This window comes from Perna viridis, chromosome 8, assembly GCF_037379345.1.
Source record: "Perna viridis isolate PV_CMFRI_1.1 ecotype Kerala chromosome 8, ASM3737934v1, whole genome shotgun sequence".
NCBI lineage: Eukaryota > Metazoa > Mollusca > Bivalvia > Mytilida > Mytilidae > Perna > Perna viridis.
Genome location: NC_142452.1, coordinates 31,126,134 through 31,270,312, shown reverse-complemented (window position 1 = coordinate 31,270,312; position 144,179 = coordinate 31,126,134). Strand labels below are relative to the sequence as shown.

General features: G+C 33.8%; 8 protein-coding genes and 2 pseudogenes across 16 annotated transcripts in view; 7 read left to right on the top strand and 3 right to left on the bottom strand.

Annotated features, from left to right (window-relative positions):
• Positions 1 to 29,413: 29,413 nt before the first annotated feature.
• LOC148610222 (uncharacterized) lies at positions 29,414 to 31,704 on the bottom strand. The gene is made up of 2 exons (XM_088542456.1): positions 31,682 to 31,704; positions 29,414 to 30,931 (listed from the first exon to the last, which is right to left on the bottom strand). Exon 2 carries the CDS (start codon positions 30,908 to 30,910, stop codon positions 29,825 to 29,827), a length of 1,086 nt encoding a protein of 361 aa, XP_088398582.1. The 5' UTR covers positions 30,911 to 30,931; positions 31,682 to 31,704; the 3' UTR covers positions 29,414 to 29,824.
• A 12,254-nt stretch (positions 31,705 to 43,958) lies between these two features.
• Positions 43,959 to 63,561, top strand: LOC148610221 (2'-5'-oligoadenylate synthase 1A-like). Its single transcript, XM_088542446.1, has 6 exons — positions 43,959 to 44,098; positions 59,228 to 59,668; positions 60,306 to 60,570; positions 61,461 to 61,624; positions 61,914 to 62,107; positions 62,980 to 63,561. The coding sequence occupies exons 2-6, from the start codon at positions 59,240 to 59,242 to the stop codon at positions 63,128 to 63,130; spliced, it is 1,203 nt and encodes a 400-aa protein (XP_088398572.1). The 5' UTR covers positions 43,959 to 44,098; positions 59,228 to 59,239; the 3' UTR covers positions 63,131 to 63,561.
• A 5,569-nt stretch (positions 63,562 to 69,130) lies between these two features.
• LOC148610220 (uncharacterized) lies at positions 69,131 to 80,072 on the top strand (annotated as a pseudogene). The gene is made up of 6 exons (XR_015914765.1): positions 69,131 to 69,453; positions 70,912 to 71,024; positions 71,605 to 71,791; positions 72,110 to 72,246; positions 73,049 to 73,215; positions 74,332 to 80,072. The product of XR_015914765.1 is annotated as an uncharacterized LOC148610220 (transcript).
• A 2,103-nt stretch (positions 80,073 to 82,175) lies between these two features.
• On the top strand, positions 82,176 to 83,669 carry LOC148610219 (uncharacterized). The gene is made up of 3 exons (XM_088542454.1): positions 82,176 to 82,565; positions 82,933 to 83,113; positions 83,409 to 83,669. Exons 1-3 carry the CDS (start codon positions 82,377 to 82,379, stop codon positions 83,522 to 83,524), a joined length of 486 nt encoding a protein of 161 aa, XP_088398580.1. The 5' UTR covers positions 82,176 to 82,376; the 3' UTR covers positions 83,525 to 83,669.
• A 2,196-nt stretch (positions 83,670 to 85,865) lies between these two features.
• On the top strand, positions 85,866 to 99,881 carry LOC148610218 (2'-5'-oligoadenylate synthase 1A-like). 3 transcript variants are annotated; one of them, XM_088542444.1, is made up of 7 exons: positions 85,866 to 85,938; positions 87,039 to 87,166; positions 94,423 to 94,863; positions 95,501 to 95,765; positions 96,637 to 96,800; positions 97,090 to 97,283; positions 98,149 to 99,881. In XM_088542444.1, exons 3-7 carry the CDS (start codon positions 94,435 to 94,437, stop codon positions 98,297 to 98,299), a joined length of 1,203 nt encoding a protein of 400 aa, XP_088398570.1. In that variant the 5' UTR covers positions 85,866 to 85,938; positions 87,039 to 87,166; positions 94,423 to 94,434; the 3' UTR covers positions 98,300 to 99,881. The 3 variants fall into 3 exon arrangements, with proteins under 3 accessions (XP_088398570.1, XP_088398571.1, XP_088398569.1); XM_088542445.1 differs by lacking the exon at positions 87,039 to 87,166 and having other exon boundaries at positions 85,891 to 85,938; XM_088542443.1 differs by lacking the exons at positions 85,866 to 85,938; positions 87,039 to 87,166 and adding an exon at positions 88,721 to 88,867.
• A 4,367-nt stretch (positions 99,882 to 104,248) lies between these two features.
• LOC148610217 (uncharacterized) lies at positions 104,249 to 114,749 on the bottom strand. Of its 3 annotated transcripts, none has more exons than XM_088542447.1 (6): positions 114,640 to 114,749; positions 111,801 to 111,838; positions 110,943 to 111,151; positions 108,217 to 108,307; positions 107,374 to 107,467; positions 104,249 to 104,591 (listed from the first exon to the last, which is right to left on the bottom strand). In XM_088542447.1, the coding sequence occupies exons 1-6, from the start codon at positions 114,732 to 114,734 to the stop codon at positions 104,267 to 104,269; spliced, it is 852 nt and encodes a 283-aa protein (XP_088398573.1). In that variant the 5' UTR covers positions 114,735 to 114,749; the 3' UTR covers positions 104,249 to 104,266. The 3 variants fall into 3 exon arrangements, with proteins under 3 accessions (XP_088398573.1, XP_088398574.1, XP_088398575.1); XM_088542448.1 differs by lacking the exon at positions 114,640 to 114,749 and adding an exon at positions 114,187 to 114,330; XM_088542449.1 differs by lacking the exon at positions 114,640 to 114,749 and having other exon boundaries at positions 111,783 to 111,827.
• On the top strand, positions 108,996 to 130,302 carry LOC148610216 (uncharacterized). 4 transcript variants are annotated; one of them, XM_088542438.1, is made up of 9 exons: positions 108,996 to 109,200; positions 111,304 to 111,430; positions 116,652 to 116,795; positions 119,128 to 119,296; positions 121,301 to 121,413; positions 122,003 to 122,189; positions 122,593 to 122,729; positions 123,533 to 123,699; positions 124,789 to 130,302. In XM_088542438.1, the coding sequence occupies exons 3-9, from the start codon at positions 116,659 to 116,661 to the stop codon at positions 126,834 to 126,836; spliced, it is 2,958 nt and encodes a 985-aa protein (XP_088398564.1). In that variant the 5' UTR covers positions 108,996 to 109,200; positions 111,304 to 111,430; positions 116,652 to 116,658; the 3' UTR covers positions 126,837 to 130,302. The 4 variants fall into 4 exon arrangements, with proteins under 4 accessions (XP_088398564.1, XP_088398565.1, XP_088398563.1 ...); XM_088542439.1 differs by lacking the exon at positions 108,996 to 109,200 and adding an exon at positions 109,837 to 109,851; XM_088542437.1 differs by lacking the exons at positions 108,996 to 109,200; positions 111,304 to 111,430 and adding an exon at positions 114,481 to 114,561.
• Positions 130,303 to 132,398: 2,096 nt separating this feature from the next.
• LOC148610215 (uncharacterized) lies at positions 132,399 to 133,897 on the top strand. Its single transcript, XM_088542453.1, has 3 exons — positions 132,399 to 132,794; positions 133,162 to 133,342; positions 133,637 to 133,897. The coding sequence occupies exons 1-3, from the start codon at positions 132,606 to 132,608 to the stop codon at positions 133,750 to 133,752; spliced, it is 486 nt and encodes a 161-aa protein (XP_088398579.1). The 5' UTR covers positions 132,399 to 132,605; the 3' UTR covers positions 133,753 to 133,897.
• A 3,359-nt stretch (positions 133,898 to 137,256) lies between these two features.
• On the top strand, positions 137,257 to 138,580 carry LOC148610214 (carbonyl reductase [NADPH] 1 pseudogene; annotated as a pseudogene).
• Positions 138,581 to 141,674: 3,094 nt separating this feature from the next.
• The window catches only part of LOC148610213 (protein PIF-like), a 10,931-nt gene continuing 8,426 nt past the window's right edge, over positions 141,675 to 144,179 (bottom strand). The window contains exons 10-11 of the mRNA XM_088542442.1: positions 142,817 to 142,896; positions 141,675 to 142,233 (exon numbers count right to left, since the gene is read on the bottom strand). Of these exons, the coding sequence (XP_088398568.1) occupies positions 142,195 to 142,233; positions 142,817 to 142,896 (119 nt within the window). The 3' untranslated portion in view covers positions 141,675 to 142,194. The remainder of the gene's footprint in view (positions 142,234 to 142,816; positions 142,897 to 144,179) is intronic.

Genomic DNA, 144,179 nt, shown 5'->3' with positions numbered 1-144,179 from the left:
ACTCTACGGATTTCCAGCAGGTAGCATCAGGGATTCCAGAGACGACATACTCGAACAGAGCGTATCTATCAATGGCGCATAGACAGCGTACTACTCGATTGACCCATGAGCCACCGCCTTCTTCATTTGCCATTTGTAAGCTTTTGAAAGTCTTAGAAACATTGGATTTAACAAAATGCCATCAGTAAAGCAGGTGGACAAATGAAGGGCATGGCGTGACCAGCCGATTGATCGAACCGGGTCCATCCGATCTCCCGTTTAGATGACCTAAGAGCCGAGTGGCATATACAGCCGTATCCTCGATCATCCAGCCATCGATGACACGGGGGTTACGTCACGACTGGAGTCTAGATACGACCTTCATCCACTAGGACCTCCTCGCCCACCAACTCACGGGTTGCAACTCACGGCAAACAAGTAGGTGAACCCACTTTTTATTTTAAACGCCGGGCCCACGGTCGATGTTCGGATCGCTTTAGTCTGGCCTCTAACCTTTGACCTTTCCAGCATTCAGGGGATTCAGACTATTATTGCTTAATTCTGCTCTATTTTTTCTATTATATCAAACATTTTTCAACAGAAACTGCCTTTTGGTATCCACTATCTTTACGTACGTTTCTGAACGACAGAATTTATGAAAACAAGTATACATGTATTCAATGCTAATAAAACGATGCATTTAAACAACAATTATTTCAAATTATTTTGCGACCAAAAAAAAAAAAATAAACAACGAAACAAAGCAAAACAAAAAGTATATTAAAAACAAAAATTTTGTTGATGATACTACATTGTGTATAAATAATGTATCACAATGTTCATATCTCAAATCTGCATTGAATCGGAAGGTCCGTAAAAAAAGCTGATTGATGATGTATTTCGCAACGTATGTCACAACTATGTCACAAAAACTAAGACTTGTCAAATCGTCGCGCGTTTTTTTGTACTGTAAAAAAGGTTTATATTTTAGATAATATGATACTTAGTAACAAACGTAGCTGATAAGCATAGTTTTAGTGAAAAAAAAATTATAGTAGTGTTTCAATAAATCATTAGGCGGTTGTTTCTATTCATCAATGTCCCATTCCATCAATAATGGTTTGCAAGATTTTCGACATGTTGAGAGATTGTCCAGATATGTCAACATTGTAATCAATCCATTTATTTTTCTTGACGTCATAGAATTTGTGAAGTGAGTTAAGTGACCAAGGAATCGGTTTGATCGTCTTGACAAAAAACTTGGCAAACTCTAGTACCTCGCTCTCATTCAGGTGTCCTCTTTTGTTACTCATAGGCATCCATTCAGCAAAATAAGTTTTCAAGCCAGTGTCATTCATGTATTTTTTGCCCTTGTCTATATTAGCTACACAATTTGTACGTCCAAAGACTGTACCGTCTCCTTCCCAATATTTTTCGTGCTTTGTTCCATTTCTAAGGGTAATTTTGTTGGGCCCTGAAGCATAATTGTGCCATTCTACCATTATGTAAGAGTCGTTCTTGTAAATGTTACTGTCAATAAGGTCCAATCCGTCCGCTGTTTTCTTTGGTGCCCCGAGGTGGAGAATACGTTTAGCGTTATTTCCACCTGTAGCACGTATTGCTGTTACTACAGAGGCTGTCCAATTATTGTACTTGTTTGTATCAACTCTCAAACTTCCATCGCAATCAGATTTCGTCAAGTTTGGATGCATTAGACAGTGATCTATACCAAGCTCTGTAAATAGGTTATACGACAGCCTGTAATCCTTGTCTTTGAGCTTGGTAGCTACAGTTTTCCACCAGTCTATATAGTTTAATCTGTCTTGTTCTGTGGCAAATGCTTCTGCTGCGTAATGTATCCAAGACACTACAGGATAAATACCTCCATTTAGACAGTCATCTATAACGGTGTCCAAGTTCTTCAGAAATACTGTCATGTTTAGTCCTACTAAATCGGCTCGACATCTAATTCGCAAGTTTCTGAATCCCCTGTTGTATACATCTGTGATGTGCTGTTTATCGTACTCGATATCAAAGTTTAGTGACTTAAAATATTTAGTGGTAAAACCATTGCCCATTAATGTTGAGTAATTTTCTGGTTTAAGAGGTGTAGTGCTTGCCTTCGTCTTTAAAATCGAATTAATTAATACCATAAAAACTACGACTGTAGACATCATAGTAGACATTGTATTTCACTATCGCGATGGCTGAAAAAGAATGTGTATATTTTATAACATAATGCAATACTTTTTACTGGCAATTTTACCTTAAACACTTAAAATGAAGAAAGTTTTAAAGAGGAAAATTCGGTACAAAACAAACAAACAAACAAACAAACAAACAAAAAAACAAAAAACAAAAAACAAAAACCAAAAAACTTTCGACCTTCCTTTAATGAATTCCTTTTTAAGGCAATTATAAGCCGAAATAATCAGGGTCGTGGATGTTTTGTTTTTACGTGACTCATATCCAATTTTAATATTAAATACATAAATGTATTATTTATTATTATGCGGTGGTAACTGAACAGTGTTACACTGTGCCCATGCAAATCTACTGTGATTTGGTTTCCTATCTTGATAATTTTGGTTTAGAGTACTTCTTGTTTACAATTCATTTTGGATTCAGAGGCAGGGTGGAAGCAGTTTTAGTAAAACATTTTTTCACTGCTCTAAGAGATTGTAGAACGCTCTTTGTATATAAAAATCAGCAGACAAACAAAAACAAAACAAAATTAGACAGATAGGAATACAAAGAAATAGAATAAAAAATGGAATTTAAAGTAATTTATAATTATTTACTATGTACGCCAAGACAATTTCACAATGAATAAGATTATACTTTACACGATTGCACGAAATGGTCAATGAAAGTTTTGCTGTATTTGGCTTTTGTTGTCATAATAAAAGATAAAACTAAGATTATACGAATACAATTGTCCCAAATAAAGCATTAAGTCATGCGTTTATATTAAGAAAAATTTCTTACCTGTGAGGAAACCACCGAGTATTGCGTTATTATAGGCGACAAACCTTTCTTTTATATGTTTAAGGCAAACTTTACTTATCATTTTGATCAAATAAATTATGACAAATATACTTATTTAGAAAGCCAAAGGTGCGACATCTTTCAATAAAGTTGGTTTCAGAAATAAATGTTTCTTATTTTGGTTTGGTTAAATTAAATTATTTTGAGTTACAGTCTTCATGAATATCAGATGGAAGATGATACGCGTATGCCAATAACTCACCTTATGAATTTCATTTTGTAATTTAGAACAGGATGTAAACCACATATCCAGTCTACTTTTTTCATTAGATAGTTACCGTTTTAAGATAAAACATTTACTTCGATTTTGCATAAGATCTGCTCTTTAAAAGACTTATTTTTTCTCGCTTTTGGGGGGGATTTCAGTGGGAAATGAATGTAACGTTTTCTGAGAAAAAATATTGTATACAGACAGGTTTAAGTTTTTGTAAAGTTATGTCATGTTTAAATTGCAAAAAAAGCGCAATTTGTTCGATGAACAACATCTACCATTTGGAATTCGAACATATTTAAAGAAATATATTTTATGTTTGTTTGTTTGTGGGGGTTTAACGTCCGAGCAGCAATATTTCAGCTATATTCAGACGAGAAATATATTTTAAAACACTTCAGTAGCAATGCTCACAATTCATTTGTTGATAAAATATAAAATGAATAGAAACTAAAGACTAATCTTATCAGAATAATGTTGAAACGATGTTTTTATCTTGTTGCTGATCGAAAGATCCTGCCGGACGAAAGATTCTGCCGGAAATGTCCAAAGGTGGAATTATTGTCATTCAAATAAGGATCCAAAGATGGAAATCAGTAGTCCATGTTCTGATGACGGACAACCACACAAGCTCCAAGAATTGCCCTGACATCGACACGAGTTAAAACAGAGTCCGGTCTGATATTTATGAAAAAGGAGGTCTGAAAAAAATTGTGAACTGTGGAAAGAAATTATAAAAATGGTCGGTAAATGCAGCAAATTTGACCACGACTTGTTCTCGGACTTCATCTTATTAGAAAGAAAAGACTTTAGTCAAGGAACTCATTGTTTGGCGGAAATGTCATTACAGTCGTACATACACCAAAATTGAAGTTGTAGTTTGCTGTCTCATGTAATATAGTCTAATCTTGGAAATGATCCTATGTGCATGACGTGGTAGGACGACACAAACATGCTATTTTATGTATTTGTATCGTTGATCTCATGATCATGTCACTCTAAAAAAAAAAGATGGTTGTGTACTTAGCATTAGTTAGCTAACCTTTATTATAATACTGTGATTGTAAATGTTTTTCCGTCCAAGTATTTATCATTCATTGTACCATTTTTGGCATTTATTAATACAAAACATAAATGAAAAGTAGAAAAAATAGGTTGAACATTGTATTTTAAAGAGTAATCAAGGGAACCCAGGTTATAGCGGTAATCAAAAGAATATAATACAGGGACAAAGACCAGACATGAAAAACAGACGTACACAACAAAGAACATAAAGTAACTAAAATCATGCATACATAGTAACAAAAGCAAATGAGCAAATATGCAGTTGTTGCATTAATAAAAGATATATGAAGTGAAGATAAATATATTGGATATATCTTTAGTAAAACAGTGCTATATTTGACAACATTTACGATTATGACTTTCGCAAATATTAAAATGAGTACGTATATAGATATGTACATGTAGTAGTTATTGTGTTAATGATTAACCATGTTCATAAAGGTTCTAAACATGAAACAATAATCCAGGATTGAACATCATTTGGGCCAGTTTGTTATTGTCAGGTCATATGGCCATTATGCCATTTTCTGCGCTCACGAATAGAGGTCATTCATCTGAAAAAGAAAAGAAATTAAACAAAAATTGAAATTCCTGAGAGTTTGCTACATCTCTTGCGCATATATCCGTTGAATAAACACGTGGATAGTCGTGGCACCTTGTATGAACAAGCCACAATATCCATATTGAATCCCGTGATCCAGGACCAAACTTCAGTCAATACTATGAATCAATCTAAATCATTAGTTATATGAGGAGTAAACGGATTCTTGAAGAAGTTTTTAAAATGTAAACCTTTTCCTAAATTGAATAGGTGCTTTTTCCGTACGAAAATTAATGCGAACAAAATGGAATTAATAGATTATGATCTGACGGCTTTAGTAAAGACGGGAAACAAAGTATCCCCCTTGACATGTAAACTCAGTACATTAAGTGTTCATTTAACAGTTTTGAATGGGATGGACGTTAACAAAACAATCCTACACCATGTACTATGTTTGAAAGAGCAACTCCTGTTTAAGTTGATTTAGGACGGTAATTTATGAAATTGAATTTGTTATACAGTCGACGGCCTATTCAAGTACAGGGAGGTTTCTTGATTAGGAATCAGGGAAAATCTTTATAAAGTGTATTTTAATTTGTAAAATAGTTCTATGTCATCAGTGTGTCTCAACAGTTAATGTTAATAATGGATCTGTGCCTATTGCGATTTTGTTCTGCCTACTAGTTAATAGATGAAAATGTACAGTCAGGGAAGTTATTTATGCATTATAAGAGTTACATTTACAGTCAGGAAAGTTATTTATGCATTATAAATTCATGTTAAATATCTCCTCTGAGTAAGCCAGTCACTATAGCGGTTATAATTTGACAAAGTACGATTTTTGAATGAAACAATATTTGAAAAACCGTTTATTTGTCTAGTCAGTATTTCACTCCTTGAGACGTTTAGGTTTTCCGCATGCACGATACCTAAACGCACGCTAAACGCTCACCAAACGCACAATGAACAAACGCTTCTTTCCTGCGTTTAAACGCACGATATACGAAGGCTTATAACGCAGGATAGACGAACGACGAAAAATAGTAATATTAAAATATAATGAAGACAGAAAAAAATATATAATAACATTAATCAGGTCATATCAATCAATAATAGCAAAAAATATGAAATAACAGTTAAATCAAGAAAATAATCAAAGTATAAAAATAAACAAACGTTTCTATCGTGCGTTTAAACGAACGCAAAATGATGTGTAAACGCAGGGTAAACGATGCACGAACGGTAAAATAGTTGAACATCTCAAGGAGTGTATCTGCCTTTGCATTCTTACATGAAGTCTATTTTCAATTCTGTGTTTTAGTACCAATTAAGCTTGATTTCTGACAACTGTTTACAGCAATGGCCAAATTAGGTATAAGACTTTAATTTTCAGACTTTTACCAATGTGTCTTTTCATGGAAATATTAGGAATGTTTTAATTGATATTTTTTTGTAAATGTCATATAATTTTAGGGTTGTAACTTTAGAACTAGTTCTGCATTGACAGAAAATTATTGCTCGTAGGAAAGTGTCATTGTTGTATTAATACATACTTTATACATATTTTTACACTATAGCAAAAGCTAACCGATTTCTCTTTGCTAAATCTTAAATATTAATTTTTCAATTCAGCCTAAACTGATATCACATTCAATTCGACTCTTTATTTTTTTGTAACATCCCACTTTCAGCTCTTTACTTATTAGCATAGCCTCGGTAGAGTCAATACTCATATAGATTTTCGTCACTAGAAACAATTCATTGTATACATGACATGTCGACACTTATATACTGAATATGAACATAAGAAGACACGATTTTGCATTTTTACATTTGCGACATGTTAATCAGATATAAAATTTCTTAGACACGTTAACAGTGCACACACAATTCAACTGAATATTATCCGAATATTATCGCTATTTTGAACTTTGATTCAGGCATCTGAAGAATTTCTTTAAAGAGCTCTCTTTACGACGCTTTGTTACCAGATATTTAAACATAATAGCTCAGACGAAAAGAATAATTTGTTCTTTGATTTCTGTATTGTTTTTTGTCGCTCCTCGCAATCACTTGAGTATTACTTTTTTAATACCAATCATTTCGGCCCAATATTTATTTATTTGGGAATTGAAAATTTAGTATTTAATTAAGCCCATAAATGTGGAATGATGGTTTGAAGAAGTAAACAAATTAAAAAAATGAAAAATACTGATGTACAAGTGTAAGAGTCCCTTTATTTTGTTATTTTCCTTTTTCTTTTGCAAAGTCCTATTCAACCGTTCAATAAATTTTGAGCCCCGTGCAAGTCCTGGTGTTAAAAGAATAGGCCTGCAGCAGCGCTAAGCTTGTCGTAAAAGGCGACTAAATAGTGCTCAGAGACCTAGCCGGGGGCTATGCGCTCTGCCCACAGAGCAACTGGGATGTGTGCCCCAGGTGGCGGAATGGGGTACCCCTGGCGTGTTACATGCTGGGGTTGTTAGGCTATAATACGGAAAACCTGAGCGCAAACCGTAGTGGTGCACCGTGTTGGGAAAGATGCTGTGGTATTCGATAGGAGTAGGAACCTTTGCGCTCCGCCACAGGAGGCTAAATTTCCCGACCTTACCCATCCCTGCCTTTTTCTAGTGGCAATCAAAATTTGTTGACCCTGTTGTCCTTGTGTCCCATCCCTTTTTTTTCCTTTCATCATCATTTCATTTTCATTTTGTCATCCACTTCATGTTCATCACCTGAATATAGCTGAAATATTGCTGCTCGGTCATTAAACCCCAACAATCAATCAATCAATCTATTTTGATGGCAGTGTAAGACTTGCAGTTGAAGTTCAGGTACCACATGTAAGGTATAATTAACCTCCTGTAACATACATATATCCATAATAATCGGTCACTACAATTCAAGTAAACTAAATTTGGAGTATTAACGTGTAGTAACTACTAAAGTGAACTGTAAAATAAAATCAAGTATGATTGAGCAATATCTACCAATACGAGTAAATGTTTGGGAATCAAGATAACCTCACACTTATAGAATTTATTTATTTATTGTTTTTTTTTTTTTTTTTTTTTTTTGGTTATTTTCCTTATCTACTCTTATCTGTTGAATATATTCTCTTTTTTTTGGTGAAAAAGTAGCAAGCAAGCCAGTAGGACAATTCGGTTTAGTTACAGATAATCTCTATTTAGAAAACCTTAAATTTTAAATTAATTAAATTAAATTAAATTAAATTAATTCCCCAACTTTTTTGGGGGTTGGACATTCTTCTGTTGAGATTTCGAAGACGATGACTGTTGTGATGATGGAGATGATTTTGAAGATGATCCGGAATTTTGGGATGACTGAGTCTGGGAACATTGGTGAGATTTCTTAGCTCTGGCCTTTTTAATTTCCTCTAAACATTTTTTGGATGGTTTCATTATTTTGGTGGATACCTCAGTGGGCAGTTTGGCAAGACCATTGATATCCTCTTTCCAACTCATGATCGTCTGCACCTCAACAGTCGAGGACAGACAAGCACGCTTTGCAACACTAGCATAAGATGTTTTGCCAGGTGCAAGAAAATTGTTGGAAAGGGACCATTTCTGGCGAGCTTCACTATATGAAATTTTGTTTTCAGTTTTTATCTTTAAAATATCTTTTTCTTTCTTATAAAGAGGGCAATCTTTAGATGATGACATGTGAGCTTCCTCACAGTTTCTGCATTTCAGATCTTTTCTGCAGTCGATTCCCTCGTGTCCTTCTTCAGAGCATCGGAAACAAAACAGTTTTCCTCTACACTGGCCCTTTCCATGCCCAAACTTCTGGCATTTAAAACACCGAAGTGGGTTAGGAATATACAGACTGACAGCTGTCCTGTATGGACCAATGTAGACATGAGATGGCACTGAAGTGGAACTAAATGTTAACAGGATTGTTCTCATTGGTGTGGTTGCATCTGCACGTCGAGAAGTAAATCTTTTCACTGACTTAACGCCTTGTGATTTCAGTTCCTCACAGATCTCTTCATCAGTCAAGGCGTCGAGGTCTCGACCCCGGTATTTAAGGACACCCTGTGACTGATTTAGTGACTTGTGTGCAGATGAAACCACATCAAGGTCACCAATCCTGGTTAATTTTAACAAATTTGATGATTGGCCAGGTCTGAGGCATTCAATTAAAATTCCTGATCTTATTTTCTTTGTATCTTTAACATCACCAGCTACACCCTTGATAGTTTTCTGTATTAAAAAAGGAGAAAGGTCATTAACATTTTTGTCTTTATCTTTTGCAGAAATTACAATAAATCTTGGCCAGTTTTTATCACTTTCGTCAGAAGAATTGCAGACATCACTTTTTCGTTTTTTTGAATAAGAAACATTGGACTCCCCGTTGTTTTTTGTCGCCATGTTAAGTTTTAGTAAGTTTCATCGTCTCTGTTCCCCACCCGCCACCGAGTGCCAACACGGGCGATGCTAGGACTCTACGGATTTCCAGCAGATAGCATCAGGGATTCCAGAGACGACATACTCGAACAGAGCGTATCTATCAATGGCGCATAGACAGCGTACTACTCGATTGGCCCATGAGCCACCGCCTTCTTCATTTGCCATTTGTAAGCTTTTGAAAATCTTAGAAACATTGGATTTAACAAAATGCCATCAGTAAAGCAGGTGGACAAATGAAGGGCATGGCGTGACCAGCCGATTGATCGAACCGGGTCCATCCGATCTCCCGTTTAGATGACCTAAGAGCCGAGTGGCATATACAGCCGTATCCTCGATCATCCAGCCATCGATGACACGGGGGTTACGTCACGACTGGAGTCTAGATACGACCTTCATCCACTAGGACCTCCTCGCCCACCAATAACTTACGGGTTGCAACTCACGGCAAACAAGTAGGTGAACCCACTTTTTATTTTAAACGCCGGGCCCACGGTCGATGTTCGGATCGCTTTAGTCTGGCCTCTAACCTTTGACCTTTCCAGCATGGGTAACCCTACCAGGAGAAAAAACTCCAGCTGGCATAGCTCTTAGGATCACTGAGGCACGCAAGCCCCCCTACCACGACAAGGATAGCGATCCACAGGGGGGGGGGTCGTTCAATTGAAGATAAATCGATTCAAAATCGACAGTGACCCAAGCCATACGAATTTTAATTAACCATGTGGTCACGTGACCGTGCTACGTCATTGGTTCTCAATTCATAGATCGATTGGTTGAAAGGCGTTGGTCTTCTGCACTTTTTTACATGATTTATTCAACTGAAAGTGAAAATATTGAAAGTTTTGGTTTGCCAGAGAATATATACTTACAGTTGTATCAATCTAAACCACTTCGAGAAGGAAATGATAAACAATGATAGAAATATTCAACTATTACATGTATATGAAGACTATAATTCACAGAGAGACACCACTTCTTTTCGAAGATTACATTAAAATTTTGCAATTTATGAAATAATGATGTATGCCTAACGAAAATGAAAAGCTGGCAGAAAACGAGAAGAGCTTTAGTCTTCTTACAATCTAAACACGATTACCGCACTCATACACAGATCAATGGACCACCCTGCATTATATATACAAGTTATTTTGGAAGATTTATTGATTTTTTTTGGGCAAGTGTATACATTTTCAATGCACACAAATAGAGATTGCGAAACAATGACGTAGCACTTCCATGTATGGTAAGTGGTTGTTACTTCTGGTTTTCATTTATGCATATTAATTAGGTCGTGATAATATAAATAAATCATTCTAACTTTATTTAGCGCTAACCTGTTAAAAACGTTTCTTATTCTAGTATCTTAACATACTACACTTTTTATAAATGTAAACGTTAAAACAAATGATATTTTTCTGTCTCGTCTCCTATACGGATAAAGGACTGGAAAAGATTGATTGTTACCTTTTAATGCCGTTTCGGCGACTAGGGCCATATCACGGCAAGAACATTGAATGAAATGGAAATATTAAAAGCAAGATCAAAGTCTCTTCATAAAAAAAAGAAATTAAAACAAGCAGCTATTTACATATAAAAAGGTACATAAAAGGTGAACCTAAGACATAAGATTTCGCTTACTTGGATGGGGTCTCCGGTTCGTTTTTGCAGGTTTCATACCTGGATGTTGTATTAACAGATTCGATTATGTACGATGTAGTTTTCTATTGAAAATCTCAAATAATAGCGCTTACAAACTAATGAAGAAAGTAAGCATAAATATGATGAAATCCGGTAATGAAATAAATGAGTATTCAGAAAACAAAACTTATCCCTCAACAACACTTGTTTCTTTTCACTAAGAAGTAAAGGTAATTAATACATTTGTCTAACTTAATTGCTCCGTTTATTTCCCCATCAATACAAAATAGACCAATCACTAAAAATAAAAATCAACCTTGAAACCCTTCCAATGAAGCTACATAAACGAAGTTCTAAAAATACATACTATCGTCCAATATAAGGAAGAAAGTAACCTTGAGATTTCAAATATAGAGAAAACACCGAAACTGAGTTGATTCAAAGTTGAGGTTTGGATTTAATGCGGTTTATAATTGTAAGTGTGTTATCTTTTATTGATTCAGATAGACACAAAACAATTGTATGAGAAAAGCAAAAAAGCCATGTTTAAAAAAGACGCAGTTTTCCCTTTTTCCGAGGACGCCTAATTTCAGTTGCACTTGATAATTTATGTTCAAGACTTCTGATTGATTTGAATACTTTGAACAAAAACGATTACACAAAATTCGATTTAAGACAATGCAGGATAATTTCCTAAAGTGTTAATTGGTATATTTGGGTTTTAAAAATACCTTTTGTTTACTTACTTGACTAGATTCATTACCTCCCGGAGGTAATTAGGGCTATGAACGGATTGTTTCTATCCCTATATTAAATCCCATGCTGCCCTATTCGTTTTACACATATCTCGCCTGATTTGGTTTTGCTTTCTGCTTTTCTCTTTTCCTTTATCCCTCCGGTGTACAAGTACGGACATTTCTTGGGTATGTGTTGTTTCCCATCCCAAGAGTACGGCCTGATATATTGTATTATTGGATCTGACTTTGGACTGGTGGGTTCCACTTGTTTTCTTTTTCCCGCAAGTTTTTAATTAACGTAAATACTGATGTTAATTACCGATGTGTTTCCTTATTTGCATTAGGCCAACTTGATGAATATTAGGCGAACGGAATCAAATTTTACTTGCGGACTCATTACCTCATTTTATGATACATAAAAGAAGGACGAATTTGGTGACACAGCAAAGGCATCAGGATACAGTCTTAATCAGGAGTACATATGCGAGCTTCGGAAGTGCGACAGGTGCAATGGCCAATGCTAAAATAAGTGGGATACGTAGCGCTATTGCACGAAAGTGAGTTGGTCTATGCTGTAGTGCGTTGGTTAATATTGAGTGAAAAGACGGAAGTGCGTTGGTATCTTATTTAACGTTATATATGGCTCGTTGTATAGTAAGATTGTAACATCTTACGCAAAATATTAACGAAAATCACGTTATTATACTTTGTGTCCACGTAACACACAAAAAAGAAGAAAATGTCAGGTATACTTCTTCATCCTTACCGTAGGTATATTGTTGCCAATATAATTAAACGGAGCATGCATTATTACTATTCATTCGGTGTTAACAGTACACCATTTCATAATATAATCAGTGTTAAAACTTTAGATATACAAAACGCTACTCGAGGTAACCCGATAATCCTGAACATGAGTTGTTACAGGTAGCGGATAATAAAAGTCGTGATTCATGCATAATAAAGCATATTTGACATGGGTATTTGTAACATAACTTATTAGATATTTATTTAAAAAGCTATGATATATTGACAATATCTGTAATTTTTATCAACGTTTGAACAGTTCAATGTATGCCTTAATCTATTTGAAGGTCTCAAAATTAATTATGCCATTGACAATATATGTTTTTCTATAGTGTTTAATTTAATCACACCACAACTCGCATACCTTTATATTGGCAATCTGATGAAAACATTTTGCCCACAAGTATTGAATCTTCTAAGGCATTATCGTGTAACGTTAGTAACCAAGGAATATTTTCAAGTACCATAACTGCCATAAAAATCTTCCTTATTGTTATTTATGTTACATGACATACTAGTGTGTTAAACATGGTAAAGGAATGCTTCATTTCAAGTGAAATTAAGAATATTTAATGAGTAAATTAATGATATATACACTCATTTAGTTTTTATTTGCTTTTGTTGTGCTTTTTCACTAATAAGCTGTAGTTCCAAGTATATTTACTGTAAGTTATATCATTATATTGAGTTTCTTTACCTCTTTGAATAAATAAAGTTGTTCGTAAAAATATTAATAATTCTGCATGCATTACACATTATAATAAAGGAAAATGAAAGGCAAGAGGTTGCACAACTATCGTCGGCGTAACCCAACGATGTTTCCTGAAGTATGTTGGACATGCAGTCCAGAAAGACGGTTCCGATTGCCTCAATTTAAGGCACAACATGATGAATATCTGCGTCCTGGAATTCGTTCTGCGACATCATGGCAGACATGTGCAGTACCAAAGGTTACGTCAACTTTGTTTCATCAATATTCATTTGTCTCTACTCCTAAAATGCCCCCGCTGGTTTCAGTGATGAGCAAACGAAGATGCCCGCTGTATAACTTATCGTCAACAGATGTTGATAAGTTTGTGAAAGAGTAATCAAGGGAACCAAGGTTATAGCGGTAATCAAAAGAATGTAATCCAGGGACAAAGACCAGACATGGAAAACAGACATACACAACAAAGAACATAAAGTGACTAAAATCATACATACAAAGTAACAAAAGTAAAAGAGCAACTCGGACTCCACTAAAAACTGGGAGCATGGACCAGGTGCACCGGTAGGGTAAGCGTACCTCTGCTTTTCTAGAAACACCCGCCGAGTTGCTCATAAAAAGTCAAATCCGGGGTAGACAAACGAGGGAAGGAAAACTATGACCCGTTGAATAAATCAGTTTTCATGGTGCTGATGGATACACCATAACGATCCACGAGTTCATGATAACGACCATAAAACTTCTGTAATGATGACTTCAATCTTGTAGCAACATAACCCTGTTCCAGAAGCCTATTTGTTAGAGTTCTAGCGCGATACAAAAAGTCTGCATAGTTTCGGCAAGCTCTGGCATAACGTATGAATTGTGATATGAACACTCCATACGCAGGAGCCGAAGGGATGTTGCTACAGATGAAAGGAAAGTTTTCCTTTACCATCGATTTCTAAGAGGCTGACTTCACAGTGTCTGTAGTATCCTTTATCTCAAGTTCTTTTGGGTAGATGCGATGTATCAAATCCCCGAAATTAGGATTGTTTAAAGATAATACGTCATCTAAATAGCGGAAACTGAGATTGAAGGATCTAGCTAAACAATATTCGTTCTTTCTGATCAGATCAGCTATAAAGTCAGCCTCATAAGAGTGAAGGAATAGGTCAGCAAGTAAAGGAGCACAATTTGTTCCCATTGGAATGCCGACCGTTTGTTGAAAAACACGTCCACCACACTGGACAAATATGTTGTCAATTAAAAATTCCAGCATTTTGTAAACATCTTCATCTGTATATTTGGAAGATGATTTGGAATTATTTCTCACAAAGTATGAGGAATCTCTGCCAAGAACTATACATTTGTATCTAGGTGTACCATCTGTTTTGGAAAAACAACGATGTATAATGTTTTTAAGTCGGGATTTTAACTGAGTATGGGGAATAGAAGTATACAGTGTTGAAAAATCATAGGTTTTAATGCTATTATATTCAGATAATAGTCTTGAACTGATTGTCTCCAAAAGATCTTTCTAATTTTTCAGGATCCACATTGAATTAATACCACTACGGGAGTAACAAGTGTTGTGGTAGGACTGTAGACCCTCTTTGACAGTTGTGAGTGTAGAAGTTAAAAGTTTTGAAAGAGGTTTGGTGGTACATTTTGCAGATCCAGCTATGAAACTTTGTTTGTATGGATTCTTGTGAAGTTTAGGAATCCAGTACATAGACGGTAAATCACAATCATCGTCCTTGGTAGAGAGAACAAAAGAGGATAGCGCAGATTTACGGTTTTCCACAATCTCTTCTTTGGAGAGAGTGGTAGCAGTGTAGGTCTTATCACTGGTATTACTTTTTACGTCTACCTCTGATAATAAACATTGGATATAAAACGTTTTGCAGACAAAAACAGTGTTGTTTGGGCTTTGTCTGCTGGTATGACAACATATTTTTCATGTATAGTAGACAATGTTTTTGCTACATCGGGGTCTTTGAAAACTGATGTAGCCTTGGCACTCATTGACCTACTTAAAACTTTCATTCGTTTCAAAATTAAAGGCCTCACGGCCTTTAACCACTCTGACAGAGAATCAATGTCTTCTTGTTCTCGTTTTATCCATTTTCTTGCATATTCCTCGACGGCATCCATAAGAACTTTAAAGTTATAATTCCAATTTATGGAGCGTGGTTCACGGTACTTGGGACCTTTAGAAAGGATATTACGCAGAGATTCGTTTTCGATAATGGTTAAATCTCCGGTAACGACGTGACCAGAAGGACCATATTTGAATGGAGAGGTTTTGCAAGAACAGTCAGGTGGTTTAGCCTTGAAGTGCTCAATCTCAAGGTTCTACAATAGCCTTTTATACTTGAATGTGACGGATGAAATTGAACCGGATGCCGACTACAATGACAGTTGTAAGGCCGTCATTAGACGCCTATGCGAATTTATGAAAAATAATTTTTCAAGCGATCGTCGACCATCTGAAATTATCAAGGTATTTTTTACAAAAAGTCAATTGATATTTTTTAAGCTTGTTATTTATGGTTAAACATATCAATAGTTGAAAGTTAAAACAGTCATTAAGTTGTGCTTTATTGCATGGCAAGTCAGGAAATAAAATAAGCATGACAAAAATCTAACATGACATTAGAACATTGTGTTATAATGATTTAATGTAAAAGTATTTTCCGATCAAAGATGAATTTTGAACATTGGAGATATTGCAAAGAATATAGTTTTAATACTTGTTTTGAAACTCATGTAAACACAATAAGAACATGTACAGTATGAGATGTCGCTATGATCATTTTGCAATTGACTTTTCATTATAATGGAAAGTAAAATACATGTACATGTAGAAACCGAAGATAAAAATACAGATTTGTTTAGTATTATATGCACTGTTTCGCATTTATAGAGTGGATCGCTTGGAAAAGGTACGGCGGTTAAAGGGAAATCTGATCTGGTAGTGTTTCTGTCAAGCCCGAAATATGACACAATTTCTGATGTAAGACAGCACATGGGAACAATCCTTGCAGATATGGAAAGATATCTGCGCTTTGGTGAATGTCGTATTGAGGGTAAAACTGCTCATGCTATAAAAGTGTCTGTGTCCTGCCACAAGGGCCATTCACATGCCGTAGATATTTTGCCAAGCGTCAATATTCTTCAAGTAGGTAACCGTAGCTCATATATGAGATAAACCCTCGTATTATAAACATTCGCTGTAGGTTAGACATGAAATTTACCATGATTTACGTTCATACATTTTGTATACCAGTTTTAAATCATTATTTTGATTCTTAATATCATCAAATTAATACTGCAAAAGTATTGCAAAAGTACTCAATAGGATTTCAGAATGATTAGAACAAAATAAAAAAACATCGTCCGGAAATGATATCTTGTGGATAGAATGCAAAACAAATTACTTGTACTGTTTAACCTGCATATTGATTCGGAAAAATTAATTATTTTTATTTTAAAAAATTATGCGTTGTCTTGTACGTCTTAAAATATAACTTAAATTGCAAAGTCAGTATATTGTTTTACTTACAATCAATGCCAACGCTTTTACCTTTAGAAAAAATAACAAATGCGTTTACTGTTCTTAACACACATAAATATTTAATTTATTTTCAAAATAATTTATTTTTAATGATAAATTTTATTTCATATATATATATATATATATATATATATCTAGGTGTTAATATGTAGGAAAGGGCTTAAATTAATGATGCATGTCACAACAAATCAATATTATACAACGTCTCAGAATGTGACGACTCTATTCGCTACACTGCTCCATCGGATCAATTTGATACAGGGAAGATAACGTAAACTTATAGTCTATAAAAACATATTCTGTTGAAATATATATATATTATATATATCTTCCCTGTATCAATTTGATCCGATGGAGCAGTGTAGCGAATAGAGTCGTCACATTCTGAGACGTTGTATATATAAGTCTAAAGGATTGTACAACGATACTGATAAAGATGTTAACACACTATAATAAAGTATATAATGGGCAAAATTTTCAGTCAACAAATGACCTTCTTCAGTGCCTTAAATAAACTGAGTGTGTATGAAAGTAAATGGTCTGTGAACACAACTCACTACCTAATCAGGTGAATACCTGTGACGTATAATTTTTTTTACCGACAGTAACAAAGATCTTGAACATTGTGCTATAGACACACGTTGTGTGTTGATCTTGAATACTGAACTATAAAAATAAAAAATATTTACAAATACTGTTATAAGAAACTATACAAAATAGGACGAACTTAATGTTTTTTGTTAATTCCGTGTGGGTGTAAAACACGGAGTTCTTTTATCCAAAATCCCTCCCGCTTCACTCTTTGTAGATCGCTCCAGATCGTGTTTTGTTCTAAGCTAAGGGCTAAGGGTCTCAATTTCTGCCCAGTTCCAGGTCCTGTAAATGAAACCATCCTGATCGAGGAACTTGACAACTTCGCCAGAAGTTTGAGGATCAAAGAGTACTTTGGCTCAAAAGAGAGTGAGGGTCAAAATGAGTGTGATTCAGACGATGAAAACAACTATCGGTTGATAAAGAAAAGTGAGTGGGTCCCTGAAAAGAGCAAAAATTTAACTTTGGAATCATTTATTGATAATGTAAAATCTGACTTAATAAGAAATGTAAGGGTCAACGTAGAGAGTCGCGATAATTTAACAATAGGGGAACGTGCTGCACTTCAAGGTCTAAGGACCAATGACAATATCATAATAAAACCTGCAGACAAAGGCAGCGCTGTAGTGATCATGGACAAATCCGCCTACATTAATGAGGCCGAGTGTCAACTTAAAGACGACCGTTTTTATATCAAATTAACAACAGACCCCACTCAATCCTTTGCGGACGAAATAAACACTGAGTTAAACAAAATGTACGATAATAACCACATTGACATTAAAACTCTTGAATATCTCAAACCTGAAAATCCTAAACCTGGTCGATTCTACCTACTCCCCAAAATTCACAAAGTTAACAACCCAGGTAGACCTATAGTCTCTGCTAACGGCCATCCAACAGAAAATTTCGGAATTCGTGGACTTTCATCTACGTCCACATGTTGAAAAACTTCCATCATTTATAAAAGATACGACTGATTACTTACAGAAGATGCAGGCTCTGAATCCGCTTCCACCAAACACCACTCTGGTCACTATGGACGTTACATCTCTCTATACCAACATTCCTCACTCTGATGGTATCGAGGCTTGCAGAGAAGTATGGGACTCTCGGGAGGTCAAAGTTCCACCTACTGACTGCCTAGTCACTTTGCTCACAATGGTTTAAAAAAAAGAACAATTTTACTTTTAATGGAGACCATTACTTACAAATAAATGGCACAGCTATGGGTACCAAAATGGCTCCGTCTTATGCCAACATTTTCATGGGTTAAGTTGAAAAAGAACTACTTGAATCCTCTATAGAAAAGCCTCTGTCCTGGTATAGGTTTATTGACGACGTGGATATGAAGTGGACACATGACGAAGAAGAACTAAACAATTTTATCGCTCGTGCCAACAGTCAACATCTTTCAATTAAGTTCACTCACGAAACATCTGCTACTAGCATCTCGTTCCTCAATACCTCCAGCACCTTATCGGGGGGAGAGCTCTACACGGACCTATACTCAAAACCAACTGACACACATCAATATCTTATGCCTAAGAGCTGTCATCCATCTCACCTGACTAAGAGTATACCATTCAGTCAAGCTCTTAGGCAAAGACGCATTTGTTCAAATGACGAATCCTTAAAGAAACGTCTAGGTCAACTGAAGAACAATTTAAGAAGAAGGGGATATAGATACAAGACCATCAAAGAAGGGTTCCAAAAAATTCACAATATCCCAAGAAGTAGTCTGCTACAATACAAGGCAACGAAAAAATGTAAAAGAACCCCTTGTGTTCTAACATACCACCCCTGCCTTAAAACAGCCACAACACCATTCGTGAGCACTGGGCCTCTGTCGAGATAAACTCAACATTATCCAAAGTCTTTCCCAAACCACCTATGATTGCTTTCAGATAGCCAGACAGTTTGCGTAGTCTACTTGTGAGGGCTGAAATATCTAAGCCCAACTTGACTCCAGGCGAGAGTCGTTCCTGTGGTGACAAAAGATGTAAATGTTGCAACCAAATGCACCACTCGTCATCATTCACCAGCAAAGTCACGGGAAAACGCTACAAAATATTTTGCAACGTGCACTGCAAGAGTGCTAATGTAATATATTTGCTCCACTGTCCCATTTGAGGCCTTCAATATGTTGGTGAATCTAATTAGCCTTTTCACAAGCGCTTGAACGGACACAGGAGCGACCTAACAAAAAAAGCCTTTACTCCCAGTGAGTCAACACTTTAGATTACCTAACCACTGCCTCGATGATTTCAACAAAATGAAAATCTTCCTCGTGGAACAAAACACGATCTGGAGCGATCTACAGAGAGTGAAGCGGGAGGGATTCTGGATAAAAGAACTCCGTGTTTTACACCCACACGGAATTAACAAAAAACATTAAGTTCTTCCTATTTTGTATAGTTTCTTATAGCAGTATTTGTAAATATTTTTTATTTTTATAGTTCAGTATTCAAGATCAACACACAACGTGTGTCTATAGCACAATGTTCAAGGTCTTTGTTACTGTCGGTAAAAAAAAATTATACGTCACAGGTATTCACCTGATTAGGTAGTGAGTTGTGTTCACAGACCATTTACGTTCATACACACTCAGTTTATTTAAGGCACTGAAGAAGGTCATTTGTTGACTGAAAATTTTGCCCATTATATACTTTATTATAGTATGTTAACATCTTTATCGGTATCGTTGTGAACTGTGACGAATATTTTAAGAAATTAAGGATAATTAAACAAAAGCAATTGAGAACTAGTCACCATTTATCAAATTTTACTCAATATATCCAACAAGATGTCATTCCTAAGGGTCTTCACATCAAGCTCTTGCACCAGGTAGGGCTTCCGGCACCATATCTCGTAGATGGGATCAGACACTTTTCATTTGTTCAAAACGCCTACTGATCCTAATGAAGAAACACTGCGAAGAACATCTTAAGAAACTAACTACAGAATTTAATCGATTGATAGACTCATCGACGAAAGAACTCACAGTCTCTGATCATGACTTTATTATTAAGCGTCTTGATGACATCACAAAGACTTAAAAGCAGGCCCTTCATGACAAACAGAAACGTAAATTCCAACGTGATGGCATGTCACCAATAACATTCTCACCATCAGAAAAACAAGGCAAAAGACGCAACAGACATTTTAAACGAAGAAACAAACCTGACAGTCAACCATCCAACACTGTCATTAATCTTTCATCACACAACCTAACTGAAGATGAAACATCATTATTAGCTAAGGGTCTCAATTTCTGCCCAGTTCCAGGTCCTGTAAATGAAACAATCCTATATATTATATTATTTTTTTTAAATATAAACATACATTCTCACTCAATTAATTTATTTTCTATACCTTTACAACCAAAATATATCTATGGAGTTAAAAAGTTCACTTTTTGATGGACAATGCAGTCAACTGCATTTTCAATATATTTTTTTCTATGTAAACCGTATTATCACTGGTTGTATAGGTCATATTAAGAAAATTTAATTTCACCTGATTCTTTATTTTTTTTACGAGGAAACAAAGTTTCTAGGTATCTAAATCTACCAGAGTACAATTGTAGTTGCTTTAAGTATTTCTTTGCGTTATGTACCTTTTCGTGCATATTTACAATGGCATTTTACTACTGATCAAGTTGATGATATATTATTGTTTTGTTTTCTTTTTGTATAAGATAGATCAATCATTGTCAATCAATCATTTGTGATTAAGCTATTTAAAATTATATGCTTAAAATAGTTCGGATATTCGAAAGTACTGAAATAAATTTCTAAGCATCGTATCCATTGTTGAAGATATTGTTGAAAGTTAGGTTGTAAAAGTGTGCTTGGAAGCGTTTCATATTATTATGTAATATTTATTTTTTCTACTAATAACAATAAATGAAAGCCCCTGTCTGCAGTTGTAATTGTTGTAGAAATCTGATGCTACATAGCAAAGTACAGTGTAGTGTCACATTACACTACCTTGGAATTATGACAAGGTACAAATGTATTGAAAAAAAAATTAAAAAAAAAAACCTTTACGAACGAAGAAAAGAATTAGTATGGAAAGTCAGACTTATAAGTTTCTAGAGACTTGAGTTGCTATCACATTTTGTCTATAGTGGTTTGCAGGATTCTGGATATGTTAAGGACTTGACCATGTATGTTGAAACTAAAGTCAATCCTCTGACCCTTCGTATTACCATAACTCTTTTACAAAACAATGCAGGGAGCAAAGTAGCTAATAAATGTAGATGTAGAATGCATTTACCATTGCTTCCTTTCGTTCCTCGAATAGCTGGTACAATAGACGAGTATAATTTTGTGTTGTTTAGTATCTACTCTGAGACTTCCAGCATAGTCTTAATATAGAAAAATTAGATCTGTTATAATGTGCTATTTACCAACCCTTGTACAAAATATAAATGAGAGTCTGTAATTTTGTTTCCTTGAGTCATGTAGGTAATGTTTTTCACATTTATTTCATAAAAATACAACTAAAGGTGAAAACAAAACAAAACATACAGAAGCCAGAAAGACTTGGAACAGACACAAACAAATGTGTCAGGCTTAAAGCACTATAGCGTGATCACAACCCCTTTAAAATCTGTCCACTGTTGAAAAAATATTACACAATTAAGCAAACCTAATAATCAGTTTAAAAAGTTTTGAGTGTTTTGTTACATGTACAACGGTTATAAATTAAAGAAACTAAACTGACACAAATGTACAAACTAAGGGCTAATTAATTGATTAATTAATTAATTAAATAATAGCAGTTTATTGACATGCCAGCTCCAGACCAGTTTTAACCTACAAAAATTATGTCCCCACCATATGTAAAATCAATCCCACTTATTCCCATGCAGGGTTGACAATCACAGTACATCATAAATCAAACAATTAGGACACAGCCAAAGCCATGCCAAATACTGCGTATAAATATAGTGTTTGATTTCTAATCTAATTAAATTTTATCTGTTTTGATCTGAGGCTAAGGCGTCCGATTTGTGAAGTATGTAAGATATAACAGGACAGACTTCCAATCTGAGATAACTACGGTTCCTAGTTGGTAACAAAGACCGTTATGTTTAACCCCTTTAAACCAGCCCGACATCTGCGTCATAACTTTCTAAACTGTCATCATTTTGTAAATGTTATTTGTTGCATACTTTAAAATTCAGTGACTTTATACCATGAACCATTCGTGTCACGTAATTAGCTGTTTTAATAGGCGTTGTGCTTGTCACCATATTTGGAATAATGCATGGAAATATCGTCATTATGGACGCGACTGTTTTCTTCACGCTTTATCTTCAGATAGGGATTGCAACCTGAAAAAGCAGGCACATTTTTAGTTCGGAAGTATTCACAAAACTATTGGAATATCGTCAAATATACTGTAGCATCAAATCAGAAGGGATGTCAGAAGGATCAGAATCCAAAGACATGGTAAAAACGTGAAAACAAGAATCAGAGACGATCCATATGCAGCATGTTGTCAACATATAACACTCCTTGAGGCGATTAGGCTTCCAGCACGCACGATACTTAAACAACGCACTCTAATTTACAAAGGCCCACCAAAATCACGATAAACGAACGCTCATATTGTGCGTTTAAACAAACGATAAACGAACGCTCCCAGCGTGCGTTTAAACGCATGATAAACTAAGCTCCTAGCGTGCGTTTGAACGCACGATAGACGTAAAATCGATGAAAAATAATAATTTTAACAAATAAGGACGAAAAAAATTGTAGTAATAAAAATATTAAATTAGTAATTGCAAATAATATGAAAATGATGTGTAAACGCACGAGAAACGATGCACGAACGCTAAAATGGAAAACGTGAACTTTTCAAAGAGTGTAATATACAACAAAATATAAAACTTGAAGATAGGTAAAACACCACAACACAAAAAGGCACTTGCAAAACAAAACAAAACAAGAAAAAAAAACAAAAACAAAACAATAACAAAAAACAAAAACAAAAAACAAAAACAAAACAAAAACAAAACAAAAAACAAAACAAGAAAAAAAAACAAAAACAAAACAAAACAAAAATGACAAACAACAATAATAATAAAAAATAATGCTTTTCCAGCGACACCCGTCATATTCCGTACGAGTAAAACCCGATATAAGAAGCTGTGTTAATTCGATATTCCATAAAACTTGTTTACCACTCCATAAGCAGTTTTTCTTTCACTATTTTCTCAATCTTTGTTATAAAAAATAACTAATTAGATTTTGGTCAATGGGTGTCAATTCTGCGTCAGTTTTAAACGACCCCGATGTAGCAAAAACATTGTATACTAAACATGACAAATAGGTTGTCGTTCCAGTAGACAAAGCCCAAAACAACATTGTTTTTGTCTGCAAAACATGTAACAACCAATGTTTATAATCAGAGTTAGACGTAGAAAACAATAGCAGTAATGAGACCTATACTGCTACCTCATTCTCCTCAGATAAGATAACTTGGAAAACCATAAATCTGTGCTACCATCTTTTGTTTCCTCTACCAAAGACGATGATTTGAGCTACATCTAAGTACTGGATTCCTAAACTCCACATGAATCCATACAAACAAATCTACATAGACGGATCTACAAAATATGCAACCGAACCTATTTAAAATAGTTAACTTCTATACTCACAGCCGTCAAATATCGTCACCAGTCTTAGCACGACACTTGTTACTCCAGTAGTGTATTAACTCAATATGGATCCTTAAAAATCTTCTGGAAACCCTCAATTCAATATTATTGTTAGAATACAATAGCATTAAAACTATGATTTTGCAACTCTTCATACTTCTATTCCCTATTCTCAGTTAAAATCCAGACTCAAAAACATTATAATCGTTGTTACTCTAAACAAAGACAGTACACTTTGATACAAATAAGTACTTCTTTGTAGAAATTCCTCATTCTTTGTAAAATATAAATCATCTTCCAAATATACCATGGAAGATGTTTTCAAAATACTGGAATTTTTTATCGGCACCATATTTGTCAGGTGAGGTGAATGCATTTTTCAACAAACGGTTAACATTCTAATGGGATCAAATTATGCCCCTCTACTTGCTAACATATTCCTTCACTCTTATGAGGCTGATTTTATAGTGACCTGATCCAGAAGAAAGAACATTGTTTAGCTAGAGCCTTTAATCTCAGTTTCCGCTATATACATGACGTGTTACAATCTTAGTTTCGGGATTTGATACATAGCATTTACCCAAAAGAATTTGAGATAAAGGCTACTACAAACAATGTGAAGTCAGCCTCATATTTTGACCTACACGTAGAGACAGGTGATACAGGAAAACTATTGACCAAACTATAGGACAATTGCGATGAATTTTCATTTTGTACTGTCAACTTTCCTTTCATCTTTGGCAACATCCCTTCAGCACCTACGTATGGTTTTCATACCACAACTCGTGCGTTATGACAGAGCTTGCCGTACTCACTCTTCGTGTCCCCTAGACGTCTTACAATTAGGTTTCTTGAACTGGGTTAAGTTGCAACAAAATGGGAGTCATTACTACAAAAGGTTTATGTTCGTCTTCATTAACTCATGGATCGTTACAGTGTTTCAATCTGAACAATGAAAACTAATTTGTTCATTGTGTCCCTTTTCTCTTCGTCTACACTGAACTTGATTTGAGCAAGTCGGCTGGTGTTTCACGAAAAGCAGAGGACGCTTATCCTACCGGTGCACCTGGTTCATGCTACCAGTTTGTAGTCGAATCGGGATTGCACATTTACTTTTGTTATTTTGTATGAATAATTTTTGTTGTTTTGTGTTCATTGTTGTGTGCGTCTGTTTTCCATGTCTGGTCTTAGTCCCTGGATTACATTGTTTTCATTTCCGCTAGAATCTTGGTTCTCGTGATTACTCGTTCATCGTGTCGAACACACTAGTCAGAAAAATAGAAAGTCTGGTTTAAAAGCAAATACTAAAAGAGGAAATAAATCTATATTTACAAGGTGTTTTGTTAAGTTTGCATAGTAGGAACGTTCATGTTCCTGGGCTCAGCTTGTAAAAGGTAGCGACAAGTTTGTAATTGTTTACAACTGAACTTTATGAAAATGTTATCGGTTGTAATGTAGATGAATTTGTTAATGTTTTTGTAGAGCTTAAATATATTAAATTTACATCAAATAACAACAGTATTATCCGCAGCTTTGTCAAAAGGAACAAAAACACATTCCTTTCCGAGTTAATTTAATTCTGTTTTATTGGTGAGGTACGTCTTTTATGTCTTTTTTTTCGGAGACACTCGTATGATTTTAATATTGACAAATTGAACACATTAAGCAATAATAACAAGACCATTTAATAATAAAATGTTTATTCCCTTCGCTGTCAATTGGTAGAAATATGTCGTTCGTCGCAACCTCGAAAAGGATGACAATATTGCCGTTTTTAATATTTTACACAAAAAAATTAGACCATTATTGAAATTAAAACTGTTCGCATCCTAACAATATGCAGAAATGTGTCACAGCCAAACGTATGATGCCTATTGTGGCAAATTTTAACGTTTAAACCATAATATAAGATCATAAAGGTAATTTCAAGTGTTCGCACGAAATATATCCAATTTTAACATTTTTTAACAATCATATAGACTAACAGGAATATTCAAATTGTTCCCACACATACTCTTTGCAAAATATGTCTTTTTGAAGATTTTTGACTGAAATATGAGTGTCGCAACAACCAACCGGATACTAATATTGCCATTTTTCATATTGTTACCGATAATTTTGGACAATTATTGTAATTTAATTTGTTCACACCCTTACAATTTGCAGACAAATGTCATTTTGAGAAAATTGATCGAAATAAATGTACCACATCCCATATATAATGCTTATTTTAACAATTTTAACATTTTAAACAATTAGTTAAGACCATTAAGGTCATTTTAAGTGTTGGCACTCATTTAATTTCGAAAACAATATCTCATGTCCAAGAATTGGTTTGAAATATATGTGTAACAACAATCAACAAACACCTTATCTGGACTTTTTAAAAATAATTTTAGAAATAAAATTCATTCACAATTTATACATATATCTATAGATTTAAGAATATAGTGCATGATTATTTCTCATGCAGCTCGGAGTGTCGATAATACATGTAAAGAATGCAAATACCGCGTGATTTCGGTAATTCTCGAACTCGCCGGCGAGATTCTAAAATCAATATTGATTGTACAAAACTTTTTGCATCCTTATGCATTATATGTGTTTGATAAAATATTTACTTTACTTTTCCTTTTTGGAATGGGGAAAGAAATTTGACAACGGGAAATAAGTCGATGTAATAGGGATGGAGCAACGGAGAAGGGGGCTATAGGGAATAAGGTAATGGGGCAATGGGGTATGGGGAAATGGGAATGGTGTATGGGGCAATGGGGAATGGGGGTGTGGCGCAATAGGGTATGGGGCAAGTGGGAAGTTTATCCCATACAGGGACTGTATAACTAAAGACGTATTTACGGCTTGACTTTTTTGTAAATTTTAATTTCGCAGCTATTTCTGTTATATCAACCTTTTCATCATCATTAAAGAAAAAGCAAAAATGATATTAATAATTATCTCATTTCAAATGACACCCTTCACTAACTTTCATCCATTGATTAAATAAAACTTAAAGTTTGACTGGACAATTACGTATTTTAAGTCGATATATAATACAAAACTGAGAAGAATAGTATTTTTTTTAAATTTAAGTCTATTCATGGCATTCAAGACCTTTCCTAAAAATGAAAGATAAACAGGGATTAACAAAAAGTGATATATCAAATATCAAAGAGGAAGAAGCTGTTAACAATATATATTGGATGTTGAATATTCATAATAATAAACAAAAAAGTAAGTATTGTGTCGTTGTTAGGTTACATACGGTACACAGTTACACACAAATAAAAACAGTTAAGAATTTTATACCACTGAACATGCAAGACCAAGACAGACACCCAAGGGTAAGACATTCAAATTTTCCAACGTGATTCAAGATTCGGCGATATGTAAAGAAAGCTCTGCTTGCCGAATTTTCTTTGTTTTTAAAGGACACAAAACGTTTTGTTGTGAAATCACAATCGTCGCGTGTGCAGTCTCACCCGTGGATGAGATAACGATATCTAACATATAAGTTATGTTTCTATATGTATTTTATGTCTTAGGTTCACCTTTTATGTACCTTTTTATATTTTTATATGTAAATAGCTGTTTTAATTTCATTATTTTTGAAGAGACTTTGATCTTGCTTTTAATATTTTCCTTGCATTAAATGTTCTTGCCGTGATATGGCCCTGGTCGCCGAAACGGCAATAAACAACAACAATCAATCAATCATCAATCTAACATGATTGAAAAGTAGGAATACGCTTGTCACTTAAGTGAGAAAACTGAATCCTTTTCACGTTTATATAAAATGTTACGTGCGCGAAATTAAGTTTAAGATACATGCTGAAGTAAATAATCTATTTACATCAAAATCTGTTCTTCCTGTTGGACTTCGAAAACTTTTACCACCAAGTCCACACAACATATTGTAAAACTGTTTTTTTTTTCAATGCAAAATATATTATTTGATGAAGAAAAATTTTAGCTTTATTAGATAACAAACTTTATAGTTTAGAAATTATGTAGTTAATCACATAAATATTACAAATTTTACTATGCTGTATCACTGTTTTAACCTCTTATTACGACCATTAGAACCAAATACCTAGGACGTTCAAGATCCAACAGGTAAGTAGATACAAAACATTTTGTAAAACCATAAATATCGTAATAGGACGCTAAATCCAGCACCTCCAGGTTCTAACAAAATAATGGAGCACATTATTGTGTCTGCCATATTTAGTACCAAGAATATTAAGCTATTATGGTTAAATAAACAACTTATAGTATGTTTAAAAAGCAAAACGTATAGGATGTTTAGATATCGATATCTCATAAAAGAAATTAAATTGCAATTAAATACTGGGCCTTATTCAGTTATTTCATTTTAATAAATGATATAAAATGGGTCATAACGACTCAAAAACTTTATACATCGTTTTACTCTAGAAAAGAAGGTACACCTAGATACAAATATGAAGTACTTGGTAGAGATTCTTCATACTACGTAAAAATGAATCCAAATCATTTGCCAAATACACCGAAGACAATGTTTTCAAAACGCTGGATTTTAATCGTTAACATATTTGTCCAGTGTGGTGGTCGAGATTTTCAATAAACAGTCGGCATTACAGTGTGATTAAATTGTGTTCCTCCACACCTGACCTATTCCTTCGTTCTTATGAGACTAACTGTATGGCTAATCTGATCCAAATTAAGGGACATAATATAGACAGATCCTTTGATTTAATTTCCGACATATATAGATAACGTATTATCGTTAAAATTTCTAGTTTTGGAAAGTTTATCATCGCATCTACTCTACTGAACTTGAGACGAAGGAAACTACAGACACTGTGACGTCAGCCTCATATCTTGACCTTATTCATAGATCGATGGTAAAGGAAAACTTTGCCTCAACTATACGACGATTGCGATGACTTCTCATTCCGTATTGTCAATTTTACTTTCATCTGTGGCAACATCCTTTCAGCACCTGCGTATGAAGTTTTAATTTAACAACTCATACGTTATGCCAGAGCTTGCCATAATTGAGCAGACTTTTTGTACTTCGCTAGAATTCTACAATTAAGACTTTGGAACAGGGTTATTTTGCTGCATGATTGAATTCATCACTACAGAAATTGTCGTCATCATGAACGATCGTTGATCTTTACGGTGTATCCATCTGCACCATGAGAACCGATTTTTTCAACCTTTCTTTGTAGTGACAAAATATAATTATAAAGAGCAACAACAGAAAAAAATGCATATCACTACCTGATCAATGTACGACAGAAAAAGTCACTACTTAAAACGAAACAACTCTTGTTTTCCCGGAAACGTAATCATGACTACTTTTTTGTTTTGTAGTTCCTGGTTTTACTACGTTTCATGTTTCTTTTATAAAGGCCATTATGTTGTATGGCATAAATAAAACGAGAAATACTGCAGAATCTTTATTGGAATAAAGACAAGTATACATGTATTCAATGCTAATAAAACGATGCATTTAAACAACAATTATTTCAAATTATTTTGCGAAAAAAAAAACAACAAAACAAAAAACGAAACAAAGCAATGTTCATATCTTAGATCTGCATTGAATCGGAAGGTCCGTAAAAAAGCTGATTGATGATGTATTTCGCAACGTATGTCATAAATATGTCACATAAACTAAGACTTTTCAAATCGTCGCGCGTTTTTGTACTGTAAAACAGGCTTATACTTTAGATAATATGATACTTAGTAACAAATAATTTAGCTAGTAAGCATAGTTTTAGTGAAAAAAATATATTACAGTAGTGTTTCAATAAATCATTAGGCGGTTGTTTTTATTCATCAATGTCCCATTCTGTCACATTCCATCAATAATGGTTTGCAAGATTTTTGACATGTTGAGAGATTGTCCAGATATGTCAACATTGTAATCAATCCATTTATTTTTCTTGACGTCATAGAATTTGTGAAGTGAGTTAAGTGACCAAGGAATCGGTTTGATCGTCTCGATAAAAAACTTGGCAAACTCTAGTACCTCGCTCTCATTCAGGTGTCCTCTTTTGTTACTCATAGGCATCCATTCAGCAAAATAAGTTTTCAAGCCCGTATCATTCATGTATTTTTTGCCCTTGTCTATATTAGCTACACAATTTGTACGTCCAAAGACTGTACCGTCTCCTTCCCAATATTTTTCGTGCTTTGTTCCATTTCTAAGAGTAATTTTGTTGGGCCCTGAAGCATAATTGTGCCATTCTACCATTATGTAAGAGTCGTTCTTGTAAATGTTACTGTCAATAAGGTCCAATCCGTCCGCTGTTTTCTTTGGTGCCCCGAGGTGGAGAATACGTTTAGCGTTATTTCCACCTGTAGCACGTATTGCTGTTACTACAGAGGCTGTCCAATTATTGTACTTGTTTGTATCAACTCTCAAACTTCCATCGCAATCAGATTTCGTCAAGTTTGGATGCATTAGACAGTGATCAATACCAAGCTCTGTAAATAGGTTATACGACAGCCTGTAATCCTTGTCTTTGAGCTTGGTAGCTACAGTTTTCCACCAGTCTATATAGTTTAATCTGTCTTGTTCGGTGGCAAATGCTTCTGCTGTGTGATGTATCCAAGACACTACAGGATAAATACCTCCATTTAGACAGTCATCTATAACGGTGTCCAAGTTCTTCAGAAATACTGTCATGTTTAATCCTTCTAAATCGGCTCGACATCTAATTCGCAAGTTTCTGAATCCCCTGTTGTATACATCTGCGACGTGCTGTTTGTTATACTCGGTATCAAAGTTTAATGACTTGAAATATTTAGTGGTAAAACCATTGCCCATTAATGTTGAGTAATTTTCTGGTTTAAGAGGTGTTGTGCTTGCCTTCGTCTTTAAAATCGAATTAATTAATACCATTAAAACTACGACTGTAGCCATCATAGTAGACATTGTATTTCCCTATCGCGATGGCTGAAAAGAAAGTGTATATTTTATAACATAATGTAATACTTTTTACTGGCAATTTTACCTTAAACACTTTAAATGAAGAAAGTTTTAAGGAGGAAAATTCGGTACAAAACAAACAAACAAACAAAAAACAAAAAAACAAACGTTCGACCTTCCTTTAATGAATTCCTTTTTAAGGCAATTATAAGCCGAAATAATCAGGGTCGTGGATGTTTTGTTTTTACGTGTCTCATATCCAATTTTAATATTAAATATATAAATGTATTATTTATTATTATGCGGTGGTAACTGAACAGTGTTGCACTGTGCCCATGCAAATCTACTGTGATTTGGTTTCCTATCTTGATAATTTTGGTTTAGAGTACTTCTTGTTTACAATTCATTGGATTCAGAGGCAGGGTGGAAGCAGTTTTAGTAAAACATTTTTTCAATGCCCTAAGAGATTGAAGAACGCTCTTTGTATGTAAAAAATCAGCAGACAAACAAACACAAAACAAAATTAGACATGTAGAAATACAAAGAAACAGAATAAAAAATGGAATTTAGAGTCATTTATAATTATTTACTATGTACGCCAAGACAATTTCACAATGAATAAGATTATACTTTACTCGATTGCACGAATTGGTCAATGAAAGTTTTGCTGTATTTGGCTTTTGTTGTCATAATAAAATATAAAACTAAGATAATAAGAATACATTTGTCCCAAATAAAGCATTAAGTCATGCGTTTATATTAAGAAAAAGTTCTTACCTGTAAGGAAACCACCGAGTTTTGCGTTATTATAGGCGACAAACCTTTCTTTTATATGTTTAAGGCAAACTTTACTTTTCTTGTAGTTCCTGGTTTTACTACGTTTCATGTTTCTTTTATAAAGGCCATTATGTTGTATGGAATGAATAAAACAAACAAACAAAAAACAAAAAAAAGTTCGACCTTCCTTTAATGAATTCCTTTTTAAGGCAATTATAAGCCGAAATAATCAGGGTCGTGGATGTTTTGTTTTTACGTGTCTCATATCCAATTTTAATATTAAATATATAAATGTATTATTTATTATTATGCGGTGGTAACTGAACAGTGTTGCACTGTGCCCATGCAAATCTACTGTGATTTGGTTTCCTATCTTGATAATTTTGGTTTAGAGTACTTCTTGTTTACAATTCATTTTGGAATCAGAGGCAGGGTGGAAGCAGTTTCAGTAAAACATTTTTTTCAATGCCCTAAGAGATTGAAGAACGCTCTTTGTATATAAAAAATCAGCAGACAAACAAACACAAAACAAAATTAGACAGGTAGAAATACAAAGAAACAATAAAAAATGGAATTTAAAGTAATTTATAATTATTTACTATGTACGCCAAGACAATTTCACAATGAATAAGATTATACCTTACACGATTGCACGAAATGGTCAATGAAAGTTTTGCTGTATTTGGCTTTTGTGGTCATAATAAAAGATAAAACTAAGATAATAAGAATACATTTGTCCCAAATAAAACATTAAGTCATGCGTTTATATTAAGAAAAAGTTCTTACCTGTAAGGAAACCACCGAGTTTTGCGTTATTATAGGCGACAAACCTTTCTTTTATATGTTTAAGGCAAACTTTACTTATCAGTTTGATCAAATAAATTATGACAAATGTACTTATTTAGAAAGCCAAAGGTGCGACATCTTTCAATAAAGTTGGTTTCAGAAATAAATGTTTCTAATTTTGGTTTGGTTAAATTAAATTATTTTAAGTTACAGTCTTCATGAATATCAGATGGAAGATGATACGCGTATCCCAATAACTCACCTTATGAATTTCATTTTGTAATTTAGAACAGGATGTAAACCACATATCCAGTCTACTTTTTTCATTAGATAGTTACCGTTTTAAGATAAAACATTTACTTCGATTTTGCATAAGATCTGCTCTTTAAAAGAATTTTTTTTTTCGCTTTTTGGGGGGATTTCAGTGGGAAATGAATGTAAGGTTTTCTGAGAAAAAATATTTTATGTGTATACAGACAGGTTTAAGTTTTTGAAAAGTTATGTCATGTTTAAATTGCAAAAAAGCGCCATTTGTTCGATGAACAACATCTACCATTTGGAATTCGAACATATTTAAAGAAATATATTTTATGTTTGTTTGTTTGTTGGAGTCGTCCGAGCAGCAATATTTCAGCTATATTCATACGAGAAATATATTTTAAAACACTTCAGTAGCAATGCTCACAATTCATTTGTTGATAAAATATAAAATGAATAGAAACCAGATACTAATCTTATCAGAATAATGTTGAAACGATGTTTTTATCTTATTGCTGATCGAAAGATCCTGCCGGAAATGTCCAAAGGTGGAATTATTGTCATTCAAATAAGGATCCAAAGATGGAAATCAGTAGTCCATGTTCTGATGAGGGACAACGACACAAGCTCCAAGAATTGCCCTGACATCGACACGAGTTAAAAAAGAGTCCGGTCTGATATTTATGAAAAAGGAGGTCTGAAAAAAAATGTGAACTGTGGAAAGAAATTATAAAAATGGTCGGTAAATGCAGCAAATTTGACCAGGACTTGTTCTCGGACTTCATCCTATTAGGAAGAAAAGAATTTAGTCAAGAAACTCATTGTTTGGCGGAAATGGCATTACAGTCGTACATACACCAAAATTGAAGTTGTAGTTTGCTGTCTCATGTAATATAGTCTAATCTTGGAAATGATCCTATGTGCATGACGTGGTAGGACGACACAAACATGCTATTTTATGTATTTGTATCGTTGATCTCATGATCATGTCACTCTAAAAATGGGATGGTTGTCTATTTAGCATTACTTAGCTAACTTTTATTATAATACTGTGATTGTAAATGTTTTTCCGTCCAAGTATTTATCATTCATTGTACCATTTTTGGCATTTATTAATACAAAACATAAATGAAAAGTAGAAAAAATAGGTTGAACATTGTATTTTAAAGAGTAATCAAGGGAACCAAGGTTATAGCGGTAATCAAAAGAATATAATACAGGGACAAAGACAAGACATAAAAAACAGACGTACACAACAAAGAACATAAAGTAACTAAATTCATACATATTAGTAACAAAAGCAAATGAGCAAATATGCAGTTGTTGCATTAATAAAAGATATATGATGTGAAAATAAATATATTGGATATATCTTTAGCAAAACAGTGCTATATTTGACAACATTTACGATTATGACTTTCGCAAATATGAAAAGGAGTACGTATATAGATATGTACATGTAGTAGTTATCGTGTTAATGATTAACCATGTTCATAAAAGTTCTAAACATGAAACAATAATCCAGGATTGAACATCATTTGGGCCAGTTTGTTATTGTCAGGTCATATGGCCATTATGCCATTTTCTGCGCTCACGAATGGAGGGCACTCATCTGAAAAAGAAAAGAAATTAAAAAATTGAAATTCCTGAGAGATTGCTACATCTCTTGCGCATATATCCGTTGAATAAACACGTGGATAGTCGTGGCACCTTGTATGAACAAGCCACAATATCCATATTGAATCCCGTGATCCAAGACCAAACTTCAGTCAATACTATGAATCAATTTAAATCATTAGTTATATGAGGAGTAAACGGATTCCTGAAGAAGTTTTTAAAATGTTAACCTTTTTCTAAATTGAATAGGTGCTTTTTCCGTACGAAAATTAATGCGAAAAAAATGGAATTAATAGAATATGATCTGACGGCTTTAGTAAAGACGGGAAACAAAGTATCCCCCTTGACATGTAAACTCAGTACATTCAGTGTTCATTTAACAGTTTTGAATGGGATGGACGTTAACAAAACAATCCTACACCAAGTACTATGTCTGAAAAGAGCAAATCCTGTTTAAGTTGATTTAGGACGGTAATTTATGAAATTGAATTTGTTGTACAGTCGACGGCCTATTCAAGTACAGGGAGGTTTCTTGATTAGGAATCAGGGAAAATCTTTAAAAAGTGTATTGTAATTTGTAAAATAGTTCTATGTCACCAGTGTGTCTCAACAGTTAATGTAAATAATGGATCTGTGCCTATTGCGATTTTGTTCTGCCTACTTGTTAATAGATGAAAATGTACAGTCAGGGAAGTTATTTATGCATTGTAAGAGTTACATTTACAGTCAGGAAAGTTATTTATGCATTATAAATTCATGTTAAATATCTCCTCTGAGTAAGCCAGTCACTATAGCGGTTATAATTTGACAAAGTACGATTTTTGAATGAAACAATATTTGAAAAACCGTTTATTTGTCTAGTCAGTATTTCACTCCTTGAGACGTTTATGTTTTCCGCATGCACGATACCTAAACACACGCTAAACGCTCACCAAACGCACAATAAACAAACGCTTCTTTCGTGCGTTTAAACGCACGATATACGAAGGCTTATAACGCAGGATAGACGAACGACGAAAAATAGTAATATTAACATATAATGAAGACAGAAAAAAATATATAATAACATTAATCAGGTCATATCAATCAATAATAGCAAAAAATATAAAATAACAGTTAAATCAAGAAAATAATCAAAGTATAAAAATAAACGAACGTTTCTATCGTGCGTTTAAACGAACGCAAAATGATGTGTAAACGCAGGGTAAACGATGCACGAACTCTAAAATGGTTGAACATCTCAAGGAGTGTATCTGCCTTTGCATTCTTACATGAAGTCTATTTTCAGTTGTGTGTTTTAGTACAAATTAAGCTTGATTTCTGAGAACTGTTCACAGCAATGGCCAAATTAGGTATAAGACTTTAATTTTCAGACTTTTACCAATGTGTCTTTTCATGGAAATATTAGGAATGTTTTAATTGATATTTTTTGTAAATGTCATATAATTTTAGGGTTGTAACTTTAGAACTAGTTCTGCTTTGACAGAAAATTATTGCTTGTAGGAAAGTGTCATTGTTGTATTAATACATACTTTATACATATTTTTACACTATAACAAAAGCTAACCGATTTCTCTTTGCTAAATCTTAAATATTAATTTTTCAATTCAGCCTAAACTGATATCACATTCAATTCGACTCTTTATTTTTTTTGTAACATCCCACTTTCAGCTCTTTACTTATTAGCATAGCCTCGGTAGAGTCAATACTCATATAGATTTTCGTCACTAGAAACAATTCATTGTATACATGACATGTCGACACTTATATACTGAATATGAACATAAGAAGACACGATTTTGCATTTTTACATTTGCGACATGTTAATCAGATATAAAATTTCTTAGACACGTTAACAGTGTACACACAATTCAACTGAATATTATCCGAGTATTATCGCTATTTTGAACTTTGATTCAGACATCTGAAGAATTTCTTTAAAGAGCTCTCCTTACGACGCTTTGTTACCAGATATTTAAACATAATAGCTCAGACGAAAAGAATAATTGGTTCTTTGATTTCTGTATTGTTTTTTTGTCGCTCCTCGCAATCACTTGAGTATTACTTTTTTAATACCAATCATTTCGACCCAATATTTATTTATATGGAAATTGAAAATTTAGTATTTAATTAAGCCCATAAATGTGGAATGATGATTTGAAGAAGTAAAGAAATTAAAAAAATGAAAATTACTGATGTACAAGTGTAAGAGTCCCTTTATGTTGTTATTTTCCTTTTTCTTTTGCAAAGTCCTATTCAACCGTTCAATAAATTTTGAGCCCCGTGCAAGTCCGGGTGTTAAAAGAATAGGCCTGCAGCAGCGCTAAGCTTGTCGTAAAAGGCGACTAAATAGAGCTCAGAGACCTAGCCGGGGGCTATGCGCTCTGCCCACAGAGCAACTGGGATGTGTGCCCCAGGTAGCGGAATGGGGTACCCCTGGCGTGTTACATGCTGGGGTTGTCAGGCTATAATACGGAAAACCTGACCGCAAACCGTAGTGGTGCACCGTGTTGGGAAAGATGTTGTGGTATTCGATAGGAGTAGGAACCTTTGCGCTCCGCCACAGGAGGCTAAATTTCCCGACCTTACCCATCCCTGCCTTTTTCTAGTGGCAATCAAAATTTGTTGACCCTGTTGTCCTTGTGTCCCATCCCTTTTTTTTCCTTTCATCATCATTTCATTTTCATTTTGTCATCCACTTCATGTTCATCGCCTGAATATAGCTGAAATATTGCTGTTCGGTCATTAAACCCCAACAATCAATCAATCAATCTATTTTGATGGCAGTGTGAGACTTGCAGTTGAAGTTCAGGTACCACATGTAAGGTATAATTGACCTCCTGTAACATACATGTATCCATAATAATCGGTCACTACAATTCAAGTAAACTAAATTTGGAGTATTAACGTGTAGTAACTACTAAAGTGAACTGTAAAATAAAATCAAGTATGATTGAGTAATATCTACCAATACAAGTAAATGGTTGGGAATCAAGATAACCTCACACTTATAGAATTTATTTATTGTTTTTTTTTTTTTTTTGTTATTTTCCTTATCTACTCTTATCTGTTGAATATGTTCTTTTTTTGGTGAAAAAAGTAGCATTGTTAAACGACAGCAAGCCAGTACGACAATTCGGTTTAGTTACAGATAATCTCTATTTAGAAAAACTTAAATTTAATAATATCAAATTACTTAAATCTAGGTGTCTTAAGGCACTAGATATTTTAAAAATGGTGTCTAGTACCGATTGGGGTGCTGATACCTCAATTTTATTAAATTTGTATAATAAACAACAACAATCAATCAATCTTTGAGCTGTCTTTTGGCAATTAAGAATCACAAACTGAAAAACACTCTTATCTTACAAATTTTATATTTTATTCATCGACTTCGGGAATTCGATATAGAGATTGTTTTTCTCTGGGTACCCAGTCATGTTGGTATTCAGGGGAATTCAGTTGTAGGCAGGGTTGCCAAGAAGGCATTAAATGAAATAATAAAGGACGTTAGTTTGCCATACACCGATTTTAAACCTTTAATAAGGAAATATATTTTAAAGATGTGGCAGGACCGATGGGACGGTCTTGAACACAACAAACTCAATTCCATAAAACCCGATCTAGGCGTTCATCAATCCGGGTCGGGCAATCGCAAAGAGCAAGTGGTCATGACTAGATGCCGCATTGGACATTCTAGATTCACACATGGCCATTTGCTTGTTGCTGATCCTCCACCTGAGTGTATCCCATGTGATTGCCCTTTCTCTATCAAACATGTTCTTCTAGATTGTGTGGATTTTGCCAACATCAGGCAAAATTATTTTGACTGCGCCAATATGTTTGATTTGTTCAAGACCGTTTCATCTAAAAACATTATCGATTTCTTGCGGGACATCGGTTTATTTAATAAAATCTAAATTGGATACCTTCCTTGATTTTTCAATATTTTAAATGTTTTATCGAAGTTATGTTTCTATATGTATTTTATGTCTTAGGTTCACCTTTTATGTACCTTTTTATATGTAAATAGCTGTTTGTTCTAATTTCATTATTTTATGAAGATACTTCGATCTTACTTTTAATGTTTTCCTTGCATTAAATGTTCTTGCCGTGATATGGCCCTGGTCGCCGAAACGGCAATAAACAACAACAATCAATCAATCAATCAATCATTCCCCCAAATTCAATTTTGTGCAGAAATAAATTAGTTGATTTGGTTAAACAGTTGCCCAAACCATTTATTATTTTGGATGACTTTAATGCTCATAATCCTTTATGGGGAAGTAATCATGCGAATGATAAAGGTAAAAAAGTTGAGGAGCTCCTTCAGCAAGAAGACTTGTGCATATTTAATGACGGATCTTCAACGTTCCTTCATTCAGGCAATGGATCGTATTCTTCTATTGATTTAAGCATTTGTGATCCTCTCGTACTTTCAGAGTTTACATGGCGAGTTCATGATGACTTGTGCGGGAGTGATCATTTTTCAATTATTTTGGAGCATTTATCCTCCAAAACGGAGGAACGTCAACCTCTTTTTAAACTTGAGAAAGCAGATTGGGCTTCATTTGAAGCCCACTGTCTTGAAGAATTACGATTAGAAACGATGAAGGATGTTGAAGATCCCGTTTTATTATTTAATGAAAGACTGACATTAATTGCTAATAAAACAATACCTAAAACCTCGACAAATCCAAAAAGGCCTAGTAAATCATGGTTTACTGATGAGTGCGACAAAGCGATCGAAGAACGCAACAAGGCCCATCGCCGGTTTGCCAAAAATCCTACACCAGCAAATCTGTCAAACTTCCGAATATTTCGAGCAAAAGCTCGACGTACATGTAAACAAGCCAGATGAATCTCTTGGAAAAATTTTGTTTCTAGTATTAAAGCTCACACTCCCCTCAATAAAGTATGGAATTTTATTAGAAAAGTAAAAGGAAAAAATTCGAATTCTTCAGTGAAACACCTTAAAGTTGGCAATACCACTCTAACCACCGAAAAAGATATCGCCAATAAGCTAGCTGAAACATTCGCTAAACATTCATCCTCAACTAACTACAAACCGGATTTTCAAAAAATTAAATCATCTGCAGAAAAGACAAAATTAAACTTCAAGTCAAGTAATGCTGAATACTACAACTCTCAATTTTCTATAGAGGAACTAAAATCGTCACTGGCTAAAGCCCACGATACAGCTAGTGGGCTAGATAATATTCACTATCAACTTTTGAAACATCTTCCTGATCCATCTCTACATACACTTCTTGCGTTAATGAACGAGATATGGACTTCTGGTAACGTTCCGTCCATCTGGAAAACGGCTTCAATAGTCCCTATTCCTATCCCATGTGATTGCCCTTTCTCCATCAAACATGTTCTTCTAGATTGTGTGGATTTTGCCAACACCAGGCAAAATTATTTTGACTGCGCCAATATGTTTGATTTGTTCAAGACCGTTTCATCTGAAAACATTATCGATTTCTTGCGGGACATCGGTTTATTTAATAAAATCTAAATTGGATACCTTCCTTAGTTTTTCAATATTTTAAATGTTTTATCGAATTTATGTTTCTATATGTATTTTATGTCTTAGGTTCACCTTTTATGTACCTTTTTATATGTAAATAGCTGCTTGTTTTAATTTCATTATTTTATGAGGAGACTTTGATCTTAATTTTAATATTTTCCTTGCATTAAATGTTCTTGCCGTGATATGGCCCTGGTCGCCGAAACGGCAATAAACAACAACAATCAATTAATCAATCAACCCTATTCCAAAACCAGGAAAAGATCATACGGATCCTTCAAATTATCGCCCGATCGCATTGACAAGCTGCGTCTGCAAGACAATGGAACGAATGGTCAATGATCGCCTTGTGTGGTTCCTTGAGAAGCACAACTTACTCACTAATATTCAGTGTGGTTTTAGGCAAGGCAGAAGTACTCTTGACCATTTAGTCCGGTTTGAAACGCTCATCAGGAGTGCATTTGCTAAAAATGAACATGTTGTGTCGGTCTTTTTCGATTTAGAAAAAGCCTATGACACGACGTGGAAATATGGTATTTTAAAAGATATATTTGATATGGGGTTGAAAGGAAGACTTCCTCTGTTCTTGTCTAATTTTTTGTCAGATCGTCATTTTAATGTGAGGGTAAATTCGACTTTTTCTGAGGAGAAGGAACAGGAAATGGGAGTTCCTCAGGGAAGTATTCTTTCTGTCACTCTCTTCAGTATTAAAATTAATAGTTTAGCCCAAGTTTTGAAGGACAATATTGACGGTTCCTTGTATGTAGACGACTTTTTGATCTGCTACAGGGGACAAAATATGAGTAATATTGAAAGGCAGTTACAACTTTGCCTCAAAAGAATTGCGAAATGGGCTTTGGAGAATGGGTTTAAGTTTTCTACATCTAAAACTGTTGGTATGCACTTTTGTCGAAAGCGAAAGCTGCATCCGGACCCAGATCTCTTTCTGTATGGTAATAAAATCAAAATAGTAGAAGAAACAAAATTCCTTGGTTTACTTTTTGATAGTAAACTTTCTTTTCTTCCCCATATCAAATTACTTAAATCTAGGTGTCTTAAGGCACTAGATATTTTAAAAATGGTGTCCAGTACCGATTGGGGTGCTGATACCTCAATTTTATTAAATTTATATAGATCTTTGGTTAGGTCTAAACTTGATTATGGATCTATTGTTTATGGTTCCGCCAAAAAATCTTACCTTAAAATTTTAGACGCTGTTCACCACCAGGGGTTGCGACTTTGCCTTGGTGCCTTCAGAACCTCTCCTATTGAGAGCCTTTATGCCGAGGCAAGTGAACCCTCCCTTGGAGACAGACGTTTGAAATTAGGTCTTCAATATGTAAGTAAACTTATGGCCTACCCAGATAGCCCTGCCTACGACTGTGTCATTAATCCTATTTATGTCGACATTTATCGAAAACATGACAGCAAAACCCCTCCTTTTGGAATTCGAATAAAACCTCATTTGGAAGCAATTCATCTGGAGACCAATGCAGTGACACCTGTTGTTACTTCGAAATGCCCTCCATGTGAGCTTCCACATCCTTCTTTCATTTTTGATCTGCGTGAATATAAAAAGTCCGATACCAATCCTTTATTTTTACAACAAAAATTTTCTGAAATTAAAGCAAATTATCCGGATTTTTCGACGGTGTATACAGATGGCTCAAAAGATGGCGATAGTGTTGCATGTGCTGCTGTCCATGGTGACAGAATTGTAACTGAACGGTTGCCATCGAGCGCTTCCATATTCATAGCTGAAGCTCGAGCCATATTGTTAGCACTTAAATTGATTACTCAATCTAATCTGTCACAGTTTATTATTTGTTCTGACTCTTTGAGCTGTCTTTCGGCAATTAAGAATCACAAACTGAAAAACACTCTTATTTTACAAATTTTGTATTTTATTCATCGACTTCGGGAATTTGATAAAGAGATTGTTTTCCTCTGGGTACCCAGTCATGTTGGTATTCAGGGGAATTCAGTTGTAGACAGGGTTGCCAAAAAGGAATTAAATGAAATAATAAAGGACGTTAGTTTGCCATACACTGATTTTAAACCTTTAATAAGGAAATATATTTTAAAGATGTGGCAGGACCGATGGGACGGTCTTGAACACAACAAACTCAATTCCATAAAACCCGATCTAGGCGTTCATCAATCCGGGTCAGGCAATCGCAAAGAGCAAGTGGTCATGACTAGATGCCGCATTGGACATTCTAGGTTTACACATGGCCATTTGCTTGTTGGTGAGCCTCCACCTAAGTGTATCCCATGTGATTGCCCTTTCTCTATCAAACATGTTCTTCTAGATTGTGTGGATTTTGCCAACATCAGACAAAATTATTTTGACTGCGCCAATATGTTTGATTTGTTCAAGACCGTTTCATCTAAAAACATTATCGATTTCTTGTGGGACATCGGTTTATTTAATAAAATTTAAATTGGATACCTTCCTTGATTTTTCAATATTGTAAATGTTTTATCGAAGTTATGTTTCTATATGTATTTTATGTCTTAGGTTCACCTTTTATGTACCTTTTTATATGTAAATAGCTGTTTGTTTTAATTTCATTATTTTATGAAGATACTTTGATCTTGCTTTTAATGTTTTCCTTGCATTAAATGTTCTTGCCGTGATATGGCCCTGGTCGCCGAAACGGCAATAAACAACAACAATCAATCAATCAATCAGATAGCCCTGCTTACGACTGTGTCATTAATCCTATTTATGTCGACATTGATCGAAAACATGAAAGCAAAACCCCTCCTTTTGGAATTCGAATAAAACCTCATTTGGAAGCAATTCATCTGGAGACCAATGCAGTGACACCTGTTGTTACTTCGAAATGCCCTCCATGGGAACTTCCACATCCTTCTTTCATTTTTGATCTGCGTGAATATAAAAAGTCCGATACCAATCCTTTATTTTTACAACAAAAAATTTCTGAAATTAAAGCAAATTATCCGGATTTTTCGACGGTGTATACAGATGGCTCAAAAGATGGCGATAGCGTTGCATGTGCTGCTGTCCATGGTGACAGAACTGTAACTGAACGGTTGCCATCGAGCGCTTCCATATTCACAGCTGAAGCTCGAGCCATATTGTTAGCACTTAAATTTATTACTCAATCTAATCTGTCACAGTTTATTATTTGTTCTGACTCTTTGAGCTGTCTTTCGGCAATTAAGAATCACAAACTGAAAAACACTCTTATTTTGCAAATTTTGTATTTTATTCATCGACTTCGGGAATTTGATAAAGAAATTGTTTGTCTCTGGGTACCCAGTCATGTTGGTATTCAGGGGAATTCAGTTGTAGACAGGGTTGCCAAAAAGGCATTAAATGAAATAATAAAGGACGTTTGTTTGCCATACACCGATTTTAAATCTTTAATAAGGAAATATATTTTAAAGATGTGGCAGGACCGATGGGACGGTCTTGAACACACTAAACTCAATTCCATAAAACCCGATCTAGGCGTTCATCAATCCGGGTCGGGCAATCGCAAAGAGCATTGGACATTCTAGATTTACACATGGCCATTTGCTTGTTGGTGATCCTCCACCTGAATGTATCCCATGTAATTGCCCTTTCTCTATCAAACATGTTCTTCTAGATTGTGTGGATTTTGCCAACATCAGGCAAAATTATTTTGATTGCGCCAATATATTTGATTAGTTCAAGACCGTTTCATCTAAAAACATTATCGATTTCTTGCGGGACATCGGTTTATTTAATAAAATCTAAATTGGATACCTTCCTTGATTTTTCAATATTGTAAATGTTTTATCGAAGTTTTGTTTCTATAAGTATTTTATGTCTTAGGTTCACCTTTTATGTACCTTTTTATATGTAAATAGCTGCTTGTTTTAATTTCATTATTTTATAAAGAGACTTTGATCTTGCTTTTAATATTTTCCTTGCATCAAATGTTCTTGCCGTGATATGGCCCTGGTCGCCGAAACGGCAATAAACAACAATCAATCAATCAATCAATCTAACTTAATCGCTCCGTTTATTTCCCGGTCAATACAAAATAGACCAATCACTAGAAATAAAAGTAAACCTGGAAAACCTGCCGATGAAGTTACATAAACGAAGTTCTAAAAATACATAACATACATTCGTCCTATATTAGGAAGAGATTTCAAATATAGATAAAACAACGAAACTGAGTTGATTCAAACTTGAGTTGTGGATTTTAATTCAGTTCATTATTGTAAGTGTGTTATTTTTTATTGATTCAGATAGACACATAACAATTATATGAGAAAAGCAAAAAAGCCATGTTTAAAAAAGACCCAGTTTCCCCTTTTTTCGAGGACGCCTAATTTCAGTTGCACTTGATAATTTATGTTCAAGATTTCTTATTGATTTGAATACTTTGAACAAAACGATTATTCAAAATTCGATTTAAGACAATGCAGGAAAATTTCCTAAAGTGTTAATTGGTATATGTGGGTTCTAAAAATACCTTCTGTTTACTTACTTGACTAGATTCATTATCTCCCGGAGGTGATTAGGGCTATGAACTGATTGTTTCTATCCCTATATTAAATCTCATGCTGTCCCATTCTAATTAGTGTCATTATATAGTATACTATAAACAGGTAAATATAAAAAGGGGTGTTTTATGACAAGAGTTATCTTTCTTTATTTTATATTTTCATTATCATTGATTGTTTTTTAATTATTTTTTTTTTGTATTAATTGTCTTTATGTAATAATTGAATGGGCACTTTGAATAGATTTTAAATTTTGATTTGGATTTCTTTGTGTTCGGTGGATTGTGCAATTGTGAAAATATGTCTCACGGATTCGACAGATGTTTGAAACATTCCTTTTACTGGTGATTTCAGTAGCCCATGTATTGATTTTTAACCGCTTTTTATTGTGCTTTATGAATATATTACAGGTGTAAGAACGTGTTGTGCAAACATTTTTATCGATTTCATCCGTGTTATGGGGCTCTATCGGGTAAATTCCTTTTTTCATATTTTCAATGTTTACATGTCGCATGTACTTGATTTGACCCGTTATGGGGTTGTATTGGGCAAACCATTGATTTGTTGAGCTTTTTTTTTCTCTCCATATTTTCACTTGTCGTTTATTTCCTACGCCCTTTTTTGTTAAAGTTTGAAACTTGTGTGTTCGTTTAATGTTTTTGTTTTGTTATCATAAGGAGATTGAACTTTTTACTGCTATAGTATTTTCGACATATGCATGTTGCGTACATCCAAACTTGCTATGAACGTGTTATGAGGCTCTATCGAATAAACCGGTTTCTTGTTCATACTTTCAATGTTGACATGTCGCGTGTACTAGATTTGACCCGTTATGGGGCTAAACCATTGAACTACGGAATTTCATTTTTCTCTCCATAATTTCATTTGTGGTTTGTTTCCTCCGCCCCTTTTTTTGTTTAAGTATTGTATGGTGTTTTTTTTTATAAGGAACTTTTTACTGCTATAGTATGTTTTCAAGTTACTTACATTCAAACTTTGACCCGTGTTAAAAGGCTCTGAGAATAAATATGTTTGTTAAGCTGTTGTTAATAGCTAGTCTGTTTTGTAAGGAGGTCTTTCTTTAGTTTAGTTTTATTACACAACAAGATTTTTGTTTTTCTTTTATATTTTGTTTACAATTCATATTCATATAATCGTCGGGTGTCGTCTGTTTTTTCTAAACCGAGTCCTGCTCAATTGTCTGTTCCATAAAGTGTTCTTCTCTTTTAAATAACACTTTACGATCTGATCCTCTTATGATTCTACTTTACTATAAGTAGTCTTGGCGTCCGAGTATCATTGGCGTCAAGGCTATTTATTCTTCACTTCCTTTTGTTGACAAGATGTCTGGTGGTGTTCGCTGTATTTCCCATATAGCTCCTCCTCTTTCTTAATGAAATATCCTCTCAGGTTCTGGCACCGTAGATCAATATGATTCATCTTATTGAACTTTTGTAACTTTCTTGATTTCTTAAGGTCGTTGTTTCTTATACAAAGATACACGATATTCCTCTCTGGTTTCCACTAGTATTTGATATTCTGACGTTGTACGTTTTACGTAATACGTCTGCTCGATCTTTGTTCCGAACCTCTCTCTATACAGTTCCATTTATATGTGTCTCATCTGTTTTCTGGTTGGCTTTTTTCTTTCCTCCAGCTGATCTACCACGAGGTCCTTTTCTTTTGACAGTTCATTCTTTGGTTTATATTGTGCTCAATCTGTCCTCCATTGCACTTGTATGGCATCACGTCTGGTGACCTCTTCTAAATGAATCCCTCGACAGGGAACTATCTTATAAATCTTTATTGCTCCGGGTGCGTTCATCTCCTTCGCGGGTCATTCACGAAGTGACCACACATCCTTTTTCATCTCTATTTATACTTTTTTTTCATCCAAGAACACAACTTGAATTTCCCATGGGAAAATGTTGCTTCTCAATCTTCGTTTGTCGGAGTGCCCTGTTTAATGTCTATCAATAAATATCCGTGGGGTTTGGCGGTGGCATACTCGTACGATTTCATGAAGTAGTTTGTCTTTTTGGGAAACATTTCTTGGGCCATAGTCATGGCCTGTGATACGTATCTTGAATTTTTAAACAGAACTAAGTAATGGGCATTCAGACTGATGGTTCTGTGATACTTGTTTTTGTTGAATAGATTCTGAACCAGCAACATTACACTTATATTTTTATAGTAAGAATATTTCGTGAAAAGATGCGAGATAGATTCAGTGACCGAATTCATCATATCGTATAGAATGAGCAAGGGTTTCTCTCTGGGATCCAAGGTGTCAAGGTCGAGGAGTCCTTGTACAAAGTCGACATCCTCCATGGTTCCATAAATAGTCTGGTACTCGTCGTAGCACAACCTTATCCGATCGGGTCTAGGCATCATCATGTGTGTGTGCGTTTGTATGTACGTGTGTATTTATTTGTAACTAACTCTATTCGACCTCAAAGTTCGGCTCCTTCTAGAACTGTAACCTAATCGATAAACAATTTTTCACATTTATTGGTTATAGCCCTAACTCTAACCCGATGCAAATACATGTACCATGGCTTGACTCCAACCCTTAACATAAACCTAAGCCTAACCCTTTGCTTAATCATACCCCGAAACCCAACCCGAACCTAGATCTAACGTTTAACTCTAACTTTCTTGATACTGGACCTTATCTGAAACTCTAACCTTAACCCTAGTTCTTTGACCCGTGCGCTAACTTTCTGTTTTCCTAAAACTGATCCAAGTCGTAACCCTGAACCTAAACAAGTAACGAGACCTGACCATAAACCCATAACAAACTATAGGTCTGACTTTCATAAAGTCTAAGACCTAACATAGACCTAACTCTAGACTTGACCATAACCCTAGACAGACAGCAACATCTGACCCCAACCTTAAACATAACCCAAGGCCTAACTCTACACATAACCATAAACGTAATCCTTACCACACACCTGACCGTAGATCTAACGGCTGACACTAAAACTTTCTTCACACTGGACCTTATCCGAAACTCTGACCCTTAGCCTAGTTCTTTAACCCCTACGTTAACTTTCTAATAACCCTGAACCTAAATAAGTAACAAGGCCTGACCCTAACCCCCATAACAAACTCTAGGTCTGACTTTCATAAAGTCTAAGACCTAACATAGACCTAACTCTAGACTTGACCATAACCCTAGACAGACAGCAACATCTGACCCCAACCTTAAACATAACCCAAGGTCTAACTCTACACATAACCATAAACGTAATCCTTACCATACACCTGACCGTAGATCTAACGTTTGACTCTAGCAACTTTCTTGATACTAGACCGTATCTGAAATTCAGACCCTAACCCTAGCTCTAACTTCATCATAACAGTATCTTTCACCTTAATACAAACTCTTTAACTCTATTCCAAACACTAACCCTAACCAAAACCCAGAACCGAAATAAGTACATGAATCTTACCCTTACCCCATAAGTAACTCTAGTTATAACTTTAATCAAAGGCCTCAAGCTAGACCACCAAGACCAGCCCCATACACAAGACCTAAGTCTAGATCTAACTTTAGCCGAAACCTAACCTAGACCTATCTCTAGACCTAATCCTAACCCTAATCCTAACTTAACCATAACCATATGCCACTCGGTTCTTATGTCATCTAAACGGGAGATCGGATGGACCCGGTTCGATCAATCGGCTGGTCACGCCATGCCCTTCATTTGTCCACCTGCTTTACTGATGGCATTTTGTTAAATCCAATGTTTCAAAGATTTTCAAAAGCTTACAAATGGCAAATGAAGAAGGCGGTGGCTCATGGGTTAATCGAGTAGTACGCTGTCTATGCGCCATTGATAGATACGCTCTGTTCGAGTATGTCGTCTCTGGAATCCCTGATGCTATCTGCTGGAAATCCGTAGAGTCCTAGCATCGCCCGTGTTGGCACTCGGTGGCGGGTGGGGAACAGAGACGATGAAACTTACTAAAACTTAACATGGCGACAAAAAACAACGGGGAGTCCAATGTTTCTTATTCAAAAAAACGAAAAAGTGATGTCTGCAATTCTTCTGACGAAAGTGATAAAAACTGGCCAAGATTTATTGTAATTTCTGCAAAAGATAAAGACAAAAATGTTAATGACCTTTCTCCTTTTTTAATACAGAAAACTATCAAGGGTGTAGCTGGTGATGTTAAAGATACAAAGAAAATAAGATAAGGAATTTTAATTGAATGCCTCAGACCTGGCCAATCATCAAATTTGTTAAAATTAACCAGGATTGGTGACCTTGATGTGGTTTCATCTGCACACAAGTCACTAAATCAGTCACAGGGTGTCCTTAAATACCGAGGTCGAGACCTCGACGCCTTGACTGATGAAGAGATCTGTGAGGAACTGAAATCACAAGGCGTTAAGTCAGTGAAAAGATTTACTTCTCGACGTGCAGATGCAACCACACCAATGAGAACAATCCTGGTAACATTTAGTTCCACTTCAGTGCCATCTCATGTCTACATTGGTCCATACAGGACAGCTGTCAGTCTGTATATTCCTAACCCACTTCGGTGTTTTAAATGCCAGAAGTTTGGGCATGGAAAGGGCCAGTGTAGAGGAAAACTGTTTTGTTTCCGATGCTCTGAAGAAGGACACGAGGGAATCGACTGCAGAAAAGATCTGAAATGCAGAAACTGTGAGGAAGCTCACATGTCATCATCTAAAGATTGCCCTCTTTATAAGAAAGAAAAAGATATTTTAAAGATAAAAACTGTAAACAAAATTTCATATAGTGAAGCTCGCCAGAAGTGGTCTCTTTCCAACAATTTTCTTGCATCTGGCAAAACATCTTATGCTAGTGTTGCAAAGCGTGCTTGTCTGTCCTCGACTGTTGAGGTGCAGACGATCATGAGTTGGAAAGAGGATATCAATGGTCTTGCCAAACTGCCCACTGAGGTATCCACCAAAATAATGAAACCATCCAAAAAATGTTTAGAGGAAATTAAAAAGGCCAGAGCTAAGAAATCTCACCAATGTTCCCAGACTCAGTCATCCCAAAATTCCGGATCATCTTCAAAATCATCTCCATCATCACAACAGTCATCGTCTTCCAAATCTCAACAGAAGAATGTCCAACCCCCAAAAAAGTTGGGGAATTTCCGTGTGGAGGACTTGGACAAATCCAAGTCTAGGCGACAGATTGTGTCGCCTGTGGTGTCGGACTCGGATTCCGAATCTGACATGGAAACAACAGATCATGGACTTTGTCCAGGTGAAAACTGGCTGGGTCCCGACCTTGATCAGATTGACCAAACAGATCCTGTTGCCATGAAAAAATACAAGGAGCAGCGCGCTCAGTCAATTCGAATTGACCTTAATGGTGGCACTCGTACTAGAAGGTCATCGAGTCGAAAAATTTTGTTTCTAGTATTAAATCTCACACTCCCCTCAATAAAGTATGGAATTTTATTAGAACAGTAAAAGGAAAAAATTCGAATTCTTCAGTGAAACACCTTAAAGTTGGTAATACCACTCTAACCACCGAAAAAGATATCGCCAATAAGCTAGCTGAAACATTCGCTAAACATTCATCCTCAACTAACTACAAACCGGATTTTCAAAAAATTAAATCATCTGCAGAAAAGACAAAATTAAACTTCAAGTCAAATAATGCTGAATCCTACAACTCTCAATTTTCTATAGAGGAACTAAAATGGTCACTGGCTAAAGCCCACGATACAGCTAGTGGGCTAGATAATATTCACTATCAACTTTTGAAACATCTTCCTGATCCATCTCTACATACACTTCTTGCGTTAATGAACGAGATATGGACTTCTGGTAACGTTCCGTCCATCTGGAAAACGGCTTCAGTAGTCCCTATTCCAAAACCAGGAAAAGATCATACGGACCCTTCAAATTATCGCCCGATCGCATTGACAAGCTGCGTCTGCAAGACAATGGAACGAATGGTCAATGATCGCCTTGTGTGGTTCCTTGAGAAGCACAACTTACTCACTAATTTTCAGTGTGGTTTTAGGCAAGGCAGAAGTACTCTTGACCATTTAGTCCGGTTTGAAACGCTCATCAGAAATGCATTTGCTAAAAATGAACATGTTGTTTTGGTCTTTTTCGATTTAGAAAAAGCCTATGACACGACGTGGAAATACGGTATTTTAAAAGATATATTTGATATGGGGTTGAAAGGAAGACTTCCTCTGTTCTTGTCTAATTTTTTGTCAGATCGTCATTTTAATGTGAGGGTAAATTCGACTTTTTCTGAGGAGAAGGAACAGGAAATGGGAGTTCCTCAGGGAAGTATTCTTTCTGTCACTCTCTTCAGTATTAAAATTAATAGTTTAGCCCAAGTTTTGAAGGACAATATTGACGGTTCCTTGTATGTAGACGACTTTTTGATCTGCTACAGGGAACAAAATATGAGTAATATTGAAAGGCAGTTACAACTTTGCCTCAAAAGAATTGAGAAATTGGCTTTGGAGAATGGGTTTAAGTTTTCTACATCTAAAACTGTTGGTATGCACTTTTGTCGAAAGCGAAAGCTGCATCCGGACCCAGATCTCTTTCTGTATGGTAATAAAATCAAAATAGTAGAAGAAACAAAATTCCTTGGATTACTTTTTGATAGTAAACTTTCTTTTCTTCCCCATATCAAATTACTTAAATCTAGGTGTCTTAAGGCACTAGATATTTTAAAAATTGTGTCCAGTACCGATTGGGGTGCTGATACCTCAATTTTATTACATTTATATAGATCTTTGGTTAGGTCTAAACTTGATTATGGATCTATTGTTTATGGTTCCGCCAAAAAATCTTACCTGAAAATTTTAGACGCTGTTCACCACCAGGGGTTGCGACTTTGCCTTGGTGCATTCAGAACCTCTCCTATTGAGAGCCTTTATGCCGAGGCAAATGAACCATCCCTTGGAGACAGACGTTTGAAATTAGGTCTTCAATATGTAAGTAAACTTATGGCCTACCCAGATAGCCCTGCCTACGACTGTGTCATTAATCCTATTTATGTCGACTCCTTTTGGAATTCGAATAAAACCTCATTTGGAAGCAATTCATCTGGAGACCAATGCAGTGACACCTGTTGTTACTTCGAAATGCCCTCCATGGGAGCTTCCACATCCTTCTTTCATTTTTGATCTGCGTGAATATAAAAAGTCCGATACCAATCCTTTATTTTTACAACAAAAATTTTCTGAAATTAAAGCAAATTATCCGGATTTTTCGACGGTGTATACAGATGGCTCAAAAGATGGCGATAGCTTTGCATGTGCTGCTGTCCATGGTTACAGAACTGTAACTGAACGGTTGCCATCGAGCGCTTCCATATTCACAGCTGAAGCTCGAGCCATATTGTTAGCACTTAAATTGATTACTCAATCTAATCTGTCACAGTTTATTATTTGTTCTGACTCTTTGAGCTGTCTTTCGGCAATTAAGAATCACAAACTGAAAAACACTCTTATTTTACAAATTTTGTATTTTATTCATCGACTTCGGGTATTTGATAAAGAGATTGTTTTTCTCTGGGTACCCAGTCATGTTGGTATTCAGGGGAATTCAGTTGTAGGCAGGGTTGCCAAGAAGGCATTAAATGAAATAATAAAGGACGTTAGTTTGCCATACACCGATTTTAAACCTTTAATAAGGAAATATATTTTAAAGATGTGGCAGGACCGATGGGACGGTCTTGAACACAACAAACTCAATTCCATAAAACCCGATCTAGGCGTTCATCAATCCGGGTCGGGCAATCGCAAAGAGCAAGTGGTCATGACTAGATGCCGCATTGGACATTCTAGATTTACACATGGCCATTTGCTTGTTGGTGATCCTCCACCTGAGTGTTTCCCATGTGATTGCCCTTTCTCTATCAAACATGTTCTTCTAGATTGTGTGGATTTTGCCAACACCAGGCAAAATTATTTTGACTACGCCAATATGTTTGATTTGTTCAAGACCGTTTCATCTAAAAACATTATCGATTTCTTGCGGGACATCGGTTTATTTAATAAAATCTAAATTGGATACCTTCCTTAGTTTTTCAATATTTTAAATGTTTTATCGAATTTATGTTTCTATATGTATTTTATGTCTTAGGTTCACCTTTTATGTACCTTTTTATATGTAAATAGCTGCTTGTTTTAATTTCATTTTTTTTATGGAGAGACTTTGATCTTGCTTTTAATATTTCCATTTCATTCAATGTTCTTGCCGTGATATGGCCCTGGTCGCCGAAACGCATTAAAAGGTAACAATCAATCAATCAACTAGACCTAATCCTAACCCTAATCCTAACTTAACCATAACCATAGGCAAACATCAACATCTGATCCCAACTTTATACACAACCCTAAGCCTAACCCAACATTTAACCCTACTCTTAATCCTTGCCATAGACCTGAGCCTATAACTTACGGTTGACTCTAGCAATTTTCTTGACACTAGACCTTATCTGAAACTCTAACCTTAACCTGACCTTATCACTATACATAACACTAAGTGTAACCCTATACTTAATCAAACACTGCACCATACACTTAATTCTAACCTTTACCCTAACCTAACCCTAACCCCTAACCCGAACTTAATCATAAACCTGAACAAACATCAACATCTACCCCAACCTTAAACATAACCCTAAGCCTAACCCAACACTTTCCTATAAACTAAACCCTTGCCATAGACCTGAGCTTATATCTAACTTTAACCGAAACCTAAGCTAGACCTATCTCTAGGTCTAATCCTAACCCTAGACACAACCTTATCACTAGACAAATGCTAAGACCTGGCCCCAACCCTACACTTAATTATAAACCGAACTATAGATTTAAATGTAACCAAGTGAAGACCTAACCCTAGATCTAACCGTATCCAATACAAAGAACTTACCAGAGATCTAACACTAAATCTTACCCTAACCCGTTATTTATAATCCTCACTATAACACTTATCTTAACTTTTACCCTAGCTCTCTTTAGCCCGGTCTATGTTTATTCAACACTAACTTTACCATAACCCTATCCTAACACAACATCTAGCTTAAAGCTGTGAATATTTGTAGTTTGTTTTTAGGTATAGTCTTCACTTTTGTTCTGAATTTTGTTTCTATTGCAAACCCTAATCTTCATCAGTCATGTCTGTCCTATGTAAACCCTTATCAACCCTAACCCTAAGTCATGTGACTATGTATAATGTGTTCTTTAGGTCTATTCCATATCATTGTGCCTACTGTTTTCTCTTGTGTAACTAACTCTTACCCCAAGGCTTACCCTTACTCAATACCCCACTCCTACCCAAACCTTAATCCTTTTTCTGTTTGTTTTTCTATTATCTAATCCTAACCCTTGACCCTAACTCTAACCCTAATTTTTGCTGTGGTTATTTTTCTATTGTTTTACCCTAACTTTAACCATTGTTCTGTTTGTTTTTATAGTTCAAACTCTCATCTTCACCCTTGACCCTAACTCTAACCCTAATCCTTGTTCTGTGTGTTTCTCTATTGTTCAAGCCCTTATCCTAACCCTGACCATAACTCTAACCCTAATCTTTGCTTTGGTTGTTTTTCTATTATCAAATCACTATCTCTAATCCCAAGTCTCTGGTGTTTTGTTTTCGTATTGTTCTGATTCATTTTCTATTATTCTCACCCTAACCCTAACCCTGAATCTAACCCTAAACCTAACACTCTGTTCTGGTAATTTTTCTATTATGTTAATACTAACCCTAATCCCTAGTCTCTAGTGTTCTGTAAGTCCAATACGTATTGATCTGATTCATTTTCTATTTTTCTAACACTAACTTAACTTTAACCCTAACCCTAGTCCTAACCCTAACTCTAACGCTAACCATAGAAAAATAAATCAGAACAATACGAAAATAAAACACCAGAGACTTGGGATTAAAGAAAGTGATTAGATAGTGATAAGGGTTAGGGTTTGGTTGTGTCTGACTTCAATCACACGTACAAACACACACACACACGTACAAACACGTACAAACACACATGTACATACAAACACACACACGTATAAACACACGTACAAACACACGCACAAACAAACAATGTTCTTGGAACCATATAAAAACGATTTTAACCCGGAAAAAGTGACAGTTGTACATTGACTATCGTAGAGTAAATATGTTCCCCTGTTCCATCTGTTCAAAATCTTTGCGTAGAATGGATAGTTTAAACAGACATATGAGATTAGTTCACCGTAAAAATTCAGATACGACAAGGTACAGACCTTACCCACAGATAAGACCCCCCCCCCCCCCAGTCAAACGGACGTATCGGAATATGATACTTTGATGACCGGACTTCACCAGTATTCTTTGAGGAAAGAAAACCAAAATACTTTAATGAATGGACTACGCCAAGACCCTTATACTTCGATAAAAGGGCTACGCCAATCGATCCAGGATGAAACTCAAGAAGGCTTGCCAAAAGACACAACTGACAAAAACTTTTTCATACATCCAACAGACGACCCCATTGCTTTCAACGTACCCAAAGGATACTTGGACGACCATTCCATGCCCTGGGCCCATCCCTTTACCAGCGTCATAGCAGGACCCACCGGAAGTGAAAAACGATGTTTGTACGTCGATTCGTACAAAACGTGAAACACATGATGATGCCTAGACCCGATCGGATAACGTGGTGCTACGACATGTACCAGACCATTTATGGAACCATGGAGGATGTCGACTTAGTACAAGGACTCCTCGACCTTGACACCTTGGATCCCAGAGAGAAACACTTGCTCATTCTAGACGATATGATGAATTCGGTCACTGAATTTATCTTGCATCTCTTCACGAACTATTCTTACCATAAAAATATAAGTGTAATGTTGCTGGTTCAGAATCTGTTCAACAAAAACAAGTATCACAGAACCATCAGTCTGAATGCCCATTACTTGGTTCTGTTTAAAAATCCCAGAGACGTATCACAGGCCATGACTATGGCCCAAGAAATGTTTCCCAAAAAAGACACTACTTTATGAAATCGTACGAGTATGCCACCGCCAAACCCCATGGATATTTATTGATAGACATGAAACAGAACACATCCGACAACTTGAGATTGAGAAGCAACATTTTCCCATGGGAAATTCAGGTTGTGTTCTTGGATGAAAAAAGGTATAAATAGAGATGAAAAAGGATGTGTGGTCACTTCGTGAATAACCCGCGAAGGAGATGGACACACCCGGAGCAATAAAGATTTACACGATAGTTCCCTGTCGAGGGATTCATTTAGAAGAGGTCACCAGACGTGATGCCATACAAGTGCAATGGAGGACAGAACGAGCACAATGCAAACCAAAGAATGAACTGTCAAAAGAAAAGGACCTCGTGGTAGACCAGCTGGAGGAAAGAAAAAAGCCAACCAGAAAACAGATGAGACACATATAAATGGAACTGTATAGAGAGAAGTTCGGAACAAAGATCGAGCAGATGTATTTCGTAAAACCTACAACGTCAGAATATCAAATACTAGTGGAGACCAGAGCGGAATATCGTGCATCCCTGTATAAGAAACAACGACCTTAAGAAATCAAGAAAGTTACAAAAGTTCAACAAGATGAATCATATTGACATACGATGCCAGAACCTGAGAGGATAGTTCATTAAAAACAGCAGGAGCTATATGGGAAATACAACGAACACCACCAGAAGTCATGTAAACAAAAGGAAGTGAAAGTTAAATAGAGCAGCCTTGACGTCAATGATACTCGGACGGCAAGACTACTTATAGTAAAGTAGAATCATAAGAAGATCAGATCGTAAAGTGTTATTTAAAAGAGAAGAACACTTTATGGAACAGACAATTGAGCAGGACTCGGTTTAGAAAAACAGACGACATCCGATGATTATATGAATATAAATTGTAAATTAAATATAAAAGAAAACAAAATCTTGTTGTGTGATAAAACTACACCAAAGAAAGACCTCCTGACAAATCAGGGAAGCTCAATACCAATAATACCTATTAACAACAGCTTAACAAACATATTTACTATCAGAGCCTCTTAACACGGGTCACAGTTTGAATGTAAGTAACTTGAAAACATACTATAGCAGTAAAAAGTTCCTTAAACAAAAACATCATACAATACTTAAACAAAAAAGGGGGCGAAGGAAACAAACCACAAATGAAATTATGGAGAGAAAAATGAAATTCCGTAGTTCAATGGTTTAGCACCATAACGGGTCAAATCTAGTACACGCGACATGTAAACATTGAAAGTATGAAAAAGAATCCGGTTTACCAGATAGAGCATCATAACACGTTCAAAGCAAATTTGGATGTACGCGACATGCATATATCGAAATTATTATAGCAGTAAAAAGTTCAATCTCCTTATAATAACAAAATAAAAACATTAAACGAGCACACAAGTCTCTTTAACAAAAAAGGGCGTAGGAAACAAACGACAAATGAAAATATGGAGAGAAAAAAATCAACAAATCAATGGTGTACCCAATACAACCCCATAACGGGTCAACTCAAGTACATGCGACATGTAAACATTGAAAATATGATAAAAGGAATTTACCCGATAGAGCCCCATAACACGGATAAAATCGATGAAAAGGTTGAGTGTGTCTGTAATAGGTGATGAAATGGTCGAAATCTAATTCTAATAAAAATGAAAGTCAATACACCATTCAAAAGCTCTTAACGTTCCGATTGTAAACATTAATTGTAAACCTTACAATTGTCAAGATAATCTTTAGTGGTTAGTCTCAATATTGATTTCAGATTACGGTTAAACGTACTGTGAGGTAGCAGTTTTGCCAAATTCTCAAAACAAGTCTATAAACGAATATTTTAAATAAAGTTGTGCGCGGTAGACATATCTGTATACCGAACCGCAACATCTCCAAAACCGTTAAATTTACCAAATTTTGACTAAATAAAAATATTCAGCATGATGAAAATCAGAAAATCTGTTGACTCAAGTTGGAGTTATTGCCCTTTTTGGAGTTCTTTGCTGTTTTTCATGTTATTACTTCAAAAATCTTCTCTTCAATGAAAGTTAGTATTTTTGTTTTTTAGGGTTTTTTAGGGTTTAACAAAATGACTGTTTGCACTTTTTGATTCGTAAAAAAACGTGGCCGCTTTTACTAAAAAAGGAACATGGGGGTGTACAGTAGTTTTTGTGCATAATATATCCAAAACCGTTAGGCTTGGCCAATATCTTTTAATTGCTGAAATATCCTTATCATAAGGCCTACAAAGGTCTTCTGTGGATCAAAGTTGCCAGATGACTCCAAGTAAGGTTATTGTCATTGAGAGGTGAAAAACGACTTTTAAACAGTTTTCAGCCAATATCTTGAAAACTATGATAGATAGAATGAAACTTTCAATTGCTGAAATTATTTTTATTATAAGACCTACAAAAGCCTCCTGGGATCAAAGTTGTCAGACGACTCCATACAAGAGTTGGTGCCCTTGAAAAGCAAAAAATTACGTTTTTTGCAGTTTTCAGCCGATATCTTAAAAACTATAATAGATAGAATGAAACTTTCAATTGCTGAAATTATTCTTATTTTAAAACTACAAAAGTCTCCTGGGATCAAAGTAGTCAGACGACTCCATATAAGAGTTATTGCCCTTTAAAGGCAAAAATTTAACCAAGTGAGCTATTTAGACTCCTGGAAGCCTCTTGTTTGTTGTGTGTCTCTGTTTTCCATGTATGGTCTGTTCCAGGATTACATTCTATAAATTTCCGCTAGAATCGCGGTTCTCTTGATTACTCTTATCCCAAAATTAACAAAAAAGGTAAACTCTATGACCAACGCGACGACTCCGTTTGCATTATTTTCGTATGCCTTTCCGTGTGGTGTTTTATTCAAGTTACCTCAGTGCATGGCGATTTTGTATCTCAACCTTTTCTATGTTGCTTATTAAAATGTTTAAGAATTTTGATGAAAAAAGACCTAATGAATATAATACAAATACAATTAAGTACCTTGATGTTTTGTTCTTGCAGGATTTTTCGTTTATACAACTTTTGTTTATGTATATATGTCAGTATCACTTCACAATCAACCCATATGGTAAAGGAAATGGTGCCGTTTTGAAAGTAACCTTTTTAGCCAAATCTAATTTCCCTATATGTCATGCGGCTATTATAAGACCTAGGCAATGTGCGGCACATGCCAAAAATTGTTTCAACCATTTGAATATCCTGACTCATGTTTTTAGAAAAATGAATATTGGCGTGTCATTTACTGAAATGGTAACACTGAAATATATTACATAGAAAGCACTAGAAATTTAGTATAAAGGAAGTTTATTTTTATCAGTCTATAATTTACTTGATTTGGTAGGGAATTTTGAACAAATATTCGAAAAATTTAAAAAAAAGTTTAACATTACATTGGAACAACAAAATTTTCCCTCTGTAACCCATATTATAAGATCTGTTTGGTTTCTATCAGGAATTCCCTTAAACAATAAAAATGAAAATCAAATTGAGCGAAGAGATAGTTTTGTTTAATTTATGGAGATAACCTAAAAAGAATGGTGAACTTTGACTTTATATGCATATTTGAAAAAAAAAACATTCGATTACATAATCGTTTGATTTTGTTTATCAAAACACTGTATTATCGTACTACTAGTTATCACATTATCAAATGTAATTTACATGTAATATCAAACTATTCGTCAATATTTTTTTCTGGGTCAATTTCTTATTGACACAAAATAAGTATGATTTGGTTAAATTCATTTTGATATCAACCAAGATGCAACTATTTTGCAAGTTACTTTGTCTAGATTCCATCTTCATCAGTTAAATATCTTTTATTTTAGGGGCAAAGAAAAATGCCGCGTAAATATTCTTTTGCTTTTCGTCGGAAAAACTCATCTATGTTTCCGGAAGTATGTCCTATATGTACACCTCAAAGAAGATTTGAGCTACCATTTGATAAAGCCCGACACGATTTTGCAAAGCATGGTATTGGTACCAACCCAAGAGAGCCACGAGAAAGCTTCACTACCACAACATTATCGTCTACATCATTCAGCAGGTATTCAAACAGTGGGTCATTGAGTATGGGAATGCCGTCAGCTGTTTCACAGCCAAGGAGCAAACTGTATAGTATATCTACGATGGCTTTAAATGAATTTGTGAAAGATGAAATTGAACCAGATAATGCTTACAATGCAAGCTCTTTGGCGGTTATCAATCGTTTATGTCAATTTATGAAGAATAACTTTCCAGATGACCTTCGCCCAGCAGAAATAATAAAGGTATTGGTATTTACGCATTATCTACAGTTACCTCTGCCATATTTTGAAGTCAGCGAAATAATCATGAACAGATCGATAACAGGTGTCAAGTATTGCAACTTGTGTAGAAGGGTGTTAAGGAACTTGAACAACAATTCGTAATTTTATCAACAATTTCAGCTGCAACTTTTAGAAACAAGTTAAGGGTGTCTGTCGTAATGATTACTATGCAATGAATATAGAGACATACGTTTCTGTTATTAATTGACCATTTTCCAGAAAACGCAAAAGGCAAATGATAATTAATTTCAATGTCAGATTAAACACATCTGATATAATTTCTGTTCTTATCGTTCTTATTATATAAAAATTGAATATCATGACCAAACATCTTGTACACAACTTCATCCGAGAATACATACAAGATCAGTGGAAAATGTTATCAGTTACCAACAATCCAAGCTTTACGGAATTCTGAAAAAATCAAAAACCCAAAATCATCTTTAATGTACATAAATAAAAGATCAAAACTTTTCTATTTTCGTGTTCAAGTGTTGTGAACTTAATTAAGTTACTTCATTTCTTCTTTAAATATATCTGATTGAATTTAATTCGAATATTTTACTCCACAATAACTCAAATGATTTTGCACTTTTAGAGTGGATCTCTCGGAAAAGGAACAGCATTAAAAGACAAATCTGATGCTGATTTGGTAGTTTTTCTTTCGAGTCCAAGATATGGTTCCATAGCTGATATAAAACGACGCATGACAAACATTCTGGATCGAATGGCTCAACATTTGCGTGTTGGAGAATGTGTTTATAAAGGCAAAACACCACATGCTGTTAAAGTATCCCTTTCCTGTCATGTGGGATATAGTCTGGATGTGGATATTTTGCCAAGCGTTAATATCCTTCAGAAAGGTATTTTTTTAATTATATCTTACCATTTAGGAGATAAATACATCTCTGATAAGAAATTGCAAACAAACTATTTGTAAGTACAATAATCAATTTAAGAGCGTCCAGTTATATTCACGTATAATAAATATTTCTGTATATATTTAATCGTAAGATTTTCAATTGCAAATCATACCCTCGGTTATTGGTTACTGGATGACATTATTTTGATTTCCGCTACAATCTGGGTTCCTTTGTCCACTCTTTCTGGAGACTAAATACTAGAAAATAAAATGGCTAACGAAAAAACTACATAACATGTTATCAAAGTGCGCATTATGCTTTTTATTTGATGCTTTTGGATATATTAAAGCTTCCTTCTCAGCTAGTTTAGTTTAGACACATCTCATTGTTCAGATAGAAACAAAAAGGATAAGACACAAGTTTCCAAACTTAGTGAAGTCCTTTCAAAACTATATGGTCGACTTTGTTATCTGCTTACGAATGTTAGAAACACGCAACGACACATACGTTTGGAACAAATGAATTAACTCATAAAAAACATGTAAAAGATACTTTAGCATACAGAATTTTATATGTTTTGCATAGGCCTGCGTATATGAAAAGAATTTGATTTCGTTTGATTTTGGAAAAAAACCAACATATGTTTACATGTGCTGTTATTTGCACAAAAACAGATATTTCCATATTGTTCCTAAACGTATATTTTCATTTGTTTTAAATGATATGAAAACACATGTTGTAGTTTGTCGTGGTGTTCTTATTAGAACAATTAAATAAATATTGAATAGAAGTATTGCTAAGAGTGGAGCCTCTTAGCAATACTTTTTTGCACTTTATCCCCATGTATATGTTTATGGGATGATCAATCTGCATTTTTTTTCAATCCACAGAACAAAAGAGTCAGATCTATGAAAAAATGAAAAACAACCTATATGACAGGGAATACTATTCGGCAGCTCTTGCTCCATTGCAACTCGACTTCGTTTCACGAAGTCCTACAAAGCTGAAGACATTGATACGGCTGATGAAATATTGGAGGAAAACTGCCTTCGAAGTATTTAGTATTTATTGTTAATTACTTTTTGTGTTAGGCGACGAGGTTTGTCATATATTTTAGAGCAATAAATAGGATATTGCCGTCAAAAATCGACATTTAGACATAATAATGATGCAGTATGTGATACAAAAAAGACAAGCTGCTGTTGAAAGGGCATTTGTCTCCAACAATTATTTCATACTGAACAACGAAAGTTTCGAAATTAAATGTCCAAATTTTCTTATTGTTCATCGATTCATTATCCCAAATCAACATAAATTATAAAATTTTTTGTTATTCAATTTAGGAAAGTACCACCTATAAACGATTGCCGTCTTCATACCCATTGGAACTCATTACCATTGGGGAATGGGAGAACGTTGGGAAACCTTCAAATTTTGACCTACGTAAAGGATTTTACAATGTGTTGAGGGCATTGGTTAACTACAAGACTCTCGCCCATATCTGGACCGTTAATTATAATGTGTCGGATGTCAGTAGGTATGTACTTATTTATTACACAGATTAGTTAAAAATTTCACGTAGACACTGACAGCTAAATCTTCACCCCGGACTTTTAAAAAAAAAACAAAAAACTTAGAGTATGTACCTGGTAATTCGGTAGAATAAGCATCTATTTTAAGGAAAATTCCGTTATATATATCTTATTTGCAGAATGTTTAACACGGTACAAAAATTCTTTAAAGATATACTAGGAATATGTATAATGTATTGAGAAGTACGATCAAGTCAATGTGCAATGAGTACCTGCATATAACACTATTTGAATGTTATGATGAAAAATGAATATATCAAAGAGTAATTATGTTCAGACATTATTGCGGGCACAGCTCAAGCTGAGGAAAGTACGGATATACCTATGGTCACATGCACGAGCAAGTTAGCGGGGTGTAGAATGGTCATAGAAAAAAGTCGTCCGCGAAGAGAATGCAAAATGGTGATAAGAAGGCCCAATAGTTTACTTTTTAACTAAAACGGTGTCATGAAGATTTAAAAATGCAAAATTGAACTAACAATACCTTCAATATTAAATGTATGAAAATGGTATATTGCATTTAATGTCGTCTTTTTTTTTTAATTCATATCGGTAGACAAACAATATTAAAATGCTCGAGTCTTTAATAAATGAATGCATGCAGCTGAGGTTCAACATATTTTTTATTTCATATAACAAAGAAACGTGAATCATCAACGATCTCTAGATCATATGACTAAGACTTTCGCAAACTACATATAATCTTGAATCTTATCGGAATATTTTGCAAGGAAATATGAAAAAAATATCACTGTTCGTGTGCAAAATATTGTGTGCCCTTTCTGGGTGTTTAATTTACTAAACATTTCCATTATAGCTTATATCATCCTTACGTAATTGATCCTGCGAACCCTTTTAATAATGTGATGGAGTCATGTAACTGCTGGGATGAAGTCGCGGATGAAGCCAGGGAATGTTTGAATAAGCCATTGTTCAGCGATCTTCATGGAATTGTTGGGTGGATGTAGTTTTCAGAGTATCAATGAAGTCATAAAGTAGTTTTTCTTTATCTTTTTTTTTATAATCTCATGGTTAAGGGTTATTTCTTTATTATCATTCTACAGTTGAAATATATATACTTCTATTCATCTTGTGATAATTAAGCGTATTTATGTATTATATCACGTGTCATTAATTTGAAATGTTTGAAACCATGATTGAAGGTTCATTTTCTTATTTCTATTGCATAATTCTTTCTTCAGCTGAGTGTATCCCATGTGATTGCCCTTTCTCTATCTTTCTCTAAACATGTTCTTCTAGATTGTGTGGATTTTGCCAACACCAGGCAAAAATATTTTGACTGCGCCAATATGTTTGATTTGTTCAAGACCGTTTCATCTGAAAACATCATCGATTTCTTGCGGGACATCGGTTTATTTAATAAAATCTAAATTGGATACCTTCCTTAGTTTTTCAATATTTTAAATGTTTTATCGAATTTATGTTTCTATATGTATTTTAAGTCTTAGGTTCACCTTTTATGTACCTTTTTATATGTAAATAGCTGCTTGTTTTAATTTCATTATTTTATGAGGAGACTTTGATCTTAATTTTAATATTTTCCTTGCATTAAATGTTCTTGCCGTGATATGGCCCTGGTCGCCGAAACGGCAATAAACAACAACAATCAATCAATCTTTCTTCAGCATGATAAAATACTTTAGATTTCCATATGTGGATTCTAGGGGTCACTTAGGCTAAAATGTCTCGAAATGTCAGGTTGAAAATCACTAATATTATTACGTGCCCCCTTCCCCTCTCGTTTTTCGGAATTTCTGGATCCATATCAACAAAACAATATTTTCTTGTTTAGACAAATCAGATTGTATCACAGTAGTTAAAATAGCTTAATGATATTTAAAATTGGGTATTTTTTACCAATACTTTATGAAATTTTGGTACTTGTATTCCCCTGGAACAGGGAAAATGTCTTCCCAATGATCCATAAACAACAAATATGGATATTTTTCACATCAAATTTACTTTCGTTTCATATTCAGAGATATTAGATGGTATCGCATAACTCAAAAATACTCTATTTTCTAAAAATTGAGTATATTTTACAACAATTTTATTAAATTTCAATATTTTCATACTCCCAGACCAATGAAAATGTTTTCGCAGTGTATTATATATAATAAAAATGAACAATTTTCATACCAAAACTGCAACCTTTATTTTTACACAAATAAGATGGTATTGTATTAAATGAAAAAGTGAAAATACTTCAAAATAGAATATGTTTGACCAGTACTTTATAAAATTTTGTTTATTTTATTCCACTGGAATGAAGAAAATGTGTTCATATTATCCATATATAACAAATGAGGACTTATTTTGATAATATTTTCCAGATTATGAATTTTCAATATTTTCATACTCCCAGATCAATGCAAACATTTTTAGAAATTTTGATATTTTAAATCTCCTGGAACAAGGAAAATATGTCCACAATGATCCAAATTCAGCAAATATGGACATTTTCACGTAAAAATGGTCTTTATTTCACATTCAAAGCAATATGATGGTATGATAAAAACTTTATTTGTTTAATAATTTGAGAATTTTAGTTCAACTTGATGGAATTAAAATGTTTTCGCAATGTACTATGTATAAAGAAAATGAGCGTGATTTTATATCAAAAGACACATAGACTTCTAAAAATTGTATATATCGAATCTTTTTATTAAAGCATAATACTCATTAATGTAAAACTACATGTAAGATGTTAGCAATCAGTTTTGTTAAACTTATGTCTATGAAATAAAAAAAAAACAACATGTTACAGAGTATTCAAGAGAACCATGATTCTAGCGGTGATCAAAAGAATATAGTCCAATGACTAGACAGAAAAAAAAGATATCTACAACAAAGAACATAAAATAACTAACATGAATTGCACAAAAAATTCGGTAAAAACTGGAAGAATAGACCTTGTGTACCGATAGTTTAGGCGTCCTCTTCTTTTCTAGAAATGCTCTTGAAATGTAAGGTCCTAGGTGGACGAAAGATGCAAGGAAAACACGGTAACACACTGAACAAATCGGTCCTCATTGTCCATATGGATACACTATAACGGTCAAAATTCATTTTGACGACCATACTACAGTTACAGTGTCTTAAATCTTGTTATCGAGTAGTGCACACAACTTGTTCCTATATGCGTTATGATGCAGACCGTCTGTTGAAGCACACTGAACATACATCTTGTCGATTAAAAAAATCCAGCATTTTGACCATTTCCTCTCTACATTTAGAAGATGGTTAGGAATCGTTTTTCTATAAAGTCTAAAAAAATCACTGCCAAGTACTACGTATTTGTATTTTGATGTTCCATCCTATTTTATAATTACAAAGATGTTTATTTCTTTTGAATTGTGGTTTGCAACTGAGTATGTGGAATATAGTCTAGCTGCCTGGTGCAGATTTTGGAAGCAGTTGCAGTTGGCAAAATTTTCCGCCTGAATACCTTTCTCCCAATTTCTAATGGCAGATCAAATTAAGGTTTTTCTTTATTCCACTCCATCCCTTTCATTTGTTTTCTATTTAGAATTGATTTTTGTTTCTCATATGTATTATGCATGAAATATTTTCAACCTTATAACAACAATCAGCCGATCACATTATCTTTAGTTTTAAGCAATTAAAAAGATCTGGAAACCACGAACTCTTGAATTGGAATCGAATGCTTAATAATGCTATATCTATTTTTGTAGAATATTGAACCTGTATGTAAACTGCACATAATACATGACTATAGTGAGAATTTTTGCATGTTCATTGACCCAACACAACCACGAAAATAGACAAATTATCAAAGTAGTGCAAAATAAATCAGACCTCCTTGAAACGAAAGATGCAGGATTAGTCGAATTCTTAGACGTTAGGCCTGCGTCCTTCCTCACCAAGCAAAATCATATGGAGAAGAGGAAAATGAGAAGTATTAAAGCATCATTGAAATGTATTAAATATATAGCATTTGACCTCCAAACAACTGGAGAAGATAAGCAAAGTCTTTATAGGGACATTTCCTTCATTCGTGGAGGATACTAGCAAGATGGGAGAGTGGTTTTCGTATAAATTTAATAAATATAACACAATTAAAGGGATGGAGAAAAGAAATGAATTAAAATAATATTTGTGGATTTCTTGAACTAATTAACTACGCGCCCTTCTTTTAAAGGGGTTAAATTTGGTTCATGTAATCATCTCTTTTAAGAAGAAAATCTACAATATCACGTTTTTGAAATTTTATGGTCTAAGTAAAAAAATATTTTCCCCCTTAACGATAGGAAAATCAATAATGAGAAAAATAGTCAACAAAAACATTAAAAAATACAGGCGAAACAATATGAAGACCTGTTTTTTTTTGCAATTTTATATACATTCTTTGTAGAGAAGAGAACGAAATCCTTTACCCAAATTAAACATAGCTAGAGAGAGTAAATTACAAAAAAAAAAACATTTTATATTGACATTAAACAACACATTACAATTTTTGAACAATTTTGCACTAGAGAACTTATTTTGATTCAAATATTAATCAAGAAATAATATTCATTTTCTTCCCTAATGATATGTTTTCCGTATCTAGTCTTTGTCCCTGGATTACATTTTGATTATACCGCTAGAACCTAGGTTGCCTTGATTACTCTTATATATCTATTTTTAAAAACACATATTAATCAGAAAGAAACATTGAATTCCTGGTACCAGTGAAGGTTTTCTGCCATCTTGATCAAATTGAAATTCATTGTAAATTTAATATAAAAATTGTCTGTTAAGTAATTGCCTTATAAAGATTTCAGTTTTTTTTCTGATTGATTGTTCCAGTCGGAAGTATATTTCATACAGTATCTACACGAACCTATGTATATTGTGCCGATTTAAGACAGAGTATAAACCGTAAATTGGAAAAAGAGCTGTCTACAATGAGAGTTATACGACAAAGACTAACAGTGGACAAGTTTCAAAGTTCTGATTGCAGGTTTTTCTCTTTTTGTCCGATAACACTCCATGTAAGGGTAACCTCCTTTTTATTGTTGGTACATATCCTCGAAACTCGAATAATCCAGCATTGAGGGTTTCAAGAAAACATTTCAGGATCCAGATTGAATTGATACTAATACAAGAGTTACAACTCTAGATGTAAGAATGAAAATCCTCTTTGACAGCTGTAAGCATCATGAAAAGAAATGAAAATGACGAGGTATTTTTTTTTAGATTTAATTGTTGATGACGTGAATGATAAACATTATCACTTTTATACATGCCCAGTAGAGTTTGTACATGTATCAATTATCGAATTAATATCGATGAGTTTTTGTTCTAATGCAAACGTACTTTAATATGTTTACAGAAAATCAAAATCCTCGAGAATTGGAACACGACAAATAAATACCATTAATCGTTACAAAAACTTCTTTAAATTTTGTGTCGTTTGTTAGTTTGGTTTTTGGTTTGTTTCTGTTTTTTTTTTTTTTTTTCGTTTTGTTCCTTCTAAATGCATATTTATCTTTAAAAAAGCTGTAAATCATTCTGATTATTTCCACAATTTTCCATTTATATTCTATACGATTCTATTGTGGTATTTAGTCCACTCTAAACAATATGTTTATACTATGGATTTTTAATTTTGGTTTTTGATGTGTTTGTGAAGTAGTCTAAATCCAATTTCCCTAAACCAGCATATTTATCGTTACAGGAGACAGTAGAATCCTGTTTTGGGATATTTCTAACTGTTCACTGAAATCCCATGCTTGCATTCGCCTGGTATTTTCTAGTTGCTGCTTTGTAGAATGTTGTCTATGTGACACCTGTTCAGTATACAATAAGGCAAAAAATCTACTCTTCACAAATTCAATATCCGAGTTTCAACAACAAAGAAAAATACTTTGAGGTGTATTCATGATATCTTAAAACACATTTTTCCAGTGCATTAAAAGTGCTAAAATGGGCATCAACTCCAAAATGGCTTTAACAGATTTACAATAAAATTTAACCACAGATAGATATCTGTATGATGTACACTTTAATTCTCTCATCACAACTTGGCTAAACCTAACAATTTAAAGATATTGCAAAGAACAGGCTCACAGGAGCCTGAATCGCTCACCTGCTTAATATTTTTTACCTTTCAAAGGCAATAACTCTATCAAGGAGTTGTCCCACAATTTCGACTTAAAAAAAAGACTTTGGTAGGATTTATCACAAAGATCATTTCATCAATTTAAAGTTTTTTTCTATTATGATAGTTTTCAAGATATTAGCTGAAATTGCTAAAAACATTATTTTTGACTTTCAATGGCAATAACTCTAACCAGGAGTCGTCTGACAACTTTGATCTTTTGAGTCATGTGACACAAAAATGAAGTTGAAAATGTTTTTACCAAAAACTTAATATACACATTTTTATGATAACCAAAAGTAATCCACAACTACTATGACTTCATCAGTATACAGATACTAATATCAAAACTATATATATATTGTTACTGAGGTTTGCAATCACAAAAGTTGTTGACAGATGGACAGACAGACAGATAGACGTACAAATGGACAGATCATGTGAAAACAAAAGGACATATGCACCTTTGATGCATGGCCCTGAAACTGATGACCATGTGCACAATGCATATATCAAACATTTAAATATAAATTAAGTAGACCCTAACAATAATCTAATGCAAGCCACAACAAAAAGTTATCAGCTGTGCTATTTTTAGACCACAGGAGTCAAGTGATCAATTTCTACATGTCTCAAAAGCTATAAGAAATATTGGAAAATAAATGTAACCTTCCTTCTTCAGCTTGAAGTGCTCTAATAAAGTCTCCATTTGGTCAAAGTTGTTGGACGACCCCTTGATAGAGTTGTTGCCCTTGAAATGTGAAAATGTTTTTTGCAGTTTTTGGTCAATATCTTGAAAATTATGATTGATAAAACAAACTTTAAATTGATGAAATAATCCTTTATAAGGCCTCAAAATCTTCATTGGGTTGAAGTTGTAGGATGACTCCATGTTGAATTGTTGCCCTTGAAGGGAAAAAATTGTACCAGGTGAGTGATTCAGGCTCCTGGAGGCCAGTAGTTTTTAAAATGATTTATCTGATTTTGTCTTGTAGGCACAGACCAATGAAGACAGATTTGCAACAAATCTGTAAAGATATAATGGAAAGATTTACAGAAAAACAAAATTATGAAAAGGCATACAAAGAGTTTACAGCGCTGACACCTGTTAAGACATACTTCTTGACGAAAACAAAATCTCAACAGATAATTTTTAAAGAACATGTGTGTTAAATAGAAAAAATTACCATTTTCTTGGTTTAGAATCTTTGTAATTATATTTGGATGGAATTTGTATGTGAAAAATAATTTCATGTACTTGCAACGGCTTAAAGAAGATACATGTTTACCTTTCTGATAAGTAGAAAGCATTCATACATACAGTTTTTATAGCCATTTTGAATTTACTGTTTTAGATTAATTTTGTTTGTGTAAAGTTGGTGAAAAAGAGTAATTATCAATTCAAAAATCCAGGTTTTCAATAAGAGGAGGCACTAGACAAATTTTTTCTACGATTCTGTTTTTTTTAATCACCAAAACATGCTGTTTTATCAAGCTTACGATTGCACAAACAATAAAATAGAAATATTCAGAAAGTTTTTTTACCAGTAACACGAAGTGGCCATTAGATTTTCCTCAGACATACTAGCCTTCTTGCTGCAAATTCACTTGTGTCTGACATTTGCTGAATCATTGTGCCTCAATCTCTTCTGTATATTTTGGGTTGAAATTACAAGGGAAATGTCCCAAATTTGAGCTGTCTTTGGATGTCATAATCAGTTACCTATTAACTGACACTTTACAAACCTAATATATGACAACACAGGTCAACTACTCATGGTGGGCCCATAGGCGCATGAATTTCAAATTGTCTAATTAAAAATCGTGATTAACTGAAGTAGTTAAGAAAAGATTTTTTTTTTTCTTTTCAATCTAATTTTCATGAACATTTAACTGATTAGTTTCAATATCTATGGCTTACACAATAACATTTTGTCTTCTCCTTTAAACTAAATTCACTGCATTTTGAAATATCTAAATTTTACTATCAAAATACTGAGAATGGAGAAATGCAAAAAATGTTGTAGAAGAGGAAGGCAATTCTAACATTGTCATTACAGTAGATAAGAAGTGTAAAGGCATTTCTAAATGGTAGAATATTTCTAGGATTTCTTTGTAATAATAGGATTACTAATTGGAAAGAGTGACTGGCAACTTCATGAATAACCAAAATATTAACACGAGTGCTAAAGAACGCAAAGATTTAACGAGTGATCTGAACATGTTCCGTGCACAAGTTAAACCTTTAAGCGTTCTTGGGATGAGTGGTCATATTTTGGTTGTTCACGATAACCAGTTGATTATTCTATTTATAACATAGATTTTCTTCATATTTTATCGATATTTTCAACATGAATTTTAAATTCTGTGATTGGCAAATTGATATCAAAGTTGTGAGGTTTTGGCGGGAGAAAGTCTATTTTTTTCTAGATTTTTACTTTTAACATTCTACATAAAATCCCATAACTTTAAATGGCCATTTTTATTTCAATGGTCCTGTTGTCCATAACCCCTACTTTTCCCAATCAATGCTTCATAGACAATTTCACATTTTGTCCTGCATTTTTTCCACTTATTGAAAATTAATTGAAATAATAAATTGAGTTGTCTTTCTTCACACAGATTTTCAGATACCTGAGGATGTTTGATAATAAATCTGGGTTTGAAATTTTACCATGTCATCGCTACTCAATGGAGAATGAAGTTGGAGCTAAGATTTGTGCAACTAGGCCATGGTAATATAGTTTTTTTGTTAATGGTATAATTTATAGACTATCAATGTTAAAATCCCATTAATTATTGTGTTTTTGTTTACAGAACCCTTTTAATCAAGACTGAACTACTAATGTACTATTGTAGAATGCTGTCTTTCCAAAGGTTCATCGGTCCGTCAGATATTACTGGTAAAAATGTGGCAGGACTGATAAAAAAATATGGAAAGCCAGACTGGAAGTCCAGAAAATTTCCAATATTAGTCATTCTTGATTCAGGTCAAAATGGACGGTAAAACTTGGTTCGGTCCTGAAAATAGTATGTCATCACAGGATCAAATGTCCTGAAAAAAAAGATGAACCTTTGGAAAGACTGAGAATGCTATTCACACACAAGCAAAAGCTAAAAAAGATTTTTTATAGATCCAACAACATGACAATCAGGCATAACAAAATTAATTACTTGATTCTCATTCTGGTTTTCCTCATCTTCAGTACCCATTTTTATCAAGAAACTGATAATGTAAAACTAGTTATTAAGGTTTCTTGGAACTTAAATGAACAAGAATTTCTGTTGCATTGTTTAATTCAAATTTGCTTTCAGGTTTAAAAATGATAAAATTGAGTTCCTTGTTGGATGCATAGCAGAATTAACCAATGAGGAAGAAGAACACTTACTAAAGCCTGGTATAAACGACTTCAGTGTCATGTACTCAACACGTAAAAATTGTAGTCAGCTGTGGTTAGGACCAGCTAGCTTTGTCAACCATGACTGCAGATCAAATTGTAGGGTAGGTCACTCATACAAGAACATCAGTTTAAGGTTTCTGATCTATTTATGAAATCGAACAGACATTTTGAAGAATGGGGTTTCCAGGCTATTTATAGTTTATTTTTGCACAAATTTTGCATATATTTAAACTTTTCCAACAAAAGAGGCGGGGTTAAAACCCAAGATTTTTCTATTCTCTGGCTCAAATGAAACTACAATTTTCAGTAAGATACGTCAATTGTAAGCCATTTGACAGGTGATCATTGAGGACTGTGTCATTTAATAGTAAAATCCTAAAAGGACAGAAAAGGTATTAGACTATTTTGGGGGATTTTAGTTTGTGTCCACTGGGCGAGATACTGCCTGTGTGAGAGTACTAAGAGACATTGAGCCAGGAGAAGAGATAACTTGCCACTATGGAGAAAGTTTCTTTGGTGAAGGCAACTGTTTCTGTGAATGTGAAACTTGTGAAAGGTAAACTATCTAGAAATGTTTGCAATGATACGTTAATTACAAAGTATTATTAAAGATGATGTTATTAACATTTAATTTTAGTGGAAGATGGACAATTATTTCTCAGATATGATCTTTTCTGTTTAAAAGTGAAATTTCTCTTTTTTCATTCACAATTTTACCATTATATCTCATGTTTTTATAGTGTATTCAGTATTTCTTATTGTGAATTGATGTTGGTTTCTTTTGTCAGCTTGGTTAAATCCAGTGATAGAATTTCAGAATTTTTTCTACTAGCTTAATTTAGCAAGTATTGAAAATTTAGACTTGCTAAGTTTAAGTTTTTGGGTTATTTCTGGACTTTACCTACATGACATATAGAATTCCACTAGCAAATTTTAGTAAGTGGAAATAATTTCTACCAGCAATATTAAATTAAACTTGGATTTAGCAAGAATTTCCCCTTAAATTTAATCACTGAAATCATGATTTATTGTAAAGACAATTCTTACCTCAACTTACATGTATATATTGACATAGTGGTTTTCGTAAAATGGATAGTTTTACTAAAAGAAATCAGTGAATGTTGGAAAATTTTGTTTTGACATATTTCACAATTTGAGGCTCCAAAGTAAATCTCTGTGAAACGTTGTGGAAAAATGGGCATTATTTGGGTATTGGTTTCATATGTGGAGTTCTGTATTTAAATTCAGAAGGAAAGGTTTTGAATTGTTTTTTGTATTTTTTGAAATATAGATAAATGTATGTATTTATAAGAAATAAGACTTTCCTAAAAGTTTGTTGATAACTCTTCAATTTTTAGGAGGAAACAAGGTGCATTTAGACCCAAAGAAGGGTTGACAAGTCCTCAACATGTAAACGGTTATAGATTGAGGGATACAGACGACAGACTGACAAGACTGAGGTCTGACCCACAGGAGCGTGAACGACCTAGTGCTCAAATGACTGGAGCTGCATTATATGGAAATGGTATTAGAAATTAATTTTACTGACAGTTAAAAAGAGCATAGGAAAACCATGATTGGTTTGTTAAGAGATATTGTTCTTGACTTTGTTTTCCCATTGGAAAATAATAACTATGAAAGAAACCTTCCAATTATGATTGAAAGGACAAAAAAAGTGCTTCCATAAACATTACAAAATTTACCTTCCAAGTAATTGTCATACTCACAAATGTAGCAAGGACAGTGTTTACCTCATTGAACTATTACACTGTTTAATAGATAATTTAAGATGGAAATAAAAAGAGTTTACAGTAACTCAAGTAAACTTTGGAAAATCTTTTTTTGGTGGGCACCAATTTAATTGTTCAGGCCACACTTAAAATCATGTTTGTTTCCCCTTATGCAACTTAAGCTTCTGGCTTTGGGTAGGTAGGGAAATTTTTTAATTCAAAATTCATAGTATTCAGTATTCTGTAAAAACAATGATCAAGGAAGTGAAAAATATGCTTTGAAAATATAAAAATCTTGTAAGAGATTGGCAATTAAATTATTTGGGTGGGGCTAATTTTTATGGGTAGGTAGGGTATAATGTGAAAACAAATTTTATTTAATTTTGGCCTTATTATGGACCAATTTAAGTTCCCCAAAATATTTGTAATAATCTCATATAAAAATTGTATGCACAATAAAGTATATAAATTTAAATACAGTATAAAGGTACCATTGAAATTTTTTACTTACTGCATAGCTACAATGCGTGAAAATTAATACCCGCATGTAAAATTACCTTTACAGTATAACCTTAATTGAAGATGTGACAAACTATTATTGGGGGGGGGGAGGAAATCAGATAGCGACCTGTGCCTGTTTTCATTGCTAAAAAGTGAAAAAAAATAAAGATTGTTGTTGAGATTTTCCTCAAATCATTTCTCAATCAAATCTGACTGACCAATCAGGTTGTACGAAAATAATGATTTGAGGAAAAGTTCAGATATGTTATTAATCCCAGAATTTTCTAGTCTTTGTTTAAATTCGCAATCTACAGTTGATCCCTTTGATAGAGCTGAATAATTTTTCTTACATAGTATTCCATAGTAACGAACATTTCGTTCTTCTTATGTTTGGTTTTCCTTTATTTTAGAAAATTGGAATATAAGAGACGACAACCTGAAGAAAAATGCAAATTTGTTGAAAGCTGGAGAGCTTAAGAAAAGAGGCATAACTAGGTATGATGCAGAATTATTGCTATCACAAGGACTAAAGCTACCAGAGCCTAGAGCTTGCCCTGGGAGGAGAAATCAAGCTAAGACTAATCATACAGTTAACAATGTCTTAAATGATATTAATGCAAAAGTAACTCATTCTAAAAAACTGCCCCAGAGGGACAAACATGGCTGTTTTCGAAGGGTTGCAAAAATGCACCAAGATAAGCATTCTGAGTCCAACTTCAGCGAATCTTCAAAGGCGGCAGCAAAAATAAAGTCTCCAAATAAAAGGATGAGTTTTAGCTTTGAAGAGCAAGAATTTGACCATCCAGACTTCGATCATGAAGAGTTGGATTCAATAGTGGAACAGGCATGTAGAATTTGTGAGGATACTGTAGAACATGAAGAAACAAAAACATTGGTACAAAATGTTGACAGTCTTAAAGGAAACGAAGCCAGTTGCTCTAAAACAGATGAGGATTCCAAATCTAATGTTGACATTAATATGAACACTTCTCCTTCTATATGTAGGACCAGGTCTAGAAGAATTGACTCAAAGGATACCTCATTGTTAAGTAGGGATACTATACAAAGTCCCATCCGTCGGCATTCCCTTGGAAACGTTCAAAGAAGTAGTCCCAGGTTAAGAGGTCGTAGTGCCAACTGCAGTAATGTTCAAAATATAAGTAGTGAGTTGTCTGTCCACATTAAATCTGAACACATTGAGGAGGAACCACATCTTATGGCTGACCAATCATCTTTAAGACATAGCCCAAGGTTTAACTGTAAAACAGAGAGTAAGACTATGTCTGCTGAGAGCAGGATGGATGGTCTTAGTAAATTAAATATTGACAAAGTTTATATTAAAAAGGAAATTGAAGAAACAGATTCTGTTTCAGTGTCAGAACAATTAGAACTGTCTGTTTCAGGGACTCTTGAATTTCACTGTGGAGATTTGAAAAATGAAGACGAAAATGTTGATTCTGATGTTCAGGGAACAGAATCTAGGAAGGATATTCATTGTAATACGGAGCGAACAAAAATGGCAAAAAACAAATTAAAGGGTCTCAGGTCCATGTCAGACTGTAAGAAATCAGCTATTCGTCATAGTCCTAGACTACGTCACAAATCTGGGAATGAGACTCCTACCTGTTTAATAGACGGCAATAAACCTATGGCAGCAATGGACTTAACTGAAAAACTCAATCAGGATCTAAAATTGGATGAAAAATGTCCTGTAAGCAGTGATGATAGTTTTATAGATGTTTGTAGTGTTACTGAGGATGATTCATTAGCAAGTCGATTGCGATCAGAAGTGCTTCTTCCGGAACAAAATGAACCGGTCCAAAATATGTTTGAAAGTTTTGACTCAATAATTAAAAATGTTACACCACCTCGATAATTGGATGGCCAATCTCACAGTGATAAAAAATCATCCAGTGGTAAACACCAAAAAATGTGCAAATCATTATCAGATCAGTGCCTTAGGAAAAATCAAAGTTCTGATCGGAAACGCAAATTATCATACTCTATAACATCCTCTCCAGAGTCATCACCTGACAAGAAAATACCGAAGTTGACCATAAAAATGAGAAGAGACCCAATACTTGAAACAATGGAGGAAAGCTTGTCAACAGCTAAGAGAATTGAAGGGAAACTTGAAGAATTTGAAAGTCATATGTTGAAACATTGCCATCGTAAAAGAAGAAACTCCGGAAAGTTGCCTCCAAGGTCCCCCATCCATTGTACTCCTCGATCACCAATTCATGCCCCCAAATCACCAATTCATGCCCCCAAATCACCATTACACTGCGAGAAGACTTGTTTAAATTCAGGACAATCATCCATTGCACCAAAAACATTTTATCCCTTATCTAGCAGTCACACATTTCCCAAAAAATTACGTTTAAAACTAGGTGATCAGTCATTTAGTATATCTATACCGCAGCCTAATGACTTCAGCCAGGTTCAAACAACAGGACATTATGATCAACATCACAGTTGAAAAAGTTCTTATACTAGGACCAATCAAATCAATTTTCATATTTAAAAATCTTTGCTTGATACATGTACAATGTAGTTTTGATAATGAGCTCGCAGGGGTAGAAATAAGAAATTTTGTCCAACTTGTCTACAAGTTTTGCCAAAACTTAACTGCCCTCATAGTAAAGTTTACCCACTATATCATATATATAATATGATATGTTATACAGGAAAAAAATCTGAGAAGCAGGCAAACTTGGATTGACTGAAACATGAAACTTCATGAAACTTGTTTGCCCCAAGCCATTGGTAAAGTTCTTAATTCCACCCCTGTGCTACAGCTGCATGAAATAATTATCACTATGAGTTTTATGATCAATAACTTAATATGCATGTAAATGAAGTACCCATCAATAAATAGTTGATTTGTATTGCTTTACTGACAGGAAATGAGATTGAGCCACACTTGAACAACAATTATAATTAATATTTCAATCAGTATTTGTTGTGTGTACATGTACATTTCTGTTTTCCAAAATGTCTATACTGTAAGAGGATTGATTTTATTTATGTAGGGATCTAGTTTCCTTTAGTGTGTATGATTGTTGAAGTAATGCTAAATTGAAAAAAAAAGATATTTTATTGGGTTTATTATTTTATTGTATGTTCTCAATTTAGTTTTGGGAATATCTGACATACATGTACATGTACATTGTACACATTGTTTTTACTCATTAACATTTGTACATTTTCTTATCTTTGGCATTCATTAGCACAAATATTTTTTTTATGTTTAAAAAAATTATTGTAGTTTTCAGTATGAATTTATGTTTTGTTTATTGAAATGTGACATGTAAAAGTCTTGGTATTTATTTGAGACTATTTACTGGTAGGTTTAACTTTTTGTTCTGTCACAATTGGCAATTTTATGACAAAATTGATGTTGAAATACATACATGTATGTACATAATGTACATATAAATCCCCTCTCTCAGCTGGACTGAAAATGGCACCTAAATCCTAAAATTTTATCAGATGTTATAAAATGCCTTTAAATGGATTAGATGTACATGTAGAATCTACATAGTCTAGTAAACATGTACATTTAAATGATATGATATAGGTTTTTACCTCAACCATATGAATATACATGTACATTTTATACATGTATCAGGTTGATACAGATATATATATTTTTTTAAGTTTCATTTACATGTAATCATTATCATTGTCCTAATAATGATACATGTAATTCTCACTGCATAAAATGGACCAAAGTATTGCATCCGAAAACATTTTTTCACCAACATCAAGAGTTCATGGGAAAAAAAACAGGCATTTCATCATTTTGTACATTTAGGTTAATGTTTTACATGGTTACAAATCAAATGAATCATTTTTTTATAGATTTTTAATGACTGTAAATAGCACAAATTTTAATGTGGTTTTCTTGTTTTTTTATCTGTTGAGAAAGTGGTGTTAGTGTTTTCAGTATTAATTACGGAATTGACCAAGACTTGGCATATCAATCTAAAACACTCTAGTCAGAGTCTTCTGTTTCTTAGCAACTCCCATTAAAAGTCTTTTGATGTTATAATTCCACAAACTGCAGACATGACTTACTTCTCAAGTTTTTAGTTATCTATTACTCTTCTCGTACACTCATAGTTTCATAGATTTACATACATGTACATGTAATGTTTTCTTATTTCTTGTTCTTTATAACTGCTAATTGTACTATAGATGACAATGTATAGGTGAAGTGATATGAGTTTTATTTACTGTCTTTAAGTGTTCTTGGTCTCTCTACACATGTACCGTATGTATTGATTAAGGAAAATATTTCATGCTTAGTCTGTGTAAATGATTTTACAAAATGAAAATGTATCTTCATGGATTATAAATTGTTGAATTATAGTCTACCAGTCTAATGTTGTACCTGAATTAGGTAATTGTATGCCACTCTCTGATTGAGGGGATTACATTGTTTAAACCTTGTCTGTCTGCCTGTCCATCACTTTTTTCAGTAACAGTTTTCTCTGAAAGTAATTGTCGAAGCCACAATAATATATGTGTATTTTGATACTCTTTTTGGTTTACTGCATGTATATCATGGGACTCAATTTTGGGCTTGGGCGACAACTTTCTGAATGATGTCTTGGTTTAAAAATTTTGAACTTATACTAATACTTTGGTGCAAGGGGTATCATTCTGAGATTTCTTGTTTTACTGTCAATGAAGTAACAAAATGATAACCATTTACAGAAAGTAGTTATGCTTTTTATCACCCCCAAAATATCCTCATGGAATTATTTTCAATGCAAAATTTTGGGAATTCTGTACATATTATAAATTATATTCAACTACCAAAACTTAAAATACGAAAACAAGAGGGGGAAAGCAGTAGAAAGTCATGTATTTTCAAGTAGTGTCAGCTCCGAGTCTCAACCATGCTGTATGGAGAAGTTTAAAGAGAAAGAAATTTGTTTTTATTACTAACACATGAACATACAATATCTATCAAATAATTATGGTTTTATTGTTATGTATAGTTGATTTTCAGCACGTACATGTACATTTTTTTTTCATCAGACAATATGAGCATCAGTTATTAGAGATAATAGGTGGTTAGCTCCCCTTGGTAAATATTGGTCCTATTTATTGTGTGTGAATGTGTATTTATCAAATGCATGCATGTGTAGGCAGCAGAGTGTTATAGTGTGAATACCAAATTTTACATGAAATACATGTACAGCAAAACTTTTCTAAACCAAACCCTTTGTGGACTGTAGAATTGGTTTGGTTTAGGCAGGTATTTGGTTACCCAGGTTAAAAATACATTTTAATTGTTTCTAATGGACATCAACCAGTGGTTAAGACAGGTTTTCAGATTATTCAGGGTTTGATTAAAGTAGGTTTCATTATACCTCCAATACATTTACTGATACCTTATGTACATGTAGTAAACAGATATTGTGGAAAAAAGAAAGCTCTCTTTTTGGACTTGGGTAAATCTTTGGTGTTACTAGCAAACTATGAGGGTGTGTACTAAAGGAGGTAAATTGTTTAATAATATGTAAACATTGGTTGACATTCTGTACTTAAAAATTTGTCTCAACTATAAAAGATTGGTAGTTATATCTAAGATTACAGTAAAACCTGTCTTAACTTTACTCCTGATTAACCAGAAATCTTCTGAAGTCCTTGTATGTCAGTTGCAATGCATTTTGAAACATCTTAAAGTGGAAATTGGTTTGGTTTAGAAAGGTTTTAATCTACAAACCCTTCTATCAACAACGTTACATCATAAAGTCAATAAAAGTCAATACACACAATATAGTATTATTTGAAAAAAAGAAAGGAAAAAAGAGAAGATTTGATAATTTAGTGTTTCAGAAAAAAAATAAAACAGAATATTGAATTTTCTTTCCTACGTATCTTTTATCTATTATTATGATGAACTGTATTTCAATATTTCGTAGAAATGGATGTTATCATCAGATAGTGCAGGTGTTAACTGTTTGTCATGGATGTACACAGATAGTGCAGGTGTTAACTGTTTGTCATGGATGTACACAGATAGTGCAGGTGTTAACAGTTTGTCATGGATGTACATTTACTGTTATTTTCTATAGTGTGACATGTTAACACTCTATTGTTTTAATAAATTGTATAAAATACATGTAAAATTGGAGATTTATGCTTTTGTGTCATTCTTTTATACTGTAAAATAGATTCTGTGTGCTTTCAATATGGAAGGAGGGAATTCCAAGTTCTGTTATTGCAGCAGTAACATTCCTATATACTGTTTTACAAGTTATACATATAAATTGGTACATAATGGTTTTCATAAGGACCTTAATACAATCACAGAAAATGGGTTTGTATAATGTTGTGATACTATCGTCGGTCATGGCAGAAAGCAGACAATTGTTTTGCACTAACTTTTGTAAACTTGTATGAAACTCTTATCTTTGTTTGATTCGTTAATTTGATTGAAAATCACGTTTATAGCTGACCTGGCCAAATGAGCTTATGCCATCACTTTGAGTCCGTCGTCGTCTTGGACAAATTTTTGAAAATCTTCTCTGAAACTACTTGACCGACAAGATGTAAACTTTGCATGATTGTTCTTTATCGTATTGTGCACAAAATGACCGTTGGAATTTATGATCCATGAAAAAAAACATGACCGCCGTTACTAAAAATAGAACATAGGAGTTTGAAGGCATTTTGTTTGCAAATAACTCAAAAACCGTTGCGTTGAGCAAAGTTCTGGTAGGATAATATTGTTCAGCATCACGAGACGGACCTATGCCGAAATTTTCAAAACGATTTGTCAAATGATGTAGGAGTTACGGCCCCTGAAACAGGTTATTTCCCATTTTTGCATGAGCAGCTTCGAAAATCTTCTTTAATACCATTGTACAGAATTCACGAAAGTTGGCGTATTTGCTCCTTAGGCTATCCCCCCCACAAAATGACTTGGGGATTTTAATCCATGAAAGAAATATGACCGCCGTTACTAAAAGCAGAACATAGGAAAGGGGTCCGAAAGCAGTTTTTGGTTTTGCCAAAAAAACATAATGTCTGTAGCAAAATTTTTGCATGAGTAATATTGTTCAGCATAATGAGACCGACCAATGCCTATACTAAAACGGAACATAGGGGTCGGAAGACGTAAATAATTCAAAATCTTGCCTTTAGCAAAATACTGGTTCAGGTCATAAAAATATTATTAAAAGCATTTCCTGCTTTGATAATTCAGTTAATTTTAACTTACTAGATTCTCTCATTCTTCAAGGTTTTCAAATAAGCAAATGGTAAACAAAGTGAGCGATTCAGGCTTCCTTGAACCTCTAGTTTTTTTAGTTTCAAGAGCTATTGAAAACTAAGCGAGGAAAAAAGGATATATATTTTATTATTATGTTTTTAATGATTACATGTACACCCCAGTACTGTTATGGAACAGAAATAAATGGTAGTCTATGAGAAAAGGGGGGGAATGGTCAGAACAATCCAATGATATTCTGGAAAATACTGAACTCTATGCTCCAAAGCCAAGCTAACCGTAACATAATGATGCTCGTTTTTATACGACAGCAAAAAAGGTGGTCTTATATTTGAATAGCATCGTCGTCTGGCGTCCGTAGACCATGCGGTTTCCAAACAATATCATGGGTACTAGTGTATGGATATCAATGAAATTAAATTTGAAAGTGCCTTCCACAGAAGTAAAGACTGGGATTTATTAAAGGAGTTGATAATTGAACTATTTCGGAATTATTTTCTGATAAAAAATTTGCAGGAAATCACTTTTATTGGCATTGCGCATAGAATAATAGTCTTGATTATCTAATGAATTGTTCATAAAATTGCCCGAAAGACGTTCGTCACAAAAGGGAAATTGATGAAGTTGTAGTTGTGCATTAAAACTAATGTATATATTACATAATGCGTATACATGTAGAAAGATGAAGAAACAATCACTATATAATGAAATTTGCCACTTGTCTGGTGACGAAGGGTGTACATATATAATAATTTTTCCCTTACCCCGCCGCCAACCACCCCCCCCCCATTTTTTTCGATACGTTTAGCTCTCATTTTAGTGGAAAGGCATATGACTTGTGTTTTTAGTCATTAAATCGAATAAAAGCCTCCTTTTGATTATGACACGTTCAACTATAAATAGATAGACAAAGAATAATTATGTTTCATTGCCAATTTTGCGTATCATTACGAAATTTTGATGAAATCCATATTAAACATTTCAGTTTTTCTTCATATAAACACGTAACCATTTATCTGTATTTAATACGAGATCTCTTAAACATCACTTCACCGTCGACCTTTATCACCGCTAAACCAGACACCGAGTTAAAAAATCTATTAAGCAAATACATTTTTCATTCCAATCAGTGCATAACAGGTTATTTTTAATCAAATGTTGAATGGTAGTTTCACATGACTAGAATAGACATAAGAAAGAAACAAAATGTTGGACTTTATGGACGCTAGCTTTGTGCAGAAGGAGCTGAAATTTGTGGCGCTGGCGGCGAGTGGCATTCTTGCTGGAACTGCACTGTACATTACCATAGTAGAGACAAAAACTAGAAAGAATTTGGACACACAATCAATGAGAAGACAATGGAGTGATAGCTTCGACAGTGCTGCTCATTTTGTGGTAAGGCTGTTTTTGAATCATTATCACTGAATGCATATTGTAACACAAGAATAGGGGTTAATAGTTTCGCATTTCTTAAATTTTAATTTTTAATATACCCCACCCGAAATAAGTGATTGCAGCATGGTTGGTTCAAACCACTGTACTTTTTGTCCTCGATAACAGTTATTTCTCTTTGATTCGTTAATCTTATTAAAATCTTTTTTGAGGGATGGGTGTCAGTTTCTGTGTCACAAATACATTATACATGTAATACAATCTAATAAAAAATATATTTCAATGAAAATTTCATAAAGAAATGATGCCCCTTTTCTGTCTGTCTTTATTTATGAATTCTTACACATCCTTTGACTCGTATTTTTTGTAGCTTGGAACTGGCGCTATAAACACCGCAGCCAATTTGACACTTTATTTCATGGACACATCACCCTCAAGATGTCTCTGGCTTGGGAACCCAGCACTGTTCATGATTGGTGGCATTTGGACCGCAGTCGCCATGTTACCGGAAATCAAAGAATTAAAGGATGACAAAGTTGTGGCAAAGAAAGGTATATTTTATGTATAGTTTTTCTATAAAAAAAACAATAAATATACATATATAAATGACTTGAAATGTATCAGATATGACAACTTCCAACAAACCGTCACCAAAACATCTGAAAAGTTGTTATTCGTCGCCACTGTTACTGTTTTTCTCCCAAAAAATAGATTTTAGTGGGTTTCCGACGGCCATTGTAATTATACGAACGTACAGGTGTATCTATCGATTTCCTGATTTTTATTTGCTCTGAACTTTCTATCTCTACTATATAATTCAACATATCAACCCCTTTCTTATTGCAGGTGACCAATGGGTGGTGGAGGCAATCAACAGGTGGAACAAAAGACACATGGTCCGGACTTGTATAAACGCCTTAGGTGCTGGCTGTGTTATATGGGCAACATTGAGCTCAACGTGATTCTAGATGCTTTTGTACGATCTCATATACATCTTTCCTATGAATGAAATTATTAGTACGTTTTTATTGCTTATTACCTCAAATTATGCTGTTTTCAAAATGAAGGTTTTTTTGTATTATTTCAATTAAAACGACATAATAGTCACGTGTCTTTATATTTTGATCTTAACCAAGTAAACACGTACATTTTGCTATTAATGATGCATTAAAGTCCATAAATGCTTCTTTGATTTTGAAACAAGTGTAAGAGTTCCCTGGCCGAACTCATTATGTTATATTTTTTTCAAAACGTGCAGTAATATTTGTGTTTTGCTTGATAACACTTGTTCTATGTACACGTTTTATGTCTGCATATTAAGTCCTTATTTGTCCCACCGGTTCAGTATCCAACCTTTGAGGTCCTACATTTTGTATATGTATGAACTTAACCATGCAAATCGTTTACATCTTATCTGAAAGATAAAATTTGAAGAACATTTCTATCAATTATGTTTTATGTAAATTTGTAACAATTACTGATTAATTAACTTGAGCAACCAGTTTGGATTTACCATATGTGTGTTGCATATTTTCGATGCTGGCGGATATACATTTGTAATATGTAGCTAGGGGACCAAAGGTTGGACTCACATTTCTGTTACTTTCGTGCAAAAAGTGGACAATGGGCAAATGATAGCATTTAACCTTATTTTTTTCTGGAATGCACTTTCCAAATCTCTTGACAAGCACCTGTTTATTACCTGTTTATGTTAAGACCGACAATTATTTCAAGTTTCTTTCTTTAACCATCAATGGCTTCGATAATACGACATTCTCATAATACTGGCATGTACTTTTAAAAATCCGTGCTACACATGGGAAGACAATATAGATTAACACGGCATGCATGGTACGACCGTAGTTTCTCTTCATACATTAACTCAATTAGGCCTTGAGGGACACACATATTATTTTAATTGTTTGTCTGTATGTAATGTTTTTTGTTTGTTGGGGTTTAAAGTCCGAGCACCAATATTTCAGCTATATTCAGACGATGAACATGAAATGGATGATAAAATGAACACGAAATGATGATGAAATGAAAAAAGGATGGGACACAAGGATAAAAAGGTCGACAAATTTTGATTGCCACTTGAAAAAGGGGGGATGGGTAAGGTCCGGCGGCGGAGTGCAAAGAGGTTCCTACTGCTATTGAATACCGCAGCAGTGTTTTTTAACGTGCGAGGAACGTGGCATCTTTAAAAACACGGTGCACCACTATGGTTTGCGGCCAGGTTTTCCGTATTATAGCCTGACAACCCCAGCATTTAGCACGCCAGGGGTACCCCATTTCACCATCTGGGACACACATCTCAGTTGCTCTGTGGGCAGAGCGCTAGGTTTCTGAACACTATTTAGTCGCCTTTTACGACAAGCTTAGCTCTGCTGCAGGCCTATTCTTTTAACACCCGGACCTGCACGGGGCTTGTATGTAATGAAGCCTCTTTTCGGATTTCTTTTTTCTATCCGATTTTCCATTTCAGAGTAATGGGAGTTTAAGAACCGAAAATTAAGGGGATGGCAGAGAAGTTTGCTTTGGATACAACATAAAAGATGTATCAGTTTTTGACAAAGACACAAAAATCTATTTTATATAATTCACGACAGATGAAAAGATATGTTTGCGAAATACATAAACAAACGAATGAAAATGTACCAAGTCTTACTATTTTTCTTAAAAATAAGATAGTTACATATACTTTCAAACCAGTCCATTATATGAAATAAAAGACCGATTGTATTCAGTCAGCTATGATTCCCTGGAATTTACGACATCGACGGGCTTGGGTGACAAGACTTCATGAAGGCACCGACCATTTTAATACTGATGGGGGGATATTTTGAAAAAGAAAATTATTCCAAATTAAAGCGAGCCATTTTTTGTTTACTCAGCTTTGGACAGAAAAAAATTATGACTCAATATTTCCCCTATTACTTAAACAATGTAGATTTATTTTTAAAAAATGTACAACTTTTGTTGCTGATGAATTTTTTTTTTTTTTGGTGAAAAAAAATTCTAACTCTACAACATAAAATCCCCCCACCCGAGAAGAAAATAGTCTGTGCCTAACGAAAATATATTTTCATACGCAATTTATTTGCCAGTGGGATGACATACACGTGATGACATATAACATATGTACAAGAAAATAGACTAACACAAACTTATCCGGGACAAATATTGACTTTTCAACATTTGAATTTCATACCATATTTAAATACCAGATCCCTCAATATACGTGGTTTCATTGTTAGTATCGATGTATTGATCTTTATCAATCAGGTAAAAATCAATTTATCTGTTATGTTTTACTGGTAACCTTGCGTTACGAATACTTCCGGTAGGCTCATACTGCGACGGAATCCTGAGTTAGGTATGTAAAGTCTTGATATTGCAGTTAACCTATTGCACTCGCTTGAGTAGTTGTATCATGTCAAGACATATTCCAAAAGTGTCGAATTCATATATGTAACTTCGTGAATAAGATTTGTTTGCATTAAATGCTACACATATTGTCACAGTATGCACTTTACTTATACCGACGGAGCCGCTCATACACAGTGTTTGTATTATCTGTTGCGGACGCAGAATTTCCAAATAGGGGACCGCTGCAGTGATTTTCAGTTTTTTTTTCTCATATAATTAACAAATATTTTCAAGCATAAAAGGGGATCCTCTTATGAATTGCTTGTTATTACTCTTTGTCCTAAAGGAGTTGCTATTTTGGTTATCATTTTTGCATCATATAAATTAGTAATGCAGTTCCACAGCACAATTAAGAAAGAAAAAAATATGGTATTTTAAAAGATATATTTGATATGAGGTTGAAAGGAAGACTTCCTCTGTTCTTGTCTAATTTTTTGTCAGATCGTCATTTTAATGTGAGGGTAAATTCGACTTTTTCTGAGGAGAAGGAACAGGAAATGGGAGTTCCTCAGGGAAGTATTCTTTCTGTCACTCTCTTCAGTATTAAAATTAATAGTTTAGCCCAAGTTTTGAAGGACAATATTGACGGTTCCTTGTATGTAGACGACTTTTTGATCTGCTACAGGGGACAAAATATGAGTAATATTGAAAGGCGGTTACAATTTTGCCTCAAAAGAATTGAGAAATGGGCTTTGGAGAATGGGTTTAAGTTTTCGACATCTAAAACTGTTGGTATGCACTTTTGTCGAAAGCGAAAGCTGCATCCGGACCCAGATCTCTTTCTGTACGGTAATGAAATCAAAATAGTAGAAGAAACAAAATTCCTTGGATTACTTTTTGATAGTAGACTTTCTTTTCTTCCCCATATCAAATTACTTAAATCTAGGTGTCTTAAGGCACTAGATATTTTAAAAATGGTGTCCAGTACCGATTGGGGTGCTGATACCTCAATTTTATTAAATTTATATAGATCTTTGGTTAGGTCTAAACTTGATTATGGATCTATTGTTTATGGTTCCGCCAAAAAATCTTACCTTAAAATTTTAGACGCTGTTCACCACCAGAGGTTGCGACTTTGCCTTGGTGCCTTCAGAACCTCTCCTATTGAGAGCCTTTATGCCGAGGGAAATGAACCCTCCCTTGGAGACAGACGTTTGAAATTAGGTCTTCAATATGTAAGTAAACTTATGGCCTACCCAGATAGCCATGCCTACGACTGTGTCATTAATCCTATTTCTGTCGACATTTATCGAAAACATGAAAGCAAAACCCCTCCTTTTGGAATTCGAATAAAACCTCATTTGGAAGCAATTCATCTGGAGACCAATGCAGTGACACCTGTTGTTACTTCGAAATGCCCTCCATGGGAGCTTCCACACCCTTCTTTCATTTTTGATCTGCGTGAATATAAAAAGTCCGATACCAATCCTTTATTTTTACAACAAACATTTTCTGAAATTATAGGAAATTATCCAGATTTTTTGACGGCGTATACAGATGGCTCAAAGGATGGCGATAGCGTTGCATGTGCTGCTGTCCATGGTGACAGAACTGTAACTGAACGGTTGCCATCGAGCGCTTCCATATTCACAGCTGATGCTCGAGCCATATTGTTAGCACTTAAATTGATTACTCAATCTAATCTGTCACAGTTTATTATTTGTTCTGACTCTTTGAGCTGTCTTTTGGCAATTAAGAATCACAAACTGAAAAATACTCTTATTTTACAAATTTTATATTTTATTCATCGACTTCGGGAATTTGATAAAGAGATTGTTTTCCTCTGGGTACCCAGTCATGTTGGTATTCAGGGGAATTCAGTTGTAGACAGGGTTGCCAAAAAGGCATTAAATGAAATAATAAAGGACGTTAGTTTGCCATACACCGATTTTAAACCTTTAATAAGGAAATATATTTTAAAGATGTGGCAGGACCGATGGGACGGTCTTGAACACAACAAACTCAATTCCATAAAACCCGATCTAGGCGTTCATCAATCCGGGTCGGGCAATCGCAAAGAGCAAGTGGTCATGACCAGATGCCGCATTGGACATTCTAGATTTACACATGGCCATTTGCTTGTTGGTGAGCCTCCACCAGAGTGTATCCCATGTGATTGCCCTTTCTCTATCAAACATGTTCTTCTGGATTGTGTGGATTTTGCCAACACCAGGCAAAATTATTTTGACTGCGCCAATATGTTTGATTTGTTCAAGACCGTTTCATCTAAAAACATTATCGATTTCTTGCGGGACATCGGTTTATTTAATAAAATCTAAATTGGATACCTTCCTTGATTTTTCAATATTGTAAATGTTTTATCGAAGTTATGTTTTGATATGTATTTTATGTCTTAGGTTCACCTTTTATGTACCTTTTTATATGTAAATAGCTGTTTGTTTTAATTTCATTATTTTATGAAGAGACTTTGATCTTGCTTTTAATATTTTCCTTGCATTAAATGTTCTTGCCGTGATATGGCCCTGGTCGCCGAAACGGCAATAAACAACAACAATCAATCAATCAATCTAACTTTATTGAGCGCTAACCTGTTAAAAAAACGTTTCTTATTCTAGTAGCTTAACATATAAAACTTTTCCCTCAACAACACTGGTTTCTTTTCACTTAGAAGTAAAGGTAATTAATACATTTGTCTAACTTAATCGCTCCGTTTATTACCCCGTCAATACAAAATAGACCAATCACTAAAAATAAAAATCCACCTTGAAACCCTTCCAATGAAGTTACATAAACGAAGTTCTAAAAATACATAACGTACTATCGTCCTATATCAGGAAGAGATTTCAAATATAGAGAAAACAACGGAACAGAGTTGATTCAAACTTGAGTTTTGGATTTTAATTCAATTCGTTATTGTAAGTGTGTTATTTTTTATTGATTCAGATAGACACAAAACAATTATATGAGAAAAGCAAAAAAGCCATGTTTAAAAAAGACGCAGTTTCCCCTTTTTTCGAGGACGCCTAATTTCAGTTGCACTTGATAATTTATGTTCAAGATTTCTTATTGATTTGAACAAAAACGATTATTTAAAATTCGATTTAAGACAATGCAGGAAAATTTCCTAAAGTGTTAATTGGTATATGTGGGTTCTAAAAATACCTTTTGTTTACTTACTTGACTAGATTCATTATCTCCCGGAGGTGATTAGGGCTATGAACTGATTGTTTCTATCCCTATATTAAATCCCATGCTGTCCCATTTTTTTACACATATCTCGCCTGATTTGTTTTTGTTTTCCGCTTTTCTCTTTTTCTTTATACCCCCGGTGTACAAGTACTGGCATTTCTTGGGTATGTGTTGTTTTCAATCCCAAGAATACGACCTGAAAAATTGTATCATGGGATTTGAATTTGGACTGGTGGGTTAGTAGTAAACTATGAGTTCTAGCATTAGCATTTTTCGGGAGGTGACCGGTAGAGGGAGGGGACCTCTGATCCTCTTATGATTCTACTTTACTATAAGTAGTCTTGGCGTCGGAGTATCATTGGCGTCAAGGCTATTTATTCTTCATTTCCGTTTGTTGACAAGACGTCTGGTGGTGTTCGCTGTATTTCCCATATAGCTCCTCCTCTTTCTAAATGAACTATTCTCTCAAGTTCTGGCACCGTAGATCAATATGATTCATCTTATTGAACTTTTGTAACTTTCTTGATTTCTTAAGGTCGTTGTTTCTTATACAAGGATGCACGATATTCCGCTCTGGTTTTCACTAGTATTTGATATTCTGACGTTGTACGTTTTACGTAATACATCTGCTCCGAACTTCTCTCTATACAGTTCCATTTATAGGTGTCTCATCTGTTTTCTGGTTGGCTTTTCTCTTTCCTCCAGCTGGTCTACAACGAGGTCTTTTTGGGACCTTCGTTTCTTTTGACAGTTCATTCTTTGGTTTGCATTGTGCTTCTTCTGTCCTCCATTGCACTTGTATGGCATCACGTCTTGTGACCTCTTCTAAATGAATCCCTCGACAGGAAACTATGTTGTAAATCTTTATTGCTCCGGGTGTGTCCATTTCCTTCGCGGGTCATTCACGAAGTGACCACACATCCTTTTTCATCTCTATTTATACTTTTTTTTCATCCAAGAACACATCCTGAATTTCCCATGGGAAAATGTTGCTTCTCAATCTCAAGTTGTCGGGAGTGCCCTGTTTAATGTCTATCAATAAATATCCATAGTCATGGCCTGTGATACGTATCTGGAATTTTTAAACAGAACCAAGTAATGGGCATTCAGACTGATGGTTCTGTGATACTTGTTTTTTTACAAGTAAATAAATGCGAAAATAAAACACCAGAGACTTGGGATTAAAGATAGTGATTAGATAGTGATAAGGGTTAGGGTTTGGTTGTTTCTGACTTCAATCACACGTACAAACACACACACACACACGTACAAACACGTACAAACACACATGTACATACAAAGACACACACGTATAAACACACGTACAAACACACGCACAAACAAACAATGTTCTAGGAACCATATAAAAATGATTTTAACCCGGAAAAAGTGACAGTTGTACATTGACTATCGTAGAGTAAATATGTTCCCCTGTTCCATCTGTTCAAAATCTTTGAGTAGAATGGATAGTTTAAACAGACATATGAGATTAGTTCACCGTAAAAATTCAGATACGACAAGGTACAGACTTTACCCACAGATAAGACCCAGTCAAACGGACGTATCGGACTATGATACTTTAATGATCGGACTTCATCAGTATTCTTTGAGGAAAGAAAAACAAGATACTTTAATGAATGGACTACGCCAAGACCCTTATACTTCGATGAAAGGGCTACGCCAATCGATCCAGGATGAAACTCAAGAATGCTTGCCAAAAGACACAACTGACAAAAGCTTTTTCATACATCCAACAGACGACCCCCTTGCTTTCAACGTACCCAAAAGATACTTGACGACCATTTCATGCCCTGGGCCCATCCCTTTACCAGCGTCATAGCAGGACCCACCGGAAGTGGAAAAACGATGTTTGTACGTCGATTCGTATAAAACGTGAAACACATGATGATGCCTAGACCCGATCGGATAACGTGGTGCTACGACATGTACCAGACCATATATGGAACCATGGAGGATGTCGACTTTGTACAAGGACTCCCCGATCTTGACACCTTGGATCCCAGAGAGAAACACTTTCTCATTCTAGACGATATGATGAATTCGGTCACTGAATTTATCTTGCATCCCTTCACGAAATATTCTTACCATAAAAATATAAGTGTAATGTTGCTGGTTCAGAATCTGTTCAACAAAAACAAGTATCACAGAACCATCAGTCTGAATGCCCATTACTTGGTTCTGTTTAAAAATCCCAGAGAAATGTTTCCCAAAAAAGACACTACTTTATGAAATCGTACGAGTATGCCACCGCCAAACCCCACGGATATTTATTGATAGACATGAAACAGAACACATCCGACAACTTTTTCCCATGGGAAATTCAGGATGTGTTCTTGGATGAAAAAAAAGGTATAAATAGAGATGAAAAAGGATGTGTGGTCACTTCGTGAATGACCCGCGAAGGAGATGGACACACCCGGAGCAATAAAGATTTACAGCATAGTTCCCTGTCGAGGGATTCATTTAGAAGAGATCACCAGTCATGATGCCATACACTTGCAATGAATGACAGAACGAGCACAATGCAAACCAAAGAATGAACTGTCAAAAGAAAAGGACCTCGTGGTAGACCAGCTGGAGGAAAGAAAAAAGCCAACCAGAAAACAGATGTGACACCTATAATTGGAACTGCATAGAGAGGAGTTCGGAACAAAGATCGAGCAGATGTATTACGTAAAACGTACAACGTCAGAATATCAAATACTAGTGGAGACTAGAGCGGAATATCGTGCATCCCTGTATAAGAAACAACGACCTTAAGAAATCAAGAAAGTTACAAAAGTGCAATAAGATGAATCATATTGATCTACGGTGCCAGAACCTGAGAGGATAGTTCATCAAGAAAAGGAGGAGTTATATGGGAAATACAACGAACACCACCAGAAGTCATGTAAACAAAAGAAAGTGAAGAATAAATGGAACAGCCTTGACGTCAATGATACTCGGACGGCAAGACTACTTATAGTAAAGTAGAATCATAAGAAGATCAGGTCAAGTGAAGTGTTATTTAAAAGAGAAGAAGAACACTTTATGGAACAGACAATTGAGCAGGACTCGGTTTAGAAAAAACAGACGACACACGACGATTATATGAATATGAATTGTAAATTAAATATAAAAGAGAACAAAATCTTGTTGTGTAATAAAACTACACTAAAGAAAGACCTCCTGACAAATCAGAGAAGCTCAATACCAATAACACCTATTAACAACAGCTTGACAAACATATTTACTATCAGAGCCTCTTAACACGGGTCAAAGTTTGAATGGAAGTAACTTGAAAACATAATGTAGCAGTAAAAAGTTCCTTAAACAAAACATCATACAATACTTAAACCAAAAAAAGGGACGAAGGAAACAAACCACAAATGAAATTATGGAGAGAAAAATGAAATTCCGTAGTTCAATGATTTAGCCCCATAACGGGTCAAATCTAGTACAAGCGACATGTAAACATTGAAAGTATGAAAAAGAATCCGGTATACCAGATAGAGCATCATAACACGTTCAAAGCAAATTTGGATGTACGCGACATGCATATATCGAAATTATTATAGCAGTAAAAAGTTCAATCTCCTTATAATAACAAAATAAAAAAGGAACATGGGGTTGTACAGTAGTTTTTTTGCATAATATATCAAAACCGTTAGGCTTGGCCAATATCTTTCAATTGCTGAAATATCCTTATCATAAGGCCTACAAAGGTCTTCTGTGGATCAAAGTTGCCAGATGACTCCAAGTAAGGGTTATTGTCCTTGAGAGATAAAAAACGACTTTTTTAACAGCTTTCAGCCAATATCTTGATAACTATGATAGATAGAATGAAACTTTCAATTGCTGAAATTATTCTTATTATAAGACCTACAAAAGCCTCCTGGGATCAAAGTTGTCAGGCGACTCCATACAAGTGTTGGTGCCCTTAAAAAGCAAAAAAATTACGTTTTTTGCAGTATTCAGCCGGTGTCTTAAAAACTATAATAGATAGAATGAAACTTTCAATTGCTGAAATTATTCTTATTTTAAAACTACAAAATTCTCCTGGGATCAAAGTAGTCAGACGACTCCATATAAGAGTTATTGCCCTTGAAAGGCAAAAATTTAACCAAGTGAGCGATTTAGACTCTTGGAAGCCTCTTGTTTGTTGTGTGTCTCTGTTTTCCATGTATGGTCTGTTCCAGGATTACATTCTATAAATTTCCGCTAGAATCGCGGTTCTCTTGATTATTCTTATCCCAAAATTAACAAAAAAGGTAAACTCTATGACCAACGCGACGACTCCGTTTGCATTATTTTCTTATGCCTTTCCGTGTGGTGTTTTATTCAAGTTACCTCAGTCCATGGCGATTTTGTATCTCAACCTTTTCTATGTTGCTTATTAAAATGTTTAAGAATTTTGATGAAAAAAGACCTAACGAATATAATACAAATACAATTAAGTACCTTGATGTTTTGTTTTTGCAGGATTTTTCGTTAATACAACTTTTGTTTATGTATATATGTCAGTATCACTTCACAATCAACCCATATCGTAAGGGAAATGCTGCCGTTTTGAAAGTTACCTTTCAAGCCAAATCTAATTTCCCTATATGTTATGCGGCTGTCCATATACGACCTAGGCAATGTGTGGCACATGCCAAAAATTGTTTCAACCATTTGAATATCCCTGACTCATGTTTTTAGAAAAATGAATATTGGTGTGTCATTTACTGAAATGGTAACACTGAAATATATTACATAGAAAGCACTAGAAATTTAGTAGAAAGGAAGTTTATTTTTATCAGTTTACAATTTACTTGATTTGGTAGGGAACTTTGAACAAATATTAAAAAAATCTCCGATATGAAGTTTAACATTACATTGGAACAACAAAATTTTCCCTCTGTAACCCATGATATGATCTGTTTGGTTTCTATCAGGAATTCCCTTAAACAATAAAAATGAAAATCAAATTGACCGAAGAGATAGTTTTGTTTAATTTATGGAGATAATCTAAAACTTATGGCGAACTTTGACTTTATATGCATTTTTGAAGAACAAAAAACATTCGATTACATAATCGTTTGATTTTGTTTAGCAAAACACTGTATCATCGTACTACTTGTTATCACACTAGCAAATGTAATTTACATGTAACATTTCCGATTGACACAAAATAAGTATAATTTGGTTAAATTCATTTTGATATCAACAAAGATGCAAATTTCTTGTAAGTTACATTGTCTAGATTTCATCTTCATCAGTTAAATATCTTTTATTTTAGGGGCAAAGAAAAATGCCGCGTACTTATTCTTTTGCTTTTCGTCGGAAAAACCCATCTATGTTTCCGGAAGTATGTCCTATATGTACACCTCAAAGAAGATTTGAGCTACCATTTGATAAAGCCCGACACGATTTTGCAAAGCATGGTATTGGTACCAACCCAAGAGAGCCACGAAAAAGCTTCACTCCCACAACATTATCGTCTACATCATTCAGCAGGTATTCATACAGTGGGTCATTGAGTATGAGAATGGCATCAGCTGTTTCACAGCCAAGGAGCAAACTGTATAGTATATCTACGATGGCTTTAAATGAATTTGTGAAAGATGAAATTGAACCAGATAATGCTTACAATGCTAGCTGTTTGGCGGTTATCAATCGTTTATGTCAATTTATGAAGAATAACTTTCCAGATGACCTTCGCCCAGCAGAAATAATAAAGGTATTGGTATTTACGCATTATCTACAGTTACCTCTGTCATATTTTGAAGTCAGCGAAATAATCATGAACAGATCGATAACAAGTGTCAAGTATTGCAACTTGTGTAGAAGGGTGTTAAGGAACTTGAACAACAATTCGTAATTTTATCAACAATTTCAACTGCAACTTTTAGAAACAAGTTAAGGGTGTCTGTCGTAATGATTACTATGGAATGAATATAGAGACATACATTTCTGGTATTAATTGACCATTTTCCAGAAAACGCAAAAGGCAAATGATAATTAATTTCAATGTCAGATTAAACACTTCTGATAAGATTTCTGTTCTTATCGTTCTTATTATATAAAAATTGAATATCATGACCAAACATCTTGTACACATCCTCATCCGAGTATACATACAAGATCAGTAGAAAATGTTATCAGTTACCAACAATCCAAGCTTTACGGAATTCTGAAAAAATCAAAAACCCAAAATCATCTTTAATGTACATAAATAAAAGATCAAAACTTTCCTATTTTCGTGTTCAAGTGTTGTGAACATAATTAAGTTACTTCATTTCTTCTTTAAATATATCTGATTGAATTTAATTCGAATATTTTACTCCAAAATAACTCGAATGATTTTGCACTTTTAGAGTGGATCTCTTGGAAAAGGAACAGCAGTAAAAGGCAAATCTGATGCTGATTTGGTAGTTTTTCTTTCGAGTCCAAGATATGGTTCCATAGCTAATATAAGGCAAAGCATGACAAACATTCTGGATCGAATGGCTCAATATTTGCGTGTTGGAGAATGTGTTTATGAAGGCAAAACACCACATGCTGTTAAGGTATCCCTTTCCTGTCATGTGGGATATAGTCTGGATGTGGATATTTTGCCAAGCGTTAATATCCTTCAGATAGGTATTTTTTAAATTATATCTTACCGTTTAGGAGATAAATACATCTCTAATAAGAAATTGCAAACAAACTATTTGTAAGTACAATAATCAATTTAAGAGCGTCCATTTATATTCACGTATAATAAATATTTCTGTATATATTTAATCGTAAGATTTTCAATTGCAAATCATACCCTCGGTTATTGGTTAGTGGATGACATTATTTTGATTTCCGCTACAATCTGGGTTCCTTTGACCACTCTTTCTGGAGACTAAATACTAGAAAATAAAATGGCTAACGAAAAAAACTACATAAAATGTTATCAAAGTGCGCATTATGCTTTTTATTTGATGCTTTTGGATATATTAAAGCTTCCTTCTCAGCTAGTTTAGTTTAGACACATATCAATGTTAGATAGAAACAAAAAGGACAAGACACAAGTTTCCAAACTTAGTGAAGTCCTTTCAAAACTATATGGTCGACTTTGTTATCTGCTTACGAAAGTTAGAAACACGCAACGACACATACGTTTGGAACAAATGAATTAACTCATAAAAAACATGTAAAAGATACTTTAGTATACAGAATTTTATATGTTTTGCATAGGCCTGCGTTTTCGTTTGATTTTGGAAAAAACAACATATGTTTACATGTGCTGTTATTTGCACAAAAACAGATATTTCCATATTGTTCCTAAACGTATATTTTCATTTGTTTTAAATGGTATGAAAACACATGTTGTAGTTTGTCGTGGTGTTCTTATTGGAACAATTAAATAAATATTGAATAGAAGTATTGCTAAGAGTGGAGCCTCTTAGCAATACTTTTTTGCACTTTATCCCCATGTATATGCTTATGGGATGATCAATCTGCATTCTTTTTAATTCCACAGAACCAAAGAGTCAGATCTATGAAAAAATGAAAAACAACCTATATGACAGGGAATACTATTCGGCAGCTCTTGCTCCATTGCAACTCGACTTCGTTTCACAAAGTCCTACAAAGCTGAAGACATTGATACGGCTGATGAAATATTGGAGGAAAACTGCCTTCGAAGTATTTAGTATTTATTGTTAATTACTTTTTGTGTTAGGCGACGAGGTTTGTCATAGATTTTAGAGCAATAAATAGGATATTGCCGTCGAAAATCGACATTTAGACATAATAACTATGCAGTATGTGATACAAAAAAGACAAGCTGCTGTTGAACGGGCATTTGTCTCCATCAATTATTTCATACTGAACAACGAAAGTTTAGAAATTAAATGTCCAAATTTTCTTATTGTTCATCGATTCATTATCCCGAATTAACATAAATTATAACATTTTTTGTTATTCAATTTAGGAAAGTACCACCTATAAACGATTGCCGTCTTCATACCCACTGGAACTCATTACCATTGGGGAATGGGAGAACGTTGGGAAACCTTCAAATTTTGACCTACGTAAAGGATTTTACAATGTGTTAAAGGCATTAGTTAACTACAAGACTCTCGCCCATGTCTGGACCGTTAATTATAATGTGTCGGATGTCAGTAGGTATGTACTTATTTATTACACAGATTAGTTAAAAATTTCACGTAGACACTGACAGCTAAATCTTCACCCCGAACTTTTCTAAGAAAAAAACTTAGAGTATGTACCTGGTAATTCGGTAGAATAAGCATCTACTTTAAGGAAAATCCCGTTATATATATCTTATTTGCAGAATGTTTAACACGGTGCAAAAATTCTTTAAAGATATACTATGAATATGTATAATGTATTGAGAGGTACGATCAAGTCAACGTGCAATGAGTACCTGCATACAACACAATTTGAATGTTATGATGAAAAATGAATATATCAAAGAGTAATTATGTACAGACATTATTGCGGGCACAGCTCAAGCTGAGGAAAGTACGGATATACCTACGGTCACATGCACGAGCAAGTTAGCGGGGTGTAGAATGGTCATAGAAAAAAGTCGTCCGCGAAGAGAATGCAAAATGGTGATAAGAAGGCCCAATAGTTTACTTTTTAACTAAAACGGTGTCATGAAGATTTAAAAATGCAAAATTGGACTAACAACACCTTCAATATTAAATGTATGAAAATGGTATATTGCATTTAATGTCGTCTTTTTTTTTAATTCAGATTGGTAGACAAACAATATTAAAATGCTCGAGTCTTTAATAAATGAATGCATGCAGCTGTGGTTCAACATATTTTTTATTTCATATAACAAAGAAACGTGAATCATCAACGATCTCTAGATCATATGACTAAGACTTTCGAAAACTCCATATAATCTTGAATCTTATCGGAATATTTTGCAAGGAAATATGAAAAAATATCACTGTTCGTGTGCAAAATATTGTGTGCCCTTTCTGGGTGTTTAATTTACTAAACATTTCCATTATAGCTTATATCATCCTTACGTAATTGATCCTGCGAACCCTTTTAATAATGTGATGGAGTCATGTAACTGCTGGGATGAAGTCGCGGATGAAGCCAGGGAATGTTTGAATAAGCCATTGTTCAGCGATCTTCATGGAATTGTTGGGTGGATGTAGTTTTCAGAGTATCAATGAAGTCATAAAGTAGTTTTTCTTTATCTTTTTTTATAATCTCATGGTTAAGGGTTATTTTTTTATTATCATTCTACAGTTTAAATATATATACTTCTATTCATCTTGTGATAATTAAGCGTATTTATGTATTATATCACGTGTCATTAATATGAAATGTTTGAAACCATGATTGAAAGTTCATTTTTCTTATTTCTATTGCATAATTCTTTCTTCAGCTGAGTGTATCCCATGTGATTGCCCTTTCTCTATCAAACATGTTCTTCTAGATTGTGTGGATTTTGCCAACACCAGGAAAAAATATTTTGACTGCGCCAATATGTTTGATTTGTTCAAGACCGTTTCATCTGAAAACATCATCGATTTCTTGCTGGACATCGGTTTATTTAATAAAATCTAAATTGGATACCTTCCTTAGTTTTTCAATATTTTAAATGTTTTATCGAATTTATGTTTCTATATGTATTTTAAGTCTTAGGTTCACCTTTTATGTACCTTTTTATATGTAAATAGCTGCTTGTTTTAATTTCATTATTTTATGAGGAGACTGATCTTAATTTTAATATTTTCCTTGCATTAAATGTTCTTGCCGTGATATGGCCCTGGTCGCCGAAACGGCAATAAACAACAACAATCAATCAATCTTTCTTCAGCATGATAAAATACTTTAGATTTCCATATATGGATTCTAGGGGTCACTTAGGCTCGAAATGTCAGGTTGAAAATCACTAATATTATTACGTGCCCCCTTCCCCTCTCGTTTTTCGGAATTTCTGGATCCATATCAACAAAACAATATTTTCTTGTTTAGACAAATCAGATTGTATCACAGTAGTTAAAATAGCTTAATGATATTTAAAATTGGGTATTTTTTACCAATACTTTATGAAATTTTGGTACTTGTATTCCCCTGGAACAGGGAAAATGTCTTCCCAATGATCCATAAACAACAAATATGGATATTTTTCACATCAAATTTACTTTCGTTTCATATTCAGAGATATTAGATGGTATCGCATAACTCAAAAATACTCTATTTTCTAAAAATTGAGTATATTTTACAACAATTTTATTAAATTTCAATATTTTCATACTCCCAGACCAATGAAAATGTTTTCGCAGTGTATTATATATAATAAAAATGAACAATTTTCATACCAAAACTCCAACCTTTATTTTTTACACAAATAAGATGGTATTGTATTAAATGAAAAAGTGAAAATACTTCAAAATAGAATATGTTTGACCAGTACTTTATAAAATTTTGTTTATTTTATTCCACTGGAATGAAGAAAATGTGTTCATATTATCCATATATAACAAATGAGGACTTATTTTGATAATATTTTCCAGATTATGAATTTTCAATATTTTCATACTCCCAGATCAATGCAAACATTTTTAGAAATTTTGATATTTTAAATCTCCTGGAACAAGAAAAATATGTCCACAATGATCCAAATTCAGCAAATATGGACATTTTCACGTAAAAATGGTCTTTATTTCACATTCAAAGCAATATGATGGTATGATAAAAACTTTATTTATTAAATATTTGAGAATTTTAGTTCAACTTGATGAAATTAAAATGTTTTCGCAATGTACTATGTATAAAGAAAATGAGCGTGATTTTATATCAAAAGACACATAGACTTCTTAAAATTATATATATCGAATCTGTTTATTAAAGCATAATACTCATTAATGTAAAACTACATGTAAGATGTTAGCAATCAGTTTTGTTAAACTTATGTCTATGAAATAAAAAAAAACAACATGTTACAGAGTATTCAAGAGAACCATGATTCTAGCGGTGATCAAAAGAATATTGTCCAATGACTAGACAGAAAAAAAAAGATATCTACAACAAAGAACATAAAATAACTAACATGAATTGCACAAAAACTTCGGTAAAAACTGGAAGAATAGACCTTGTGTACCGATAGTTTAGGCGTCCTCTTCTTTTCTAGAAATGCTCTTGAAATGTAAGGTCCTAGGTGGACGAAAGATGCAAGGAAAACACGGTAACACACTGAACAAATCGGTCCTCATTGTCCATATGGATACACTATAACGGTCAAAATTCATTTTGACGACCATACTACAGTTACAGTGTCTTAAATCTTGTTATCGAGTAGTGCACACAACTTGTTCCTATATGCGTTATGATGCAGACCGTCTGTTGAAGCACACTGAACATACATCTTGTCGATTAAAAAAATCCAGCATTTTGACCATTTCCTCTCTACATTTAGAAGATGGTTAGGAATCGTTTTTCTATAAAGTCTAAAAAAATCACTGCCAAGTACTACGTATTTGTATTTTGATATTCCATCCTATTTTATAATTACAAAGATGTTTATTTCTTTTGAATTGTGGTTTGCAACTGAGTATGTGGAATATAGTCTAGCTGCCTGATGCAGATTTTGGAAGAATTGTTAACTTTGTTTTACAAGCATCAAATTTGGCACGAAAGTTACTAAATTGATATAGTGCTACTCCATTATCACAGATAAGAAGCATTCGGAAATATCACCTCCTCCCGTCGAATTCAAGATGGTAGACTTTCTACGTTTTAGACACCTTCGTGTAGCTAGATTTTGGAGCAGTTGCAGTTGGCAAAATTTTCCGCCTGAATACCTTTCTCCCAATTTCTAATGGCAGATCAAATTAAGGTTTTTCTTTATTCCACTCCATCCCTTTCATTTGTTTTCTATTTAGAATTGATTTTTGTTTCTCATATGTATTATGCATGAAATATTTTCAACCTTATAACAACAATCAGCCGATCACATTATCTTTAGTTTTAAGCAATTAAAAAGATCTGGAAACCACGAACTCTTGAATTGGAATCGAATGCTTAATAATGCTATATCTATTTTTGTAGAATATTGAACCTGTATGTAAACTGCACATAATACATGACTATAGTGAGAATTTTTGCATGTTCATTGACCCAACACAACCACGAAAATAGACAAATTATCAAAGTAGTGCAAAATAAATCAGACCTCCTTGAAACGAAAGATGCAGGATTAGTCGAATTCTTAGACGTTAGGCCTGCGTCCTTCCTCACCAAGCAAAATCATATGGAGAAGAGGAAAATGAGAAGTATTAAAGCATCATTGAAATGTATTAAATATATAGCATTTGACCTCCAAACAACTGGAGAAGATAAGCAAAGTCTTTATAGGGACATTTCCTTCATTCGTGGAGGATACTAGCAAGATGGGAGAGTCGTTTTCGTATAAATTTAATAAATATAACACAATTAAAGGGATGGAGAAAAGAAATGAATTAAAATAATATTTGTGGATTTCTTGAACTAATTAACTACGCGCCCTTCTTTTAAAGGGGTTAAATTTGGTTCATGTAATCATCTCTTTTAAGAAGAAAATCTACAATATCACGTTTTTGAAATTTTAAGGTCTAAGTAAAAAAAATATTTTCCCCCTTAACGATAGGAAAATCAATAATGAGAAAAATAGTCAACAAAAACATTAAAAAATACAGGCGAAACAATATGAAGACCTGTTTTTTTGGCAATTTTATATACATTCTTTGTAGAGAAGAGAACGAAATCCTTTACCCAAATTAAACATAGCTAGAGAGAGTAAATTACAAAAAAAACATTTTATATTGACATTAAACAACACATTACAATTTTTGAACAATTTTGCACTAGGGAACTTATTTTGATTCAAATATTAATCAACAAATAATATTCATTTTCTTCCCTAATGATATGTTTTCCGTATCTAGTCTTTGTCCCTGGATTACATTTTGATTATACCGCTAGAACCTAGGTTGCCTTGATTACTCTTATATATCTATTTTTAAAAACACATATTAATCAGAAAGAAACATTGAATTCCTGGTACCAGTGAAGGTTTTCTGCCATCTTGATCAAATTGAAATTCATTGTAAATTTAATATAAAAATTGTCTGTTAAGTAATTGCCTTATAAAGATTTCAGTTTTTTTCTGATTGATTGTTCCAGTCGGAAGTATATTTCATACAGTATCTACACGAACCTATGTATATTGTGCCGATTTAAGACAGAGCATAAACCGTAAATTGGAAAAAGAGCTGTCTACAATGAGAGTTATACGACAAAGACTAACAGTGGACAAGTTTCAAAGTTCTGATTGCAGGTTTTTCTCTTTTTGTCCGATAACACTCCATGTAAGGGTAACCTCCTTTTTATTGTTGGTACATATCCTCGAAACTCGAATAATCCAGCATTGAGGGTTTCAAGAAAACATTTCAGGATCCAGATTGAAATGATACTAATACAAGAGTTACAACTCTAGATGTAAGAATGAAAACCCTCTTTGACAGCTGTAAGCATCATGAAAAGAAATGAAAATGACGAAGTATTTTTTTTTAGATTTAATTGTTGATGACGTGAATGATAAACATTATCACTTTTATACATGCCCAGTAGAGTTTGTACATGTATCAATTAACGAATTAATATCGATGAGTTTTTGTTCTAATGCAAACGTACTTTAATATGTTTACAGAAAATCAAAATCCTCGAGAATTGGAACACGACAAATAAATACCATTTATCGTTACAAAAACTTCTTTAAATTTTGTGTCGTTTGTTAGTTTGGTTTTTGGTTTGTTTCTGTTTTTTTTTTTTTTTTCGTTTTGTTCCTTCTAAATGCATATTTATATTTAAAAAAGCTGTAAATCATTCTGATTATTTCCACAATTTTCCATTTATATTCTATACGATTCTATTGTGGTATTTAGTCCACTCTAAACAATATGTTTATACTATGGATTTTTAATTTTGGTTTTTGATGTGTTTGTGAAGTAGTCTAAATCCAATTTCCCTAAACCAGCATATTTATTGTTACAGGAGACAGTAGAATCCTGTTTTGGGATATTTCTAACTGTTCACTGAAATCCCATACTTGCATTCGCCTGGTATTTTCTAGTTGCTGCTTTGTAGAATGTTGTCTATGTGACACCTGTTCAGTATACAATAAGGCAAAAAATCTACTCTTCACAAATTCAATATCCGAGTTTCAACAACAAAGAAAAATACTTTGAGGTGTATTCATGATATCTTAAAACACATTTTTCCAGTGCATTAAAAGTGCTAAAATGGGCATCATCTCCAAAATGGCTTTAACAGATTTACAATAAAATTTAACCACAGATAGATATCTGTATGATGTACACTTTAATTCTCTCATCAGAACTTGGCTAAACCTAACAATTTAAAGATATTGCAAAGAACAGGCTCACAGGAGCCTAAATCGCTCACCTGCTTAATATTTTTTACCTTTCAAAGGCAATAACTCTATCAAGGAGTTGTCCCACAATTTCGACTTAAAAAAAAGACTTTGGTAGGATTTATCACAAAGATCATTTCATCAATTTAAAGTTTTTTTCTATTATGATAGTTTTCAAGATATTAGCTGAAATTGCTAAAAACATTATTTTTGACTTTCAATGGCAATAACTCTAACCAGGAGTCGTCTGACAACTTTGATCTTTTGAGTCATGTGACCTAAAAATGCAGTTGAAAATGTTTTTACCAAAAACTTAATATACACATTTTTATGATAACCAAAAGTAATCCACAACTACTATGACTTCATCAGTATACATATACTAATATCAAAACTATATATATATTGTTACTGAGGTTTGCAATCACAAAAGTTGTTGACAGATGGACAGACAGACAGATAGACGTACAAATGGACAGATCATGTGAAAACAAAAGGACATATGCACCTTTGATGCATGGCCCTGAAACTGATGACCATGTGCACAATGCATATATCAAACATTTAAATATAAATTAAGTAGACCCTAACCATAATCTAATGCAAGCCACAACAAAAAGTTATCAGCTGTTTTCATAGAGAATCATTTAATTAAACAGTTGAATAGATCAATAAAATTTGAAAATTTGTTTCATTACTTTATTCATAAATTTGAGAGAAAATCAGACAAATTTGCAGACTTCTTTTCTGATTTTTCCTTTGCAAGCAAATTTGACAACTGTTGGTTCATCTGTTTAGATTTCTTCTTCTTAGCACTTTTACTTGTCTGTTCATTTAAAGGCAATATCCTTTTCCCTCCTTGCCATTTTGAATGACCTTGTCCTTTCCATGTATCACCTTGACCTTTTACAAAAATTTCACCGTGACTTTTTACATATTGAACTTTCGAATCAGCTTCTAATTTCTTGCAAGTTACTTGAGTAGATTGCTTGTTTTTCACTTGTGGCAACTTTTCCTCCGGCAATGGCCTGTAAGATAATAATATAAATTTACATTTCTGACACTCAACTCATCGACGCAATCAATGTCAATAAAATCTATCATAAAAAAAAATAAGCATTACAAATGAAACATTTCCATTGCAGTAATGATTCATCATTAATTTTATACACTCTCAAACCTTGAAAAAATATAAACGTGAAAATTTGTTCCAAAAAAAAAAAACCAAAATATCAGGTTTTTGTTGTAGTATGACCAGGTTACTTTTTTGTAGTAAATGCTTGTTTTATCAAAAAAGTTGAAGGCAACATCTTAAACTAGCTTACCTAGTTAGAAACGAACATGCTACGATATCAATTAAAAAAAAAATCTTTTATTATTATATTTTGTATGTGACTGCATTTTCAGTTAGTTGGAGTTATCATTGGAGACCATCAACCCAGTCTTTGCTATACAAATTTCTGACAACAAGCCGGAGCTCAAAACTTTTTATGAACTAATATAGCAATTGTTGGCATGTTTGCCAAATTCTGCAACCCCACTAGCATTTTTACTACAGGGTTCATACACCTTTTTCATTCCTATTTTCCAGGACTTTTCCAGGATTTTTTTAATACTCCATACCCAAAACCACAAACAATTGTGCATCTTTTTATAAGTTTTTCAATTATTGTAAACATATTTATGTATGCCAAATGTTTTGAACACATTCATAAAGCTGGTTTGCGTTACCATGACTTCTAACAGGAGCAAAATGTAAGCTTCTTAAGTTCCAGATTTACCCAGATTAGACTTTGCACAATTTTTTTGAATATTTCAGCCCTTCAATATAATTTGGCCAACGTAGCTGATGAGAACTTTAGGTTCGAAACATGTGTCCTACGCGACAGAATTTTGTTAACCTCGATATCTTTAATGACTGTATTTCATTGTATTCTTCTTTTTCAACCCTCTTGGGTTGAAAATTAGTTTCCTGGCATTTTGTATTATAAGGTCATGACTGTTTGACACCGGTCAAATCTGTTTCCCTTTATGACATTAACAAACAGAAACCAGTCCCTGAACACTTACAGATTGTTCCCCCTTGACTTACCTTCCTGAACGTGAGATAAAGAAGACTGTAGATTGCTTATTTCACTTTATAACACTTTATAAAACAATATGTCATCTGAATAAAATTTCATGACTTTTAAAAGGCAAAAATACAAGATTCAATGACTTTTCAAGGAGTCAAGGACCCGTACGAACCCTGTTACTAGCCACGGCAAGAGGGCTGATGTCAATTTCAAAGACTGAATTACAGACACAAAAATAATAATTATGTCTACCCTAGTATATTGGCAGAGATAATTTGTTCCCAGTTTTGAAAATGAATACATTCCATTGATGATATGTAGCTGTTCTTTGCAAAACTAAAAAAAGTTTTTAAATGTTTGACATTATATTACGTGTGCTTAATGAAAATTAATGGAAAAAACAACAAACAACAAAGTTAATGGAAATATCATCATCAGGTAAAAATTGGAATTTTTCCAAAATTAGTATAAATTTTTACCAGTCTTTCATACCTCATATACCTGTTAACCTTTGGCACGCTTCATGTGGGAATTTTTTATTGATTACTGTCTCATGTAGGAAATTTTACATAAAAGCAAGTTTTTTATGTAAAAATTTAATTATTTAGTATTTTTCACAGAAAATATAGTAATTCCAACAAAAAGTCTCCTGTGATGCTGTCTCATGTGGGATACTTTAATGTAAAAGCAAGTGTTTGAAGTAAAATTTCAATTTTTTAGTATTTTTCACAGAAAATATAGTAAAAGAAAAAATATAGTCATTCTACTAAATAAAACCCCAAATCCTACATTATTGTGTGGAAGAATCTAAATTGTTCATAAATTATGTGGGAATCTCCACTTAATGTTGGAGGGTTAACAGGTAGGCACATTTATTCAACAATTGTTTAATATCAGCATCACTTTCTGTATAACCCATTCGAGTTCTATTCACATTCCAAAAAAAATTCTTAAACTTCATTATCAAAAATAAAAAAAACTTTTCTTCTGCAGATCCTGCTCTTTAGTTCATAAGATCTCTTGGAAATATTTTATTTTATTTCAAAGAACAAAAACACCTTTCACTTATGCTTAATGTTATTTCAATTTTAAATATTCCTATTCTTTCCTGAATGTATGAGTGTTAGAGCTTTTTGAATAACACTCATGCATACAGGTACATATACGTGTACATGCCTCTGGGACCTCCAATGAGAGAGATCTCCCTAATTGAAAAGTGACCAATGGGGGAGATCTCCTTTATTTAGAAGTGTCAAATGGGGGTGATATATATATATATAAAAATCTAAACAGCTGTTCTTACACTCAAACAGACAAATTTTAATTGAACTATGTAAAAGTTTGTATACACAAGAGAAAAACAAATGCGGTTGAAAATTATTTTGAAAAAACGATTTTATAGGAAAATTATTTTGAAAAAAGATTTTATAGTATTTTCTTTTCATAGACTACTAAAACACAAACAGACTTTAAAAGAATGTTACTTCTGCTTAGAGTAAATGACACTTCTTATATACTATTTTTTACATTCTTTTGATTACCGCTATAACCTTGGTTCCCTTGATTACTCTTTCTTAATCTGACAAATGTATTTGTAAATGATGATGACAATTTGTGCAGTTCGTATTTTGAGTGTGGAAAGAATTTTTCAATGTACTATTTTACCTAATGTACACTGCATAAAGGGAAAATTCAAATTACAACAACTTGTTTTAACTTTGTTATAAAACCTTACTCAGTTGAAAGAATATTATTCTCAGTCTTTGACTTTTTATTTCCTTTCTTCTTTTTCTTCTTCTTTTTTGGACTTGAATCCTCAACACTAAAACCTGCAAGTAGACATGACTTTTGAGGCCAACAAAAATCAGAAAAAAATATTCAATGGAAAAAAAATTATATGTGTCTGATAACTTCAAGGACAACAAGATTGCGACCTTGATGGTTTTGAATATTTGGTAAAATATTATAGAGGTCTGTATATTGAACAAAAGTTATGGTTACATATTTATGAAATTCTTGTTTGTTGCCCCTTTGTGGCCCTTAATTTCTAAGCAGTTGGGTTCATAACCCCTAAAATCAATACAAACCGTCCTTTTTTGGTTTTCAACCTTGTTGTAAAATTGTATCAAGATCCACATCAAGTAATGGCACAATTATTAATTTCTATTGACGATGACAATGACGCAGACAACATCATGTGGCACCATACCATTATACATGGTAACCAATGTTTGTTGTTATATAAAAATAAAAAAAGGTTTTATCTTTCAACCCATAAATCACTCTTTGCATGAATAGGTACCAACTACTTTTCTTATGGGAGATCTGGTATTCACTTGAAAAATTTTTTTTTTATTTCTTACTCCGTCTTGGAGAGGAATTATGAATCAATATTTCCCCCATTACTTAAACATGTAGATTCTCAAATAAAGTTTTAACTCTGGCTGTTGCTGGAAGAAACAAATTATTTTCACTCTAATGCAAAGTAAAATTTCAAATTCAACATAAAATCCAAACCACCCTGCACCCCACCCTCCAAAAGAAAATTATTTATGCCATAATTTGATATACAACTCACTATTGACTTCTTCTGTCTTAGTTTGTTTTATTTCAGGCCTCTTCTGGCATGGATACTTCACAGTCTTCTTACAAATATTACATGTAACTAACTGAAAACAATAAACAACCAGATCATCAATGTCACACCAGTATACATGTTCATTTATAGAGGGCTTGACATCCGGCCAGGTATTATTTTGAAGAAGAAAAGTAACAGTAGACAAAAGTTTGACAAATAAACCTGTTAAACTGATATAAAATTCTTGGCTGAAATTGTATGGCCAATCGCAGACATGTAATAAAGACTTAACAATAAATTTCAATCAGAACTCCACACAAATGATAATTATTTCAGGAATTATTCTAATTTTTGAACAGGTTATACTCAATAACATGGTTTATGGCAGTATACACTTATAAACTCGCCCAAGCAAGGTTATTGAGTATAGCCTGTACAAAAATTAGAAAGATTCCTTCGTAATTATCTATCTTATAAATGACATTGCAAATGTCATAATTGATTTGTAATCAAAACATTTATTTGTTTGGGATTATTTAAATGGTGTAGTGCTGACCAAATCAACGTAAACAATGTCATTGTACCAAACCAGATTATACAAAATAACAGGATTTGCTCAAAGAGAACCAACCAATCAGAAAGCTTGTTACATATTAAATTAAATTATTTACTTTTAAACAACTTTGTTATTGTTGTGTTTTTATCAGTAAGTTGTTAACTATGAATCATGCTGAGGGTAACAAGTCCATATTTTTATCAACTTCCTGGAGAGTGTAAATACATTTACAATGTATCATTAGTGATTTGAGTTCATATAAATATAATGACCAAGGAGTGGAAAGTGGAAAAAAACACATGGCCTGGTTATCATTGTGATCAATAGTGGAATAAATCATCAACTTGGAAACATTTCTAATTAACTAAAGTGTTTTGACTTATTGGTTCAGTTACAACTCTTCTTGGCAGTTTTTTAATCATATTTATGTGAGTTTTTCATGATTTTACGTTAATTAGAAAGTTGCAAATTTTTTCTATATAATTTGTTTTCTTTATTCGATGATTCTAACATGAGCCTGTAAAAAAAATAATCTAGAAAATAATTTTACTTATCTTTTTTTCTTTTAATTACAGTTTACATGATTCTTTGGTGAACCTGTACTTAAACATGTTCAATGAAATTGTGCCGAAATTTATCCTCATAATCCTCAAACAAATTACAACTGAATGTATATAATTTCACATGTAAATTGCTGGAATCTATCCAAATTATCAACTGAAAAAAATCTACAAAAATGATGGTGGGCAACTTAAAACAATCTCCTACACAGAGGGTATATTCAATATTTCAAAACTTTACACCTCTGCCATACTCAGTTCTAAACCCCACCCATTTATGCAAATTCACCCTTCACATATTTGTAATGTGCAGTGCTCATGATTATGCTCTATGATTTTTTTTTTCACATCCTGTATAGCAGAACCTAAAGGCTAGTGGAATGATACAAAGTAAATCAGGAAGCAGTTATAGGTCTGTGGCAGAGATTGCTTGAAAAATAGACTCTCAAATTTCCTACATATTGCAGTGTGAATTCACTAAGGGAGATCACTATTGAGAAAAATGTTTTATGTATCATTGTATGTATTATTTTAGTTGCTTTATGTTCTTTGTTACATTCATCTGTTTTCCATGTCTGATCTTTGTCCCTGGATTGCATTCTTTTAATTTCTCCTAAAACCTTGGTTCCCTTGTTTGCTCTTTAAACAAAAGCACATTAAAATAATAAGTTTAGTTCTTCCTGTACATATTAAATACATAAGCAAATTACATTTAAAATATCAACTGTTGAAATATATAACAAGAATGAATATGGTGAATATGTCAAAGAGAAGACCATCCCCATTGGGATGAAAAATATCAGCACAAGACCACCCATGGGTCATCACTGAAGGACAAGGAAACCCTCGAACTACAGGGCAGGCTGCAGCTGGTCCCAAAACAACATTATACACAGGAACAACTAAATAGTTGCCCCAATATACTCCAGCAACACATAAGTGAACTGAAAGTAATAGTGAAACAATCCATACAGAGGCTAGAAATTCCTGACTTGGAACAGTCACAAAAACCATGGTGGGTTTAATATACTTTGGCTTGGTCACAACCCATAATCAAGTGCCTACTTTGGGCCGAGAAAAAAAAAGTCTTTTTAAGATTACCCTTCTTTTTCCGCCTACTCTAGCACATTTTATAATTTTTTTTTTTTTAATGAAATGCCACTAAATTCATTTGGTTTAGTTTAGCATTATCAAAGTAAAGAAATTGTCCAATAATTGTCTATATAAAATAATTTAAAAAAATAAAGTGACTTTACCCACCTACCTACACTGTTTATTCATTCAATATAATCTGAAACGATATATTGTTTTCTTGGCCTTATCTATTTCTTTATTAGCATACATGTAATTCTTGGATGAATCTGCCCTTAAATCATTACCTTACTGTAGAAACATTTATTCTTGCGGATTTTAAATTTCATGATTTTTACCGAAACTGATTTTTATTGAGGTTAATTTTTAGTTTTAACATTAAGAAGCACACATTACTAAGGTTTAATTTACATTGGAGTTTTAATTTAATTGGTAATATTTATCCACCATATGAAATTGAACTCCAATGCAAAAACATTTCTGCTTTTCCCTTACATGCACTTACCAGTATTACTTACAAGTTTATTGTGACTGTTCAGGTATGTTTGCACCATATTTAGCTGAAACTTTCCTAACTTCTGTGGTTCTGTGTTGTAGATCTCGATCCATTTCTTCAATTTTCTGTTTGCCTTTATCTTCGACCTCAATCGTACTCGTCTATCACATGGAGAATAATCGGCTCCACAAAATGGGCAGCATGATAACATACTGTTCTCAATTTTTGAATCTGCAATATTAATTGGAAAAGGTACACTTTAGTTAAAACCTGAGTTGGCTAACACTCAAAAATTTCTGTGCAATCTGTAAGCAGACAAATGCAAATCCCTTTCCATGACTGTGTCACAAGTTTTAATATTTTGTATAATTTGCTACTTTCAGATATGTAATCCTACAGATATCTTCAGTTTTACAGTGTACTGTTACCATGGGTTTTATTACTTTTGTCAGGGCCTCTCAGGGCTTACTTGGTGTGTTTACACCTATTGAAGACTTTTTGGTGACCTCTGTAAGTATTTACTATTTCAATACGGGTTACATGCAGCGTTCTCACAATTTTTTCCCCTAAATAAAAATTTAAACAGGGCAAATCTAGTGATTCTGAATTGAATATGTAAATTTTTCCACTTGAACCGGCCAAACTGGCATTTGTTGCATTTCACCATATCTGTTCCCTTTTCTTTTACATTTGTTACATTTCACCATATCTGTTCCCTTTTCTAATGTATCTAAACAACTGAGTATATTCTTGTTACATTATGATTTTTGTATTACATGTAATAATGCACTGTTGATAAGTACATTATTTCTTCTTCAATGGATATCATCAACTGACCAGCTTCCAAACAATTAAATCTTACTATGCCTTTTATATTAACCTTTAGAGTTGGGCCTCCTTTCTCTGGTGTCTAAGTATCTGAAATATCAAAATGAATGTCTCTAACGTAGTAACATAATGTAAGCTAAGTACAAAATTAAGTAATTATAGATAGACCATCATTAGCAGATATTTCATGCATTTTATAATGAGAGCATTAAATTAATAGAATAGACCATGCAGTCCTTTTCACAAAAAATCTAAAGTGTTAAAAGCACTTGTACGAACTAAAAGGTCATAATAGATCCACGTTTTGTGACGTCATACATTCATCGAAACTTTCACTTTTCCCATTTCAGTGTTCGTGCATCATTGATCATTCATTTACACATCGTTTTGCATTCATTTAAATGCATGATAAATGCATGATAGAAGAATTTGTTTAAATGCACAATAGGAGCGTATGTTTAAATGCATGAAATAAGCGTTCATTTAAAAGCATGATGGGAGCATTCGTTTAAATGCAGGCTGGGAGCATTAGAAGCATGCATTCATTTTTGTACATTCATTAATTCCTTTATTCAACTGTTATTTTTATATTTTTTGTATTTTCATTTTTCAGTTCTTCTATTTTCGATTTTTACTTTCTTCATTAATATTTGTTAATATCATTATTTTTCAATCATTCATCTATCATGCATTTAAATGAGTGTTCGTGTTTCATGCATTTAAACGCACGTTAAGAGCATTCTTTTATTATGCATTTAAATGAACATGGGGAGTGTTTGTTTATCGTGCGTTTTGGGGAGTGTTTAGCGCACATTTAGGTATAGTGCATATTGGAAACCTAAATGTCTCAAGAAGTGTAACTCATATTTACACACTAACATTTTGGGGGGGGGAATCGAAGCCTGCTTTATACTTGATCTACAAGCTGAATGTGGTTTTTGAATGCGTTAGCTCACAGTAATCATTGCCTTTGGGAAGGCATATCCCCACGCACATGGCATACAATAAAAAGAATGATGACTACTGGAAATAAGACTCATTTTCTTCTTCTTTTTTTTTTTTTTTTTATATCCTAGTCAGGATTTTACAAATCCCTGTACATTACTACCTGACAAGAGTATTCAGGGAAAAGTAGAGGAAAATTAATATAAATTTATTTATATTTATCCGATGAAAACATAACCAAACAATTTGAAATGTCACTCGTATACACAAATCAAATCATACATCATTTTCAAAAACTTTATAGTTGATCAGAAACATTATTCTGACTAAAATCCAATTAGCCTCTACTTTTTTTCTCATGTACCTCATGTACTTAGTGCAGAAGTGGTGATTACCAATCTAAACCTGAAGTAACAGTAATGTGATAGGGGTTAAAAGGGGGTATATAGTGTTGGGGATGTCAGTCCTTCACAGGGGGGACCCATCTCTTATACATTACTCCTCCTACACCATTCAATTGAATGAAACTTTCACAGAATGTTTATTTGTTCCCATTGTGAACCTCTTATTTTAGTTTTCAATCAAATAAAATTTCAAAACATGGGCTTCATCATTTGTGAATATGGGGACAAGGCCCGGGATCAATCCCTTATCTGTTACTCCTCCTACACCACTGAATGGAAATGAAACTTTCACAGAATGTTTATGACATGTTCAAATTGTGCATCTCCTATTCTAGATTTTGATCCAAAATCAATCTTGAGGTTTCACATAGCAAAACATTGACCTTGTCATTTCTGAATATGGAGGCATGGCAATGTTCTAGGATTTCACTATCCTGTCACCCTAGAGCAAGTGCAAATTTGGTGTGGGAAAGTTAATTATTATGCCCAACTTTCCCTTCAACAAGTAGAAAGCTTGATTTTTTTAAAAGTATTTGTTAAGTTTGGAAAGCAAACTTCAAGGTTGGGAAAGTGAATCTTCCTTTAAAGTTTTCCTGTGGAAACCCAAAATTTGAAAAATCCAGGGACCCATTTCTAATCCATTACTCCCTGATAGTTATACCACTGAATGGAATTGAATGAAACCTTCACAGAATCTTCATTATATATCCCAATTGGGCACCCTCTATTTTAAATTTTGATCCAAATCAATATGGAGGTCAAAAGGTGCATGCTATCAAATGGGGAGTAGGGTATCAATTAAAATTTGTGAGCATAGCTCACGTTGTCTTTCTCTAGTTTCTTCAGTTCTACTTTAGAGTGTAATATTTGAACATAATAGCAATTTTGTCAGAAAGACTCCTCCACAACCACTTCTTCGTGTCAATAGGGAGATCATTCCATTGACAGAAACAAGACAGGCACTGACTGACTGAGTGCAGAAATTTCTTATTATAAGCTTGCAGCTGTTCTGAAGTCCAGGAAAGAGTTTATCGGTCGGAAAAAAATGTCCTTATACGGAATCACATGCTAGATTATTTAAACAATTACTTTAAATATCGACTAGTGGTTTGACAGATTGTCTGTAACTCGATTTGCAGCCTACGATTGAGGGGAACTTTCTCAATGCTCATCTTAAGTCTTTTAGAGTGACCTCCCTTGCCCTGTCGGGTCGATTTGCATTTTTTCGAAATTTTGTATTACTCCGCCTATAGCATATAGTAAACAGTTAACAGATAAATGAATATTCATTTTCTTTTTAAAGGACGAAAATAAGTATAAAAAGAGTACTTGTACAAGAGATAATGCACTCATTCTAAGTTACAAACAACAGCAGATATTTCTATTAGAACTACATTGTGCGGACTATAGAAAATGGCCGACTAACACCATATTTTCTTACAATCAATTTTGTTACTAAAACAGGTAAATAATGAAATAAATAACCAAATGTAACCGTTAGAAAATAATAATTAGTTTACTAAACAACTATTTAGTCATTACCCTGCAAGTCTTATTGGTTTGAATGATATCTGTCCGCTATAAGTGTCATGCGAAACAAGTTGAGTTGCTTGTGTTGACAGCGACTGAGGAAGCATTCATTTTTTTTCTGGGCGACCCACAAAACAATACTCCAATGCACGATTTATGATCTAACATGTTTTTCAGTACGTCCTTATCAGTGTGTGCATTGTGTGCATCCTCGCATACAGTTAAGGGCCATTGTATGAAGGCCACTGTTAACAAAGGGAAGTAACTCCCATTATTGTTTCATAATATACTGGGGTACCCCCATTCCATTGGTCAAAATAATATTCTTCCGATCCAGTTACCGATTTGACCAGACGACACTAATATTATTCATAAAAAAATTCAGACATTCTACTTCCCACTTCTCTAAATTATGTCATGTGCATGTTTTTATTTAATTATTACACTAGTGACTGAAAGTCGAATGTCAATCATCCGCCATTATTGTTGTTTACCCCAAATCCATGCATTTCCAGTTCAGAGATTAAACAATTATGGGGAGCCATATGGGATACAATACATTTCCACTAAATAAATAGAAATATGCTAGTATTGGATTTATTGAAAAACAATATAGTACTGGACAAAAATAACTTTATAGAATATATTTTTAGTCTGTTTAAGGAAAAATATTTATATGTGAGAATTTAAACACTTCATTATTTAAGGCAAATTATTTCAAAATAATGTTTATCTTATTTCAAGTCCTATTCAAATAATCATTTGATTGAAATTGATTAAGAATTGAAATCATTTAGAATATTTTAGATTACTTAAAATTGATATACTAGGTGAACTCAACCATTAGATTATTGAAACTTGCTAATTTTTATTTTTTTGATAAATATTTAGATATTCTTATGTAAGTATTTCATATACCATTTTTTGTGCAACTTTTTACATTTGATATAATTCTAACTTAGAAAATTAAATCATTTATACATTTGAATGACTTTAATAAAATTAACAGCAGCAAAAACTAGAACAAAAAATATCCATTCTGTACTGCATTGAAGGCAGATTTTTAAGCATCAGGGTGATACTGTTTTTTTCTTCATTTTTTATATACCTGTAAATAAAAAAATATCTCAAATTAACTTAAATTTGTTAATAGTGAAAAGTTTGTAGTGTTAAATACTGCTTAACTATCAATTTCCATTGAATTTTTCTAAGCAGAATGTTTTTAAGATGAGGGAAAATATGTTTGACATTTTAATTTGTCAAATCCTCAGAAAAAGTTCATTTTTTGTTAATCTGGTTACCATAGTTAATTCATATGACACATAATGTATTTTGGTCACGTGATTGTTGTTTGGGAAGCGTTGTAAAGGCAGACGATAAATCAATATCAATTGATTGGTTTCATGCATATTTTCTACATTTCTAAAAGGGATTAAATGATATGGCATACCGAGGTTTTGGAAAAGTTGGAAATACTCTTATGTCGAGTTTAAAACTTGAAAATTACCAGGAATACCGGCAATCTGATCTTTCTTCTTGTTTTCATGAAACAGGCCTGGTTCAGTATCGGCAACCTCTGACCCAAGCATGTGCAATCAGTTCCGTACAAAAAGGGATATTAATTATACATCGGAAGTAGGTATACATCGGAAAGAGGGTACAGCAGTATACAGTTGCAAACCCAAGTACATGCACAAAAGTTGGATTTGAAAGTTTTTTCAGTGCTCAGATGTAGCAGTGGTAGAATAGTATGCAAATTGAACTCAAAATAATGTGATATCAGTCACAAGTTTGATGTCCATTAAAACTTTATTCACATGGATGTTCAATCAAGGAATTTTATAGCAGACTGAATGTAGGCTATAAATACACTGCTTATGACAAATATATGAAGGTGACACAGGATCAGACATATTATTGGTCTAGTTTCAGTACAGTAAGTACTATTAAAGTATGTTAGTTGTACTCAAAACAATGTCAATTGTCATAGGTTAATTTTTGAATTTTGTTATTTTATATTTCAGTAGCATCATGGTTGTGGAAGGAGGAGGGAGGTATGGACCTTCAACTGGGATGAACTCCAAGGAGCTCTGTGAAAATGACGACTTGGCATCAAGTCTGACACTGGACCCCTTCCTATCCTTAACCACACACAAAATGAATACAAGGTAAGAAAAAATAGAAAAGATGGGGAAAAACAAACAAAAAATAATTCATTTTATTGCAAGTACATGCACAGTCTTAGTTGGCTGGTGTCTGAAAATACATATTAAATACATACAAATGTACATATAAGATAAAAAAAATCTTGCATTTTGTAACTGGAGTTATCTCCCTTTGAACATTCAGTATCAATTGATCACAAGAACACAGAGTTTCATTTAAAGCTGCATTAGCTGTCATTTTCGTAAATTTTTGTTTCTGTTGAAATATACCTTAACTTTGAGTTATTTCTACTAAATTGTACTTTCACTGCATAATTTTATTTGATATCCACACATAAAATGCATTAAATACATGAAATAGATGCCTATACATTTATTGTCTTGCATGACAAAACATCGACCTAGATAAATTTGTATGCCTGTGACTTCTGTTGACCGTAATCCGCGCATGTGCTGTAATGGTTGCTTCTTTAATAACAAATCTGATTGCAAAGCGAAAGTGGTAATCCAATGGCAAGGAAAAATGATGTACTCAAGCCGTAAAAGACAAAAATCGAATATATAACGCAAGCATCCTTTTGAAATTTACCTATTGTGATATAATGTGGCTCAAATATGGTCATTATTTATTTGAAAACTAATCAAGAAATGGATGAAATGAAATGAAAACAAGACACATGCTTACCTGTGTATCTGTTATTGTTGTTGTTTTTTTTTTACTTAAAGTATTTTTAACCCAGGTCAGCGTCCTGTCAGCATTCTTCTGAAGTAATAGCGAAAAATAATTAGATCAGAGCTATCGATCTTCTCTGATTACAAAAACGTTTTCACAATATTCTGTAGGTATTATCGACATTTATTGCTTCTACTGCATTACTACAAACATATTTCATTGAGTCAGCAAAATTCAGTAGAATCAAAACTGTTCAAATTTGGCAGCTAATTCAGCTTTAACAAACACCCCAGAATGATGTATGGTTTAATTTTTGTTTTCTTATACAAAGTGGAATAATAGTGTCCATTTATCCATTGTTCATACTTAGCCCAATAACATGAAAATGCTGCCACCAATTTTTGTGAAACTTTGGTGAATTGTTTGTTTCTGTTGATGTGAGCTTCCTTTCAATTTACCAAAAAAAAAGGTTTTTTTGGGGGTTTTTTTTGGGGGGGGATGTTATGGCACTTTATTCCTACAAAAATAGGGTGATTTTATGTTTTCAGATTATAACTCAAAATCTCTGGTACAATATTGGTGAAACTTTTGTGAAATGTTTATTTCATTTTGATGTAAGCTCCCTTTTAACTCTTTTGAATTACTGATTTTACAATTTGGAGTTATTTGGACTTTTTAAAAGAGATGGTTTCACAATTTTTACACTATTAAACTTGGTAGTGGTTGCAACCATTTTCATGAAACATAAGGTAATATTTTATAACAATTGATATTGTTGTGAATTTCTGATTTTGTGTTGAGTTTTTGGACTATAATATTCATAAAAAAGGATGATTTCCTTAAAATAAGAACATTAACTTCAAAACAATTCCTGAGACTATTGGATTTTTTTAATATGTAAGCTTCTTTTTTATTTTTATATACATGTATTTTGTGTCAAATATTTAATTACAAACAAATTTAGAGCTGTATAAAGCTTGAATTTTGTGTCCATATTTGTCCGTTTTGTTCAGGGTTTGACCACTGCTGGCATGTCTAGCTGCAATCCAAAGAAAATGTTTTATTTGCTCACCATCTTAAAGGTTGTGTAAAGCCGTCTGTGGTCGTCAGTTGTTGTTTGTCGTTAACTTTTCTTTAAAAATTTTCTCTTCCAAAACCACCTAGTGGATTATTACCTACATTTGTACATTGTACATTGTAACTTGGTCACCAGCATCCAGAGGGTATTTACTTCAAAAATTGGCCGCTGTTGCTATTTTTAGACCACAGGAGTCAAGTGATCAATTTCTACATGCCTCAAAAGCTATAAAAAATATTGGAAAATAAATGTAACCTTCCTTCTTCAGCTTGAAGTGCTCTAATAATGTCTCCATTTGGTCAAAGTTGTTGGACGACCCCTTGATAGAGTTGTTGCCCTTGAAATGTGAAAATAATGTTTTTTGCAGTTTTTGGTCAATATCTTGAAAATTATGATTGATAAAACAAACTTTAAATTGATGAAATAATCCTTTATAAGGCCTCAAAATCTTCATTGGGTTGAAGTTGTAGGATGACTCCATGTTGAATTGTTGCCCTTGAAGGGAAAAAATTGTACCAGGTGAGTGATTCAGGCTCCTGGAGGCCAGTAGTTTTTAAAATGATTTATCTGATTTTGTCTTGTAGGCACAGACCAATGAAGACAGATTTACAACAAATCTGTAAAGATATAATGGGAAGATTTACAGAAAAACAAAATTATGAAAAGGCATACAAAGAGTTTACAGCGCTGACACCTGTTAAGACATACTTCTTGACGAAAACAAAATCTCAACAGATAATTTTTAAAGAACATGTATGTTAAATAGAAAAATTACCATTTTCTTGGTTCAGAATCTTTGTAATATATTTGGATGGAATTTTGTATGTGAAAAATAATTTCATGTACTTGCAACGGCTTAAAGAAGATACATGTTTACCTTTCTGATAAGTAGAAAGTATTCATACATACAGTTTTTTATAGCCATTTTGAATTTACTATGTTTTAGATTAATTTTGTTTGTGTAAAGTTGGTGAAAAAGAGTAATTGTCAATTCAAAGATCGAGGTTTTCAATAAGAAGAGGCACTAGACAAATTTTCATCGCTTCATTTCAATGAAATCACATGTTAAAATCTGAATTTTGTAATAGAACTTAAGCAGAAAAAGTCTAATTTCACTTGTTCAAATCTTAAATTCTCCTGTATGAATAAAAGTTACTGAAATCCCTGAGTGGTGGGCATGTAAATTCAAGAGGTAAAAGTCTATATATAAACATTCTGAACACTTTTGGGGGGTCAGTGATATGAAGTTGGAATGACATTAAAATAGGAAAAAATATTTGTGAAACATTTTTGAATCAATTTGCATTTCATTATGCAATGGAGTATTTAGTCTTGATAATTTATGTAGAAAGTGCATTTGTATATAATACACATAAAATTACTAATGCAATAATTTTGCAATACATTAAAGGGAAAGATCATCTTTGCATTAAGTTAGGCTCCTATGAAAAATCTTACCCATGTAAACAAAAATAAATAACCTTTAATGCAAAATGCGCTTTTGTAAAATGCACAAGGCCATGCAAAATTTGATATCTTTGAAATGTATATGGATAGCCACCTTGCAGAACTGTTCTATCTAAAGGAAGATCATAAGCAGACTTTATTGATTTTTAACAATAGCTCCTGATTAGCTCGCAACGGCACCAAGTCGGTTTGATACAAGTATTGCATATTAATATGTAAACAAAGAATATTCCGTAAATATTTCTACGATTCTTGCTGCAAATCCACTTGTGTCTGACATTTGCTGAATCATTGTGCCTCAATCTCTTCTGTATTTTTTGGGTTGAAATTACAAGGGAAATGTCCCACATTTGAGCTGTCTTTGGATGTCATAATCAGTTACCTATTAACTTTTACTTTACAAACCTAATTTATGACAACACAGGTCAACTACTCATGGTGGGCCCATAGGCGCATGAATTTCAAATTGTCTAATTAAAAATCGTGATTAACTAAAGTAGTTAAGAAAAGATTTTTTTTTCTTTTCAATCTAATTTTCATGAACATTTAACTGATTAGTTTCAATATCTATTACTTACACAATAACATATTGTCTTCTCCTTTAAACTAAATTCACTGCATTTTGAAATATCTAAATTTTACTATCAAAATACTGAGAATGGAGAAATGCAAAAAATGTTGTAGAAGAGGAAGGCAATTCTAACATTGTCATTACAGTAGATAAGAAGTGTAAAGACATTTCTAAATGGTAGAATATTTCTAGGATTTCTTTGTAATAATAGGATTACTAATTGGAAAGAGTGACTGGCAACTTCATGAATAACCAAAATATTAACACGAGTGCTAAAGAACGCAAAGATTTAACGAGTGATCTGAACATGTTCCGTGCACAAGTTAAACCTTTAAGCGTTCTTGGGATGAGTGGTCATATTTTGGTTGTTCACAATAACCAGTTGATTATTCTATTTATAACATAGATTTTCTTCATATTTTATCGATATTTTCAACATGAATTTTAAATTCTGTGATTGGCAAATTGATATCAAAGTTGTGAGGTTTTGGCGGGAGAAAGTCTATTTTTTCACAAGTTTTTCTAGATTTTTACTTTGAACATTCTACATAAAATCCCATAACTTTAAATGGCCATTTTTATCTTCAATGGTCCTGTTGTCCATAACCCCTACTTTTCCCAATCAATGCTTCATAGACAATTTCACATTTTATCCTGCATTTTTTCCACTTATTGAAAATTAATTGAAATAATAAATTGAGTTGTCTTTCTTCACACAGATTTTCAGATACCTGAGGATGTTTGATAATAAATCTGGGTTTGAAATTTTACCATGTCATCGCTACTCAATGGAGAATGAAGTTGGAGCTAAGATTTGTGCAACTAGGCCATGGTAATATAGTTTTTTTTGTTAATGGTATAATTTATAGACTATCAATGTTAAAATCCCATTAATTATTGTGTTTTTGTTTACAGAACCCTTTTAATCAAGACTGAACTACTAATGTACTATTGTAGAATGCTGTCTTTCCAAAGGTTCATCGGTCCGTCGGATATTACTGGTAAAAATGTGGCAGGACTGATAAAAAAATATGGAAAGCCAGACTGGAAGTCCAGAAAATTTCCGATATTAGTCATTCTTGATTCAGGTCAAAATGGACGGTAAAACTTGGTTCGGTCCTGAAAATAGTATGTCATCACAGGATCAAATGTCCTGAAAAAAAAGATGAACCTTTGGAAAGACTGAGAATGCTATTCACACACAAGCAAAAGCTAAAAAAGATTTTTTATAGATCCAACAACATGACAATCAGGCATAACAAAATTAATTACTTGATTCTCATTCTGGTTTTCCTCATCTTCAGTACCCATTTTTATTGCTGTATCAAGAAACTGATAATGTAAAACTAGTTATTAAGGTTTCTTGGAACTTAAATGAACAAGAATTTCTGTTGCATTGTTTAATTCAAATTTGCTTTCAGGTTTAAAAATGATAAAATTGAGTTCCTTGTTGGATGCATAGCAGAATTAACCAATGAGGAAGAAGAACACTTACTAAAGCCTGGTATAAACGACTTCAGTGTCATGTACTCAACACGTAAAAATTGTAGTCAGCTGTGGTTAGGACCAGCTAGCTTTGTCAACCATGACTGCAGATCAAATTGTAGGGTAGGTCACTCATACAAGAACATCAGTTTAAGGTTTCTGATCTATTTATGAAATCTAACAGACATTTTGAAGAATGGGGTTTCCAGGCTATTTATAGTTTATTTTTGCACAAATTTTGCATATATTTAAACTTTTCCAACAAAAGAGGCGGGGTTAAAACCCAAGATTTTTCTATTCTCGGGCTCAAATGAAACTACAATTTTTAGTAAGATACGTCAGTTGTAAGCCATTTGACAGGTGATCATTGAGGACTGTGTCATTTAATAGTAAAATCCTAAAAGGACAGAAATTATAAATGATTGTTCTTAAGAGTTTATTTGTCGTGTTTTACTGTATGTATCTATGTATATATGTAGTTTAAATTAAGCTATAAAAGGTATTAGACTATTTTGGGGTATTTTAGTTTGTGTCCACTGGGCGAGATACTGCCTGTGTGAGAGTACTAAGAGACATTGAGCCAGGAGAAGAGATAACTTGCCACTATGGAGAAAGTTTCTTTGGTGAAGGCAACTGTTTCTGTGAATGTGAAACTTGTGAAAGGTAAACTATCTAGAAATGTTTGCAATGATAAGTTAATTACAAAGTATTATTAAAGATGATGTTGTTAACATTTAATTTTAGTGGAAGATGGACAATTATTTCTCAGATATGATCTTTTCTGTTTAAAAGTGAAATTTCTCTTTTTTCATTCACAATTTTACCATTATATCTCATATTTTTATAGTGTATTCAGTATTTCTTACTGTGAATTGATGTTGGTTTTTTTTTGTCAGCTTGGTTAAATCCAGTGATAGAATTTCAGAATTTTTTCTACTAGCTTAATTTAGCAAGTATTGAAAATTTAGACTTGCTAAGTTTAAGTTTTTGGGTTATTTCTGGACTTTACCTACATGACATATAGAATTCCACTAGCAAATTTTAGTAAGTGGAAATAATTTCTACCAGCAATATTAAATTAAACTTGGATTTAGCAAGAATTTCCCCTTAAATTTAATCACTGAAATCATGATTTATTGTGAAGACAATTCTTACCTCAACTTACATGTATATATTGACATAGTGGTTTTCGTAAAATGGATAGTTTTACTAAAAGAAATCAGTGAATGTTGGAAAATTTTGTTTTGACATATTTCACAATTTGAGGCTCCAAAGTAAATCTCTGTGAAACGTTGTGGAAAAATGGGCATTATTTGGGTATTGGTTTCATATGTGGAGTTCTGTATTTAAATTCAGAAGGAAAGGTTTTGAATTTTTTTTTATATTTTTTGAAATATAGATAAATGTATGTATTTATAAGAAATAAGACTTTCCTAAAAGTTTGTTGATAACTCTTCAATTTAAAGGAGGAAACAAGGTGCATTTAGACCCAAAGAAGGGTTGACAAGTCCTCAACATGTAAAAGGTTATAGATTGAGGGATACAGACGACAGACTGACAAGACTGAGGTCTGACCCACAGGAGCGTGAACGACCTAGTGCTCAAATGACTGGAGCTGCATTATATGGAAACGGTATTAGAAATTAATTTTACTGACAGTTAAAAAGAGCATAGGAAAACCATGATTGGTTTGTTAAGAGATATTGCTCTTGACTTTGTTTTCCCATTGGAAAATAATAACTATGAAAGAAACCTTCCAATTATGATTGAAAGGACAAAAGAAGTGCTTCCATAAACATTACAAAATTTACCTTCCATGTAATTGTCATACTCACAAATGTAGCAAGGACAGTGTTTACCTCATTGAACTATTACACTGTTTAATAGATAATTTAAGATGGAAATAAAAAGAGTTTACAGTAACTCAAGTAAATTTTGGAAAATCTTTTGTTGGTGGGCACCAATTTGAATTGGTCAGGCCACACTTAAAATCATGTTTGTTTTCCCCTTATGCAACTTAAGCTTCTGGCTTTGGGTAGGTAGGGAATTTTTTTAACTCAAAATTCATATTATTCTTTAAAAGCAATGATCAAAGAAGTGAAAAATATGCTTTGAAAATATAAAAATCTTGTTAGTATTTGGGTGGGGCTAATTTTTATGGGTAGGTAGGGTATAATGTGAAAACAAATTTTATTTAATTTTGGCCTTATTATGGACCAATTTAAGTTCGCCAAAATATTTGTAATAATCTCATATAAAAATTGTATGCACAATAAAGTGTATAAATTTAAATACAGTATAAAGATACCATTGAAATTTTTACTTACTGCGTAGCTACAATGTATGAAAATTAATACCCGCATGTAAAATTACCTTTACAGTATAACCTTAATTGAAGATGTGACACACTATTATTGGGGGGGGGGGGAATCAGATAGTGACCTGTGCCTGTTTTCATTGCTAAAAAGTGAAAAAAAATAAAGATTGTTGTTGAGATTTTCCTCAAATCATTTCTCAATCAAATCTGACTAACCAATCAGGTTGTACGAAAATAATTTGAGGAAAAGTTTAGATATGTTATTAATCCCAGGATTTTCTAGTCTTTGTTTAAATTCCCAATCTACAGTTGATCCCTTTGATGGAGCTGAATAATTTTTCTTACATAGTATTCCATAGTAACGAACATTTCGTTCTTCTTATGTTTAGTTTTCCTTTATTTTAGAAAATTGGAATATAAGAGACGACAACCTGAAGAAAAATGCAAATTTGTTGAAAGCTGGAGAGCTTAAGAAAAGAGGCATTACTAGGTATGATGCAGAATTATTGCTATCACAAGGACTAAAGCTACCAGAACCTAGAGCTTGCCCTGGGAGGAGAAATCAAGCTAAGACTAATCATACAGTTAACAATGTCTTAAATGATATTAATGCAAAAGTAACTCATTCTAAAAAACTGCCCCAGAGGGACAAACATGGCTGTTTTCGAAGGGTTGCAAAAATGCACCAAGATAAGCATTCTGAGTCCAACTTCAGCGAATCTTCAAAAGCGGCAGCAAAAATAAAGTCTCCAAATAAAAGGATGAGTTTTAGCTTTGAAGAGCAAGAATTTGACCATCCAGACTTCGATCATGAAGAGTTGGATTCAATAGTGGAACAGGCATGTAGAATTTGCGAGGATACTGTAGAACATGAAGAAACAAAAACATTGGTACAAAATGTTGACAGTCTTAAAGGAAACGAAGCCAGTTGCTCTAAAACAGATGAGGATTCCAAATCTAATGTTGACATTAATATGAACACTTCTCCTTCTATATGTAGGACCAGGTCTAGAAGAATTGACTCAAAGGATACCTCATTGTTAAGTAGGGATACTATACAAAGTCCCATCCGTCGGCATTCCCTTGGAAACGTTCAAAGAAGTAGTCCCAGGTTAAGAGGTCGTAGTGCCAACTGCAGTAATGTTCAAAATATAAGTAGTGAGTTGTCTGTCCACATTAAATCTGAACACATTGAGGAGGAACCACATCTTATGGCTGACCAATCATCTTTAAGACATAGCCCAAGGTTTAACTGTAAAACAGAGAGTAAGACTATGTCTGCTGAGAGCAGGATGGATGGTCTTAGTAAATTAAATATAGACAAAGTTTATATTAAAAAGGAAATTGAAGAAACAGATTCTGTTTCAGTGTCAGAACAATTAGAACTGTCTGTTTCAGGGACTCTTGAATTTCACTGTGGAGATTTGAAAAATGAAGACGAAAATGTTGATTCTGATGTTCAGGGAACAGAATCTAGGAAGGATATTCATTGTGATACGGAGGGAACAAAAATGGCAAAAAACAAATTAAAGGGTCTCAGGTCCATGTCAGACTGTAAGAAATCAGCTATTCGTCATAGTCCTAGACTACGTCGCAAATCTGGGAATGAGACTCCTATTTGTTTAATAGACGGCAATAAACCTATGGCAGCAATGGACTTAACTGAAAAACTCAATCAGGATCTAAAATTGGATGAAAAATGTCCTGTAAGCAGTGATGATAGTTTTATAGATGTTTGTAGTGTTACTGAGGATGATTCATTAGCAAGTCGATTGCGATCAGAAGTGCTTCTTCCGGAACAAAATGAACCGGTCCAAAATATGTTTGAAAGTTTTGACTCAATAATTAAAAATGTTACACCACCTCGAAAATTGGATGGCCAATCTCACAGTGATAAAAAATCATCCAGTGGTAAACACCAAAAAATGTGCAAATCATTATCAGATCAGTGCCTTAGGAAAAATCAAAGTTCTGATCGGAAACGCAAATTATCATACTCTATAACATCCTCACCAGAGTCATCACCTGACAAGAAAATACCAAAGTTGACCATAAAAATGAGAAGAGACCCAATACTTGAAACAATGGAGGAAAGCTTGTCAACAGCTAAGAGAATTGAAGGGAAACTTGAAGAATTTGAAAGTCATATGTTGAAACATTGCCATCGTAAAAGAAGAAACTCCGGAAAGTTGCCTCCAAGGTCCCCCATCCATTGTACTCCTCGATCACCAATTCATGCCCCCAAATCACCATTACACTGCGAGAAGACTTGTTTAAATTCAGGACAATCATCCATTGCACCAAAAACATTTTATCCCTTATCTAGCAGTCACACATTTCCCAAAAAATTACGTTTAAAACTAGGTGATCAGTCATTTAGTATATCTATACCGCAGCCTAATGACTTCAGCCAGGTTCAAACAACAGGACATTACGATCAACATCACAGTTGAAAAAGTTCTTATACTAGGACCAATCAAATCAATTTTCATATTTAAAAGTCTTTGCTTGATACATGTACAATGTAGTTTTGATAATGAGCTCGCAGGGGTAGAAATAAGAAATTTTGTCCAACTTGTCTACAAGTTTTGCCAAAACTTAACTGCCCTCATAGTAAAGTTTACCTACTATATCATATATATAATATGATATGTTATACAGGAAAAAAATCTGAGAAGCGGGCAAACTTGGATTGACTGAAACATGAAACTTCATGAAACTTGTTTGCCCCAAGCCATTGGGAAAGTTCTTAATTCCACCCCTGTGCTACAGCTGCATGAAATAATTATCACTATGAGTTTTATGATCAATAACTTAATATGCATGTAAATGAAGTACCCATCAATAAATAGTTGATTTGTATTGCTTTACTAACAGGAAATGAGATTGAGCCAGACTTGAACAACAATTATAATTAATATTTCAATCAGTATTTTTTGTGTGTACATGTACATTTCTGTTTTCCAAAATGTCTATACTGTAAGGGGATTGATTTTATTTATGTAGGGATCTAGTTTCCTTTAGTGTGTATGATTGTTGAAGTAATGCTAAATCGAAAAAAAAAATATTTTATTGGGTTTATTTTTTTATTGTATGTTCTCAGTTTAGTTTTGGGAATATCTGACATACATGTACATGTACATTGTACACATTGTTTTTACTCATTAACATTTGTACAATTTCTTATCTTTGGCATTCATTAGCACTAATATTTTTTTATGATTAAAAAATTATTGTAGTTTTCAGTATGAATTTATGTTTTGTTTATTGAAATGTGACATGTAAAAGTCTTGGTATTTATTTGAGACTATTTACTGGTAGGTTTAACTTTTTGTTCTGTCACAATTGGCAATTTTATGACAAAATTGATGTTGAAATACATACACGTATGTACATAATGTACATATAAATCCCCTCTCTCAGCTGGACTGAAAATGGCACCTAAATCCTAAAATTAAGTTTCATTTACATGTAATCATTATCATTGTCCTAATAATGATACATGTAATTCTCACTGCATAGAATGGACCAAAGTATTGCATCCGAAAACATTTTTTCACCAACATCAAGAGTTCATGGGAAAAAAAACAGGCATTTCATCATTTTGTACATTTAGGTTAATGTTTTACATGGTTACAAATCAAATGAATCATTTTTTTATAGATTTTTAATGACTGTAAATAGCACAAATTTTAATGTGGTTTTCTTGTTTTTTTATCTGTTGAGAGAGTGGTGTTAATGTTTTCAGTATTAATTACGGAATTGACCAAGACTTGGCATATCAATCTAAAACACTCTAGTCAGAGTCTTCTGTTTCTTAGCAACTCCCATTAAAGTCTTTTGATGTTATAATTCCACAAACTGCAGACATGACTTACTTCTCAAGTTTTTATTTATCTATTACTCTTCTCGTACACTCATAGTTTCATAGATTTACATACATGTACATGTAATGTTTTCTTATTTCTTGTTCTTTATAACTGTTAATTGTACTATAGATGACAATGTATTGGTGAAGTGATATGAGTTTTATTTACTGTCTTGTAGTTTTCTTGGTCTCTCTACACATGTACCGTATGTATTGATTAAGGAAAATATTTCATGCTTAGTCTGTGTAAATGATTTTACAAAATGAAAATGTATCTTCATGGATTATAAATTGTTGAATTATAGTCTACCAGTCTAATGTTGTACCTGAACTAGGTAATTGTATGCCACTCTCTGATTGAGGGGATTACACTGTTTAAACCTTGTCTGTCTGCCTGTCCATCACTTTTTTCAGTAACAGTTTTCTCTGAAAGTAATTGTCGAAGCCACAATAATATATGTGTATTTTGATACACTTTTTGGTTTACTACATGTATATCATGGGACTCAATTTTGGGCTTGGGCGACAGCTTTCTGAATGATGTCTTGGTTTAAAATTTTTGAACTTATACTAATTATACTAAAACTTTGGTGCAAGGGGTTTCATTCTGAGATTTCTTGTTTTACTGTCAATGAAGTAACAAAATGATAACCATTTACAGAAAGTAGTTATGCTTTTTATCACCCCCAAAATATCCTCATGGAATTATTTTCAATGCAAAATTTTGGGAATTCTGTACATATTATAAATTATATTCAACTACCAAAACTTAAAATACGAAAACAAGAGGGGGAAAGCAGTAGAAAGTCATGTATTTTCAAGTAGTGTCAGCTCCGAGTCTCAACCATGCTGTATGGAGAAGTTTAAAGAGAAAGAAATTTGTTTTTATTACTAACACATGAACATACAATATCTATCAAATAATTATGGTTTTATTGTTATGTATAGTTGATTTTCAGCACGTACATGTACATTTTTTTTTTCATCAGACAATATGAGCTTCAGTTATTAAAGATAGTAGGTGGTTAGCTCCCCTTGGTAAATATTGGTCCTATTTATTGTGTGTGAATGTGTATTTATCAAATGCATGCATGTGTAGGCAGCAGAGTGTTATAGTGTGAATACCAAATTTTACATGAAATACATGTACAGCAAAACTTTTCTAAACCAAACCCTTTGTGGACTGTAGAATTGGTTTGGTTTAGGCAGGTATTTGGTTACCCAGGTTAAAAATACATTTTAATTGTTTCTAATGGACATCAACCAGTGGTTAAGACAGGTTTTCAGATTATTCAGGGTTTGATTAAAGTAGGTTTCACTATACCTCCAATACATTTACTGATACTTTATGTACATGTAGTAAACAGATATTGTGGAAAAAAGAAAGCTCTCTTTTTGGACTTGGGTAAATCTTTGGTGTTACTAGCAAACTATGAGGGTGTGTACTAAAGGAGGTAAATTGTTTAATAATATGTAAACATTGGTTGACATTCTGTACTTAAAAATTTGTCTCAACTATAAAAGATTGGTAGTTATATCTAAGATTACAGTAAAACCTGTCTTAACCTTACTCCTGATTAACCAGAAATCTTCTGAAGTCCTTGTATGTCAGTTGCAATGCATTTTGAAACATCTTAAAGTAGAAATTGGTTTGGTTTAGAAAGGTTTTAATCTACAAACCCTTCTATCAACAACGTTACATCATAAAGTCAATAAAAGTCAATACACACAATATAGTATTATTTGAAAAAAAGAAAGGAAAAAAGAGAAGATTTGATAATTTAGTGTTTCAGAAAAAAATAAAACAGAATAATGAATTTTCTTTCCTACGTATCTTTTATCTATTGTTATGATGAACTGTATTTCAATATTTCGTAGAAATGGATGTTATCATCAGATAGTGCAGGTGTTAACTGTTTGTCATGGATGTACACAGATAGTGCAGGTGTTAACAGTTTGTCATGGATGTACATTTACTGTTATTTTCTATAGTGTGACATGTTAACACTCTATTGTTTTAATAAATTGTATAAAATACATGTAAAATTGGAGATTTATGCTTTTGTGTCATTCTTTTATACTGTAAAATAGATTCTGTGTACTTTCAATATGGAAGGAGGGAATTCCAAGTTCTGTTATTGTAGCAGTAACATTCCTATATACTGTTTTACAAGTTATACATATAAATTGGTACATAATGGTTTTCATAAGGACTTTAATACAATCACAGAAAATGGGTTTGTATAATGTTGTGATACTATCGTCGGTCATGGCAGAAAGCAGACAATTGTTTTGCACTAACTTTTGTAAACTTGTATGAAACTCTTATCTTTGTTTGATTCGTTAATTTGATTGAAAATCACGTTTATAGCTGACCTGGCCAAATGAGCTTATGCCATCACTTTGAGTCCGTCGTCGTCGTGGACAACTTTTTGAAAATCTTCTCTGAAACTACTTGACCGACAAGATGTAAACTTTGCATGATTGTTCTTTATCGTATTGTGCACAAAATGACCGTTGGAATTTATGATCCGTGAAAAAAAACATGACCGCCGTTACTAAAAATAGAACATAGGAGTTTGAAGGCATTTTGTTTGCAAATAACTCAAAAACCGTTGCGTTGAGCAAAGTTCTGGTAGGATAATATTGTTCAGCATCACGAGACGGACCTATGCCGAAATTTTCAAAACGATTTGTCAAATGATGTAGGAGTTACGGCCCCTGAAACAGGTTATTTCCCATTTTTGCATGAGCAGCTTCGAAAATCTTCTTTAATACCATTGTACAGAATTCACGAAAGTTGGCATATTTGCTCCTTAGGCTATCCCCCCCACAAAATGACTTGGGGATTTTAATCCATGAAAGAAATATGACCGCCGTTACTAAAAGCAGAACATAGGAAAGGGGTCCGAAAGCAGTTTTTGGTTTTGCCAAAAAAACATTGTCTGTAGCAAAATTTTTGCATGAGTAATATTGTTCAGCATAATGAGACCGACCAATGCCTATACTAAAACGGAACATAGGGGTCGGAAGACGTAAATAATTCAAAATCTTGCCTTTAGCAAAATACTGGTTCAGGTCATAAAAATATTATTAAAAGCATTTCCTGCTTTGATAATTCAGTTAATTTTAACTTACTAGATTCTCTCATTCTTCAAGGTTTTCAAATAAGCAAATGGTAAACAACGTGAGCGATTCAGGCTTTCTTGAACCTCTAGTTTTTTTAGTTTCAAGAGCTATTGAAAACTAAGCGAGGAAAAAAGGATATATATTTTATTATTATGTTTTTAATGATTACATGTACACCCCAGTACTGTTATGGAACAGAAATAAATGGTAGTCTATGAGAAAAGGGGGGGGAATGGTCAGAACAATCCAATGATATTCTGGAAAATACTGAACTCTATGCTCCAAAGCCAAGCTAACCGTAACATAATGATGCTGGTTTTTATACGACAGCAAAAAAGGTGGTCCTATATTTGAATGGCGTCGTCGTCGTCTGTCGTCCGTAGACCATGCGGTTTCCAAACAATATCATGGGTACTAGTGTATGGATATCAATGAAATTAAATTTGAAGGTGCCTTCCACAGAAGTAAAGACTGGGATTTATTAAAGGAGTTGATAATTGAACTATTTCGGAATTATTTTCTGATAAAATATTTGCAGGAAATCACTTTTATTGGCATTGCGCATAGAATAATAGTCTTGATTATCTAATGAATTGTTCATAAAATTGCCCGAAAGACGTTCGTCACAAAAGGGAAATTGATGAAGTTGTAGTGGTGCATTAAAACTAATGTATATATTACATAATGCGTATACATGTAGAAAGATGAAGAAACAATCACTATATAATGAAATTTGCCACTTGTCTGGTGACGAAGGGTGTACATATATAATAATTTTTCCCTTAGCCCGCCGCCCCCAACCCCCCATTTTTTTTCGATACGTTTAGCTCTCATTTTAGTGGAAACGCATATGACTTGTGTTTTTAGTCATTAAATCGAATAAAAGCCTCCTTTTGATTATGACACGTTCAACTATAAATAGACAGACAAAGAATAATTATGTTTCATTGCCAATTTTGCGGATCATTACGAAATTCTGATGAAATGCATATTAAACATTTCAGTTTTTCTTCATATAAACACGTAACCATTTATCTGTATTTAATACGAGATCTCTTAAACATCACTTCACCGTCGACCTTTATCACCGCTAAACCAGACACCGAGTTAAAAAATCTATTAAGCAAATACATTTTTCATTCCAATCAGTGCATAACAGGTTATTTTTAAAGAAATGTTGAATGGTAGTTTCACATGACTAGAATAGACATAAGAAAGAAACAAAATGTTGGACTTTATGGACGCTAGCTTTGTGCAGAAGGAGCTGAAATTTGTGGCGCTGGCGGCGAGTGGCATTCTTGCTGGAACTGCACTGTACATTACCATAGTAGAGACAAAAACTAGAAAGAATTTGGACACACAATCAATGAGAAGACAATGGAGTGATAGCTTCGACAGTGCTGCTCATTTTGTGGTAAGGCTGTTTTTGAATCATTATCACTGAATGCATATTGTAACACAAGAATAGGGGTTAATAGTTTCGCATTTCTTAAATTTTAATTTTTAATATACCCCACCCGAAATAAGTGATTGCAGCATGGTTGGTTCAAACCACTGTACTTTTTGTCCTCGATAACAGTTATTTCTCTTTGATTCGTTAATCTTATTAAAATCTTTTTTGAGGGATGGGTGTCAGTTTCTGTGTCACAAATACATTATACATGTAATACAATCTAATAAAAAATATATTTCAATGAAAATTTCTTAAAGAAATGATGCCCCTTTTCTGTCTGTCTGTATTTATGAATTCTTACACATCCTTTGACTCGTATTTTTTGTAGCTTGGAACTGGCGCTATAAACACCGCAGCCAATTTGACACTTTATTTCATGGACACATCACCCTCAAGATGTCTCTGGCTTGGGAACCCAGCACTGTTCATGATTGGTGGCATTTGGACCGCAGTCGCCATGTTACCGGAAATCAAAGAATTAAAGGATGACAAAGTTGTGGCAAAGAAAGGTATATTTTATGTATAATTTTTCTGTAAAAAAACAATAAATATACATATATAAATGACTTGAAATGTATCAGATATGACAACTTCCAACAAACCGTCACCAAAACATCTGAAAAGTTGTTATTCGTCGCCACTGTTACTGTTTTTCTCACAAAAAATAGATTTTAGTGGGTTTCCGACGGCCATTGTAATTATACGAACGTACAGGTGTATCTATCGATTTCCTGATTTTTATTTGCTCTGAACTTTCTCTCTCTACTATATAATTCAACATATCAACCCCTTTCTTATTGCAGGTGACCAATGGGTGGTGGAGGCAATCAACAGGTGGAACAAAAGACACATGGTCCGGACTTGTATAAACGCCTTAGGTGCTGGCTGTGTTATATGGGCAACATTGAGCTCAACGTGATTCTAGATGCTTTTGTACGATCTCATATACATCTTTCCTATGAATGAAATTATTAGTACGTTTTTATAGCTTATTACCTCAAATTATGCTGTTTTCAAAATGAAGGTTTTTTTGAATTATTTCAATTAAAACGACATAATAGTCACGTGTCTTTATATTTTGATCTTAACCAAGTAAACACGTACATTTTGCTATTAATGATGCATTAAAGTCCATAAATGCTTCTTTGATTTTGAAACAAGTGTAAGAGTTCCCTGGCCGAACTCATTATGTTATATTTTTTCAAAACATGCAGTAATATTTGTGTTTTGCTTGATAACACTTGTTCTATGTACACGTTTTATGTCTGCATATTAAGTCCTTATTTGTCCCACCGGTTCAGTATCCAACCTTTGAGGTCCTGCATTTTGTATATGTATGAACTTAACCATGCAAATCGTTTACATCTTATCTGAAAGTTAAAATTTGAAGAACATTTCTATCAATTATGTTTTATGTAAATTTGTAACAATTACTGATTAATTAACTTGAGCAACCAGTTTGGATTTACCATATGTGTGTTGCATATTTTCGATGCTGGCGGATATACATTTGTTATATGTAGCTAGGGGACCAAAGGTTGGACTCACATTTCTGTATGTGTGTTGCATATTTTCGATGCTGGCGGATATACATTTGTTATATGTAGCTAGGGGACCAAAGGTTGGACTCACATTTCTGTTACTTTCGTGCAAAAAGTGGACAATGGGCAAATGATAGCATTTAACCCTATTTTTTCTGGAATGCACTTTCCGAATCTCTTGACAAGCACCTGTTTATTACCCGTTTATGTTAAGACTGACAATTACTTCAAGTTTCTTTCTTTAACCATCAATGGCTTCGACAATACGACATTGTCATAATACTGGCATGTACTTTTAAAAATCCGTGCTACACATGGGAAGACAATATAGATTAACACGGCATGCATGGTACGACCGTAGTTCCTCTTCATACATTAACTCAATTAGGCCTTGAGGGACACACATATTATTTTAATTGTTTGTCTGTATGTAATGTTTTTTGTTTGTTGGGGTTTAAAGTCCGAGCACCAATATTTCAGCTTTATTCAGACGATGAACATGAAATGGATGATAAAATGACCACGAAATGATGATGAAATGAAAAAAAGGATGGGACACAAGGATAAAAAGGTCGACAAATTTTGATTGCCACTTGAAAAAGGGGGATGGGTAAGGTCCGGTGGCGGAGTGCAAAGAGGTTCCTACTGCTATTGAATACCGCAGCAGGGTTTTTTAACGTGCGAGGAACGTGGCATCTTTAAAAACACGGTGCACCACTATGGTTTGCGGCCAGGTTTTCCGTATTATAGCCTGACAACCCCAGCATTTAGCACGCCAGGGGTACCCCATTTCACCATCTGGGACACACATCCCAGTTGCTCTGTGGGCAGAGCGCTAGGTTTCTGAACACTATTTAGTCGCCTTTTACGACAAACTTAGCTCTGCTGCAGGCCTATTCTTTTAACACCCGGACCTGCACGGGGCTTGTATGTAATGAAGCCTCTTTTCGGATTTCTTTTTTCTATCCGATTTTCCATTTCAGAGTAATGGGAATTTAAGAACCGAAAATTAAGGGGATGGCAGAGAAGTTTGCTTTGGATACAACATAAAAGATGTATCAGTTTTTGACAAAGACACAAAAATCTATTTTACATAATTCACGACAGATGAAAAGATATGTTTGCGAAATACATAAACAAACGAATGAAAATGTACCAAGTCTTACTATTTTTCTTAAAAATAAGATAGTTACATATACTTTCAAACCAGTCCATTATATGAAATAAAAGACCGATTGTATTCAGTCAGCTATGATTCCCTGGAATTTACGACATCAATAAAAGACCGATTGTATTCAGTCAGCTATGATTCCCTGGAATTTACGACATCGACGGGTTTGGGTGACAAGACTTCATGAAGGCACCGACCATTTTAATACTGATGGGGGATATTTTGAAAAAGAAAATTATTCCAAATTAAAGCGAGCCATTTTTTGTTTACTCAGCTTTGGACAGAAAAAAATTACGACTCAATATTTCCCCTATTACTTAAACAATGTAGATTTATTTTTAAAAAATGTACAACTTTTGTTGCTGATGATACAACATAAAATCCCCCCACCCGAGATGAAAATGGTCTGTGCCTAACGAAAATATATTTTCATACGCAATTTATTTGCCAGTGGGATGACATACACGTGATGACATATAACATATGTACAAGAAAATAGACTAACACAAACTTATCCGGGACAAATATTGACTTTTCAACATTTAAATTTCATACCATATTTAAATACCAGCTCCCTCAATATACGTGGTTTCATTGTTAGTATCGATGTATTGATCTTTATCAATCAGGTAAAAATCAATTTATCTGTTATGTTTTACTGGTAACCATGCGTTACGAATACTTCCGGTAGGCTCATACTGCGACGGAATCCTGAGTTAGGTATGTAGTCTTGATATTGCAGTTAACCTATTGCACTCGCTTGAGTAGTATCATGTCAAGACATATTCCAAAAGTGTCGAATTCATATATGTAACTTCGTGAATAAGATTTGTCTGCATTAAATGCTACACGTATTGTCACAGTATGCACTTTACATATACCGACGGAGCCGCTCATACACAGTGTTTGTAATTATCTGTTGCGGACGCAGAATTTCCAAATAGGGGACCGCTGCAGTGATTTTCAGTTTTTTTTTCTCATATAATTAACAAATATTTTCAAGCATAAAAGGGGATCCTCTTATGAATTGCTTGTTATTACTCTTTGTCCTAAAGGAGTTGCTATTTTGGTTATCATTTTTGCATCATATAAATTAGTAATGCAGTTCCACAGCACAATTAAGAAAGAAAAAAAATTAACACGCAAATTATTAGTTTTAGGCGGACGTGTGAGCGCAACTGATCATGGATGTATCAGTTTTGAGTGTTATTGAAGCTATACCTTTTTTCGCGAGAAAAACAAACAAACTAACAACACAACACAACAACACCCCCTTAAAAATTAAAACAAAACAAAACAAAAACAAAAACAACACTAGATATGATGGAGACGTATGGATTTTATTTCTCTCAACGCAATGCTAAATACAAATAATTTTCACTACTTTACATTCCAAAATTAACAAACAAAGAACACAGTAGTGATTGATTGATTGATTGATTGATTGATTGTTAAACCCCAACAATCAATCAATCAATCACTACTGTGTTCTTTATTTGTTAATTTTGGAATGTAAAATTTTGTTGCTTAAACCTATTAATGAATATAAAAAATATAGATCTCAAAATGCGTAGATTTTTCTCCTATATCAACAAAGGAACAAATATTTAAAAAGGAACCAACATCATTTACGTTTCATATTGATGCATTTAGACATCAAATTGTATTTTCAAAGTGGATCATATCATGTATCTTTGATTTCTTCAGAATCATGAGGAAAGTCGCCATAGTGACAGGAGCTAATAGAGGTATAGGCCTTGAGATAGTCAAGCAGCTCTGTAAACAGTTCAGTGGGGACGTATATCTTACAAGCCGGATGAGAGACAAAGGCAAAGCAGCAACAGAACAGCTAGAGCAAGAAGGATTGAACCCAAAGTTCCATGAACTTGACATTTCTCAACCAGATAGCATCCGAATGTTTCAAGAATTTATTGTAAAGAATTATGGTGGAATTGATCTTCTGATAAACAATGCTGGTGTTAGTTTCGGAAACGAGAAGGTTCCTGTTTTTAGGCAAGCACAGTTATGCTATGAAGTCGACTTTATGGGGACTTTAAATATGTGCAAGATATTCTTGCCTTTACTTCGACCCCACGCTCGGGTTGTCAACCTTACGAACAGTTATATTGCAACGAAATCTGCTCTTGGCGAGCACGCGCAGAAAAAAATCGACCTCGAAAAAATGACATTGAATGATTTGTGGTTGATAATGGATTACTACCTCAAAATGGCGAAATCAGGCACCCAAGCCAGTAATGGACTTCCCGAATCGCCGCAACAAATGGCGAAAATTGCAATCGTCACAATGACAAAAATTTTAGCAAGAGATATAAAAACAGACTCAAGAAGAAATATTCTGATAAATTCTTGTTGTCCCGGCTGGACAAACACCGGCGGAAGTGTAGATTTCATTGGTAAAAATGGTTTCTGTACTGATGTTGATTTACAAACAGTTGATGCTGCTGCTTCGAATGTAGTCTGGGTTGCAACAATCAAACCAGGACAAAGTTCCCCAAATGGAGAAGTAGTAAAAAATCGGCAGGTGATTTCATGCGATTTTTAGACATCGTTGATATTGTTTAGGGAGTATATTTAGGTACCGGATTATGGTGTACGTGTAGAGCGTCTAACCGATTCGATTGCACCTGAAATGATCTGCAATCTACATGTAGATAGCATCACTTAAAATATAATTTCTAGTCTATATCGTGATATTCATGAGATATGCGATTTTCTTTTTAAAAAAGCGTTAAAAACTCTGAAGAAATAAGAACAATCGTACGTAGTATATAGACTTTTTAGTGACATATATTACGAGGGATGAGACGAATTATTTAAATGTTTCGTAGCTAGCCATCTAATCGAAGTAAAAACTAACTTACTTGTAATTGTTGGTATTATAGTATTAACAACTATGCGGTTATGGCAAGGAATAATATCAAAACAATCCTAGTAATACATACATATTTTGTATAATAACGTAGAATAATAGAGAAGGTTTGATTAAAATAGCATTAAAGGAAACCCTTACCACTTTCTAGTGTTATACTGTCCCCGTCAATGATCTTAAGTAGCACTCCAGCTAAGGATCATGCAAAATGTGATGCATGGGTAAAAAGCCTACATATTTTTATTTTTGATATTTAGTTTGAAATGTCATAGTAAAACAGAAATTAACGTGTGGCTTTTCATAAAACCCGTGCTCTTAGGAGATAAAAATTATATAGAATGCACTGTAGGTTTCAAAATTAAGGGAGATAACTCGGTAAATGGCGCTGAAATACAATAGAATCTCAGACTACTGGATTTTCAGTGTGGATTATTTCCTAAGAGCAGGCAGATTTGAATGAATAATTACACATTTCATAGGATAGACCCATAAAACAACATAATTACAAAAATAAAAATATGTAGCCTTTTTGGAGGGGTGTATCGCATTTTTCAGATTTTGCATGATTCTTACAGAGACAGCTTCTCAAGTACTGGTCAACAAATGGTCAATCTACTTTTAAATTCAGACAATGCTAATGGTACAGAAGAAACGTAGTGGCTCAACTACCATATGTACGGAAACCCCAACGAACAAACGACGCTTTTTTGATTTACGTGCGCCAAATGTTCACGTAACTAGTATACTTAGTCCTTTTCGGATACGTGTCTATAATGAGAACATATATTTTTCTTCCACACATGTCAACCAAACCAAGATCTGCAACTGATCATACATATTTTTTTTATCAAAATGACAAAATAAAGATGGTTATGTGTGGCTTAGTATAAGTTTTATAACTGTTTCAGAATTGGAATTTGGTGGGTTTTTAACATGCACGAATCACTTCATGAATGTCTGATTTTTATAAATACTGCTACTTAAACAGGTCCAGTCGACTGCAGGAAAGTCAATGAGGTTTTTTATACAACACAAATTTAATTGCGGAAGTGCATAAATCGACTACCTATAACCCACATCAACAGAAAGGGTTTATTCAAATATTTTTTAACATAGCCGTTCGTGTACGTGCGATACTCGTTTATAAGAGTAGTGAACTTTTCTAACCCCATCACCACTTTTAACATCGGAAGTAATTTAGTCAATGATCGACGCAAGTATATGTCGAAGTGTAGTAATTTTGTATAGCTCTTAGGCACCCGTCTTTTTATGTGTTGGAGCGCGGTATATTAGTAACTTTATTATATCGTAGCCGAATAAATCAGAAAAGAATTTCAGTAAAATAGAGTTTACTCTTTTATTGAGTGCAATGATTTCAATTGAACTAATCAGTGAGTTTAGCGGACTATATAGGCTTATCTAGTATTGCCCAAAGAGTAATATTATCAAAGCGCTTAACTGATGGGAAGCAGTGCCGGATCAAAAGAAAAGCGGATGCAGGGGGTTGGGACCCCTTTTATTGAAAAAAAAATTAATGTCATTATCATGTGCAAAATTGGCAAAAAATGGCAAATGTCCAAGCACCCCCCTTTTCGCCGAGGAATCTCGGTTGGCACACATCCTTTTCAAAGTGACTGGATCTAGCCCTGGAAAGTATAGGTATAGGGCATTGAATTCTGCCAACTATGACACTTATATAATACCTGCTTGATTGTTCACATCAGTATTCAGATTTAAAGAATACAATTTCAAAATGTATACGTCTAAACGTTTTGCTTTTTTTATTTTTTAATGGTTTAATTCAATATCCATGTTTACACTTTAAAATGGTTTTTGTATACTCTGTATTTAAAACCCATTCTATATTTCAGTTTAGATATTTGGAAAAAACAAATATTTGTATACCAAATATACTTTTGTTTAAATGTGTTAGCAAGTATGTGCAATCACATGGAAAAATTCTTATAAAATTAAGTGCCTAGCTTGAAGTACGTAGCTTTCTGTCTTTCTACCTTGATACACTTAGGTAGAACTCATTGGTGCTAAATTTTGCTTCAAACATTTCGCTGCAATAATGCACATCGTGAATATCGTATATAATACGCGAGGACAGAGGAATGAAGTTATTTTTTAAATCGTGGTAATTTTCGGCATGTTTTAAATTAGTTACCAAAATTTTCACGCAGTTTCATTGTAACGATTTTTTTGCGAAAGTTGTTATAAGTAATTTGTGGTCTCAAATTTTGCACAACCCATTCTGCATGTTCGAAGTATAAATTAACTTCCCTTTATTTTAGTACCCACGGATGTCAAAAAGCCCATCATAAATTTTAACATCAGTTCGTAATTTGGGTAAAAAAATAATGATCGACATTCTTCTAAAGTGACATTGCATAATTTTGAGAGAATTTCTTAATCTTAATGCATTAGAATCTTCACAAAGATTCGGTCGTTATGGAGAATGACATAACTAATATCTAATTATAATTTTTACGAAACTTCAGAGAATTAGATTTCTTTTACAAGTTCAGTTACATGTGGTAATTCTCAAATAGTAATATGAGATCCTCTCAGTGATTGGTACTAAGGGGAGTATGACAACAAAACAAAAAATTATATGGCATATTACATTTGGCAAGATACGTATATGAAACTTCTGAGTGTTCAAGTAGCTCTCCAGTTAAGAATCATGCAAAATGTGATTCATGGCTGAAAAGCCTATATACTTTTATTTTTGATATTTTGTTTGAATTGTCATAATAAACAGAGATTAACATTCTTTTTTTTTTCATATAATCCGTCTCCTTAGGAGATAAAAATTGTAAAGTTCAAAATTAAGGTAGACAATTCTGTAAATGACACTCAAATACAGTAGAATCTATTGGAATTTCAATGTTGATTATTTCCTGACAGCAGACAGATTATAATGAATTATTACACACATCATAATATAGACCCATAAAATAACATAATTACGAAAATAAGAATATGTAGCGTTTTTTGGGGTGCATCACATTTTCAGAATTTGCATGAATCTTACAAAGACAGCTACTTAAATCTTTACAAAATTTAAACTGTAAATGAAAACGCAGAAATTGCTTTGCTTTTTATATTGTATTCATTGATTCGATATACTTTATTATGTTTTTAATGTTTTCTGTATTTATGCATTTAAATACATGTACACCATACCGCGTCTCCCCAACTTGTGTGATTGGAACGAAAAGGAATTTAGCAACACATGTACTTACAATTTATTTACTATGTCAATACATGGAAACATATAGGTACGTACGTATACATAAATATGAATTAGAGGTGATAAAAAGTGCTTTGAAATTATAATATTCTTAGAAATATTTGCGTAACCTTGAGAATTTTGAGTACGTAAAAGAGGACAAAAATACTAAATTTTGTATATATGTGTCTTATTCGCATTAGAAAAATGAATCAATTTCTTAAAATTGAAAACTAAGCATAAAAATGCATCATCACCAAAAAGCGCTATACAAATGCCTTATAACTACATATTTCAAATTGAAAAAAAAACCTCATAATGTGCTTGGTCTAATCATATTTGAATTAACAAAGTTCCATTTATAAAACTGATACAAATGTCTCCGAGCTACTTAATAAATAAAACTTAAATCACGCAAATAGGGGCCTTGATAACTTCAACAAATATATAGTATTTAAAGATGTTTTCATATATTCACACAGGTAACTGACTGGATTTCATGTTTTTGTCAAATTTTGCTGTCAACGGTAATCATCAGGCATACAAGTGAACATCTCGATCTACAATAAAAAAGGGAAAATTAAGGAACAGTGACCTAAAAAAAACAGGTTTAAAAAATTGTTTGTTTTCTAACGCAATTCAAATACCAGCAAAACAATGCGTCAGTAAGACTGAAAGGAAACAAAGACGGTCTACATAAACAATGACCGAATAAAATAAATTCCACATAAAACCTGAGGATAAAGGAAAAGTTTGTTTTTTTTTTTTTTGTTTGTTGGGGTTTAACGTCCGAGCAGCAATATTTCAGCTATATTCAGACGATATAAAGGAAAAGGAAAACAAGACGTCACACATAAAAATAAAGCACTTGCAATATAAACTCCCTCAAAATACCGGGGGGACATCAAGTGCTTCTGAAAATTAAGCAAGTCCAGCTGCGCCAGCGGCAACCGTCATATTACAAGTGAGTATACTAAGGTGATATTCTAGAAACAATAATGCATTTTCCCCGACATGGGTCACAAAGGCGTCCCGTCAAAACAATTCATATTCGGGCGGTATCGTTTAATTTAACAAAGTATCATGATGTAAACAAAGTTAATAATGTGGAAATGCAAAAAGTACTTTGGAAAAAAAACCTACATCATCCATATCACCAATGTAGTCATCCATGTCTTGGCCATGCCCTATTTGTAGTGCACATGCTCTTCTTTCTAGAGTACCTGCGATCACGATATAAAATATATATTCAAATACTGGTAAAAACGAAAAAAACATGGAGTAGATATCCATATTTACTTAAGCATTATACATCATTATGACAGTTACAAAATAAAACAAACAAAATTAGAACAAAAGCTCACGTGATGCAACCCTGTGGTCCTTTTCACAAAAAATCGTAAGTGTAAAATTAGTCGTAAGTTATGACGTCATAGTAAATCAAAGTATTGTGACGTCATAATTTACAACTAATTTTACACTTACGATTTTTTCTGAAAAGGACAATTGTTCTTCTATCAAGAAACCATATAGGGACTCAATAAGTCATTCAGATGGGAAAAAATGAAATAGGAGACGTACGATTGCGTTTGTGATAAAGAATTTGTGAAATTTTCATCAAATGGCCCCCATGTCGACCAATGAGAAAGTCCATGTTTTGCATCGGGAAACGCTAAAAGTCATTTAAAATGGAAAATCGGAGTAAGAGGTGCACAGTGGCATCATGTAATAGAGAATCAGTGAACGTATCATCAAATTCCATTCAGCGGTTATTTAGAATATGCCCTTCTTTAGTCGAACAATGACGAAAACCAATTTTTGCACCAGGGAAACCCAAAAGTCATTCAGATGGCAGAAAAACTTCCTATTCAGTTCAGTGGATTCTCGGGAGTTGCGGATAACTACTGTTGACGGACAAACGAACGGACAACATGAACACTATATACCTTCCGCGTTTCAGCGGAGGGATGATAAGACCAAAACAAAAAAGTTACAATAGTATATAAATGAGTTTAAAATAGACTACATTTATACTAGTTACTTCAGAAAAGTTAGCATCTATTTGAATTCAAATAATTACGACAATCATTTGATATTGCTGACTGGTACTTGGACGAGCTTTTGATGTCCACTCTAACATTAGTTTAAATATTATCTTTGATTTCAATGTCATAAAGAATAATAACACAATCACCGAAATGATAAGCAAAAACACACGGCAATTTTTAAAGTGAATAGTTAAACAAGTACTATCTTTGACAAACAGCCGATGCGGTAAAACTTTGTTCTTTCTACTTACAATTTTCTACATTTTATTCAGAAAATAACGCATGGCCTGCAATTAATTTCGATACTGTTTTTTTTTTTCGAACGCCACTAAGTTATCAGTATTTGGCCAATGAGGAAACAGAATTGCGATCAGGTGACTTGCATTTCCATGGAAGAGCGTCTTTAAGGTCCAAGGGTGAAAAGCGACTTCACTTTTTTGCAGTTGGAAAAAAGTGAA

Coding starts and splice junctions, on each gene's coding strand:
- LOC148610217 (XM_088542447.1), bottom strand. CDS start 114,734: ATGCTTCCTCAGTCGCTGTCAACACAAGCAACTCAACTTGTTTCGCAT. Junction 108,308..110,942: donor TGAACAGTCACAATAAACTT/GTAAGTAATACT, acceptor TATTGTTTTCAG/TTAGTTACATGTAATATTTG. Junction 107,468..108,216: donor TAAGACAGAAGAAGTCAATA/GTGAGTTGTATA, acceptor GTCTACTTGCAG/GTTTTAGTGTTGAGGATTCA.
- LOC148610219 (XM_088542454.1), top strand. CDS start 82,377: ATGTTGGACTTTATGGACGCTAGCTTTGTGCAGAAGGAGCTGAAATTT. Junction 82,566..82,932: donor ACAGTGCTGCTCATTTTGTG/GTAAGGCTGTTT, acceptor TATTTTTTGTAG/CTTGGAACTGGCGCTATAAA. Junction 83,114..83,408: donor CAAAGTTGTGGCAAAGAAAG/GTATATTTTATG, acceptor TTCTTATTGCAG/GTGACCAATGGGTGGTGGAG.
- LOC148610215 (XM_088542453.1), top strand. CDS start 132,606: ATGTTGGACTTTATGGACGCTAGCTTTGTGCAGAAGGAGCTGAAATTT. Junction 132,795..133,161: donor ACAGTGCTGCTCATTTTGTG/GTAAGGCTGTTT, acceptor TATTTTTTGTAG/CTTGGAACTGGCGCTATAAA. Junction 133,343..133,636: donor CAAAGTTGTGGCAAAGAAAG/GTATATTTTATG, acceptor TTCTTATTGCAG/GTGACCAATGGGTGGTGGAG.
- LOC148610221 (XM_088542446.1), top strand. CDS start 59,240: ATGCCGCGTAAATATTCTTTTGCTTTTCGTCGGAAAAACTCATCTATG. Junction 59,669..60,305: donor GCCCAGCAGAAATAATAAAG/GTATTGGTATTT, acceptor TTGCACTTTTAG/AGTGGATCTCTCGGAAAAGG. Junction 62,108..62,979: donor AATGTGTCGGATGTCAGTAG/GTATGTACTTAT, acceptor TTTCCATTATAG/CTTATATCATCCTTACGTAA.
- LOC148610222 (XM_088542456.1), bottom strand. CDS start 30,910: ATGTCTACTATGATGGCTACAGTCGTAGTTTTAATGGTATTAATTAAT.
- LOC148610218 (XM_088542444.1), top strand. CDS start 94,435: ATGCCGCGTACTTATTCTTTTGCTTTTCGTCGGAAAAACCCATCTATG. Junction 95,766..96,636: donor CGTTAATATCCTTCAGATAG/GTATTTTTTAAA, acceptor TTAATTCCACAG/AACCAAAGAGTCAGATCTAT. Junction 96,801..97,089: donor GGAGGAAAACTGCCTTCGAA/GTATTTAGTATT, acceptor TATTCAATTTAG/GAAAGTACCACCTATAAACG.
- LOC148610216 (XM_088542438.1), top strand. CDS start 116,659: ATGGTTGTGGAAGGAGGAGGGAGGTATGGACCTTCAACTGGGATGAAC. Junction 122,190..122,592: donor ACTGCAGATCAAATTGTAGG/GTAGGTCACTCA, acceptor GGGGTATTTTAG/TTTGTGTCCACTGGGCGAGA. Junction 123,700..124,788: donor AGCTGCATTATATGGAAACG/GTATTAGAAATT, acceptor CCTTTATTTTAG/AAAATTGGAATATAAGAGAC.